Raw genomic sequence first — 144179 nt, 5'->3', positions numbered from 1 at the left:
AGGGAAATCTTCCCTCATCTCTATCCCTCTCAAAACAGGCCACCAATTCCCCTGCAACATCCAAAAGAATTCCTGGGATACATTTACTCACAAGCGAAAGAGAGGCACATTCATATTGTATGCAGTATTCAAAGAAGTCAATTCTCCTTTTATTTTAAGGAACGTTAAAAACTATTTGTTTTAAGCCTGACCTTACCATTAACTGCCATTATCCCAACTCTTAGCCTCTAGGCAATTAAAAAGAAAAAAAAAACATCGTTTGAGTACATCCAGCCAACAATTTTCATGTTAAAAAAAAAGTGTAAGTTGGAGCCATGTGGTCTCAATCAGGCAGTAAAAACCCTCTGTATTTTCTTAAATGCACAACTGCAGTATGCCCATAACCTCTCTTTTAAATCATCTTAACCAGATCTGAATCACTCTTACCACAAATGATTCGGTGGCCCTGGAATGTGCTGGGGTAGACAGAGCTGCTTTGCAATGGACACTGGGACTTTTCCCACTAAGCACTAAGAAACTGGGCTGCAGCAAAGAAAAAAAGTTTTTGAAAGGTTAAAGCCAAGACAAAAAGTGACATCACAGTTGAATCATTTGGGGGGGGGGGGGAGGAGGAGAAAAAAAAATAACTACTGCCTAATAAATCAGTGCTCAGTGCCACAAACCCCAGTGAGCCAAGACAGCCCAAGGCCCGCTTTTCTTCCTGCAGCCAACACAGATACCTCAAGCAGCTGGCGGGCGCGTGTTTAATTGTATTCACAGAGAGCCATTGTAGCCATTAGGCTGGCCAGACTCCGAGCAGTTGAACAATTATAAAAGCAGAATAACCCTAACTTCAGTAACAACCTGAGCTTCCTGCTACATTGCACTACCACTTTTCTTACTACAGGCTACCACAGCCTTTAGTGTAGATAAGCAGGTATATGGSACTGCCTTTGCAGGTTCATGAGTAGATAGTTTAGGGTCAAACACTGTGACATACTTGTACTGTCTTGGGTGAATGTGGCTTCGTTGAGGTCAGCAGAAACTGGAGGCACTCAGCACCTTCCTGACTTTTCCAGCATATCTCAAAAGGAATCCTGAAATACTATTTACTTCTGAGGTTAATAACAGAGGAAGGGGAATGTAATGCACTGGGGGCTCCTAAAAGTCAAGTTTAAGCAGCAAGTGAGCAAGCCACGCTTACCTAGCTAGAAGTTTTTTAAATAGCACTTTCTCTTTAAAAGATTGAAAGATTTCTTTCAGTCTTAATGGAATTACCTCAAAAAACAAGTTAAACATGTGGCCAAAGTGATGTGCATCTTAAAGAGAAATGGGCCAGAGCCAAGACATTTGGATCCTGATATCAGCTTTCTCACAGTTTAAGGATGTTGGAATCCAAGGTTTTTGGTTCAGGCCCATCTCTGGTGTATAAGTGCTGAACGCAACATTCACCGCCAAACCTCACAGTCAGTACAAAATATGCTTTAATATATCAAAGCAGGAAAAACAGTGTCAAGATGTCAGATTTTTCCACCACATCAATGAGAAAAGATGACATTACAGCACCCACGTATGTTGTGAAACTGAAAGCAACTGCTGAGGAAATCTGACATGGTGCCATCACAGCAGAGGGGAGCCCAGCTCTAGAAAACACTATTCCAATTTTAGCTCTGAAAAAGAATCTTTGCTAGTTCTAGCATGCAACTCTATTCCAGGGAATAACTTGCCATAAATAGAGCTAGTAACTGCTAAAGAGAGATGTGCCTTAGTACAACGCAAACAAGATTTGTACTAGGCATCACTACCTCTCTGATATATTGTATGCTATTCTGCTAAGTATTATTTTGCTGTTGTTCCATAGGTATATAACTTGGCAAAGCACTTTAACCAATTACCATACCACAAACGTTTTTTCTTCCAAATGAAGGGTTAAAAATATAATGGGAGATCTTTAGCTGTAAGTTTCCAAATTTAAAGAATAAAGAAAAAGAAAGAATGACAGACCTTAGAACAGTGAGCTGCCTGTGCCTGCTGCTACTCTYTGCACAATCACCCGTCTGCTCATTCAGCAGATTTTTCATGTGACTAGTTTCACCTTTGCAAATCTCTGATAAGCCAGCACTAAATAAGGTGGTAGGGGAGAGGAGCTGCTTGCCTCTTAGTACAAAATGTTGGAATAACTACTGGAAATGGTTAAAGRAGCCAGAATTAAGGGGAGGGAAAGGAGAGCTTTCCTCTTCTTAGTTTTTCTTTTTATTATTAACATTATTATTATTTTTTTTTTTTTTATTTCTCAGAAAGATGTAACAGCACACTGAGAGTGGTGCTTATCAGTGGCTTAAAGACAAATGGGTCCTTATGCTGAATTTCTTTTGACAGCTAGATGGCATTTCTGAAAGCAAGGCAGCTGGATTAAGCTGCTGTTGTGCTGATCACTGCAAAACTTTTCCTAAAGACAAGCCAGGGAGAGGAAAAAAAAAAGTTCTGGTAACAAAGCTGTATGCTCCTTTACGCTAGCAAACTTAGAAGACAGCTGTGCTAATGCTTTTATAGAGTAAGAGCAGCCACACCACTCTTTGGAAGAAACCCAGGTTTCTTTTTGCAGTTCCTGCCCTCTCTGTGATAGTAATTTATCCAAGCATATGCTGTTTTCCACCATACATTAGCTTTCATTTGCAKGTCCCCAACCTGAAGACCTGAAAAGGCTTTTTATTTTTAAAACCAGCTTCAGTTGGCTCGCAGGATAAAGGTGGGCTGGCGAGGGGGTTTGAATCAATTCCAGTTATTTTTAAAGAGAGTCTATTCCTGGTTTCYGTAAGCTACAGTCTTGAGTTATACGTCTCATCCCCCTTTACACTCCCATCCCCACCAAACTTTAGCTCTGTTTGTATCCTCTGCAATCAACAATCTTTACTTGCCTAGTTCAGTTGTTTAGGTAAAACAAATGATTTCCACTGCTAGTAAACTCTATCATACACACGATTCAYGAGGAAGCAGAGCTGCAGAAAGCCCCACAACGAAGCCATTTGGAAAGCCCTCCAGAACTGTACAGCTATTTAGGAATTTGGCTAAAACGCCTACATTCTTGTAGTGCTTTTCAGGAAGGTAGAGCTCAGGAGGATATTTGCGGCAGGCTCTGCTCCGAGCACAGTGCGCGCACAGTTCGATTCCCTCGCGCACTCCCCACCCCAACCCCCACCTGCAGCCGAACGGCCAAGGCACCTTCTTGCTTGGTGCATCTTGACCCACGCTTAATGCTGGCACTTACCGTGGTGGCGCACATGGACCCGCAGCCCCTACAAAGAGGGGGATAACTGATGGCCTTGCGTCCTTAACTGCTCGACTGCTGCAGCTCTCCRCAGGCTTCGCTGCTCTGAGCTGGGCTTAGTTTGCAAGAGCGTGGAGGAAACGGCGAGCCGGCGGAGGCTGGCGAGCGGCGCTGCGTGAACAAAGCCTGCTGGCAAGGAGGAAGCCCAGCGCGCTCCCCTGGCTGCGGGCCAGCGGCTGCTCTCGCTTTGCTGCCGAGGACGTGAGAGTGTTTGCGTGAGCTTGTAATGCATGCAGGAGAAGGGGGCTGGGGGAAAAAGGGGTGTGTGTAAGGGGAGGAATGCTGGTCATATCCAAAAATAACATGAAGGAAGTACCGTGGTGATCCCTCTCCTCTCATTCCGCCCCCCTTATCGCATACACCAAGGGTATCTCGATCCTGAGATCCCCATGGCAGGAACAGGCAGGGAAAAAATTCCAGTGGGACTTGCAGCTCATTTAGTTGTATGACTAAAGTGTAACTGAGGAGCTCTCCATGCACAAAGTCACATCAGAAAAAGCAGGCTTGAGGAGCAATCTACGTGGTAATACTAAGGCAAAAGGCATTTCACACTGTGTGTCTTTGTCTGTTTGCAAACTCCATGAAAATGCAGAAATTGTTCTTAAATTTACCAAAATTAGGAAAAATAGCATTACATYTGCCTTTCAATAAGCTCCTCAATTCCAAACTTTGGTATTTCTACATCCTGCTTAATATTCATTTTTAGAATCACAATTGCTGCTAATTCATTGTCTAATGCAGAAATAGAGATATAAAAATATCTCTATGCAGCTTTACCCCCTTCTTTTTCATAACTAAATTGTTACCAATAATTCCACAATCAGAAGAGTAGTTTGTGTCTTCAAACTAAACCAAACACATGTAACCTCCACACAGACACACATGAAGCTCCCCTTCTCCTTCTCTCTTTCTCCTTCCCCTTAATAAAAATAAAACAATAATAATAAAAAAGGATCTTTTCCCTGAGTGATCCAAGAGCTATAAAGTAATTGTTGTTGTCACCAGTAAAAAGCTTAAGACATTGGCTCCACTAGTAATTCTGGCATTTGAAATCTTAAAACCAACATTAATTATTAACAAATTTAAGGAAGAAGGTTGCAAAAAAACTGGTATTTGGACTTTGATTATAAAATCATAAACCAGGGATAGTCTCAGTGTTTTTTTTATTATGCATGGTTACTTCATTTAATTTGGACTCTGTCAAATAAATCTAACGAGTAGTAAAGCCACATTAGTAAGAATGCTTTTTCCTATATGAGCTCTGTGATTAGTTTTCATTTCGGGAGAATCCTCATTGTAGCCAGCACAGCTCCCATATCAAGCAGGAATCCTTAAAATGAGACATATTGACACAACATATATTCTGCTTTCCCTACATCATTCCTATTCCCACTGAAAAGCATTATTTTCAAAAAGGAGGAATTAAATTGTGGCAGTATAAAGGCAAGTCAAGGCAAATCTGCACTTCGTTTTCATCTCAAGAGTAATTTAGATTTTGATGTGACCGATCTCCTACTGGGTATTTTAGAATAGGAAAACCAGTTCCTTGTAATAATAACTGCATCGGAAAGCATTATTCTCACAACACAAATAAAAGATGGGAGAAAAGAGAAATTAGACTGTAATTTGRCAGTGACAATAACGCTAGGTGTGAAACAGCCCCTTGTTTACACAAGAATTTCTTCCTCAAACAGTATGGTCGGTATGGATCAGACAACAGACACAGTGATTTTCCTATCACAGGTAAATAGTACTTGTCCTTTTTTGCACCTAACTTTTCTCATCTTTTCGTAAGACTGATTGAGTTTAAGATTAGGAGTTTAGATATAACCGAACTCATAAAAGACAGTTCTCTACATTCCCATTACATAAAAGAAACTGCAATGCTTTTTCAAGGCTAGCAGCAAAGAGAATTATTATGATAAATTTCAAAATTACAAATACACTCTGTGTTGAAGGTAAGTCTCAGAAGCCTATAGAAACCATCTGAAATGAAAGAAAGTTATGATGATTTAAATTTGCTTTCCTGCATATTCACTGGAGACTGAATTTCAATWTATTGTAAGGCCATAAAACGTTACAAGTAAATCCAAGGTCTGTATCAGGAAGTTCACGGAGCTCTACTATGATGTACTTTTCTTCTGGTCCTTTGCTCCTTGGTAGCATTAGAAAGTTTGGCTTCCTTTGCTGCTCCAAAGTTTGCCAGCCCAATTTCAACCKGATAAATTTGACATGCAAAGATCAAGAGCAGACAAGACTTCTTCAGGGCTTCCAGCCCACACCTCAGCCCATCTTGAACATCAGCTGCACTGAGTTTGTTGAATGGGCTAACTGTTCCAACTTGAAAAAACACACGTTTTCAGTGGAAAGCAAAAGCCTGTACTTAGTTGTATTTGCAACTGGGTCTCCAGGAGAAAAAGACTGATCCAAAACTAGGTATTAGTCGAGACATTTGAATTTGTTTTTGCTGACTGTTATGGAAAAACATTCACTTGGAGGAATAGTAATTCAGAGAGAGGATAAAAAAGAGAGAGGAGAAGACACACACACACACACACACACAAAATATCACACACACACAAAATACAAACACCCACATAAAATATCAAAGTAGTAATGGAGAGCTGTCAGCTGCTTTTCTCTGTCCCAGTGCTGCTGTCATGCAGACGCAAGCCCATGAAGTAGCTTTCTGCAGATTTTGAAATCAAAGAGAACAAAACCTCACATAAGATGAGATAACATAAGATTGAGTCATTCAGTAGCTGATATTGTATGCAACGCAACCCTAGCAAATTTAAGGAGATATGATAACTTTACATTTGCTAATTTTCAGCTGGTCTAACTCCAGATAATGTCTTACTTTCTACTTAGAAATCTTTCAGCTGCAAGTTTCAAGTTCTAATGGGCATTTATCAGATTTCAGTTTGTTTTCCAACTGTTCTCATTTCCAGTCCAGGAAAGAAGGGAGAAGAAAAGAGGACATATGTTACTTTTTTTTTTCTCTCTCTCTCTCTTTTTTTTTTTTTTTTCCTTCTCTTTTTCTGCAAGTTCATTATCATTACATGCAGAAATGAGACAGGTGGGAGTAACACTTTGAGGGGTAAGATACAGCCATCATAAATTGGTTGCTGCTCAGASCAGATGGCTATAGTAATATCTGAAGGGTTAGATAAATGGATCAGAAATCATAACCAGCAAAAATAATAGAGATTTAATAGATTCCTTAGGGGTGAACAAAGCATTCTGACTAATGTTCGAGTTGGCTACTGGCAGCGGCTTCTGAGCAGCAAGCTTTTCTCCTATTACTACGTGGCAAAACTGATTCATAGGGGCAGTTATGGCAGTTACTTGGAAGGTCTTGCACTATCTGCAGGAAGAAGCCATTAAACTTGTGCTTTCTCCATCATAAGAATAATAATATATGATAATGTCCACATAATAAGCAGGAAAAAAATAAACATTTCTTTCGGTCAGTTAGTAGCCACGAGTTCTGGTAAATTGGTCCATTTAATAACCTCAGTATCTTGTACTTCGTATGCACAAAGATTCTGTACACAACAGAGCATCTGTAAATTAAACATTGAGCAGTAAAAGTCACTGGTTCCAGAATGTAGAGAGGATTTGCAAGACATTTGTAACCCAGTAAAAGAAACAAGATGGACAAATAAAAGTATAAATATAGAAAACTGAAGGCATACAGTTTGAATTAAGAAAATGCAGACATTTTCAGTTTAGAGTATGTTTCTGTAGTGTAGATTTAGAGAGCGCTTTTTCTCTGTGAAGACAGTGTGATGTATTTGCATGGTCTGAGATTATTTATAAGTCAAAATTCAATTTTCAAAAGGACCCAAGAAGCATAGAAATCATTTTGGAACTCTATAAGAAATCTCACTTCCAAAATCCTCTCTTAGAGAAATAGGCTAAGCTAGTGTTTAAGAGAAGCAACTGCTGGAGGGAAATTTATGTATTTGAACAAGCCATTAAGGATACAGGACCTAAAACAGAGGAAATCTATTTTCCCCTTGCATCAAAATTTTCTTAAAAAAAAAGAAAACAGTATATACTAATCTCCTTTGTCTCTCTGATGCTTCTATTTACAAACATTGTTAATTTATTTATGCTTAGCATAAATGTCAGAGCACTATAAAAAAAATCATAAATCTTTGTCAGTACACATCCCCATTTTGTTTACATGTCAATAGCATTTCCCCAAAGATCCAAATGCCCACAAATAGTTTTGAGATCTGTTACTACTGCATCTGATTTCAGTGAAAATGTTTCACTTTTTCAGGACCTACCTAGGCACCCCTGGATATAAGTGACTTTAATGGCTGAAGGACTTGTTCACAAAACTGAACAATCATATACTTGTTTGTTTTTTAAAACCATGATAATCTCACCATAATCAGTCCTAAGAAAGGCACCATTAAAGTAGTTACGCAATTAAGTATCAAAGCCCCTTAAACGGATGCATCAGGAACTAGGAAAAAGGTAAAGGGGAGATGAGGAGAATGGAAGGTTTCTGAAGGGCAGCTCGTCCACATGCTGAATTCACACCTTGTCCTTAGGATTCCTGCGCTGACTCTGGGGATATTCCCCTTGACTCTGTAGCTTGTAGGAACTATTTTAATAGTCAGAGTTTGAGAATCTCATGCCTTCATTGATGCTCATCTTTCTGTACAGCTTTAGTTTACATTCATTCTCATGCTGAGAGAACGCATAAACCTAGTGCAGAAACAGACAATGATTCTTTCCCTCTCTGTCAAAGTACAAACTCAAAGTTATTTTAAGATAGGGCACGTGTTCTTAGTCAGAATGGAAGATSTCTGCAAAGCAATTACACCTTTGAAAACTGTTAAAAAATCATGTTCTATCTTTTCTAAGAATTATAAATGCAAGCCAGTGCTAGAAGCAGATGCCAGTTTTGGTTGTGAAACAGCAGGCCACACCTAAAAAACTGCTGAAACTTTAGTAAAATATTTTTTAGAGCAAGTGCCACCTAGTTCTGCCTTATCTCCCTTTTTCCCTTTTTCTTAATTATATTAGCACTTTATCTTGCTACTATCTACTACAGAAAATCCATGACAAATACTAGCTACAGATGTAGCTCAAATAAAGCACAGAACATCCCCATTAGTCACAAAAGCAACAGGAACTACAGGCATTTAGCAGCCTCTCTTGCCAAGGAAGCAAAGTTAGGAGGACTGACGGACTCCAGGAGGATGCACACAACCTCAGTAATTTGAAAGAAGGGAACATCCACTATGAGTTCTTGAAACAGCTCCCATCACTACCAGCACATCTTTCTCCATCCAACCTGGTGCCCAGGAAGTCCTGGTGCCCAGGAAGGAGACCCTGCTTCAACCTGGCCACCAAATTCATTTCAACTGAGAAACAGGAGAAAGAGCAATGGTAGAAGCAGTCAGGAATTTATTTTCAGTTTAATCTAGAAAAGGTGTTTCCATGAAGTTACAAAGTAATCACCAAGTCCTGTACAGGATACCTATTTTATTTGCAATTCTAAGAACCTACAAAGACTACAATCTATAAAGAGGAAAAACTATTTACATTAGTTTTTAGCTTTGTTTATATATACACACACACACACACACACATATATTTTAATATGAACAATTTCAAGTTTTTTTTGCTATGATCTAATAGCCAACAGGAGTTTAATAACAAATAAGGTTTGTGGGGCTTTTGTCACATCATGGAGGTGTAACACCCACCACAGCTCTCACATGGATTATTTGAATCCCCCCCTCCCCCCCCCTTCTTAAATGTACTATTGGGTTTAAAAGCTATACTCACTGCCTTATAGTTTAGCTTTTAAAGAATAATTTTCTGAGTGAAAGAGTAAGCTTCTGCAGCACATGTTAGTGAAAGGAATGTTAAATGAAGCAATTCAACTATTGCTATACGTTTATATACAATATGTAAAACTTATATTTAAAGTATATTTTATATATATTTAAATATATTTTAATATTGAAAAAATGTATTTGGTAAGTAAATACATAATAAATATATTAAAAACACTGAGCTGTGAAGGAAGGTCTGTCTTTCCTGTTATGTCCCAAACGTTCATTTCTTGAACCCTGACCAACTTCTCAACTGACAGGGAGGCAACTGTCATGCCCTGAAAGCCATGGCACAGTTATTAAAAAATAAGTTGCGTTGTTTACAGCTCAACAGGGCAAACTTCGTCCTCCTCATCATACAATAAAATCTTTTATGCTCATCCTAACAGCAGATTAAAAACAAACCAAAAAAAGCCCAAGACAAAAAGAAACAAAAAAGAAAAAAACCAACAAAAAAAAGGAAGTTTTAAAATGGGAAGAACAACCTCCTTTTAATGAAACACACGATTAGTTTAAGGCAAATGACAAACACTACATTTTCTCAAGACGGGTTTCCTAAGCACTAGAAGCATTCAGCAGAGCTGGTGGCTTGCCAGCATTTATAACTTCTCATAAAGAAAGCAGCTAAACTGAAGAAACAACCCTTTTGCCTTGGGTGTTGAGAGTTTGTTTTTAGTTTTCAAATAAAACTTTGAATCTTTGATTTACTACTAAAAGAACAGGTAAATTGCTGGCACATGTGCTTCAAGGTAGGCAAGGCTAGCATTTATAAAAAACAAAAATTCATGCCCATCTGAGATGGCTTCCTTTCCATCATTATCAAGGTTTTCCACTGTAAATAAGTTACAAAGGTAGCCACATTTTTTCCTCCTCAATCTTGTATAATACTATATTTTGAGAAATAGGAAAGGATTTATTACATCTAAACAGCATGATATTTTTCTAGGAAATTAAAGATTCATTTTATTATCAATTTTGTTTTGTTTCCTAATTGTTCCTTGCTTTTATCCTCTGTATCAAAAGATAACCTCCTTTTTTTTTTTTTTTATATATTTTGATACAGAGGATAAAAGCAAGAAACAACTAGAAAATTATCGCTTYCCATGAAGTATTGAATCAGTAGAAAATAAAAGCTAGAATAAAGCATTCATCTAGCTGGACTATCAAAAGAATATGAYTCTTGAAAATCCTATTCATTTACCTATTCTTTACAAGACTGTTCARCATCTCTAAAATGATTTCCAGAAAAGATATTTTTGGCATAAGCATTGCGGACTAGGTCGGGTCAGGGAAAGCTTCCCAATAGATCACTTAGCAGAGACTGCTGACTGGATCATAAGAAGGTCCCAGTTCATGCTTAGCCTGCATTGGGCCTCCCTTGAGCATCATTCTTTTTTTTATATATATAGAATCAAGTTTGCTTTGGATGTTTGGATAGCTGCAGAGTGAAGGTTGAGTTTTAACAGGCTGCCTGCTTCACCTACTTCTGGGACAAATCTCCTTTCATCATTTGAAAAAATCTTAAAAATGCTATTCAGGCAGATTAACTGTGCAGCAGTAATTCTTCAAAAGTAACTTGAGGTAAACCACATATTTCTGAATATAGGAGAAAATCAGTTCAGGAAATTAGCTCATACATAGATTAAAAAATAAATTAAAAAAGTTTTTCTTCACACAATGTTAGGTCCCTTCCAATAYACTGCTTAAATCTTGAAGAGGAGATGTGGTGTATATACATGCTAATATACACAATCCATACTGTTTGTAGCCAGTAGGAACTGAAGCTGTAGGCAGTATTTTTTCCTCTAATAAGAATTTAAAATTATGTTTTTTCCTAGACCTTCAGATGTTTCATATTACATAGTACATCACTGGTTCTRTTAATCAAAACATTTTTTTAAATCTTTTAGCCATTATAGCAAAACTAAGCTATTTTTAAAGTGACCATCAATTTTTCAGAGACAGTGTACAGCATTTTTGTTTTGCTTTTAATATGTCAATGTATAAGCTATTTATTGTTACCTTACATATATACCTCAATTTTTTCTTCTTCTAAGTACTTGTCCCTGAGCTTTGATAGGGATCCTAACCTGACCATGTGTTCTAAAAGAGTTACATTTGTTGTAGCAGGTCTTTTTCCATTTAGCAGGTATACCGAGATTCCAAGCCAGTAGCTCAAATAACTACTGATTTGCAGAAATATATCTCCAGATTGCCCCTTCTTAATGTGCATACTGCCTTTCCCAAGAAACAACAGCCTGCAGTTAACCAAGATTGTAAACAAGCACATGCTTACAAAGCAGTAACAGCTTACCCCAACCCCCTAAGAAACCCATGGCTGGAATTTCTTTTCTTTTCAACCTTACCACATATGATGCTTCTGTCCCACTCCAAACATACATTAGCAGAAAGTCTGAATGCAGTTTGCCCTCTGACTCACTCAGCCCTCAGGAGCCCAGAGGACTGCTTTAGAAACATTCCCGAAATATTTAGGATTAGCTTGGGCTATTTCAAATGGTGATTTCTTATGTCTGTACTTAAGCTTAATACAACTTCAAAATTTTACATAAAACTGAGGTATTCTGCAGAGCCAATTCCTTATGAACTTGCAGGACCTACATCTTCTGCATCATAATATTTTACACAGCTTTCTGTTTTACTCGGATCACTTCTCCCCTCTTTGCCCTGAAGAAAAGTGTCAGCTCTCAAACCTGTGTCTTGTAGTACCTTTCATGCCCTCTAGCTATCAAGCCATATATACTATCTTGACACCCATCTGTCAGTCTACTCTTCAGTATGTACAAGCTGACTCACGATGTAGCAGGGCAAACAAAATTTTCATTTAATATAATTATTTGCACCAACAAAGAAGTCTTAAGCTCAGCAGGCACGCTTGCTTTGGCTTCTTATTTTCATAGAACTTTTATGCAGTTAACTTAAACCTCTGCCCTAAAATAAATTTTGTTTGAAATCAGCTTGCAATTCAAAAATAGCTATGCTAGCAAGAGGCAGAAATATTCAGCTGAAAGGCAAGCAGGATTGGAGGGAGGCCACACCAGGCACATCGCCTTTAAGTGCAGTGTTTGTGAACAGGCTGGGATAATTTAAGATCAGAGCTTCTCCCTCTGCTGCCTGCATGCTCCCACCACCCCTCCTATGGCAGGCTAGCACATTTGTTTTAAAACAGTCCTTTGAAACTATACAGTGTTTTCGTTCAGGCTGTTGCACTTTAGCTTGCCTTTTTTTTTTTTTTTTTTTTTAAAAAAAAAAAAAAAAAATCAGTGACAGTGCCACACAGCTCATTTCAAAGAGAGAGGCTCTCTGACAAAGATGAATTTGTGAAGTTTTACTGAGAAGAAAGTTTCAGGAGACCTGAAAAGACTAGGTGAGCTTGTAACACTGAGTCAGTACTGCATTCAGAGGTGTTCGTTGAGCTGAACATTTTTGAATAAGGACAGTCCTCTCCAAAGATGGCAAATTCTTGGGTGACATTTTATAGATCCGAGACATAACAAAGGCAAGGCAAGAGGTCACTAGACAGGAGAAGCAGGAATGCTTCCCTCTACTGTGTTCTCAAGTACACACACACTCTTCTCCCCTTCCCATACTCTTAAGAGAAAGCATGGCCCTCTCCAACCAGGGAGCTCAGGGCCGTTTGCCTGCTCACATTTCCTGAGAGCGCTGCCTCCCATGAGGGTATGAGCAGCCCTTGGCACTGCTGCCTGCCCGCGAGCTCACCTTGCTTCATGAAATGAAGCATCCTTGCCAGCTGGGGCACTAAGCCCAAGAACTAAGGAAGAAGAATTTAGGTACCCTCTTCGGGGCTCCAATCTGCTCTTTATATCTCTACATTCTATATACTTCATACTCATTGTGCTTGCTTGCTTTCGGAGGTGAAATGCTGTTAATCTGCTGTGGTTGTTCCGTCTGTTACTTTTTCACAGGGAAGTCACACCTGGCTCAAGTGCAAAACCATCGCGGTCTGTGTGGGCATCAGTAGCTAGGATATGAAAGCAAGAGCACAGAAATTGTGCACATGTTTCAAGGTAGGACTTGATTACATTTCACATCATTCTACAAAGCAAGAGTCAGTTCTGGGCTAACAGCATAGCTCAGGGCTTAGGGTGAAAAATGGATACTCCATGCATACGATACTCTAAACGCCTTAAGCAGATATCCTGCTGTTCTCCAGCACAATGTTTCCTCTGATCTTTGCATGCCTTCAGCTTTATCCTCACAGACTGGAAAGCAAATGGTCCCAGCAGCTCTGGGAGCACATTCTGAAAGCCTCACTCTTGCAGCATGGCCAGCTGCTTTATAACAGTTGATGAACAAATGCAGAAAGCATCCACAAGGCATTCAAGCCCTCCTTGCTCCCGCACTGCTTCCCTGTGTGCAAAAGGGTTAAGCAAGGTTAAGACGACTAATGAGTAATGCAGCTGGCAAAAAGTTCTCTTTTCATCTCCCGCGCTGAGAAGCTTCCTTTTGTTTCTGTATTCAGTGAATGAACTCATGCAGCAATACCTGTGGGCAAATCCAGGCATGTTGCATTGTTGAGGTATAYGTACAATACTGGCAAGTCGCTGTCTTCACAGATCTCCGCTATGTGGGTTCATTAGCCAAGGCCTCCTCGAGCCCACACAGCGCCGGGAGGAACATCCATTGCCACATGCCAGGCAGAGCTTGTGGGACATGGAGTGTTTGGGTTTGCCCGAGTTTGTTCACAGGCTTCTTTCAGAATATAGCTGAAAATGCCAGCTCCTCATTTAAAATACAAGGCATTTTAAATTTGTAGTAAATAATGCAAAATTGATTTTTCCCATCCCCTTCCTCTGACTTCTGCCTATTCTTATAACAGATACGGTTAATGTTGATTTATTGTTGCTTTTTGAAGAGCTCTGTGCACACAGGGGAATATAAAGATTGAACTGTACATTTATTCCTGTTTATTATATATTTATACAATTCCAAACATTGAGGTCTGTGATATGGTGGAAGCCACTGGAGACTGTTAGACTCTATCTTTAAAAAGAAATTGAAGTTGCCACATAATTCACTCTCTATTTTCTGTGGGCAGTTTATCTGCTTGTAAAGGAGTCAGAAATAAAGGCAAAAGCACACACACGAGTTAGATCTCTTTGCTACTTTGGTTCTTCTAACAGCTTCTCAGTTCCAAGAGCAGAGTTTTACAAATATTACCTCTTTGCTTCATGAGCTGCCTGTAATGGGACTCATGTATTAACTGCATTGCAATAGAAGTGTTTGTGGAAGGAAACTGGACCATTTTAAAAGCTGACGTTTGAACGAGGACAGACTGAAGTAAATAGTTCAGACAGTCAAGGTGCAAGAGCTTACCACTCTGCTTGAGAGTTCAGGCAGTTACTTGTAAGTTTACATTGCCCTGCACGACAGACAGACGAGCATTCAAAATCTTTAGCCTGTTTTCTAGCTACCATTAATTTGCAGGAAGGATGAAATACCAAACATCTCATTAGCTTCTTGTTCAGCACGCGCTTCTGAGTGATCAGAATTACAACAAGAACCAACTGCACACGAATACAACCAGCTGTACAGTTTCAATTAAAAATTGAACTTCATTCTGGCAGATCAATGATTTTATATCTAGTTCTGCCAGCACTTTACTGAGTCTAGTGAAGTGTAATTTATAATACCTCAATAAAACACTAAATAGCATAAAAAGTAGACTTTCACATCCTAAGTGGTATTATAAAATGTAGACCTCTTCTAAGCAGCTGATTCTGAATAGCTGCTCCAAGTTCCTGAAAGCTGAAAATACCCAGTTTCAAGTTCCAGTTATTAATGCAAAGTCACTGAAACATCTTTTCAATATACAACAGATCTCAAAGGAGCAAGTATAACATGGAATAATGTATTTTGCTTTGGTATTTGCTATCTTATATCAAAAATAAAGGATCCAAAAGTCAACAGCATTTCTGAAGCATCTTCTATGGAGCAGAAAGGGGGAAATATCCAGACCATACACTAGAGTGCAGTACAGAGGTGTTTGAGCTAGTACCAGTCCTGCTGATGAATGTGTACATCCTGCTGATGAATGTGTACATTACGGAACAGAGGTACAGCACAGCAGGACCTCCAACCTCACCAAATGCTATCAACAAGTCAAGCAAATGCTATCAACAGTTGCTGTTTCTGGCTCCAGAGTGGGGAGTGGTGGATTCTACAGGTGTTTGATAAGCAACCCTTTTTAAATGGTTTATAAACATCAGTATTTCTACAGATACTTATCTATAAAGGCAGAAAAAAATATAACAGATGTAAGCAAAGTATAAAGGGCTGAGGATGTTTCTGCTGAAGAAATTATTCTGTAAGTATTCAAGAGGAAGCTTCTAATACTTGGCCAAAAGGATCACACACTGGACAGTAATAAAGGGAGCTAGTCTGAATTCTTCCTTTATTATTATCTCCCACAAGTTTAGTCATGAAAGGAAGCTAATAGACAGAGGGGAATGGAACGAAAACACTGAACTAACCTCAGCATGTCTGCCTGCAGCTTTCCTTTCTGAGGAGCATCATCTTGCACACACATGGTTTGTAACAGATAGGAGAGGCTGACAGCAACAGCAGTTCTGGAGATTGGACCAGTCATCACCAGCCAGAGGAAACTGGCTGACACCACACCAACAAACTGAAGGATAATCACATGAAATATCACAATACACAATGACTTTTTGTGTAATACACAGTAGTACTGTAACCTCCATATATTAGGCAGTAAAGTCACAGTTCAGTGTAGGTTTCCTTTTAATACGTTGATGAAAACAGTTTCTTTCAGCATCCTTGAAATACAGGCTTCCATGCAAGAAGGAATAGCAATTTTCATGTTAATTACAATCAACCAAACATGTCACTGTTGAGATAGAGCCCACAAATTATCTAGCAGTGAGCCATAATGTTATCACATAAATTATCTGCTGTTCAAACACTGCAAATCCTTAAAGTTGATTTCTCTGTACCAAACTGTCTTCATAAAATAAGTCAGACTAAAATATTATCCTCCAGAACCAAAGGCTAGCTGAAAGGAAAAAAAAAAAAAAAAAAATCTCAACCCTTGGGAAACAAATACAAGATGAAGGACTAACAACACCTTTTCCAGCTGCAAACTATTTCTACAAGAGAAATGGAAATTGCCTGTTCAGGTCTCCCAGCTAGAAGAACCTCTTACGCGGGCTCACATTGGCTGAATGAAGAGGCCTAACAGGTCTAGCTACACAGTAGTAAAAAACGCTTACAAAAGTGTAGAAGTGGCTACCCGGACTGTTAAGCTTGATTCCATCATATACTCATTAAGAAACACCAGTGCCAGGAAAGCAGTTATTACTGCATAATTGAATTGCTGTTCATTTCTGCTGGTGGCACTTTGGATAGAGGTTCTTGCTCATCACAAGAACAACAAAATAAGCTGTGTTAAAAGACAAAAAATACACTACTATTTAACCCTTAAGAGTAAATGTTAAGACATCAAACATGACATTTGACATTAAATGTCAAACATTTTCTTCTGTCAGCAAACTAATTTCAGAGTTTGACACCAACAATTATTCACAAATGTATTTGTTTAATAAGATTTGGCCTGTAAATTATTTCAACATTTCATTGCAAATATTGACAAGCTACACTTTCCTGGCTCACTTACAGAGGAAAGGAAAATGAATCTGCTTCAACTTACAAGACCAAAATGCCATCCTAAGCTATAAAGCTTACATTTTCTTTTTTTTTCCCCTGAGTATTTTATTCTAAAACAAAAATTTTTGAGAGAACAATACCTTCAGCCTCCAAATACTCATGAGGAAAGAAAAGGATCAGAAGAGACAATTAAGGAAGCAGTCAAATAAAATGCCAGCCACTATTTCACATGCATTTTGCATGACTCAAACCTTTCAGCTACATCAATGTAGCTTTTTCTATAGTCTGCCCAATAGACCCTCACTTTACACTCTTTTTGATTACTCCTCATTGGTATCAGTATTTATTGGAGTAAGACATGCTTGTTACCTATTCATTCAACATCAGTCTTTCACTGATGCAATTCATCATATTTCACCTCATCAGATAAATCCCCTTAATGGAACAGCCATTTATGAGACACGGTTATATTGATGTTTTATGATGGCAAGACTTGTTTACCTAACATTTACTGTATTTATTAATGCATTATATTTCACATACTCTGAAACACATCAGTTCTAAGAGCTGAACATTATTTGTCGTCACTAGCTACAGAGATTTAGTTGTACAATATTGAATTGGTGATAATGTGTTTTTTTTCTTTACTCTAAGAGCATGCCTGCAGAAGTATTGCATAAAATGAACTTGTATTTTTCAGCCATCTATTTATTCATAAGATGCAAAATTTTAGAATCCTTCCCCTTCCCTCCCCCTGGGATGTGCATGCTTAAAATTAAATACTCCCTTCTTATTATAGACAGTAGGGTAGGAAATCAGTATTACAAAATGCAGTGCAAAACCTTATGAGGATGAAATCGTACTTACACATAGCATCTACCCACTCAGTTTATTGAGTTTATTAAGTTTATTCTACCCACTCACTGGTCTTACAGGTTACATTTACTCTTGGTTTTACTTCACATACTCACAAGTATCACGATGTGTGTTTGGTGCTAGGACTAACAGAAAACAGAGAAGAGAAACAGCATGTCTACAACCTTGCTCCAGCCCTTCTTTTGTCAGAAGGCAGGGTCTTCCGCTGGCAAAATGCTGAGGTGAAGTACAGGCCTTTGGAGGCTGACAGAAACAGCATGTTATCTAATTTAATCACTGAATCGCAGAATAGTGGGGGTTGGCAGGGACCACTTATCTAACSCCAAACCCCTGCTCAAGCGGGGTCAGCTAGAGCAGCTTGCTCAGGGCTGTTTCCCTAAGGTTTTGAACATTTCCAAGGACGGACTCTAGGCAATCTGTTTCAGGCTTCAATCACCCTCACAATGAMGAAGTTTCTTATTTCAGAATGAATTTTCTGTGTCTCAATTTGTGCCCAGGGCACAAACTAGAAATACTAATTTTCATTATGATTTCATTCAACTCTCATTCTGCTGTTTCTCGTGGTGCTTACACAAACAAACATTCCCATTCATCCCCCATTCCAAGTAATCTCAGTATTCCTGGTATGAGTCTCCACAGTAGCATTCCCATGCTCCCAATTCAGTAGCCAAGAATTTCGCTTCCCATCTCTTCTTGAACTCACCCTGTCAAGTTCTATCCTGCATACACTTTTGTTTGATAGGATTGGTAAAACAAAACAAACCCCAAGTCTGCTTTCAAAATCCTGTCAATATCCTGCAGCCTTGAACCTCTCCAACTAGTGTGTGTGCTGTCCCAAAAACCCTGCCAGTCTACATTACCAGGGCAAGACCCGAAATAAAACAGCCATTCAGATTGACAATTTACTGTACTATACAACTCCTTACCAGGCAAACTACACATATTTCCATTCTAAGAAACATCCAGCTTACTACTGTTATATTGTGCCAAAGTAAATTGCTTCTGACCAATACTTGCTTACCAAGTCAACACTTTCCCCTGTTCCCTATACTCCCACACAACCCGACGTGGACTTTCTCCTTTGTCAGCTCTCTGCAGGCAAACATTCCTTGACTCTGCTACATTCATTAGTCAAGTCTTAGACAGTTCCTTCCAACCACGCAGCTATGGGACTTCCAAACCCCTGCTGAAAAAAAGATGGAGGTACCTGTTAGTCTGAAAAAGTACTAGGAAGTAGATAGTACACACTTAGTAGAAATGTTAGATATTGGTCTAGAGAAATATCAGACATACACAGAAAGTATGATGGGAGAAGCATTCATGGCAAGTTTCTAGTTAAAATAACAATAATCTGAGCAAAGGCTCAGATAGTGCTCAGTATCTGAAAAATAGTGCTTATAAAGGACAAAAAAAAATTGAAGTAAACATGCTCCCTAGCAGGCAAGCACATTAGCCTCTCACTAAGAGTGTGGGCCCTTCTTGGGGCATGGACTCTTCTGCATCAAGTGGACTTAATTCTGATGCTTTGTTGCTTTCCCTTCATCAGCAATCTTATATATACGGGGTTAAAATTACAATTAGGAATAAATTTAAGGCTAAGCAGATTTTAAATCAGTTAATTTTTCAAAAAAATGCAATGTCGCTTCCACACGGTATCTAGTATTGAGCTGGATTTCAACTCATGTTGCAAGTTTACTACTACAGCTCCCCAGAGAAAGGCTCCTGTTTGTTTTTAAATTTGAGATAAGGAACATCTAAATCATAATTTCTGAACACTGGCATTTGGCCTCTTCTGGCCAACCCAAACACAGAAAATGGACTTCAGCCTTCCCTGACAAATGTAGGCCATTTTAGAAATAAGCTCATGACAGCGCACCAGCACCTGTTACTGCAGCTACTAAGAAGGAATACCCAGAAATAACAGCTATCTGCCAATTCTCTTCCAGGCCTAAATACTACTACCCTTATCTTTCCATATATGGCAGAGGGATATATGGTCAAAATACCAAATTTTGGAGCCAAAGGATCCAAAAGACAGGTTTAGTTAAAGCATATAGGATTTATTCATTGCCATTAGTTTGGCTGAATTAGTTTATAAGACTGCAAATATTTAATCTGAGAGGCTACTGCATCTGAGACACACAGTTTTAATTAGAAGAGTAGAAAAGCAACCCTAAAATCATGATATCAAACAACTAACAATGGAATTTTCCTTGTATTCTCTTCAAAGACTTCAGTGGTCAGTAGTGTRTACTATACTTGGGAGAGAGATTAATTTATAAGAGGTCACTACACTTTCATTAGCTGAACCAACTCTAATTTTTAATGACACAGTCCTTCAAGTCATACTTATGCCTCTGGGACTTAATAAAAGCAAATACTAGAAAAGGAAAAAGGCTTTGGTAGAAAAGGCCAGGTGTACAAGGCCATTCTCCTTTTTTTGTACAGAGCTATGGCTAGTTCATAACAAGTCAAAAGTTAAATTTATAGTACATCTAAATAAAATATAATAATAATAAAAATAAAGCTTGTCATTAAGATAATTTAGGAACATTACACGTTCAAATTTCTTTCTTCTTCTGTTACAGCAAGATACAATAAAAACAGAATTCCATCTACCTTTTTAAATCTCATTTTATCACTTTTCTGGTATGCTAATCTGTCAGCAGGATGTGGAAATTAGAGACTACAAATGTTAATTAAAATGACACAATTCAGTTTGGACCCAAAGGAAGCCATAAAGTTCACAGGTTGAATTTCAGTAAGTGTTCTAAAGATAAAGCATGTATAAATGCAATATACAGTGATATCATTCTTGTGTGGCTGTAGTGAAGTGCTGGAAACTTGTGGCTGTAAGAAGATACATTTTGTATGGAARAAAGCGCTTGCCATTTTGCTATTTTATAGACTAAAGTTGCTCTCATTTAATTTGAACTATTTTAAATTTCATCTTATAGAGTCATACTAATGTTCTTTTGGGAGAAAAAATAGCAGCATAAGGGTAGTCCAGGAAAGATAACAAGAGTGCTTGGTAACCAGCATTTTCACTCGACTTTCAAGGAAGCTTAAAATTGACTCATTTTTCATTTTATAGTCTTTTTTCCCCTTTCTCTTATTTCAGTCATTTGTCTCCACTTACCTAAGATCATTATGGGGAAACTTATGGAAGTGAATTAATATACAATGACTGAACTGTTATAAATAGCAAGTATACTTGTTATAATTTAAAAAAAGCCCTAAATTTACACTGCTTATGTTTTTTAAAGGCATCCAAAAATGTCTCAGTCTACATAATTCCTGTAATAATAATGTTGGCAAGTCCTAAAAGAAAGGGAATTTCATAAAGGATAAACAGAAGTTCGCTTTACATTAGGAACAGAACTAACAAAAAAATACACAAAACACTTAAGTGATTTTAATTGAATCTCATCTGAAATGACTGCATGCATTCCCAGGTTTCTAAAATATTTAAGTTCCACATTTAAAAAAAAAAAAAAAAGATCTCTTTAATACTCCTTGTCAGCAGGACAGCATAGGCATTGGAGTTTACACTTTTGGATCTCTTCCAATTTTAAATTTAACTTTGCAGCTCACCTTTAAGGACCATGTGCAGAAACCATTATATCACTGACCTTTCTTCAGATGAAGCTGGCAGACTATTTTAAGTGACCTGTTCATTACGAAACYTGCATAATCAGCAGGAATCAAAGGAAGAACATATTTGTATACATTGCAACAGTTTATGCCATAAGTGCTTTTGTAAATAATTTAGGCTTTCTTACTAGCTTCATTTCRTTTTTAAAACTTTCACAATTAATCAGTATATGATCTTTGTGTTATCTTATTTTTAAAATAAATGTTAAAGCTAGTATTGAACCCCAGCTAACTGAAATAAATACAAACAGTCAATTCTAAAAACAGAGACCAAAGCTCTACAGTGGATACCTAAGCAACTGCTCCTCTTTCTGATTTCAAGATATTAGAGCTGTTTCTTATCCCTAGAGTTGCCAGAAACAAGAAGAGCTAGAGTATTCTTTTAAAATAGCTGCTAATTGGCAACTTTTGAAAAGGGTCTTATTGGTTTTAATCTATATATAAAAGCAGCACCTCTCATTTCATAAATTCACAGTAAAAACAGAAACCAGCAACTCTAAATGCTATATTGGTAATATCTCCTTAAAAACAACAACAGCAATTTCTAGGAACTCTTTAGAATAGTCCTATAGTCCTACTATGTATTTGAGTTTACATACCGGAAGAAACACTGCTATTGGTCATTCAGTATTTTGTACACTCATTACTGTCATTCACACATACTGTCAACTTAGACAACTGTTCTGCACRTGATCTACAAGTCAATGAAATACCATCTTTAACACATACAACGATCACATTTCAAAAACAAGTAAATGGAAAAAATTGGTAGCATTCTGTCTTTCAACCTGAAAGATCTTTCTTATCTCTTAACAGCTAGAGAAGCATTTTCATACACTATGCTCAATTCCTTAATACATATACAAAAAGAGTTAAAGACCATTCTATACTATATTCAACACTGGAATTTACACTAAGATATTTACTCAAAATTAACCATATTTAAACCGAAATGAAAAGAGATCTTCATAGTAGTGTTGCATGTTCATAGGAAATGCCATAATAATAAAAACATGTGTAGAAAGCATGTTTAATGACACAAATACTTATGACTTAGATTTTTGTGGCCCATCCCTTTGGATTCTCCAAGCAAACATTATATTAAGAAAATGTAAAAGGAAAAGCAGGAGAGACAATACTTTATAGTTTCTTCTTCCCAGAGTGAGGTAAAGACACTCTGGCAACGAACTGAAGAATTAAAGGCGGCATTATTGAGTAGCATATTTTAAGAGTATATAAACTAGGGTAAAGAATGTTTTCTTTCTCCTCTCTACAGTCACTGCTTGTTCTGAACAATAAAAACCAGCTGAAATCAGTTCCACAGAGAGGCCCTAATGACAGTGAAGGCTTTAAATAAAAACACTATGTATCACAAACTTCTCTGGCGCACTGCACAACCAAATTCTTGACTGAAATTAAGAATAACTTCATTTAATTGAGAACAGTTTTCTGTAAAAATAAGTTATTAATTATAGAAAATTAAAAATACTCCTTACCTAAATTTTTCATGAAGCAAGTCTCAGCACTTTGTAATACTTTCCTGTCATAAAAGTGCCAAGTATTTACAGTTTGCAGATGAGATCATACTCTGAAAACATTCGCATCCGTGAAATGRGGAGGGGGCTGCCGGGTGGAGAACTTGCAGTGCAGCCCTATTGGCACGAGCAAGGCTGCCCCAGGCTGCCCTGCCTCTGTTGGCCACTCAGGCCCACTGGAACAATATTTGCTGGTTGCTAAGTAGCTCGAYGCCGCTGCCAATTCATCCCATGAACAAGACTGAACCTGGTTCTGGTTGATAAGCATAGTTATTGTTTGAATAAAATGTGCTGATAAAATGCTCCCCACAGGTAAAACTGACTGGTCTTATGTGCTTCAATATTGTTAAAAGACCAAACTTTGCAGCCTTTCCTTAAGAAAGGCTTTTATTTGCATATCATCTTTACCAGCCTTGCTTTTTAGTAGATTTAAAAGAATGAATCCTCATGTATTTCAAAGAGTACAAAGAATTTGTAGAGTATTTTAATAATTTCAACCCACAGGTTAAATAAGCATTCTAAAACAGCTATACAAATTAGGATTTAAAAAAGGAGGCAGGGAGAGCAGCTGTATGCCTGACAAGCTCTTTTTACATATCACATGAATAATAGTTGAAAGTTTGGAGCTTTAGATATTATACTTGGAAAGAAAAGACATTACATATAAGCCCCCTACATTAGACAGCATTGCTGTGAACTTCAGCACTTGGAGGTCAAGCAAATTGGCCAAACAGCCAATACCTAACCTGCAGTAAATTCAGTGAGCACATGACAACATATTGGGGAGAAACCTTAGAAAGGATGAGACCCTTTTCTACTGGGTTTCACTGACATTTGCTGATGTCAYGGGAATGGAAGAGTAAAGCTTTGAGAGTCTGAGAATGAGTTCTTCCATTTGCTCTCAACCTGATATATCCATCCCCATTCATGTTTCCTCTCTTCCATAACCTTGGATCACCAAGGAGCATTCAGACTTCCTTACTACACAATGCCTACCTGACTTTAGTATGTCAAACACACTCATTTCCAATATCTTCATATCATGTTTTCAGCTTTAGCAAATATAAGCTAAGAACGGTATATTTTCTGTGACTGCAGCCCTAACCTCATGAATAAGACGAGACAAGAATCCAAGAGTTGTGCTGGATGCCACGTAATTACATATTCTACTGTACTGTTTAATCACAGCTTTGTTTTCAACATTTGAGTCCTTAATTTTATGACAACAATATTCTTCCTAGTGGAAGTGTTTTTAGGTTTCTTGGAACAAGTTGACAAGATAAGTCCTATTATGCAGCACCACAAAGAAAGCACAGAACAGCATCAGAACATTTAGGTCTACAGCAAGGATAACTCACACTAACTGATCAAGAGAACAGTTGAACATTGTTGTCCTCTAAGCTTGTTTTCAATCCTCCTACTCCTCTCCCTCTTACATCTACAGCTTTTTGTCTAGGCGGCACTAGACAAAGCCCCTTGAGATTTTGAGGCCCTGTCTCAGAGAGGAATATGGCCAGTGCAAACACAGTCTTTGCTTTAGGGCAAAATTCCTCAATCATGGAAGCACATATAAACCTAGAGAGAACTGCAGGTTGCAACTTGGCCAGCTCAGGGTGGATTTTCATAGGTGTGGCAAAAGGCACATCTCTAGCACAAAGGTTGCCCTGTATCAAATTTCAAAATATGCCCTAAAGAATAGGCAGGATAATATATATGTATAGACATATTTATCTGGCATCATTTTATTTGAATAGAGGCAAACCAAACACATAACTTCCTGCCCATCCTCCCCCGCTGCCAAAAAGTAAAAACAACAAAAAAAGCCCACTGTTTTCACTGTCACTAAATCCTYCTCAGAACCTTTTAATAGGGACTTTTGAAGTTAAAGACTAATGTAGCTGTAGTCAGCATGTCTTCAAAGGATAGAAACAATTAAGGGAGGCGTGCATGCCCCCAAAGAAATAATACATATGATATGATGTCACTACAGTATCTGGCATCATGAATTGAAATGTAAGCAATACTAACATGACTTGATGCAATAATATTCACAATATTATTCCTGCATGACATTAGCAGAAGGAGGGGATCCCAAAGGCCACTCAATAATACTTTTTTTTTCTGCCCCAACATCCATCCAACTTCAGTGAGAAAGGAGATCAGCTTGGCTTGATGGCAAAGAATGACTGTGGGCCTGAATCTTTACCCCCTTCAGCCCACCCAAACCTACTTATGCCCTTCTCAAGCTTTGTCAATATTGCCATTGCCGAATTTTTTTTTTATTTCATGCATAAGTCCAAATTGTGACAGCTTCCCCCCAAAAGACAGAATGATATCCAACAATTCAAGTAAGAAAATACATCTCTGTTCAAATTTCAGCAGCATACCTTTTTTTGCAAGATGAGAAAATGGTGCTTTAAAAGCACTATTTCAAACCAAAATCCTTTCAAGTTGTCCATTTACACTCTAGCATTATCATGAGCCAGCCCCTCCTGCTCAGTTAGGTGCTAYATAGACACATATAATGGTCTCTCCATGATGATGATGATAATTAAAAAGCCCTCACTACACTTTGCAGAATACTGCTGACAATGATTGTGCTGAGAATCAGTTCTATTAAAGTGAAATCCTGCAAATGTTATTTCACTGTTAGCCTTTATGATCACTAATTTGTAGCAAGGAGTCAAGAGTATATTCCAGCACAGCCCTGTACATTAGTAATAAATCTCACCCTTCTAAAACAATAGCATTCTGTGGCTTCTGTTCTCTCTTCCCCCCTTTAATTAAAGTATATTTAAAAAAGCATGGAAAGAGGATGCAAAATGCTTTTCAAGCAAGAATTCTGTTCTCTGAGGTGACAATCTAATTCTAGAAAGCAGCATGAAATGAAGCCAATGTCTCTAAAAATAAATTACTTTAAGTTACTTGATACGTTCACTCTCCAAGAGAAAGTTTCCTGCTCTGGCTGATGGCCAGAGAGATTAAATAGTAAGAGGCTGTATTCTTTTGCCTTTCATTATCTAGACTGTATTTCATACTACTACAATGTAATCAAAATACTTCCTTTTTGACAACATTTGCCCTAGAACAGGTTAACATTTTTTCCATTCATATTATTAAGTAACTATTCTGAGAAAAAAGAAAAAAGTTGACTCTCACMGTTTCTTCATTTTTTCCCTTCATGTGATAAAAATCAGAAATATTCTGTCAGATTTATGATAACTATTCTCACAAGTTTCTTGGGCTCTAAGGTTTCATGAAGCATAAGATTAGAAAAGATTCAAATATTAGATGAAGTAATCATTTCATTTTTCTAACCCCTAAACTGACATATCTTAAGGATTATTTACGGAAATGATATAACAACATACAAATAATAAAGCCATTCAGATGTGTTTTAAAATTTCCAACAATTATTTTGCTCTCTGTTTTTCCTCACTTCAATTTTCTCTCCTGATTTTAAGAAGAACTAAGCAAAGCTGCTTTCAAGCCAAGATAAAAGAATCTCTGCTGGACTTGCTGGCTCTACTGATCTACAAGATGAGATGCCTGATAAGTCATTTGCCATCCRGGAAGAAATGTTTCTTTTGATCATCTTGTGGTCATTAAAAGGGTTTGTAACAGTGATACACTGTGTTGACAAATCACAGGATTTTTTTTTTTTCCCATGGTCCATATCTGCACAGAAAAGATCTCAGCAGGCAATCATATTTACTCAAAAAGAGCATGTTGAGTGAGTGYGGACTTCTGGTTTGGGATAGCAGCTCTTGAATGGAACATGATGCTCTGATAACAAACAGTACAACTAAGCAGAGACTTGTCACATCCACTGTAATGGCAGGACATCATGTAGACTTATATTACTGATAAGAGGTGTCTAGAGTTGGAGTGCAGAGCTCAGCACCTCAAAAGCTCAACAAATATCATATTAATTCAACATGATTCCACAAAAAAAATGATTCTGAAAAATTCCACAAGAYTATGTAATACAATATTTAAACCTTGAAGCAAGCACTATCCACACAACTATGCCYTGGATGTTTGCACAGAGATACCCCAAAGTTCAGACAAGGTAAATATCAGCCAGGGATGTACAAGCAGAGTAATTTAGCAGAGTATTTTATGAGTTCCACTCTAGTAAAGATTTTTATAGCTTTGTATCCTGCTTACACATGATAAGAGGCCCAGCTCTTCTCCATTAGCTTTTTCTATAACTAAATATGTGTGATGCCCACTTTCCACTGTGAGGGATTAAAAAAAAAGAATTGCTAGGAGTACATAATCATGTCAGCTTCTTGAAATCAGTCTCCTAGCTCCCTGTTTACTCAGCTTCTCATGATATTTTGAAACAGGAACTAGTTATGCAACATTTGCTGTCTTGAATAAGTACAATTTGTTAGAAAGCTGAGATAAGTCAGTAGTGTTGCTGTTCCCAGACTGCTTTCGTTAACACCCATCTGCTTCAAAACCCATAGATCATGCAACCTCCTTTGCAACCTCCTTTTGCTTCAGCCAAGTAATAGATGACAACTGGAAGACACATGTAAGCAATTTAAAGATACAATGGGGCTATTAGCAGCTGTAAACAACTTGTTTACAAGTGGAGTCCTTTTTCTGCCTATTCTACTTTTATATTTATTCAAGACCTTGAGTTTTAGTGAACTCCTTAGTATAACAGCTTGTATCAGTAGCAGTGCTATAGCACTTTTTTCTGCCCCTCTCCCCTTTGTCCCCCACCCCCGGAAAACTAATAACATGAAGAATAATTTTAACTTTCCAAGAACTAACATGTAAAAAGACTATAGTCAGAAATCAGTCTCCCTACAACTGAAATTGTCAGTTTGAAAGATTTTGGCATTCTTTAGTGAGTTGGGGAAAGGTTTAGTCTTATTCTTACAGGACTCACTGAATGAACTTAACTCAGCAACTGAACTAATTAATCTCATAGCCAAAGCTATCGTGCTTCAGCTTACCCAAGAAAAGTTAATTTTAGAAGAATACCAGGTGCCTGAAAAATATGTTTAGGAGTTAAGATGAAATGTGCCAGTCTGAACATTTGATACTGGGTGTTTAGATGCTTTTCTTCATTTTGACATTTAAAAAAATACAGTAGCTCTTTAAACTACCTCATAGAAGCTCACATGCCTATCAAAGGCAACAGCTTAATTATCAGTTATACGCAAAGTTAGTTTTACAGTGTAGTTCCTCAAATAATATTGGAGATACAATAAGTGCAGTATYAAGTGCAATGCTATTAAGCATATATATTCACTACAGTGAACATGGATAATGACTAATTCAAGAACTTTATTTTGCAAAAACATCTAATCTCACAACTGAGAAAATAGGAACTTTCTCAATAGGAAATTTAGCAGAAATATGCCCAGGTATGGYAAGTACTATCCTTATACTCTAAAGCCAGCCATGTATGTTGTAGTAATCATCACAATAGGAAAGCAGTTTCATTTTAAGAAGGTCTTAGGCTTTATCATCTCTGGAAGTGTGTTTTGTGGGTACTGTTTGTTTATGAGATAAAGGATTATTTCAGGGTAACTGCGATAAAACTCTTAAAACATAAAACAGATAGGAAACCTAAAAAAAAWTTATTATCAGAATGCAAAGCAGGGTCCAGAACACTTAAGTCATCTTCAATTGTATGTTTTACAAGAAAATGATAATCTACTGTGTTTCACTACAGTTCTATAGTGATTTAAAGACTGATCTAAAGACCTATCACCTTTCTGATTTCATGCAATGCATAAATATCTGATGTACAATTTCTGACATAACTATATGGAATTTGGTCATAGTTTGCAAGCAAAAAAAAAAAAACCCCAACAAACAAACAATAAAACACTTTCCCAACTGCCCTTAAATGAGGTAACCTAAAACCAGATGGATATAAAGGAATTCAACACAGCTGATTTTTCTTTTAACATGAAGGCAACACAGTCTTTATGGGGCAATTGTACAGCTACACATCTATGAGGTTGCACAGACCGAATCTAGATGCATTGAAAAAAAGTTTTTAAAAAGGAATAGAGTGCAATGAGAAAAAAAAAAAAAAAAAAAAAAAAAAGGATTTTCTTGGGCTTATGGGCCAAAGGAGTTGCCCTTTGTGAAGAATGTGACATACTCAATATACATTTCAGAAGAAACAAAACTTAAATGCATGGCTTATTCATCATGAGTTTTCACTGTTGGTAGTTTTTTATTGCCAATAGCTTAACTGCAAACACATTTCTTTAAAACTCACTGTGTGACTGTGGATAATTCAATCAAAATGAATGGGTGGAAATTCATCTAATGCATAGCAGGGCACTATGCTCTTTGTTATTAATTCGGGAAGGAAAGCAATGTAAGTGTGAAAGATGATACCATGTAGCTTAGAAAGGCAACACTTTGAAACAGACCTAAGAACAGTTCTTTTGAGTACCATTAGTGAAATCGCCTTACATTGACAGACACGTGTGTTATTCCTGAGAAGATACTAACCCTTCATTCATTGCAAAAGCAAGAAAGAAAACGCACATTTTAAAGAGCCTATCTTCACTCCTATACAAAAGTGTGAATAATCCTTTTTTTTTTTTTTTTTTTCCCCAAAATATCACATCTATGTTAATGGCACAGAAAAGTTTCATTATCTTTGAGTTTTGATTTCAAATCAAAGCAACCAAAGTTTTGATGTCTGCATTCTTAGTTGCCACTTGAATATTTTCATCTTCACTTATATTACATATTCTGTCATGAACATTGTCTTCTTTTGAAGAATTTGCGAGGAGAAAAAGAAAGCCTTTCTGTTCTTGATGTTGATTATATAATCAACAACTCAGATAATCGCAATAACTTGCTAATTTCAACTTTGCAGTAACACAAAATGCCTCAAATACGAAATAACAGCTTTGAAGTTTGTTTTGGCCCTGTTCAAAAAGTATAAATGCAAAAACAAGAGAAGAAATTCAATGTAACCAAGATGGAAAAAATAAAATGGAAAGCAGGAAGTTATTCTCTGAACACTACTCAAGAAAGAACTCAAATACTGAAAATTACTAAAAAAAAAGAAAAAATATTGTAGAGGAACAAAAGAACAACTTGATGAAATACTTAACTGTTAACATATTAAGATCTTTGAGGGTAAACATGCTCTAAGTGCAGAAAGACAACACAATCAGCACCACTTTATGTAAAATAAGAAACGAAAACTAAGTCATCTAGTATGACTCAGCTTGTGCAAAACTCCTCTCTTTTGCTTGCTTCTCCTATATGAATGTAAACAGCTGACCATGGAGCACAGCCTAATGTAACAAGCTCAACAACTAAAGCTGAGGAGACTAAACTAAAGCAAAGCTGAGTTGCATAAGTAACTAAACAAGCTCAGCTGAGGACGCTTTGTGACAAGACTAAAAAACTGCTACTTGTACTTTTGTAGAAGCAGCATACATATCTTGGTGAAATACCTGGAAAAATAGTGAGGAACTTCCTCAGGCTAATTAATATTCCCCCACAAGAGTTCGCACAGCCTGCTTTCTGTAAGGTCTATTTGAAAAACAGATTGAACCTTAAGAAAAAAATTCATTAGATTCTGGAGTTTATTCATAAATGGAATGACAGACCACTGGGTTACACTATGAATGAGGAAATCTTCTGACCTTTGAGAAACACAAAAGATGGGAAAGATGAAGATATCTAGGTAGACAGATGTGACCCATTCTGGAGTCACTTGATTTTCCAGAGAAATAGTTATCTTTCTACGGAAAGAAATCAATATACTTTGAAAGGAAGACAGGCACATGTTGTAGAAAGGTAAATGCTCTTCCCCTAAAAATATATCAGGTGATTTTCAGATGAATTATTGCACTTTGATTTTAAAGTAGAATTCCCTATAAATATTATTTTTAAATAAACATAAAATATTTACAACAACTCTTTTGTTGTACATAACAGTCATATCTAGGGAAGATAGTGTTCTGCCTATTCTTTAAATAGTAGAAATAAGAAACATTTTTACTAGAAGGAAATAAGTAAGCATATGGCTGGCACAAAAAACAGACAGTAATATTGCTTCTAAATCTGTTTGGAAGAAACTCTGCATCTTATTTTAGATCAGGAGATAAATATAAGACTCTGTCTGCAACACTGCGGTCCTTAAAATGACATGAAAAGCAGAGCTGCACTGATTCTGGTTACTATCTTTTGAAGCTTTGAATTGTTCTAGTCTCCAGTCCAATACGGAGAGTGCCTAAGGCCTCTCCAGCATTCCCAGAGCAGTAGTTCATGMTACAAGTCTTTTATTTGACCCATAAATAGTATGTTTGCATGTACTGTAGTGTTCTTGCAGTGACAATTCACAGAATGCCTTAGGCATATATGGGAAAATTCACGCACAGGGTCAGTGGTTCCTCCTCTCTCCCACTGACACTTGCATTCCAAGGAGCTTTACTGGGAGCATCAAAGAGACTCTCTCAAGCATCAGAAGTTGCTTATTTCACCACAGACACTCCTTATCTAATGAAGCTACTGCAGTCTATTTCATAGGAAAACTCAGATAAACTGTCAGGGAACAGCTTCATTGCTCCTGGCTACTAGTAGCCAGGAAAAGGCAACATTTCACTTTTAATTGTGCTARGTTGGAAACAACATTTACATTTAAGTACCTCAGAAATTTCCTGCAGTTAAGGCAATCAGGCTAAGAGTGATTTTTACTATTAGCTTGACTCTGAAAAGCTGTTGCTAGCTTGCTGGTTATTGAGGGTTATTGGCAAAGCTCTGCACCAACCAGCAGCAAGAAGAGATTTGCTAAGCAACATGTTTCAGGTTGAGAACAGATCTCATTGAAGTCTGTTGGGGACTTAATACTATGGACAAGGCTTACCATGAATTACCTTTCTGAAAAATGCAACTGAACTTTGTTTTTACAAAATAWAAACTATTTCCTCTCACTTTTGCAGAACTCTGTATAGGAACAAAATTAGTGTTCTGGATAAAAAGAATGAAATTCCTCCAAGATGTTCAAGATGAGGAAGGGGAAGGAAAAAAAAAGAAATGTTTCTGCAACTATACTTTTTTAGATTATTTTCCACTTTTTAGTGTGCAGCACTTGTGATTTTGCATTTTGCTATTTAAATATGAATCCACTGCTAGACAGTGCTCTCTTCAAAATATAAACAACTTCTAAGAAATAACATCCCAGTTCAATTCACTCTTAATGTGCAGTCTTACTAACTCTCATACCCCTTTTTCCACAAAATGGGTGAGAAATGGATACTCTTCCAAAGAGTACCCGAAATACCAAATTAGGCCTTTGAATTAAGCAAAAGGTAGGGAGGGTGAAAAAGCAAAGGGAAAAAAAAAAATAGCTATAACACACATTAAGTTCTCTTAATCACACATTCATTTAGCAAAGTCAGATAGAGGGCAGAATTTAAATAGCAAAGTCCCAAGCCACTGCAGGACTCTGCTAAAGTCAATTTTTTTAATGGCACCATAAAACCCATAGAATCACCCTAGATTTTGAAGTAAACAAAAACAAAACAAAAAAAAAAAAAACACAAAAATCACAACAATTTTTTTTTGCCTGAGAGATTATTATACTATGCACCAAATTATTTTCCCAAGTGTTTGAAGTTTAATCTTTGATGTAGCACTCTACATCATATAACGCTAGTTACAATGCTCTCACTAGAAGCAGAAAAGTCATGGACAGAGTTGCATAAATTTAATCTCAAGATGCATGCTGAAACAGTAATGTATCTCTTCAAGTCAAAATTTGGCACCTGGTCAGTATTTATAAAATAGCATTCTCACAAGTATTTTCTCTGAAGAAGCAGAGAAAGAAGAATGACAAAAAACAATTGCAGCATGAGTCACCCTTGGGACCTGCACAGCCATAGAGATAAGAAGGCAGAAGGAAGGGTCAGCAGAGCACTAGCACGATGAGCAAGCACTGGATAGGAAGAAATTAAAGACACATTGACCCACTTGTCAGCGGTGCATTAGGCCTAATTTTTACTGCAGTTTCCATATGGTGGTAAGACCATCATGGTCTTTAAATACATAATATCAAGTAAAATACCAAAAGCTAGACAGTGGCTGCATGCTGAGAACAGCCACTTGATACCACACTATACTAAAAATCTTCAAAATAGACTACACAAAGAAAAAAAGAATTCAAATGTGTTTAAAATGCAAAGTGTTGTACTGAAGGCAGATAACACTGGAGTCATCCTTCAAGTAGACAGATGGCAGAGTGAGTTTCCTTAAACCACAATGATACATTAAAAGTGACCTATCCCCAGCCAGTTAACCAGAAAAGTTTTAATATCACATCTTTCTTCTAAACCTAAAGCATTTAAGAGCTTTTTGGCATATCATACACCTAAAGAAGAGTCTTGAGGACAGAAGTTGTGGAGGAACATAATATAGGGGGCCTACTATAGCTATTAAGCTAAGGAAAGGTCTTCATGAATGCCAATTGCTGAATTACTTTACACAAGAATTTGCCAAGAGTTCTAGTCCACTYGTGAGTTCTGCAATGCCATATTAGGAAAATTCACACACTCTCAATTTTAATTTGCTACTTAGATTACAGATGTTTCTTCTATTCTACAAACAATATTAATTTCACTTTGTTTGGGTTTGGGGATTCCTATTCGTTTGAGGAAAGAAAAAAAAAAAGAGGCTTTATTTTAGTTTTAGGTTAATAAAAAAGTTGTCCAGAACCTCTCTCCATTCTCCAGTTGAGACTCTGAATTACCAGGCTCCAACTTGGCTGTCAGCAGCATGTTCTAGAATCGCAAGGTTTGGCGTCCATAATAGTTTCCTAGTTAACTGCAAATCACCTTCCTCACCTACTTCCTTTACAAGTAAAATACTCCAGAATTACCTCTTATAGCAGCTACAGAAGACAGGCTTTTACAGATTCCTTCTGGCTACAGGGCAAGTCTGATGAAGCTTAGATAGAATCAGCTCCCCCTCTGTCCCAACCCTGCCTAATTAAGCTTAAAAGCCAACACCTGCAGCAATCCTGCTTTGGAAAAGGCAAAAAGCACACAGCAACATTTACCTCTAAAAGGCTGCAGGTATTTTCTCTTATTCTTTACTGCACAAAAGACATTGAGTACCAACATCTCAAGCACATGATATATTGAGACTTGTTCAACTCTCTGCCCAGAAGATGATATTGAAGACTTTAGGCCTAGGAAATATTGCTGTTGATAATAAAGACTATAACACACATGTATTCAAGCATTGTTGGGGAAACTATCCAATACAGAGATAAGGAGAATTATTTTCCCATCCATGTTTTTTCTTCCTTTCCATATTTTATTCTCTGATGATCAGGTAAGTATAATTACAGTTTAACACATATAAATCCATATTTAATTAAGAGGGCTGTTAAAGTGCAGAAAGAAATTACGAGAGTCATCTAATAGCCTTTCTTCATTTTTTTTTTTTAAATCAGTTTGGATTAAGATACCAATTTTTAACTATACTATATTATACATAATACTGAAATTACAAGTCTTAGATTAGGGCACAAGCCAGCTCAAAGAATTTGGAGATACAAATCCCATTCACTGATCACCATGGAAATCATGTTCTGAGTATACTCCATAGAGCAATGTTAGTTTGAATTAAAATTTCAGTGGCTTTATTACTCAATTACGGCAAGCCCTGGGGAAGAAAAAGGGGTGAGAAGGGATACTTTCCACACTTTTTAATGACCTCTTTGATTCTGCACAGTAGTTCCCCCACTTTTTCTTTTTTTTTTTTTTCTTCCCTTTAAATAGTGATATATTCCCTATCTTCTGTTTAATCCATTTGAGACACATATCGATCAGTCACTGTAGAGTTTACAGGCAGTGCAAACAAAAACCCTTTTAAACARGCATTTAAAATAAATAAATAGATAGGTCATTTATCTTAATGTGTGTCTTTCCGGTTGAAAAAGAAAATTCCAAGTTAAGGGCTCTACCTAAAACTAACAATGTATTTTGCCTGGAAAGGTATTTAAAGGGAGAAACTGAGGTTAAACATTTACCTAAAGAAAAATTAAAAAGCCATATTTACCTTATATTGAATTTGTTGATTTAATTAACTACGTGGTTTAGAAAATAGCAAAAACAAAATTAAACTGTTAACAAAGTATTTCAACATTATATAGTACATTAGAAGATGAACATGTTTCCAAAAAGAGGTAAGCAACTCAGAAAAAGCTTGATGAGTTTCATATTTTTTTATTAAATGGGATATCAGATACTAGAATAGTTTATAGCCATTACTGTTTTCTTAAACCAGCTTATTTTGACCTACGAGACATTCACTCATACAACTTAAAATTTACAAGAATCAACACATTCAAAACTTGTATACCGCATTAAGCATTTTTCCTAGAACAACACTCAAGTTGGAAACAAGCATGTCAATTTACTTGTCACCTAAATTTCCACTCATTCCCTAGATCATCCCACCATCAGCTATTTATACAAGTTGATATTTGATTTCTGAGCTAATTTCTACCAAAAATGTGTTACTGTGTGCTTAAAAAGCAATATTAGACAAACCTTAGATTAGAAAACCTTAAAACCTTTAAACCTTACTTCTAAAAGTACTTTTAAAAATAAAGATTATCCTTCCGTAATGTTTTAATTATCATTGCCATTATAAGATCCAAGTTTTTACTTGATTTCAGAGCCCTGAGTGTGCTATTACAAAGATGATCTCATGGTAGATTGATCATGGCCTTGCCTGTCCAATATAAGGCATCTAGAATATCTAATTGCAGAAACTAATCATTGAGAACCATTCTGCTTTAAAGAAATAGAAAGAAATAAAATAAATCCACTCTTTTTACTTCTATACATCACATCTAAATAAGCAATTAAACCTTATACACTTTGGGCATATAACTGACTGCTGATGTTACGATATTTTTTTGCAATACACTCGCTAACTTCTGCAGCAATTTAGCAATTGCTCTTTAACTTGACAATCACTAGGAACACATGCTTACATACAAAAGAGTGAATAAGCACTTTTATCAATTTTGCAGGTATCTGAGAGAATACCATTCACTGCATTGTGCCTGTGCTATTGGGAAAGCATAAACCAAGGAGAACAGGTTGTGACAGCTTCTGATGCTACACCTAGCCCCTAATTATCAGCATCTTGTTAGTACAAAGGACAAAGTATGATATCACTGGGAAAAAAGGTAGCACAACAGCAAAATGCAAGGATGCCAAATCTCAGCCAAGCACTAAGCAGTGTTAAAAAGCTCCTTTTCAACTTATGCTTGTTAAGACTAGTTGATAGGAGTAGCAAGCCCTCTGTTCAGTTTTACTTCAGTCACTAAATGTCTAGGCCTTGATGGTGCACATATTTAAGTGGGCCCCCCAAAAGCAATGATTTGGTAATGTATCATTTTCTGTGACATGAGGGGAGGGGAAAAAAAAAATCAAAAAAAACCCAAAAAATAAAGCCCGAAACAAAACCCCGCCTCTCATAAGCTACGTGTACCCGTCAGTTCCACCCTAAACAAGAGAAAGATGGATTGTACTGCTCTAATCCTCTTCACTTGGCCATCTAACAAACACACCCTTATGAAATAAAAGGAGATACTAAGGGGGTTCACATATTCAAGCTGTTTAAAAAGTACTGAAAAACTCAGATGAAAGGCACTGCCTAAGTGGAAAGTATTAATTATTTTTATGACATCAATGTATACATACACTGCAAATATCCATGATTAAATACAACAGAACAATAAAATCACTTTTATTTGAAGCTGCATGTTTGAGTTCGACTAATAGAAACATGACTTCATAATGGATTTGCTGCACAAAGATTTTAGTCTTCTACTTGCTAACTTTCAGTTAGCTGAAAACAAAACTTTTTTTAAAAAATGTTTTTTGAATGAGTGATTCTACCCGTTAATTACCTCCAAGTCATAAGTGCATTGAGATTTTACCCTTTCCCACAGAAAGTATGACCTATTCCCATTGAACCTACTCCTGATTTCGAGTTTTGCACCCATTTGCAGAGTAGTACCGCACTATCACATGTTATTTAATGAAAAAAGGGTTCTTGGTGTCTAGACCAGAGCAAGCAGTATCTCCGATAAGATATTGCTATACATGAACCATTTCTGCAACTTAAAAATATCTTTGTATATATACAATAGCTAGTTGTATTATTCAGCCTGTTTATTTCATTAAAAAAGCATCTGTTCTGCATACAGATTATCTAGGTGTATGTTTAAGAATTCTCCTCATGTCCTGAGTTACAGAAACACGTTATAAGGTTATCTATTCAAGTTTCCATCTCATAAGCAAATTCCCTGCTATTTCAGTTGTTATAAAATTCTTCACTACTCTTACCACTACGTCCTATTTTATGAATTGCCTCAGATACTGACACTTTCCTTATCAGTTTCCACACACAAAATGTTAAAAAGTTTCTATGAAAATGTATTTGCATAAAGCTGTAAGAAAAGTATGGGCTCACACTTCCTTTATCAAATATTTACTTGTACACCCACAATAATCTTTATGAAGATTAAATCCTTGATCATTCCTTTCTTAGACAGATGAATATCCTTGCTCATTCCTTTCTTAGATAGATGCAGAAGACATTTGATTTAGGTGATTGCCTCCTGACCATTTGACCGCTTCATAGTTAAGAAACTATTATGCCAACATACATCAAAAGTAACACCCATTTTGTCTCATGTGAAAAGATTTTCATAGAGTAGTTGTGCAGAAATGAAYGTTTATTGCTGCTTCTCAAGGCTACAAGTCCTGCGATCAATGTACATATGCCATAGGATGTGATTACTGTCTTACGAGAGACAGAAAGGAGGTGTACAAAGGAAATTCTTTTTCTTCTCGACTTTTGTATGGACCTAAAGAGTAAACCTCCATCTTTGTAAACTACCTACATTGAGAAACTATTTTACCAGAGCCCTATCGAACTGCAACACTTTTTAGAAAAATATGCTTTCCACATAGGCTCTAGAACTAGTACAATAAGCACATTTTTCACTGCTATTTAACAATATTTCTTCTGTKTTTGGTCCATTACAAGCCATKTTCTATCCTTTCTGTCCTTCTCTATCTCCCACAAGGTCCTGTCAGTCCTAATTTCTTGAACTGAAGGTTAATATTTTCAGTCATCAACTATTCATGTTTGCAGAAAAAAATCCTGTTTGCTCAGTTTTGTGATCCGGAACTCAGAGGTTACCATTTTAATCATCAAGAATGCATTTACAGAGCACATTTCAGACATGACAGAGTTCTGCATTAAGAAAGAATTTTTAAAGCATCACATTTCAAAGTGATAATTGTATTTACTTCATTTATATTTATAAAGCAACATATTATATCTTATAAAAATATGTGCTGTTTAAATAAGGTTATTAAATTGCTGTAATTACCCTTAAGAAACTTAAACAATCCAAGATGTGGTATTGCCTTTAGTCAAACGAGCAAACATGTCAAAAAATATTAAGTGTAATGATTTAAAGACAGAGGATTTGGAAGAGTATTGCATACCTGTTGAACATTGATAAGTAACAGTGCCAAAAACACTGATTCCAAACCCCTCTCTTTATGAAAAGTTCTCACTACCATACTTCTCTTGCCAATAAAACTGTCCATTTCTAAAGCGCGCGAGTTCATTCCCATCTCTGTTCTAGTCAGCCTCAGAATTTAGTTTTAGTTTTCACATATCAGGACTTTCAATCAGCTAGTGACAACCAGAGTGCTAATATATTTCCTCATTATCAAACTTCTTGGCTGTTGACGTTCTATACAGCGCTGGAGTGGCCCAGAGACGTGTGACATGCGTATAAATAAATGCTGAAACATAAAGTAAAAGCAGCCTTCTGGAATACTGCCTCTGGCCTTATTTCAGGGAAGCTTTTGTTGAAAGTCGCCACTTTAAAAATTACTTCAATTAAGTTTACTTTTTAACTAAAAACATTTAACGTAGGTCAAACTAGCACAGTGAAAGGGCTTTCTGAAGACATGTGGTGCCTTGTTTCAGAGTCCATCCAAGTCCTATTCAACTCCTACGTAAATAAAAGACAAAAGTTCTTGTATATATTTATCATGCAGATAACAGCATTATTTTTCTCATTTTAGAAGAGTAATTTTTGGTAATTTACTTTCAAGCTCTTCATACTTGCCTTTAAGTAGAGTATTAGAACTTCGATAACATTCTCTCCCAAACTTTGATTCTTTTTATAAATAGCAGTTAATATGTTATTTATTTGTGGAGTGCTAGTAAGGAATTTTAGATCTGCATTCCTTTACTGAGAAGCAGACAAAGCAGAACAGGGGGGAAAAAAAGTGAACTGAGATTCCTTTAAAGTTTTAGTAACATGATTAGAAATACACAAAGACATAGACATTGGTATTTGTGAATAGACAGTGAACAATAAACTAACTGAGCTGGAATTTCTTCCTAAATCCAATTTGGGAAAACATTCCTAGCTTCAACAACTGTCCCATTGTTTCTACAATTGGTTCTCACAACATCATACATCTTCATACACCTAACTGGCTATATTCTCCTTATGATATTTCAAGATGGAAAAACAAAAAGAATGTGTGCAATTTTGCAGTCTTTTTTTTTTTTTAAACCATTTAGTGTTCATGAAAGATGAACTGACTGTCTTGAAGAAAAAGAGCTTGTTGATGCACACAGCCTATACTGAGGAAAAAAAAAAAGACAGCATGAAGAATATTCAGACATCATGTAGTCAAAACTAATAGACGCAAGAAATAAGCAAAACATAAGAATAATTGCACTGCCCTGGCCCTATAGCTTCCCTGCTAAGCTTGTAAAATAACTTGTACATTCTTGATTCTACATCTTTGAATATTCACATCACGATGGATTTCTCAGCTTAAATGAGGCTTGAAACAGCAATCTGTTTTCTGTGATATAATTTCCAAAAATTATTGTCTTATCAGCACCCAAATCTTACAAGGATTTTTTTACCTAGGAAAAAGCCTGACTCATCTTCAACACCATATCTTTACCAACCCTGGTTATGTCAGTGGTTTTAGGCAACAACATAAGACTCTCCCCAAAAAGTCAGACCACACAGGATATGTAATTGTCAGTCTCGTCAACAGCCACCTAAATGCTGTACTTAAGTAGAATGATAAATAATCATGATTCCTCTTTCCAACACCTCAATGGTTGGAAGGGGGAAAAAGTACATTACTTATGAATCAAGTAAACAGAGGCACTACTAGCATTTCCCAGATAGTCCTCCACACTTTAAAGTAGACAGGCATGTGATTCTAAAGAAGAAAAACAAAACAAAAGTTATTTGGATGATAGGTTTTAGGTACATAACATCTATAGGTCACAAATTACTACAGGCAGCCCTTGAAACAGCTTAACAATTTGTGCTAGGGAATAATTTGTCACTGCATCAGTGAAATCCATTTGTCCAGAACACAGTTCTACAACAACCACGTGAAAAAAGTTTCAGAATCAGCGAGGTGACTCTCGACATGACATTCCATCTCTGCTTGGGAGTTTGACACGCCAGGGACACCTGGAGAGATGCAGGCCTTATCTCAAACGACAGACAGCAAACAAAATGCAAGGCATAAGAACGAGACAACGAAGTCTAGTAAAACAAAGATTGAAGAAGTGAATATAGGGAAAGGGAAGAAGAAATAAAAGATTGACAAGGTCAAGACTGAAAATGGCTAAATGGTAAAGAAGAGACAAAACTTTTCTATTTCTACTCAGCAGTAGTATCATGTTGTTTACTTTTTCACATCATCTTCTATGCTGCAAATATATTTTTTTTTTTGTATGTCTAGATGTTTTTCTGTATTTCCAACTCAAACATCTCCTGAAATACAATAGCCTTTCTTCTTTCTCCTCACTAAACAACTTCTGCAAGAAAGACAGGAACCTCTTCGTAAGAAGACAGGTTGCCATCCTGGTTTGGAATGTCTGCTAGAAGACTATTATAATTTAGCATATTAAAATATGTTTGCATATTAAAACACACAGAAATTAGTCTGATTATACGGAGAATACAGAAAATAGGGTATACAGTTGCGAGTTTAAACACCTAACTATTATCTCAATAAGATATAAATGCAAAATGTTGTGAAGAGACTTATTTTTATGAAAGCTTGCATAATTAAAAACACTATTTACCAAAGTCATTGATAAACAATTGTAACTCTATAACTATAACAGTTATTCACTAGAAACTAGTTTTATATCCCTTCTTACTACCTAAGACTGCATTTGTCAATACATTAAGTAAAATCACCTCCAAAACATACAATAAACAGAAAATTACGTCTGCTAGTAGAGAAAGCCAAACAAGACATAATTATTAAGTGTTGGTTATATGTATATAGAGTTAAAATGAAAAATGTCACTTCATCCTGAAATTACCAATATCTAACTAAGAGACTTATTAAAATAAGCCTCTGAGGAAGCTTTAAGATTTCTAGGGCTGAAGTGGTTAAAGACGACAAACAAACAACTTTGCAACAATTACACTATTGGTAATAAATTTTGACAGATTTGTTTAAGGAGACATTTATTCTCCTTAGTAACAGTAATTGCAAGAATTTAGAAATAAGCATTTGCACAGTCAGTAATGCCTCAAGAATAAATTTGTATTTCTGTTTTGGCTACTGAATAGTTACCTACTTCTATCCTTTCTCAAAAGGCAGGAAGAGCAGCATTATTTCCTGTGCATGTACACAATTCAAAATTAATTTGTGAGAAATGCATTAAGACTCAGTAAAATATATGATTTTTACAGTGTGAGAAATAATACTTGTGGCTGTTAATGATTTTCCAGTCACAAAAGCCCTACCATACACAGCACGTACTGTCCCCTTTAATATTTTACAAAGAATTTCTGCAATCACTGTAGCTACAATACTTATGTTCAGTCAATTTTGTTGTAAGACGTATTAGAAATCTCATTCCTCTAAGAGTTTTGTTCTTGGACCTTCCAACAATTCAGGGTTAGCAAATAAAGAGAATTAATGAATACTTTAAACAGCTCCCTCATGACAAGGTTTCTCTAAAGTTCCCATCTCAAATAACTTAAGCTTATTTAATTTAACAGATATCTGAAAGTGTTTGAAAAACAGGAACTGGATTAGCTAGATTACATGAAAGAAAAATAGTAATTTTAAAGATGACTACTACACAACAAAGCTTGAAAAATATATGAAAAAAACAGAAAAGAAGCTTTTTGGGACCTAATGGTACCTAGTGTCAAACACATTTTAAGGCTTTACATATATACACAGCTACTAGGGCCTAAAAATAATGTATAAAACCTTCAGAACAAGAAACCTTAACAAAAAAGGCTAAAGATCAACTCTAAACCAGCTTTCTTACCTGAAGTAAAGACTACCAAGAGAAGAACTACCCCCCTCAATCCCCTATATTCCCAAGACTTAAAAACCTACTAACTACTCTCTGCAYAGTTGAGCCACTACTGTCCTGTACTCTTACATTTGCCATTTGCACCCAGCTGTATGGAGTTAGCATTACTTAATTTGAGGTCCAATAGTCTGTGCAGCTGTGCATGGTTAGAGAGTACTGGGTGATGGGGCCCTTTACTATTACAAGGCTGCTGGAGACAGCTGTCGGTGCTTCAGGTTTCAAAACTTCTTAAGGGCTCTAGAAAAGAGGTAGCCTTTGTAAAGGTGTAGGATTTAAGGTTTTATTAGAAACTCCAAATATTGCACTTTGTTTTTTGTATTTTATAATTATAGTTCTTGATTACAGACAAGTAAAGTTTCTAGTCTGGTATTTCAGATAGCTTTTAGAGTAAAACTTGGGTAGAGAGCTCTTGGGAGCAAGTGAGCTCTCTAGAAGAGTTCTTGTTATAGCATGTGCACTATGCCATAATCATAGTCTTTTTGTCATATCCTTTTTGAAAAAAGAAGAGAATATATTTTGCATGAAAAAGCTCCAATAGCTGTGGTGATACAGTGTCTGGGTGGATATCTGGACAGCTTCAATCGTAGCTTTCAGTTCAGAGCAGATCTCAGAAATAATTAAATATTCAAACAGTGAGGGAAATATGGAGGAGTTCCAAGTTAAAAGAACAACATAGGAAACTTATGTTTCAATTTATATTTTTCTAAGCTTTATTTCTATGCTTTATTTCAACTTATACTTTATATGCTTTAGAAATTCAAAAGAAAATTATCCTAGATCTTCTCAGGCTACCCAATAGGCTTAGATGTCTCAGATCTCGGTCCTAGGTCTAGGACCTAGGCATCTAGGTTGCTCAGCAATGATAAAATAATTCTGATCAGTATTTAAATCTTGGTGATTTGATAATTAATTTTCTGCTAGTAAAACTAGTAATTTAAACTTAAAACATTGAGAAAATATAGTGTTTCCTGAAATGTATATATTGTTTGGGGTTATTTTGTTGTATATATTGTACTGGTTGTTTTCCTGTGGTATTCAACTCTAAGAATCTAAGAGTCTAGTTTTTACATCCTACCTGAGTCTTACATTCAAATGAAATTTAAATTGTAACTTCTAAATTTATTTGTTCAACCCCTGTAGAGCACTAATTTGAATCAAGTTTTGCACTCTCATCCCACTGTTTAATGACAACAGACACTTCTTGTTTTCTGTAGACCTATGAACAACCCAGACACCTGCTTAAAAGAAGCAGGTTACGAGAGAATTCTAAGTCAGATCTGAAAGAGGTCAAGGAATTTGCAAAGATCAGTCCACAAAATATGAAAAGGGAAAAAAGTCAGATATAAAGATTAATTGGGTTTAGTATAAACTGTTATATATGGAATAAAGAATGCTAGGTTGGACAACTCCTTAGTAGTAGGAAAGATATCTTAGTGATTTTCTTGACATAATTAAATTGTCACAGTCACTTTTAAATTACCATGTCACTTTAAGAACTACACTTTCTGCTTATTATCTTCCCAGCTGAGAAGCAAAATGAAAATCCTGATTGTTCTCAGTCTTTATCACATTTATTAGAGTGTTTTGAAAATACTCTTTGTAGTAGCTACTGAAAGCTTGTCTCAGAAGAATCAGAACACCTTTCTAACTTATATGATTATGCTAAAAAATTTTTTAAAAAATAAAATATTGCAACTCAGAAATTGAAATACCTGTTTAAGTACCTCATTTCAGAAAAACAAATTCTTTTTTTTCTCCCATAAGTGCAGCCAATGAATAACTAGTCTCACTTTTTTTTTTTTTAAGCTCATATAACCCCCAAATGTACAAAACTGATCCTGACAGGAGCACAAACAGGAATTATGCTTCATACTTTTTGCAGTTCATCAATTTGTCATTTTTTTACCACAGTATATTAGCAGTTTATAGGATGTACCCTAAAACTCTTCTTCAACTCTGGAAAGAAGGGAAGTGACTTATAAATGTAATAATATACAACTGTTTAGATGTTTTTAGTTGATGTAAACACTGCAATATATCTATAGAATTCCCCCCCCTCCCCCCCTTTTTTTTTAAGTAGCTATGAGTATGTGTTCTTTCTGACAAGATTTAGGGATTGGACTTTGGAGTTTGCCACAAACTTGATTCAAATATTTGCCCTGGACTTACACAGTTACACAGTCTCTTGAAGCATGTCTAAGCGTGTGTCTTAGCTTTTGTTCTATGGTTTATACAAAAGCATTCAGTACATAAAGTGCCCTATAGTGTCCCCTCGTGGTGCTCGAGCCTGGAAAAAAATGCAGTCTGTGAGAACTGTGTCCATGTTGTGTATGAGTGACCTCTTGAGCCAAGCGAGTATGATTACAGCAAGGCCACAGGGCAGAATTTTATTCACTTTGAAAATCAGATGAATCAACTACACTTCTCTCTAATGATTGCAGATAGGTTAGCATGACTTGGTCAGGCTAAAGGCGAAAAGATCTTAACATAGTAATTTTCCCCCATCTGTTGCTGCTACCTTATTTTACAACTCAAAAATATCAGTAGTATTGCCTAACTATTACCTATGACATTATCTAACCCAGCCAGCACAAAACAACTGCTGTTAATTGCTTGCGTTGCTCTGAAGAACTTACTAGTTCCACCAATTCTGATAATGTACTGGCAGGCTGGAAAGTCTTGGGGAGGGGAAGGGGAAAAGAGGATCTTGTGGCTTCTGCAATTGTGTGCCTTTTTTTTATGCTACAGTTGCTCTTCTTGTCTGCTTCATGAAGCTCTGAAGTAGAAGAAACGACTGGAAGTCTTTTGCATACAGAACTACATCAGGATGGTAAGAAGAAAATTAAACATGGGTACTGTACACACTTTTTCATTTTTGTTCCTCTTCTTGAAATGGATGTTTCTATTATTTGGAGAACGTTTCCATTTATCAGTTTCCCTTGAGAGCATTCACATTCACTCTTCTTCCTTATAAAATCTCTCATGCCATATTCAGCTAAGTTTTATGATTTTTCATAGATTCTAAAAGATAAGTCTGCAGTAGATTCCTAATGCAATTCACTGTGATCTGTTGCTCCCAAGGCTCAGTAATACTAACTGCCTGATGGCTTAGCTCACTTTCCCCATTCCTTTTCTGTATTTTTGCTATTGTCCTACTTTCCTCAGAGACTGCACATTCTACAGGAATATTTATAGTATAGAAACTGATCTAGTGAAGTGCTTAAGCATGTAAGTAGTGCTTAAGCATGTAAGCAAATATGTGTTTAAGTCAAGAGATCAATGTTTGGCTTTTTAGCATACGCTCAAATGTCAAGTTCTAGATAGACCTTATATAATGGAGACATTTCATTCATGCATGAAAAGCAAAGACCATATATGGAACAAGAAATATCATCTCAACTAACATATGCAAGCATACACTATAGTAATAATTATTTCACTAAATGAAAATGCAATAACACACAAGCTCAAAACACAGCTTTGAAAATATAGTTCAAATAAATTTCAGACTGGCTACTGAAAGACATATAGTATGCAACGGCATAGTAGTTACAATGGAACAAAACCAAATACAATTGGTTTACTTTTTCGGCCAATATTAAAAAATACCAAAACAATGACATGGCTGTCATACTGCTTGAGCAGAGTCACGGTTTTGGTGATTATGCGCCCACCCCCTCTTCGGTTTGTGTGTATGTGTTGGGGGGTGGTAAGCTTCCTGACCTGTTTGCAAAGCTCCTGATGAAATTCCATTGTTTACAGTAATTTAGATGCAGGGCTCGTCTTGGTTTAAGAGCTCAGTTGACCTCAGTGTAGAGGAAATAAAAGCTTGGTGTCAACACTAAGCTGTTGGGATGCAACTTTTTCCACTTTGTAGACAAAACCAACTGAACACATGAGTTTCTATACATCATCTTTTGACCCTCTAAAAAATTCATCTGCTTGATATTTTGCTTGTCTGGGATGTATTTTCATGGCATATTCAGATAAAGATCTAATCTTTTCAAATTCACAGTTCTGTTTATTCTCTGTGTGCTTTTTAAAGGCTGGTCTCAAAGGATGAGTTCAATTACAGTATGTATGAAGACACTGTTTAGTGATGGACATGAATTCTCAGGCTTAAATACCAACAAGACTTGTACAAGGGCCCGTATCAGTAGCAATCATGACAACTTCATACAAACCAGAAATAATTTCAGAATGTTGAAAGATTTTACAGGAGAAGATATGAAGACATTAAAGCAGGACACGCATTATGGGAAAGTAACTGCCACATTCTTATCAGTAAATGTTGAAAATGTTTGAAAAATTACTTAGTCTTTAGACTAAAGAACTTTTTGTAAAAGTTCATAACAGGGAGCTACAGATTCTTTACTGTCCCAATAGCAATTTGTGGAGACAAATTTCTCTCAGGGATATCAAATATTCCCAATTGACTTCAAATAGAAAAAAAGTTGGTGGAATTGCTAAAACTAGAAGTATAATCTACCTCTGTGTATTTTAAGCAATCACACTAGCATTGAGGTTCAGATCTGTAAAGTAGCAAATACTGCCCATGAAATGCAGGTTAACCTTAACTCCTACTTAATTTAAAAGGAAAAGAAGGCAGTGGAAAATAATAGTTATTCAACCCTTGCTGGTACTGCAAATGTTGTTATAACTCTTGTCAACATTYGTTAAGAAAGAACTACAAACAAACAAAAAAAATAAAATTTAACAGTGTTTTCTAATCAAACAGAACCAAATGTACAGAAATTTAACTACAAAATATCAAAAGAAATTCTGAAATGGGAGCCTTTTCATGTCTTCTCAAAATCCCCTACACAAGAGGGCATCTGTGTAATGCAGGGCAGATCTAGACTTAGAAAGTGTTGTTACCTCATAGCATAGACCCCCAAATCCCATTGGTATGTGCTTGGGGAGATATTCTAATTAATTAGCAGCAAAACACAAATACCTTTACACCTGATGCATGCTCTTCAGGGGTAAACCATGAATTCTTTCCCTTAGATTGCTGACCTGCCAGTCACATAGAATACTGTTAGAGCCAGTTCTGTTTCTGCAGTATGGCCCCTAAAACAAGGAGGACATCACCTCCTAAGCAGAAACCAATGGAATGCTGTAGAGAACTGTGCAGGCCAGACCATGTTATCCCATTTGTTTTTTAACCACAGCTTGATCTGCAATTCTTACAAGACCAACTAGCAGACTGCTTCTCTACTGTGCCTCTAATGAGGTCCACTGTGCTATCTTTCCTAAGGTATCTTTGACAACCAAAGATGATGATATCCAGGATCTGTGGTATTTGCTAAAATGAATACACTCACCTGACATAAGGATCTGGGTTGCCAGCAACTCTGCACTCCAACAATACTTTGGATCCTTCGGCAACTTCCTGGCTGCGGAGCTTCTGAGTGAATCGAGGTGCTGAAGACTGGTTCTTGTCTATGTTGATGAAAGGTTGACAGAGGACCATTTCACTTTGCTGAGTGATATTTTTCTTTTCAGAAAAGCATTGCTCTCCATTGAGATGAGCTCCAGGTAATTTTGCCTCAGGTTCAGTCTCCCGAGGGGGCACGTCAAAATCCTGATTCACTAAGGTACTTATCATAGTTGGTTGTTTCTTCTTAGGAGACAGGTATCCGCTGTCAGGAGAAGAGGAGTCTCCATCAGGACTTCGACCTCTTGCCTTTGCTGCTTCTCTAAATATAGATGACAGTTCCTCAATGAATGTGGCAGCTTTGTCACACAGCTTGTGCCTAAAAGGCAGTTCTCCATGGGCTGCTGATTTGGATTTTGGGCTTGTTTTGGGCACRCTTGGACCACATCTCTGTGAATTTTTCAGGCTTCGAATAAAGCTGGGACTGGCAGTTAGCAAAGGTGAGGTGCTTGCTTGCTTCCTGGAGATAGTTACGAAACCAGTTGCTTTCTGAGGTGAGGTGGGCAGCTCCGTCCTATTCTCTGGGAGAATATTAGCTGGAGCAGATGAAGTCAGACTGCTTGTTTGAGGCCTCCGCAAAGCATCTTGCTTCTGCAGTTTGGTCTCCCTGAAAGAAGCATTTTCTGAAGGGCTAGAAAGAGAGGTGTTGAAATAATGAGTGATTTCTGGTGCTGCATTCTGATCTTCCTTCACAGAATTGGCAATGGCTTTCCAGGCTATGTCAAGGCTCTTATATATCTCCTCCTGGGTGAGGAAGGCAGAGAGTTCATTTGAAAATTCCCCATCCTGTATGTCAGATAGGGAATCATGGAAAAAGTCATGTGAGGAAGAAGCTTCTGATATATTTTCAGGATATCCCTCATTGGTGCCTCTCTCTGCACAGTAAGCCTCCTTCAGCACTAAAGAAAGAGGCAATGCCTGTCCACAGCTTCTGTCTTGCATGCTGGAAGACACAAATACAATTCCTTAAACTTGTCAATAAAAAAAAAGGCCTTTTATATCTTGTATCCTATGAACTGGACACAAAACAGGCAGATGAGCAGAGGCCTAGTAGTGTATGGAAAACCTATCATGAACCTTGGTTTCCTTTCATGAACCTTAGAACTGGCCAGAACTGCAAGTTACCTAGACGGAAATGGGGACTTTTTTCATGCATCATGCAGACATATAAAGATACCCTTTCTCTGTACGCAGGTTAGCACAAGCTCAGTTCTGTTTTACTGATCTGAGTAATGTATCACATCACTGCTATTATATCTTGCTTTTTCTGTGTTGTAGGCTTATAATGATTTTGGAAATATATTTACATTTCTCTCTTCATTATTGCTTTCCAGATTGCTGGACACCATAAATTTCAAGAAGAAAACAGTATGCTATTTGACATCATTATGAGAATCAACATATTTATAAGTGCCAAATACGTTCAAATATAAATTCCCAAATTATTCTTCCTGATAACTGTTGGCAACGTAACTCTCAATATTTTACTTTCAGTATTAGTATTGTAAACTTTTTTTTTGCTAGATACGATTTAGTAACATTCCTCCAAACACTGATGAATAGCGTACCAAACTACTATGTGTTGTTCCAAGTGTACAATAACATTAAAGGAATAGCCTTCATGATATATGTATCATTCTGTACCACATGAATGTGCAATGCATGTTTTTTCTCTTAATATTTTCAAGTACTGCTTCAGTGATAGATGGCTTGACACTCACGAGATGTACTCGGATGTATTTTACATGGGTTTGTGCTAGCTCCAATTACCTTGAGTCACTTCACTAGGGCTTCCGCAGCATGTAGCCATTAACTGACTGTTAGATTATTTGAATTCTTGGCCTAGTAGATGCATTTCTTGATATCTTTGCATGCCTTGTCAGCAGATTACAACTCATCACAGAGAAGAGAAAATAAAGTATTAGGAAATGAAAATGCTCTGGGATATCAAATGTTTTCATAGAATACATTGTTAGCTTTAGTCTTTGCTGTGATTATATCTTCCTTTCCTTTTATCAGTGCTGTCAGAGCAACAAATCTAACAACCCTGCCAATCTGTTGTCAACAAAATCCAAAAAAGTATATACAGTAGAACTGATTACCACATAGCAGCCTTAGAAAATGAATCTGAGAAGCCAAGCAAACAGTTGGTCTACAGACTCAGCTGTTAGGGCATAAACTGGATGAACGCCAGGAAATGATGGGTTAAACTTACAGAGTTTCTGTCTCCAAAATGTTAGTTATTTTTCAAAACTCTGTACTTAAATAAACAAAGGTGATAATTTATTATTGAGATAATCCTGTTATAAAAAAGTGCTCCAACTAATCTTTTTATTCAAATCTCATTCATTTAAGTTCCTAGCTTGCTCACATCTCAAAGTGATATATCCCATATTCAGATAAACTTTTGTGATTTCTGCCCTGTGCTGTTCTGTTGTTTCAGTAGGTTGTGGGCTGAAGAAGAAGGTGATGTATTACCATCCATTACAACAAGATGATTAAAATGAATACATTATGAATTAACACTTTCCTAATACTAAGTTTTATGATGTTTTGTTGCTTGATAGAGGAGAAAAAAAAAAAAAAAAGAAAGAAAAAAGGATAACGGCTGTTGTAATCTTTAAGATGTTGTAATCTTAAAAGTCCAGTGTCTTTCTTTAGGCAAACCAATCTATAGCCAAGTACTTAGATAAAGTAAATGAGTTTATATATGCACTGGTTATTGGTCATTTCTAGTGCTGATTAACTCTCTCAGTCTGGTGCCTAAAAGTTGAATGTATGTCCAGATTGAGCTATCTGAACGGAAGATATTTTAGCAGAGAAAAATCACTATTCTGTTAGAGTAACTTGTAATCACAGTGAAGTGGAGGTAAAATATTGCTAACTCTATCAAGCATATAAGAACATAATGAGAAATATCTAATGCTATTTCTGGCTTCTCTGCCTTAGAGTGCAGCATATTTATAACAAGTTTCATCATCATTACTCACTAGGTAATGTGCAAAGCCATATACTATATCATTTAAAGGCACAAACATAAAATACATTACTGCATGCAAATGAGTGCTTAGTTTTACTTCAGTGTTGTTATATATAAATTATTTGTATGGTCCGATTTTTAATATATAAAAAATTAAAAGTAAACATATTAGAATGTATATAAAAATCACAAAATTATATAGGTACTCTAATAATATCATAGCCAATTCAAGATGTACTAGATTATGGTTACAATCAATCAATCTACAGTTACAATCTTAAAAAAACATTTGAATAATTTATCATATTAAAGCACCCAAGAGATAAATCACAGAATACAGGAAAAAAACAGAAAAATCAAGGCATTCATTTCAACAAAGTATAAGCATCCTGAATTAAGGGAAGCTGTGCAAAGAAAAAATATTACCTAAAAAGTAACAACCTAGAACCAACCTGTTCAAAAAAGTAATATAAAGGAAGAAATGTATCTTGTAAGACTTATAAAACACAAAGGTACTCATTTTCCCCTGGATTTTAAAGTCCAACACAATTATTCCCTCAAACACAAACATTAATTTTAGCAGAAAACATAAAACAGACCTTATAACAAACAGGCCAGCATGAAGTATGAAATGGCAGATTAAGCTGCTGCTTTCCTTCTTTGTTTAAGGAAGCTTAAAGCTGTTCCAGCTATTCACTTGGTCCTCAGTAAGCATCGAGAAGACTGTAGCCTGTGAGTTACATCTGTCCTCTGTGACTATGTAATTCTTACCCCACTCATCTATATTTGGTAACTGAACTCATGTTTCAGTCGACGGCTACTATCTGGAATTCCAGGAGAAGCAATGTTAGGCCTGAAAGTGACATGAAGCTCTGTGCACTTGGGACAAAGAAATTCTAAGAACTTAATCATTAAAATGATTCCTTTTTGTTGCATTTAGCACTGTAAATCAAACCATTTAAAAACACTATTCTGGAGTTTTAACATGTGAAAGTTACTAACAAAGTGCTTTTCTCCATAAGGAGAAGATAAGCAACAGAAAATGGTATGACAGTTATGGAAAAGATAGATCCTATCCATGGCATTTTGCTCTAACCTATTTTTTGATAAAATTACTTTTATGTCAATAAATAAGACAATGGGCTTTCTCTATTAAAAGCAGCTTAAAACTAATAGTTTTCACATGTACCTTGACATCTTCTAAGAAAATAAAAGGCTTATTTAGTTATATTAGTGTGATACAATTTTGTACATAATTTAATGAAGTAATTAATGGAGTAATTATATAGCTCTAATCATATTACACTACTTGAATAAATGTAATCATTCATTTTTAACATATTGAATGAGGTACCAAAAGAAAATAAGCCTGCTCAGAAATCACATACACACAAAACCTGAAAAACATGTATGCCTCACAAAGAACCTAGAATGCACTTCTGTTTTTTTTTGGCCCTGTACAATGTAATGAGTAACTGCAGTCAACTTTCCCTGACTCTCCTTGCTAAGGAAGGACATTCACCTCACCAAGGACTTCTGCAAGAGTTTTGCCTCAGGAAAGAGAAATTTTCTGTCAGAAAGCACACCTATGTCTTTTCAAGTATATCATTTCCTTTGATACTCAGTGAAAGGAAGAGTAAACATGAATATCACCGGTTTAATCCACAGACTCTATCATAAAATTTCCAGAAGTACAAGCAATGTGTGGTTAGGATTGTTTCTGCCAGATAGCAGCAGCCTGTTTGCAGAAGTGAAATTCTCTGGAGTAAACAGGGGAAGCTGCGGCTCCAAGGGGATACTACAGATTTCTGTACCTTCTGCTAGTCTATTATGTCTGCTCTGTTATTTAAATTCTTTAAATTCTATTTAAATTCTTTCTACGGGCACTTCTTTCTCACTTCTCAGCTCAAGGAATTCTATATATTGCCCTAAATTTATCATTAAGATTTGTTCTTTGGCAACAACAGAAGTGCCCACCGATGTGATACAGGTGCACCAGTGACTGACCCATGATTCTTTATTGTGCCCAGTCCACCTTCATGACATACTGAGTGTTTTTATCAAACATTTTATTTCTGTGTTTAGTACAGTATCTTTCTTTGCATCTTCATATATGCAATTACTGTTCCCTAATCAGAGTTTCAGCAGATTAACTGATAATATTACTCCATAATGCACACTGACACCAGTCTTATACCTTGGGATTCTTACTTTGTTATTACAAAATTAATAAAAGGGATTTTATTACAAGTCATTTTACAGTAAGTTCAGCATGTCAAATAAGAACAGAATCATCATTTTAACAATTCCAGCTAAGAACTATACAATAAAAGAGTCTGTTATCTACCAGTTAACTACTGTATGTGTAATTTGTAAGCAGTCACCACTCTGAATGATATCCAGACCCTGCGCTGGGCACCCCGCCTCTTCCCTAAATGCATGAGAGCTAAGCACCTTGGAACAAGAGCCAAAAATAGCCTGTGTATAAACAGCAACGAACTGCCTTGGGCTATCTTCAGCATTTTCTACGGGGAGGGGGTGAATGAATTCCTAGTTCTTGGAATGATACGCTTTAAGTGTCATTTCTGGGAAGGAAATATAGTTGCCTGGAGACACTTGGAGATCATTTTTGAAGGATCAGAGCTTTAAAGAATACAACTGCACTGTTGGTTTTGTGTACATTAGGTGCAACTACTAATTTTCGTACAGCATAGTGGCAGAAATGCTTGCACAGAAAGTGGAAGATCTGGTTCATTTTATTCCCAGTTGCTTTAAGTATTACTGAAATACTRGTCATATTTTGCCAACTCTAATCAGGGTAAGGTTTTACACAGTTGCATTAAGCCATTTAGATTTCTATGTCTTTGTACAAAGATTTACAGAATACTTATATTCTTTGATCTATGACAAATCTGCAGCAATTTCATTTTTGATCACGGCTTTTTAGTTTTATTGCAAATGTAATGTGCATGGTCCTTTACTAAAAAGTGGTAGACAGCAGTAAAACACTATCAGCAAATGGCAGGAGAATAGTATTTTGGAACATTGGACATATATAGACATATATATTCCCATATATTGGAAATATATTTGGACACATTTTGAAAGATAAACACGATACAGTAATTTACATTTAAATGTTAAATGCAAAAATGAGCAATACGTAATTCAAATAGAATAAAGGATATTACACACAATAAGCTAGCTCCACTCCTGCTGCAGTACTACGTCAGTTCAGGTGATGAACCGAACTCCAGAACTATACACTTATTACTTTTCAATAAAAATTTGGTGGGGCATAGCTGAAGCTATATTAATAGTTTCTAATATCAGTCAGTGTTAAGTCATTCAAACCCGCATGTCACGAACTATAAAGTTATTCTGGGTGTACAAGCTTTCCTTTCCATCTGATGAAGAGGTTGCTCTATGCAAAAGATTTTCAACGTTAACTGAACTGTAAAGTAAATCCAAGAAGCATARCTCTAAAGTATAATAATTTATGCATTTAATTGAGAGAGAAGGAAAGCTCTATTATGGTCCCAAGATTATTTTGTATCTTACTGTAAACAGTTACAAGATCAGATACAAGTAGATAGGCAATACCCTTCACTGCCCACAAAATTCCTGCAGTGATTTTTGAGCTACACATATTTATTTTTTCCTTATCCTTGTTTTAAATACCCATCTCTGATAATTCTGATAATTCTGATAATTCAAAAAAAAAAAAAAAAATTACCTGTGCTTAAGTGCGATGGGTCATGCCAGTGTAGTGCAATTTCCCTCTGTATTCACAGTAATATAAAAACATGTCCAGTTTTGCCTGTAAGTGTATTTGAAAGGTCATTACATAGCTAGAACTAATCTTTATTTTGCAGAGTTTGTTTAGAAGACGATATTGCAAATACCTACAAAGACACTATTGCATTTATGTGAAGGTGCCAAAAACAGTGAAATGGCCAAATAATGCCCATGGTACCCTCTCTCTCTGGAAACCCTGCCAGAGTTGGAGAAGTGCAACTGGCACGCTCAGCTAGCTGCACTTCAGCTAGCAGTGCTACCGGTAGCTGCAAAAGTTGTTAAAATAACATGAACCACCTCCCCCTTTTGTTTTTAACTAAAAGGGGGGGCTGGACTAGATGTAGATGGACCTCTTGATGTCCCTTCCAACCTTAAGCATTCTATGATTCTATGATTCCATGATTCTTTGAAAAGTAGCAATGATATCTCCCAGGCTTCTTCTGCAACATCTCTTAACAACAAAGTACCCGAGAGTTTGGAGGTGGTAATAATTCAATAGGCTTAAAAGCATCAAAGTATTTCTGAATTAGTAAAGACATTTATTTTTTTCTTTTAAATATGACACTAGACAGTTGAAAAACAAACCAATGGATAAACTGTTACCTCTTGGAGAGCCCTTTCAACATCCTCTAGAAAGTCAAGGGTGCTTTGCACAGCTTAACCTCACGCTTCACATCTGGGGCTGCCGGGCACAGCAACATGGAGCCAAGCTCCCTGCTCCGTGCCACAAACGCGGGCAGCTCCCTGAGCTCAGGAAAGTTGTCTGCGCTCGTTATTTGAGAGCGACGGCCCCTGGGCGGTCCAGACGGCCCCTGCGCCTCCACATTCACGAGCAGCCTCAACGCTAGCAACTTGACTACGAWGAAGGTCGCCCCGACTCTCCCTCTGGCGGTCATAGACTCAAGGACTGATGGAGGGGATCGAGGGACAGCTCTCGGTGAGGAAACACTCCCGACCACGGGGGAGAGGAAGGCAGAAGACAGCCCCACCTGGCTGCGCGGCTAGGAGGGCGTCATGGCGCCGCSAAGCCGCCGCCCAACGGTCTCTCGCAGCCGTTGGGCCACGTGCGCAGCAGCGCCCAACGGCTGCCCCACGCCCGCGCTGCTGGGGCTTTCTCCCTTCCTCTTCTCGAAGCTTCCACGTTTTCGTCCTCCTCCCCCCACACGCAAAATGGCCGAGGAACTTCGAAAACAGTAAGTTAGCAAGGCTGCAAAGTCAGTTTTCAGTAAGTGAAACACGTGTGAGGTAAGAAGTTTGTGTGTCATGGGTTTTTTTTTTGTCTCGATATATCCTGCAGCCTCTCAAAACTTTTCTTCATAATGCTTTGGTACTGCAGTTTTAATTAATTCAGCTTACTTAAAACATTTAATGTAATATTAAATCACTACTGTGCTGCCCTTGCGCTTGTGGTGGGGTATGAGAGGGAGTGTGAGGGGATGCAACTTGATAGAGGGGTACGTTTTACTTACAGTGTTTGCTAGACACGCTATGCGGTAATGGAAATGTGATGCCTAACAAAAGAACTATTTTTAGTGAAGTTACCCTGTTTTCCTAATGGCCAGGATTTTGTCTGTTCCTAGGAATCTAAACTGTTAATCTAAGCCCTTCTCTACACGATCAAACCACTTCTGAGCTGCTTTCATGCTCTGGAGCACAGTATCCCACTTCTTGCCTGGGATCTGGCACCTGTGATGTTTGGGCCTGCAAAATTGGCACATTTCCAATTCATAGTTTTCCTCAGAACTGAGAATTTTCCTAAGAACCAAGAATGTGCAGAGAGAGTCTAGTTTAAGCTACCACTATTTTTGCCATAGAAGTCCTTAAAAATCCATGTAGATTGGGCTCACTTTTGTACAGAGGGCCTAGGGAAGTGCTCCACAATGCTGTTAATTCAATTCAATTATTCAAGGCATATTGTGGAATAATATTAAAGTACAAGAAACAAGGTGCCAACAATTTCTGGAATTCTTTGTAGGTTTGACTGATTTAGTGATCTAAATTATGGCACTCTTCAATGGTTTGTATAGAAAGGCCATTGCATGTTTTAGTGTTGGAAAGCACGTAGAAATAACTGTCCTCTTACTCTGACGTGATTTTTGTTCTTCATTCTGTAAAGCTTGGTTATATCTACTTACTAATTGTAAACTAAGTATGGTTCTCACCTCGTAGCATATCTGAACAGTGTTATAAACCCCTTTTTTCCCCCTGTGTATACTGAAATTTAAGTGTTACCTGTATGCCTTTATGAAAAATATCTTTCAGATAAGTCAGAAATTCTTATAAAAAGTTTTTGCATTTATGCCTGTGCTAAAACTCATAGCAAGGCTGTGAGAAAACCCAGTGGTTTATAATACCACATGGTATCTTTTTCTATGGTATATACCAAGCATTTGTCAATGTAGTTCAGTTAGAGTTTCCATCTGGAAAATGATCTCCATTAGATTAATTTTAGCTGCAAGCCTATAGTGCATATTTTACATGTTTGTATTCGCAGCCTGTCATGTACTCAGATTTCCTTTTAACATGTGAAATGCGTTTGATCTGAGCGGGCACAGGCAGTGCTGAAGTTCAATAGAAGACTAAAGCCTCTGTTTCTACAAAGGGATTAACTTTGAAAAGTAAATGTGCCTTTTTCAACAAACTATTTCAGTAAACTGCTGATCTCTACAAAAACAAGTATTTACTTCTCCTTTTCATTTTATTATAATATTGCTTAATATTATTTTACCTTTTTAACAGGTATTACATGCTGTGTCTTTTGATTATGCCAAATGAATTCCTGTGGTCTATAGGAAGGCTCTGTCAGCCGCCTAAAAACATAACTGATGCAAGATAAGGGTGGACAGCTGTGTATTGATGCCTAAAGACATGGTGCTAAACAAAGACAAATATGCAGGAATGTGACATGCATACATCTGAGGAGAGGAATGAACACTGAAGGAGGAATGTTAAGAGCGGAAGTAATCAGCTGTCCAATGCCAGTACTGTGGGACTAAATTAAAAAAAAAAGTTGAACACAGCTGGCTAGCTAGGACAAACTGCTGAGAGATTTGTCAGTCACTAGCTTCTATTAGGGAGACACTTAGCTCCAGATTATTTTTGGAAAGAGTTTCCATGGAGTTGGAGGGACTTCAGGCCTTTCGCTTTTTCCTGATTGGCCAACAGACAGCTGCTGAAAAAGGTGGTAGCAGAAATATCCCAGACCTGGTGGATATCACATAGACAAGCAATGGCAACTTATTTTTTGTTTTCTGCTAGGCTGTATCTTGTCAAAAATTTCTTGCTGATAAGAAAGGAAAAGGCATTCAAACTAAGCACTAGATGATGTTGGTTGAAAATGCGACAGCTTTTGCTTACAACTTGGGAGTGATGTATTGCCTTGTAGCACTAATTCTGTGGTTTAAAACTAATATGGTATGTTTTTCCTTTCCAGGGTGAACTGCTGTACATCCTTAGGATTTGCAAACACATCAGCTTTATGTTCTGAGTGCCTATTTTGTTTCCTTTAAACAGAAGCTTATTTTTCAATTAAAAAGGAATCAAATCATTTGTTTTTAGACATAAGTCATATAGAAACCTTTATTTTTATCTTTGTAAAATAGGTGTTTTTAGAACCAACATAAAGGAGGCCTCCARAGTGGGGCAAGACATAGCCATTTCAAAGGCAGTGAAGGCTTATGTCTGATGGCATAGTCTGATATGAATGGTTTTAGAGGAAGAATTAGGTATCTATTATACATAACTGGGCAATAATTACATATAGTATGTAATTGGAAGTAATATATGCACATATTACTACAATTGAATTGTGTTAAAAGCTACAAAATTCTAATGTCAAAATAACTATTCACTGCGTAAGACTGTGCTGCACAGTTTTGTAGTTGGTGAATATGCAATTTCTATGTAAACAAGGCAATATAACCCATTCTTATCTCTGTTTTAGCAAGATATTTTTTGGACTTCATCTTTTAAGTAATAAATCAAAAGTAAGTCTCTCTTAGGAATTGAAACTTACAGCTTTCACACCCTGGAGTATTTAGTCACAGGGTCAGCTGCCCCAGAAGCAYGTAACGGTTACCAGCTCTTTCTTGCAGGCATGATTAGATATGTTCCTAGTTAGCCAGGAGCTCTGCTCTTACCTTTCTTATCTTCTTCAAGTTAAAGAGTTGACGCAAAGTATACCGCTGTTGGTGAGAATGATTTTGAAGGATATATCTTCATGATTAGTAGATATTTAAGCCATGATTGTAATTGACAGAAGGAATGGGTTTTTAGAGCTGAGTAACAACTATAGAATTATAAAAATTGAAGGGACTAAGTGAAAAACAGATATTATAGAGACTAAAAGCTTGAAGAATACCATGCAAATCAAAAAGGAGGAAAAGTATTTCCCAAATCAGAATAGCTTTTGAACTTAATTGCAGGAAGAGATCTTTATTGTCTGTTTTAGGAGCAGTGTTTGAGAAGGCTGTGAATTTGAACTTTGCTCTACACTCATGTGGAAGGTTGCACCCACTTACCAACGGTCACTTTCCCCATTGCGTTTGGAGAGCCACATTTGAGTGGATCTTTCAGATGTGTGTGTAGCTGATTGCAAAAGCTGGGTGTTCTATTGACTTGGATCAAATCCTGATGAAGTAAATAACTAAATATTATTTATACAATCTGCAACATCAATGAGCTTTGTCTTTCAGAGTTCCACTAACATTATTTACTCTTATGTGCAACAAAGCTCGTGGCTGACTCTTAACCGGGAGAAATAACTTCTGTTCCTGATTCAGAAGGTTAGAGGGAAGGAGGATGTAATGCTAAGGAATACTGKTTTTTTTTTTTTTTTTTTTTTTTTTTTTTAAATTGGTAGCTTACATCATTTATGTTTATACTTGCAGAATAATGTTACCTTGAAAATAGGAAGAGAAGAGTGTAAGAAGATACTCTTTTCTAATCTTTATTTTCCTTTTTCCAGAATATGTCAAAGTCTTTACTAGCAGGTTTTTTTTTTTCTTTTTAGCATATCATCCATAGACTTTTCCATCACTGATTATCTGAGGTGTTTTTCTCTCAAATGTCTTGTAATTGCTGAAGCATTCATTTATGTCCTGCAGACAACCRAAAACACTCTTTTTTTATTTTTTGAACCATTTCTTATCAAAGAAGCAAGTCTTCACAGTTTTCCTTTTCATAACAAAATATATTATTTCTACGTTTACACTCTTTTGGCCTCAGCATCCTATTYAGGCACAAATATATACCCAGGCATTGTTCCTTGAAGGATTAATGCCTTTTCAAACATGTTATGCCATTCAGCTTTGCCTTGATTAGCTAGCTGTTCTGGTTACTAGTGCCTTTATTTTCGTAAGGTTTTCAGCTGTCCTGTTCAGACCCAAAGTTTTCAGTGTGCATCACTGTGCATCAAAAATGGTAAATAGTAAAGTTTGATTTAAAAAGCAAAAGAGATTAATTGTTCACTGATTAATATTTTCTTCTTTTATTCCTGCATACTTTATTTGAGAACTTTGTGAAGTAAGTTAAAGGTTAATGCTGTATTTCCTGTGGAGGCTTGGAATTCTGCATAATCGGCTAGTCAGTAGGGACTCAATACTGGCATTCCTCAGTAATTACATAGGAGTGCATCTTGTGCAATCAGTATGACTTTTTTGTTCTCAGAAACTTAGTATGATTTTTTTTTATTTTTTTTCTGAATAAAATACATGAAACCTGATTTATGACCTGTCATACTGCAAGCTAACACCCATGTTCTTATGATGCTGTGTATGAATGGAGACATTCTCCTATTAAGTGATTGGACAGCATTTGCATGTAATATTGAGCCATACTATATTTCATTAAAATAAACAAAAGTGGAAGTCAATTGTGAGTTATATATATTAACAGAAATGCAGTTATAACCTCACTTAAGTATTTCATTTTCTAGGGATATCTGGATAAGTCAAGCAACACCGTGAGGCTTTTGACCCATTTTGTATTATTATGAATCTCATGTGTATATATATATTTTTAAGAAGGATCTATTTCCCAAGWTCTGCAAAATAACTCTAAAGGGTAAGTTTGTGTTAATTACCTCTTTCTTTACCAAAGTTACCAAAAACCATTTAGAATTTGGTGTGTGTATATATATATATAAAAATAACAAAAATCATGTTCACTGAAAACATTCATTGGGAGAACAGAGAGGAAGAGAATAAAATGTGGTATAGGAATGGCATCTTAAATGCATTCCACCTCATGCACTATTTCCACCCCGTTAACCAGCATCATCTCATTTTTGTCAGAGTTTTGCTTTAGCCAACTATTACTCTGTTTTAAATAAATATTGAATGTAGTATTCTTAAGGAAAAGGTAAAAATGAGTCTGAATATGTTTTTTGACACGACGTCTGAGGATACAGAGTTGAGTACAAAGGCATGGCAGARCATCAGAAAGAGGAACCGTGAAGCAGATGTACATTTTTTGAGTGCAGAATTGTACCACTCAGAACTGATAGTTTTCCTATGGCTGTCGGAGAAGTCAGAAGTTATCCACCGCATCAAAGGCAACTGTAGAAGAATCAATACGATAATTTTTCCATTTCCAAAAGAAGATTACTGAAGATTACTGATGAATAATAACACGTTCATTTTTGAGGGGAAAAAAAACAGTACCTTAGAAAAACAGAATTGACTTTATAAAATGTTTTTAGCTTTCCTAATGCAACATTCCTTTCTAATTTCCTTTGCATACATATATAAGACTTCAGAGACATTAAGTGGCATGTACATGGATATTGACTTTTTAAAATAAAACATAGTCTTCCCTGATTCCAGTCAATACTTCTAGCTATTTATATGACTATTTTGTTTCTAAACCCAGCTAATTCATTATTGTATGTTATACAAGTTTTGCATTTTGAAGAGAGTCTAAGAATTTTTTTGAAGATGTGCTAGAAATAAGATGCTACTTCTGGCAAATTAGAAGAGCATATATATACCAGGTAGTACTACAAAATATAAGCAGACTTTTTACCAGTCACACATAAATTTTTTTTTTGGTATTCTTTTATGATATCCTTTAACATATTGTTAAAATTTAAAGAAAGGAAATAAATGATAAGTAGGAATCTGGAAAAAAAAGCCTTTATCACTGAGACTCTGAAACAGTATGATAGCAACTATATTCATAAATATGAATTCAAAATATTTTCTCAAATATAAAGGATATAGTTTGATTACCTATGAAGCTAGTTTGAATCCTTTGCAAACATTTGACTTCTCCAAAGCTGCTTGTAGAGCAGCTAAAAACCTTTGCCAAGCTCTTACGAAATGTAGGCCACACTTTACAAATATTACATTTAGTCTCATGGAGTAAATGATTTTGCTTTAAAAAAATTATCAGGAAGAAAACAATTATTTAAATGGAAAGTTTATACTAGGAACATACTCATCTTTCTCCTTTCGTAACTTAAACTTATGTAAAACACATCTAAAAGCTTCCAACAGGTGGTCACCAGTGACAGAGGGACCATAGTTTAAGATTTTCTGTTGTAAAGTGCTTTCATTGAGCATATGAAAATACAAAATGTCAAGTAGAGATGAAAAATCTTTCTTGCGTAATAATAAATGTACAAGAAGATTCATAGAAGATATAGTCACATTTTTTTTCTGAAATATTGTTTGACTGGATTTGCAAGCTTGGAAGATTACTAGTTCACATCTTCAAACACAAGTTACAAAAACATTACAAAAATAAAAGATAAATTGTCTGCAAAATCTTGAAGTTAGTGAGTTCATGACTGCATTTAAACACAAACTCAGAGCTGGCTGCCTRTACCCTGCTTCCCAGTCCACTGTTTCGATTTCCTGGTTAACTGCTGACTGAGCTTAGTATTTTGCCTGATTATTTTTTGTTTTATTACATTTGCCTGATTATTTGGCTGTTGATTGGGCCAGCTGATGTCACTGTCCTGCCCTGCCCTTAGCATGGGGACCTCACCCTGTCATCCAGGGCACTGCCTTACGTGGTCTCGACTTTGACTGCCCTGGGCTCCTGGCCAATTGTTCTAGCTGTACCACGACAAACTTTAATTATGGCATTTAATTCTTATTCATGTTTTCTTCTGGCTTCTCTGGCATAAAACTAAAAAGAAATGTAACATACCTTTTGCTGTAAGTAATTCTTAATGGTCTCTCAGAAGACTGCATTAAATAAATGCGGCACCAAAATACAGAATTTTAGCCYATTTACTTAGATTGCTTCTAAAATGGCTATTGTGAAAGAATACAAATTTCGTTTGGAAATGGATAAGTGGATTTTCTGTTTTTATAAACAAATACCCAACATAGTTTATTTCATTGAATTACCATGTGTTAGATTATTGGTCTCATAACATATGCTTGGCTCCTGAGCCACTTCACTTACTCACTGGCTTGTCCAGGCTGGTAGTCACTAGCAGTAATGCACTGACTTACAAACATCTGTTCATTTAAGAATTTCCTTTATTTTCCCAGTGTTTCTTTAACTGACCTCTTTGAGTATGAAGAGGATTGTGTTATGCAGGTATTTAGCAGTGGTGACAAAATGTCTCAGAAAAGATGTTACAAGTCTAGTGGTAAGTATAAATGTATCCCAAATGATGAACTGCCTCATACTGTAACTATTGTTTCTCATAGCATTTATGTGTATATTTTTAAAGCGTGCAAGAAAATATGTGCTTCTCACAGAAATTTAAGATGGAATAGATATCATAGGGAGTTGTAAAAGATGTCTAAAATTTTTAAGAAATGTAATTTTATTATTTTCAGATGAATTATTTCCCGTGTGAATTGAAGCTAGTGACTTTATAGATTGTGTCACCATTATTTGGCTGATGGCTTTGTTGGCTATGGCAAAATATTTATATTTTGGACAAAAACTAGTAAATCATTTTAAGCATCTAATTAATTTTACCTACTTGAATGTTCAAGGTAATTTGAACGAAGTAATTCAAGCTTAACCTTGTTCATGGGAATGCTTCACATATGAATTAGGATTCTGGTGTTTTTATTTCATTACTAAGTCTGCCTTTACATCAACCCTGCTCCGGTAGGCCAAGAGTAGCGTTATGGCCTAATTTCAAAGTATGAGCAAAGAAACATCTTTTATGAGATTGGCACATGAACATAGATTTTTCCAAGGAAAGACTAGCTGCAACTGCTGGTAAGAGATTAGACAAGTAGAAAGTTCCTTATAGCTGAACATTTATTACTGTGTGAGAAATAATGAAAACATTTCCCAACTTCTTATCACTCCTTTCTGTACTTCATGTTAGTACAATAAAGTTAATGGAATGAAAACATAATTTTTGGATCAAAAATTAATCCCATTCAAACTACCCCATGTACTAGTCTGTCCACCATCTGTACAGAATTTAGGACTATATACCTGAAATAGTTAATGCACAGATTATGAAAACTGGAATTTAAGTAGAAAAGAAGGCTTTAAGCTATAGTCTTGATCAGTTACCGTTTCTTCCTAATGATAAAAGAATTTCATAGASTTTTTTTTTTCTTTCCCTGCAGTGTATCAGCTCCTGTGTGTATTGAAACCTGAGTTCTGGCAGAGACTGTCTGAAGTTCAAAAACTGCCCAGATAAAAGGTTAGCTAACATTACAGTAGTCCAGCTGGACAGAAAAACATGGTTATTCCCTCAAGTTGACCAGAGACTAGTGATGTAAGAAGTTCACCTTTTTCCATGAAAAAGTCTGCTTAGACTTCTGACTCGCACTGGGGGGTTCATTTTAAAGAGTATGTTTAAGAAAAGATATTGAGTGTCTCTGTAAATGCATGCATAAAGATATTTATTTTGAAGGTGAAAGTTTAGCTTAAATACAAGTGGCTACTGACAGCTCCAAGTTAGGTGTCTCAAATTAAAAATWATTTCTGCTGTAGTTTTTTTCTGTGCTAGATGGATACTGCATACTGCTTGATGATTTGAGGCAACTTGAATCATGTTGAAAGAATTGATGTTTCAGCTCCTCATCTCAAGCCTTTTTCTTTCCCTTTCATCATTGTTTTTGTAAGGAGATCTTAAAGGCACATATGGTGGCTGTGACACTGGAGAGGCATGCAGGATTGTTTTGGATTCTGAGGGAAACTGTGTTGCACTGGAGAGATCATCATTTGTAGGATATGAGAATATAAGAAAGCTAAAACTATAGTCAAGATGGAAATATAACAGCTGAAAATATATGTGTATATATGGGAGTTCCTTGTTTAGGTACAAGCACTGCCCTCACCCTTAATGGGCCCACAGTGGTGCTCAGTGGGTAACAAGCTCTGTTACCAGGTTGTTTTGGAGGGAATTACATGGTGGCTGTGGTRGGGTACCTGCCATGTCACTTCCTCTGTGCGTGGGCTTGTGCATCCCAGGCTGCAGGAACACTGCAGYGTGTTGCCTTCGGCCCTGGTGAAACTGGGAGTTGTTAAATCTTGGGGAGCAGCCCAGAGCAAACCCCTCTTGTACAAGATGAACTTTCCAACATTAAATTTCCAMCTTTAAGAAAACAAGCTTGTAAAAATAATAGCTTGGGGTGGTGGTGCTGTAATTAGTGGCACAGTTTTCTGATAGCCTCATCTTGATTCCATGTCTTGAAATTTTCCCTGTTCACTCTTTCTCTAGGTGATGTTTGGGACTTGTCTTTCCCCCCATCACCTGTTTCTGGTAGCTTTTGGAGGCAGTAGGAGCAGCTCTCTGAGTCAGGTCTCCCTGCGGCACCTCTTGGAGTCAGGAAGACTGGGAGTTGCTCTCTCAGAATTGAAAGTGAGCTGGGCAGGGCGTCTGGGGAACAGAAACCGAAAGTGGGCAGGCTGACCTGTCTGCGGTGACAGCGGGAGCATAAAGGAGAGGTGGCCCCAGACCAGGCGGCACAGCGGATACTGGAGGCAGGTAGATCCGGAGGTAGGGTGGGAGTGGGATTGGGGTTAGATTTGGGGGAGTTGTGCGTTTGGGTTTACAGCTGGGGCTTCTGGATAGTAGTGACAGCTAGATTGGGGTTATGGTTGAGTTGGCATTTGGATTGAGGCTGGCCCCTGTCACTCCCGTGGCCCCAGGCATTTGCAGTGTTGAAACATATAGGAAAGCATCACAGCAAAACTTTTATTTTTTTTTTTAAATTTTTGACAGGAAATATAATTGCACACATATGAGCATGTGCAGGTATAGTTCTGTACTCTTAGCTGGCTTTCTGTGTTCAGATATGTAAAGTGAAACTTAGCAGCTTGCTGAAGTATGACAGTTGATGACAGTTTCCTAGGCCAGTGACAATTTTAGCATGCAAATACATGCATTCATCCCAGAAAAGCATCTCAAGCCTTTGATAAAATGTTTTCAATTTAAATCGGACAACAGAAAACAATTTAAAGCTTTTTCATGCCTTGACATGAAATATGCATGCAAAATGCTAAGTAAAGGTGAGCTTTATGTGGATGTATGCATATAAATGGCTTACATTTAATGAAAATAGGCATTAAAGTTCAGCTCTGAAGTTATCTTAAGTACATCAGTGCAATATAGCATTCTGTGTGTACAGTATTTTACAAGTACTTTATAGAAGTATACTATGTTTCCTTTTCTTGCAGCTTAATTACTTACAGGTTTTAGCTAATGCAAGATGAAAATCAAAATGAGAATTTCATCTTAGTTTTGGGGTGAGTCAATGAAATCAAAAATACAGCCTCCATTTTTTAATTCTTTTCTTCTTTCCATAAGAAAATAGATAAGACTAAGACTAAGTTCTAAGGAACTTGAAAAGACATACAAAGACTTCTTTTTTCAGTTTGGAAAGAGTTTTGTATCCGTTGCTATACAGTGTCATCTGCAGATGAAACAGTCCTTTTATGGGCTCAAGAAATGCAAGGATAATAGTATTTAAGGCATATGAATATTGCAGTGGTCAGTATTTCAGTGATAAATCCCGCATGAGTCTATTACTTGAATGGAAGCTGGGGAAAACTGGGCTCAGAGAATAGAAGAATTGAGCTAATGTGACAGGTAAATAGTAGGGTTACAAGCCATCTGTTTTTCTTTTGCTCAAAAGAACCCAAGATCATGACGTGTTAAAGCAGGGAGGTAGCCTAGCCTTTATAGTTGAGTGTTCAGTCAAGATCTGGGAACCCCATCTTTTTTTTTTTTTTTTTTTTTTTTTTNTTTTTTTTTTTTTTTTTTTTTTTAAAAAAAAAGGGTATTTATGGCAAACCATGACCACTCCAAGCCCTGTGTGATAAGGATGTGGCCAGTCTGAGAAATGACTAAAAGGAGCAGCGTTGGTTCAAGTCACTTGGCACAGGAAACAGGAATGCCATGGAGCATGGCCTGTAGATATAGCCAAAATAAGAAGTGATRTCTAACTCGTCTCCCTCCATCTCCYCCACCCCAATAAATGTCCTTTCATTCAAATTACCCAACAAGTTTTTCCTTGGTAAACTTCAACAAAGACAGAAGATGATGTGTTTCATATACTTCATAAAAGTGATCACTAATTTGAAAGTAAAAATATGTCTCAAAAATGTCCATAAAATGTTTGTCATTTTTTCTTCATTTTATTCCAGTGTAGCTATGAAGTAGTTCATCTAATGGCTTAAGTGTAAGAGGATACCATATTTCCCCCCAATTACCTTGTAATTATCTAGATATTTCTCTTTTAGGTTCCAGAAACAAGATCTGTGATGGACTCTGCAGAAGCTGATCGTGGGAAGGTTGTTGATGATGATACCAGCAAGAGTTATAGTGATGATGAAGGCTGTGAATTTATGGACAGTGGGAAAATAGGCTTAATGCAACAGTTTAAAAAGGAAGATGTAGGAAGTGGGAGTGCAAGTGATTATGAGAATGAGACCAGTGATAAGGAAATAGCTGTTATGCAGATACTTAAAGAAATGGAAGATAAAGATGATGAAGACACAACTTACACTAATTTTTGTAGTACCTCAGACAGTGAAGAAGTAACACAGCAGACGTCACAAACTGAATGCAAGGATTTCAGAGTTTTCTGGAATGGTCGTGATTCCCAAAGTTCCGGTGAGGAAATATTGTTAGCTTATGCTCATATCTTTCACTTTTTACAGTATCTGTTATAGTATAGATACTCTTTGACTTTTTCATAATTAACTGATAAGTTATGGTTATATGATTCTATGAAAATAATAAATTTAGAAGTGTTTCTAATCTGATTATTTTAGAAAGAAGAAAACATCTTGGATTTCTGGATAGATTGAACATACATGTTTGGACATCTCTGTCAAAAGCTGAGTAAGTGCACTGGGATTCACAGAAAAAAAATAAAATTTTCTATGAGCTAAGAAGACATTGCAGTGTAGTACCCCTTAGAGAAACTATGTGTTTGTAACCTAGGTTTATTGAAAAGCAGACAACATAGTCATGTGAAGGCAGCCTCTTAATATGATAGAATRTCTACTCCTTATTCTGAAGTATAAGGATTGCAGGTTTTAGGAGCTAATCTGCAATTGTAGCATTTCCTGCTTATTATCTTTTCAGAGTTTCCAGTATGCTTATATGTATATAGCATATTTTTTTTTCCTGTATTAAGGCTGTTACTGTTACAGTGTTCTTTTTTCCACAGTTTTCATTTTCTTATGTACCTGTTATACCTTATGTTTTTTTTTCTACATGATCTTCTGCATCCCCAGCTTCTGCTTCCTTTCCCTGCTTGATATGGAAAAGGATTAAAAATAGCATAGTTCACACTGATGGTGAAGTATCTTCTCTACATTCTGGACAGAGATTAGTACTAATAAATGGAAGATAAATATATGAGAGATATGCATACTTTCAGTTAACAGTCAGGAGTGCTCTCAAAATCTGTTTTATGGTTGTCTCCTGTGGGGTATTGGTTTTATAAACTGGAGAACAGCACATGGATAAGCAGACATGAGCAAGAGACATGAGAAGTTGCAGAAGCCTCAGATGCTACCAAAGTATCCAGAACTGTAGAGAGGACAATAGTAATATATTCAGTAATTGAAAGGATTACAAACTATTCATGACTATCTTTAGATCCAAGAAAGATGGCTTACTATACATTTTACATAGGTATTTGATGTGTAGTTAATTTAATTAAGCAAAACTTTAAAATCCACTAGTAAGAAAATTTCTTCTGTCCTATATCACTAACTTTGGGGGAGCAATGTTATATACGTGATATTTTCCTTCTCTTTCAGTTATGTAAGTCTATTAAAGGACTTCGTTGAGTCTGAGTTTTTTGTGATAGATGGGGATTCCTTACTTCTCATGTGGTTATGCAAGGAAACAGAATATCTAACCTTCTTTTACCGAGTTGAATGCTTTCTGCAGGACTTCACTGAAAAAGGAGCAAAATATGTCATTGTTTTCTTCAAGGTACTGGACAAGTAACGTTTTGCTATTTAAGCTATTACACTTTCTCAAAAAGGGCTTTTAGATTGTAACCTACTTTAGGAAATTGTGTTCACTGTATCCACAAATAAGGAGAGATTTGTGACGTTTGACAGGAATAACATTTCAGGATTTTTTTTCCTACTTACTTGCAAGAGATTTATTTTAAATTCTAAAGTAGATTTTTAAGAAATTCAGTAGATTATTATAATTTGCATTTTTTTTCCCACAACTAACCATTCATATTTAAAGAATACCGGGTCCACATTGTCTTGTATGAGATTTTAACAATGCCTTCATTGAATCATGCATAGTTTGAATTCTATAAACATATTTAAGATTACTTAAAAATGAATAGCTTTGTTAGTCTGCTCATGGAAAAAATATTAAGAAGACTGATAGTTTTATAGAAGCAAAAAAGTAGATTTGAATATAATGTTGGGGGAGAATGCAAATAAGTAGTAATCATACTTCAAAAACTCAATGCAACTTACTGCTGGGAATGGCCTAGTATTACAACTATTCTGCAGTGCTGTTTCTTCTGTATAACAGCTTTTCAGGTGTTTATTTGCTAGTCATTCGTCCCTTTCCTATAACTTAAAGAGGAAATTAAAACAAAAGACACAATGGCCTCTTTTTTTCAGACTAAAGGAGCAGAAGGGTTTTTCCTTGGATCAGTCTATGTCATGATTCAGCTGCAAAGCTCTGGAGCATGTTTAATGCAGTGATTGTCAGGCAGTGTTTGCAGACTTGGGAAGGGTGGCAGAATGGGCACAGAGGGCATGCAGCAGCACATAACTCATGTTATATAACTTTCACAAACTGTGAAAGTGATTATTCCTTTTTGGGCTATTTTCAGACTCATACAATATGAATCAGAACTAGTGCAGTTGATACCATTAAGATCTAATATATCTCTTTGTGTTTTCAAACAGGAAGAAACATCGTCACAAAATGAAAAATACCATAGTAGACATTTACCAAATAGCCTGATTAGATTTTCATAGGAAATGTTGTTCTCTTATTTCTCAACTTTGGAAACCGAATTTTACAACTAGAATTTTTTTGACGTAGTTTCATCTACTAATATATGTACATATATATTTATATTTGTATATAAACATATACACTATGTGAAATAAAACAGCAGTATGACACACAAATTGTAAATAAAATTTGAATATATGCCTTTCACAGTACTTAAACTAGAATGTTGCTGACTGGAATGTAACTGAGTTTTCATGTTTGTATTTTCAACAGGATGCAGAACAGATGTACTTTGCATACCCCCGTTTTCTTTTCCTGCGTACTGCATTAATAGAACACCTGAAGCATAATACGGACATCAGTGTTTATACAGATTTTTCCAATTGTTTATCAGCAAAATGGGAGATTTTCCTGAAGAATAGCTATCCTTATTTCATCATTATATCTGACATAGGACTGACCTCTCTCCAAACAGACTATTTATTCATCTTTATTGCTCATTCCTTGTCGAAGAAGATCAATGTTGTGCTCACTTCAGGACAGGAATATGATATTCTTAGAGTTTATGGATATCATCTTCAGAGTTTGTGGAAACACAGATTATTCTTTGAAAGGGTAAATTAGACAACTTCTTTGTGGGTTTCCAATCAGAGGGTTACATTTATAAAAACCTAWTTGAGAGATCTTAATGTGAATATTAGATTTTACATATTGAAATTCTTAAGCACTGATACATAGCTCAGTTTATGTATCTTTCATCTAATGCTGTTGAAATCTTTAGCAGATGACTGGTATGACTGGTGGTGACAAATTTCTACCTGTACCACTCAGCTGTGTCTGGATCTTGGGGAGAGCTCTCCTGGCAGAGAATGGAAAGTGTTGTGACAGGCCGAGAGCATTGCCAGTCTGCTTAATCCTTAAGTGATCAGGCTGCACTGAGGATTTTAATTATTACGTTCAGTAATGAGTGGTTCAGTCCTCCCTTAATTTTACTGTGTAATACCAGTGTCCAGCTGAAAGCAGTGGAATCACTCTGTTAAGTAACAATAGCAGAATTAAACTGTAGTGTCCTTAAATTTCACATGCTGTTTTAAGGTAGTTAATGTATTTATCTAAGCTTATATTGTAAATTCTTGGTGGGGTCATTGAACTTCCAATGTTTTTTTTTTTTTTTTTTGTGCTTTCCATTAAAAAGACAGCTTTTTATCCCTACTGAAAATTATGTTAAATATGCAATATAAAATCTTGTAATGCTTTGTCTTTTATCTACTGGAACACAAGTTCCTGTGTCTCTCCTGTGTGTCTTCTTTTTTTTTTTTTTTTTAATGTTCCCATTTGACATCCCTGTTCATAATCACTTAAGATGTGTCAAAAAACCTCTAGTCTCAACTACAGCCTTTCCTGTAATTTTAGTAGCCCTCTACTAGTTGACAAGTAGTATACCAGGCAGGACTTGAGTTTATTCCAGGGATGTGATGTTTAATGAAATTTTATTTAGAAGTGCATCTTGTAGGCTGAGGTTTGAAGGAAAAAAAAAAAAAGCAGGGAAAGAAAAGAAAATCACACTTTTTTTTTTTTTGAGTATACACATTTGAGTGTATACTCAAATACATTTTATGTATTTTGTAATAATAGTATACATATATAGTTATATCTCTTTGTATCTTATATTTAAAAATATGTGTATATTCTCCATCTATAGGGCATCTGTGGACTGTATATCCTTGACACATTGAATATATTGAATTATTGAATTCATTGACACATTGAATATATTGATTCATGTAACTTCGTGACTTTTGTACTTAGCATGAAAAAAACCTGCAACTTGCCTGTGAAACTGTGGTCAAGGACACAGCAACATCTCTATGTCTGTATGGACAGCTCAAGATGAGTCTGAAAAGAATAAAAAAAGAGGTATTTCTCCCCCTCCCCTTCCCTCTCCCTCTCCCCCTCCCTCTCCCTCTCTCTCTTTCTCCCCACCCAGGGTGACTCTCTTTCTCTGTTCCTATTCCTGAAATTCAATCCTATTCATAACGGGACTCTTTCCCTTTTCCTAAAGTGGCACCCTGAACAGCACTGTGACTGTTATCTCAGCTTGGCGGCAGCAGCTAGCCCTTTGGTTAGGATGAGGGAGGGTATGTTCAGCAGCTGCAGATGAGAGCCAGTTGCTGCTCTCAGCAGCAACCTAATCTGTAGAGACATCTCAAAGTCTAAATCTAGCTGTTTCAGCTGCCAAGGCTTGCGCACACTGTTAACTAAAGTATTCACAATTGCAGATCTTTTTTGAGGAGTTGATTTTTAGTTGCAAGGCTTTTTTTAATCATTGTTGATTAAAACAATGGATTCRTTAATCTGACTTTACAATATTTTAACTAAAAATAGGATATTTTTATGGTACCATAATAATTGGTAGTGCTTAATATACCCGTTCCATTTTCTTACATATTAAAGTTAAAATCAAATGTTGTGAGTCTACTTCTGCCCCTGTTCAGAACAATAGTGAGATTTCCTTTGAATTTAGTGGGAACGATATTTGTCCAGGAAGCTTAGTCGAGAAACAATTGGTAGAAAAATGGCTGGCCACTGTTGATATTTTATTTTAATAATCTTTCCCAAGGTAAATTAAGTAATTGGGAAATCTTGAACAGAATGATTTGGGGCTCTTGTGTGCGGCAGGGTAGGGYCTCACAGCCTAGGCCCTGCTGCGCGCCATGAGCAAGCAGGGCAGCCTCTGGGGTAAGTGTAAGTGCAAAGCAGCCCTGGGCCTAAGGCAGTGGAGGACAGTCCAAGCCAGCCCAGCTGTCAGCCTGTGGGCCAGGGTCACACACAGCCCCGTGCTGACCAGGCAGGGASATGAAGACAAGGATGGTGTTTTTGCATCTTTTTTTGTTGTTGTTTTTCTCTTGGATTTGATGAGAAAGACTGATGCATATTTTTCCAGTTTTTATTGTAATGATATTTTGTGCTCTTAACTTTTTGAATGCAGGTAGACCAGACTATTCTTCTCTTGAAACAACTATGGCCTGAAGGATCTGACATTAGGCGTGTGGTCTGTGTTCTTGCTTGTGCAGTGTTATTAAAAATGTACAGCAATACGTGTAAAAATGCACATACTTCCATGGGAGCACAGAAGGAGCCATCAGAAACAGTAAGTATTGTTTTTTAAACTACCTTCTCAGTGCAATCAACACAAGTATTTGCTAACAGAAGAGATAGCTGTCTCTGTGGATCCTAAGTTGTAGAGAGGCTCAGCTGCTGCTTTTGTGATTAGTCTCCATAAGTGGTTTGATTTGCAGGATTACTGTAGCTAAAGCTTCTCAAAAAGGAGCATGGCCTGTCTGTGCCTCTTATAGAAGCGACTGTTTCTGGGGAACTGTTTCGTTCTGGGAGAGACTACCTCCATGGAATGTTTTACCTTAGGAGACAGTGGTTCCCCTCCTTTTTCCTTTCCTTGCATAGTAGCTTTTACAGAAGAATATACTTTTCCTCAAGTTAGCAAGACATTTGACGACAAAAAGATTACCAGATTTTCCTCCTAGGTGCACACAGTCATGACATAATTATTGCAACCATTCTATAAGCATTATATTTTCATTAAATTACCATACCTAAGATCCTGTATGAAGAACATATTCAGTGGACCACATAACTGATACTTCTCCAGTGCAACTCACCTCCTTGTGATTAGCACAGCTTGTTTTCTATACAGACTTTTTGTTGTAAAGTTGACAAGAGAGCATAGGTCTATATCTAAATATTAACTGTCTCCCTCCCTCTTAAATTGATATGATTTCTAACCAGACATACTGACAGTTKTTTTTAAATTTGCCATGATTTTAATAGTCTCTTTAAAACGAGATTTTTTTATTTGCATTATCACTGATACTCTGCTGTCAGCACACCAAAAAATGTACAATCCAAACTAGATACCTCCAGAATAAATTATAATGCATAAATCATGTAATGCAGAAATTTTAATGCATAAATCATTTATCTGTGAGTAGGTAAAAGTMATTAATTGCTTTAACAAAGTGAGAATCTCTGAATTAAATGAAATATCTATTTCATATGGGCATATCTATTCTGATGAAGACTGTAATTTTATCTTTTCAATTGTCATCTCTCAACAGGGAGAAAGTAAACCTCTATCTCCAGAGGAAGCAGCTGACCTATGTAGAATGCAGTGTCTCACRGTGGTTTTTCTTATTCATATGCCTCTTTCACAGAGAGCTCAAATTAGGATCATTAAATCATGCTGGACTGAGAGAGTTTTGCCATTAATAAAATTGGTATGTGTAGCACTGTCTTAATGATGCAGTCAGGTGCATTTGTCATTTCACTTTTCCATTATCGTAATATGATGCTTAGTCCTCTGATAGGACCAAAGAAGGTAATATATCTGCTGGAAAGAGTCTCATTCTGGTTCAGGAAACCAGAAATCACTTGGGCTGTGAGAATGTTTTGGAGAATATCCCTGTATATTTGACCTCTTCTTTAGGCATGTACTGTTGGCAAGCCTTAGTGATAGCGTACTGRGCTAGATGGACCTTTTGGTGTCACCCCATACAGAAATGCTGATGGCAGGTCTTCATGTTAAATTTAGTTATTTATCTAGTAAAGGACAGCAATGAAGTTTGTTAGCTAAAATTATGCTATCAAGAGGTCACATARTGGTATGTTGTTTCCCTTGTCTATGAAATTTGGGGTAGTTAACCTTACTTTTCCGGTGCTTTGATCCCTTTATATGAAAAAGTGCTATAAAAGATTTTTTTGTTGTTGTTTTGGTTTAACAGCATGAGTTTTGTGCACATTTTGTTCTGAAATGYTTAAGTGATATGAGGGATTGGAGATTGGATTTAACTTATCTGCCTGACTTAAACGATGACTCGCTACTCAGAAACCTTGCACATTACTATGAGATGGAAGCCTGTGGAGGTATTTGTCGCCATGTATTTCTAACTTCATTAGGATGCAAAATGAAAATAAAAATGTTTATACAAGCATATATTAGCATAATTTCCTGATTACCAGGTATAAAAATGGATCAACTTTATGGAATAATAGGGAAACGTTTTGCTTTGAGGTGAGTGCAGAAAAGTCACTAATTCAAGCATTTTCAGCAGTGTTTATTCAGGATACTTTCCCATGCTGTATTTCCAGTATGTCACTTGTAGTTCTGCAAAGGCAGAGTAATACAGAGCATAAGTAGTCAGAGCTCGATGTCACTGGTACTGGGTAGTCTCARCTTGTTTGTTATTTTTAGCCAGCTTCTTATCCATTTCATTTGGTCTTAGTGGAGCACAGTCAGAATGGGGACTAGAATTTGTCCATAATGTCACTATGACATCAGTTTTTTTTTTTTTTATTTCAAACAAGATTGATTCAAAATCTTTTATTTTCTTGTAAATGCATGAATTGGGGAAACACTACGAGAGCTGGCAGAGCAACAGGATATGAATAAATACTTTTTCAAGGTAATTCTTTTTACCTGCCATCTGTGTATAACTCAGTGAATCAAGTGTGGAGGATTTTTTAAGGGAAGTAGAAATACTGAAAACTGCATAATTGTCAATATGCTTTCKTGGGCTCTGAAAGTAACTTTCTGATTTGCCTTGCAGAAGAGGAACGTGAAGGACATCATTTTTTTCRTGGAGAACTCGTGTGCTTCCATAGACAGGCTAAATATGGTGTTCTTTGCAAATTATGTTTTCTCAGCACACCTGGATGTATATATTGTGGTCTGTTAAAAACTGAATGTGTGACATACTGCTGTAATTGGTTTTAATGTCCAACGACCTTGCAGTAGGTTAGATTGGTGCTGTTTAGCAGAATAGGTAGGTTTTATCTGGGGAAACTTTAATTGTGGAGCTCATAATTTTCTTTTTTTTCACTTCCTCTGTGCAGGATTAAAGTTTCAAAAAGAGCTGGGAAATGAAATRGAGAAAGAATATCATTTTCTATGGGATACCGTAACCAAGTTGGCTATGAAATATGATTTTGGAGGTGCTTTCCCAGTACGAAATACGTCGCAGCTGTTTCTTGAACAGAAACAGCCATTTTTTAGAGGTATTAACAACTCTACAAAATACAGAGTTAGCAGAATTATTTTCTGTATTAYCAGCAAAACTTTGGGAGTAATGATATGATTGATCCTGATTCAAAAATCTAACKTGGGCTTTGTGACTCCTCTCCTGTYTCCTTTGACCTCACTAGMAAATCTGGTCACTGATGCTGAAATAAGTCTGAGCGGRCCTGATGGGAGACATCCAGACTCCACTGWAGAGCCCATGTTGTGGAACTAGTGAACCTCTTTTTATTCTTAGCATACTATACTTCATCAACCATCATTTAAAATTTCACTTGACAGAAATTTCAAAATATGACATGCAGTTTTTTATATATATAAATTTAATTAAGCAAACTTAATGATCTTTTTTTATGGTATAAAGAAGAAAAAATTCCTGACATTGGACTAATACCACTCAAGTGTGATCTTGTTGAAGAGTATGCAGGAGATGTTTTGAAAGATCTGCCTGTTTTGAAAAGGTACATATATAACTTCTCTAATCAAGAAATAAGATTATATTTGGCACARTATACATGGCACAATAAGATTCAACATGTATATGTGCTGATGTTAATATTAACAGAAAGTTCAAAACAAAACTAAGAGTCAGCATATCCATATTTTCTCATGTGGTTGTTTGATTGCATTATAGTCTGTCGGTTCTTATTTTACACACTGGAATTGCTGTTCTTGTGTACAATTTGCATTTGAAAGATCTATTTTAGTACCAGAAGTTGAAACTGATTCTAGTAAAAGAAAAAAAATACTGAATAAAAATWATGACTATTTGCCCAGCCCTGCTACTTGTGGAGGTGGGTTCACTGCTGCACAATGAGTAATTTTGTTAGCCACTGAGTRAAAAGTTGAGCATCTTTTAAAGGACTTTTTGTCATTTATATAAGCTGAATGAAAATTCCTTAAAACGTGAGATTTTACTTTYATTGTTAGTAATTATTTGTGAAAAACTGAAAATATCTCGACATACTGTATTTAGAAAGGAATTAAATCATGTCTTGACTTTTTCCCATAATACCCATTTTCTAAAATGGGTGTTATTAGAGATATCAGAAAACTTTTAGAATTTCCAGTCTGATCAATGTTTGTGTTTTTCAGCAATGATCCTGCAATWACTTCCCTAATAACATACAAAGAATTTGATGAACTTCGGCACTGGCATTCTGGCAAACCTCTGACTGAGGAATATGAGAGARCTCGGTGCAGTGCTGACGGTAAGAACTATCAAAGCACACATACCTATATTGGCGAAAGCAATATTGTCAAGGTAGTCACAGGTTTGGAGAATTACTTGTTGTTTTAGGAAATATTCACATTCACATAAATACTTTCCAAGGTAGAACATTTACAGTGGTTCATTTGCGCTTAAATGGATGAATGTTGTGCAGAAATTGTGTATTATCTTGAATAGCTCTGCCAAGTACGATACAATGAGAACTTCTAGTCAGATATTCATGATTGCTCCCTTGTGCTTGCAAAAAGACTTCACAGTTTTTAATGACCTTTTATGTCATAAGCTGTATGTGCATGTGAAATTTAATAATGACATGTATAGTTTGGATAATTTCTTATTAAACAAATCCATATATATGTGTGTAATCTAGTCAGATGTTTGCCAGTGGACGCATAGCAAATTGATATTTTAAAACAGCATTAAAATGCAGCATAAAAGAAGCAGAAGTTGTTTGTATCATAGTTCTTGATGATCTATATCATAGTTTCCTGAAGTGTTTACCAATCTGAAACACTGAGGAAAACAAACCACAGACTCRGTTTTGAGCTTAGGTTTCATTTCGTATTTCCATGAAATGAAGTGTACAGTTTTGTGCATTCCAGAATGTACAAAAAGTTTTTCTCAAAGATATTACTGTTGTCTATTGCATCATGTAGTCAGTTAAGCTGGGAAGAACCTACCAAGTGAGAGGAAGTTGTTGATTACTTATTGCTGCTTTGGTGCTACTCATGGTTTTCATCCAGTGTCTAGAAATGTTTCCTGAGTAGGCGTTTGTATCATTTGACCTATGAAGCCAGGATTCCTTCTGGTCGTGTTTCTGACTGCAGTTCTTTGCATTTCTCCTTGCACTGTGATTTTCAAAGGCAAATTTACAGGGCAGTCACTGTCAACTTAATCTACAGAGAAGTAGCTAGAGCATTTTTCCATAATGTTAGAGTTGAGGTTTTATACCTGTCCATCTGAAGAAGGCAGCCTGTGTTTGCCACACCTGAGGACTCTGTTGATGTGTACCGTTCCCTCAGTCTTTCCTGTTCAAATCAGGAAGAGTGAGCTCTGAGATGCATATTCACACTGAGGAACTGATGCAGCATTTTGATTTTTGGGGCAGAGAGAAATACCCAGGGTTGTGTACATAAGTATTTGTGTGCTCGGTATCAGCCATTGGCTAGCATTACATGTGTTTTTTTTCAGTAGTAGTATTTTTTATGACAGGCTCTTGTTTTGAGGCAAAGTTTTCTTTTTGATAATCTGAATTGCTTTTTGAGAACAACTGCCTACTTCCATGGGCTATGCAGGAAATCCAGCCATTTTACTCAAATGCTTACAGTTTTTCACTTGTAAAGTTTTGCAGTACTTCTGGTGTGTGCTTAGGGTAATCTGAATTTGAGCCCATATCTTAGATAAACAAGTGTTGARGTTTGGTGAGTATTAGCCAGTCTCTCTAAAAATGTGGATTTTACCTTTTATATTAATGAGAAACTTAAGGGAAACTTAGCCATTACACTGTGGAATTTATCTGTATGTTTTTTTCATCAAACATATTTGTATGCAGCAAAATCCAAAGATCCATGTGAACGAAGACAAATACAAAAGCTACAGACTTTCCATCGTTTTTATGGAAGCACTTTGGAAAACAGGACTTCAAAGACTATTGTGTACCAAGGGGATGTGCCAGCGAATGCTAATGCTGCTGACAAAAAGACAAAAAAGACACATGTGAGTCTATTCAAGTTGCTCGTTTCAAAATTGCTTCCTTGGAAATGTCCATGAAATTTCCATGTCCTCTGAAATTTCCATGAAATRTCATGCTTTTAATGCATTAGGACTTCTCCGCTGAATAAATTAAATTATCTTTATAGTTCAAGTTTAATTGCATAATTTTCAAAAATATTTTTTTATCGCTAGTTGTATTGTTGAGTGATTATATTGTAATAAGCACAAGTTAATTAAAAATGTAATAAATATGAAGCCTATTAAGGCTGATAGGTTTAGGCCAGTGAACAAAAAGTTCCTGAAGTGAATGAGACAGGATTTAAACAATTTTAAACAATTTTATTTGATCTTCACAAACTTCTGGACAATACTTGCAAAGTTCACCATTCATCCATTTATTTCCCTGCATTATTTAGGAAACATCAGATGTGTTTGTGAAGGAAATATCCTTCAAAATATTATAATTAGTTCTTGCTAGAATGCTATGTGAATATTTTGTGTACATTTGTAACAGGCATATTAATTTTACTAATATATTTGTAACAGACATACTAATAAACAATATGAAGCAAAATAATGTGAGTAATATTTCAGAAAGTACAATTTTTATTTTAGTACTGATTGTAGATTACAGCCTCTTTAACCATCAAAAGGCTATTTAGACCAATTTCCTATCCTCAGATTCTTAATTTAAATAATTAAATAAATTAAGTAAATTCTTAATTATTGTTAATTTATTGAGAAAATCCCAATATGCTTAGAATTTCTATTACCTATGGGTAAAATAAAAGCTTCATATTTAACTTCAGACTTGTGCTATTTTATTCTTTCACCTTTGTACACTTTAATGTTATTTGAGAGATGCTTTTTACTGACATTTATAATGAGTTGGATAAGCTTGTTGCACAAAATATAGTGGCATCCAGAAATTATGTATCCCTTAAAATCCCAGAGATACCTTAAACAATTTTCCAAACAACACACAGATGAATTGAAAACTGGAATGTACTTATAGTGATTACTTACAGTGAGAGCTTCTTTTTATATGATACTTGCATGATGCTTGTTATGTCTGAATATTTTAATTTTTTGGATAGAAAAGTAAAGCAGAAATAATTGCAGAAGAGAACAAGAAGCGACTAAAGATTATAAAGGAAAAGAAAGAGCAAGAGCAATGGGARGCCTTGAAAATATCAATTGAGAAGGAAATAAAGCAGAATCCGACTGTTGGAATAGATAAATTAGAGAAGTTTCTCAAGACTCTTCACAGCAAATCTGTGAAGTTGAGAACAGAAATAGCCGGGCTGTCAGCCTGTTCRGAAGCGTGGAAGGAACACTGCAGAAAGCGAGGTATGGTGGCCAAACTCCTGTCAGGATGCACCTTGCCCCCTGATCAGCTTTTCTCTTGGACCAAGAAAGTGACTTCGCAYGTTCTCAGCTAAAGTAAAAACCACCTGCTTGGGGAGTACTAAAGGTGCTTTTAATTGTTAGCAGACTTTGAGCCCCAATTTGCAGTTTCAGGATTCTCTGGTTTGGATATAAACTATCCACTCAGACTAGATTGTAGCTATTTTTGCTGTTTTGTCGTGTCCATCTATTGCATAGGCAAATCATTTATTGTATGTCTTCGATGAAAGTGTATAGTGCATGTTAAAATACATCCATGTCGCAGTGTTTAGTTTGCAGAAGTGGTTAGTCTGAAGAATGATGACTTGCAGAGCAGTCCCTTTAGCTATGGTTAGAGATGTGCAATTCCACTAGAATTAATTTGTTTATTGCTTATCCTAAGTCAGGAACATCAAACTGGAGCTGCATGTAGCCTGCAAGCAGCTGGGACAGGTTTCTCAACAGCCATCAGCTACTTCTGTAGCTTGTCTTGCAAAGACAGAGTATTTGGGTGTTTTGTCTTTACAAGCACTCTTGTATAGGTCACATGAGTCTGAGTAGTCTTTCTCTGGTTGTCTTTAAATAAAATGCTTTTTTAATTTGTCGTATATGTTTTTGGATGGATAAGGTCTCTTTAAAAATAAAACACACGATAAAACATATTCTTCAGTGATGCTGTAAATTCTCTTTTTCTTTTTTTTTTTTTTTAAAAAAGGTAACAATCCTAAAGATTTAAGCATCGCTGTCCAAGTGATGAGGAGAATTCATATCCTCCTTGAAAAATACCAAGATCTCTTGGAGAAATCCCACTTAGAAAAGCTGATCAGATGTCTAAGACGTCTTGGATTTGAGAATTTAGCATGGTCTCTCTCTGGGCAGGTAACTTTATATAGCTATTCTACAGAAATGGCATATCAGCCAAGTTTTATTAGGCATTGATTGATGTGTTTAAGATCTTTACTAAGGGTATTTTATTTTGTATTGTGCCATAAGAGTGCTTTGTGTCCTCAATAAAATATATTACATTTCAGGAAGCAGAGTTGTACGTTCCCCAGATCTCAAATTGTCTGCTGTAGGGAAGGATTGTGGCCATAGAGGGTGGATGTTGGCAAGTTCAAATCGTCTTGCTCAGATGTAGGTCTTCAGACTAGCAGACCTCCATAGGGCTCTGCCAGTCTAAGTTTTTCTGTGATTCTGTGATCTTTTGGTGTAAGTTTTAAGATGTAAAAGCTTTTCTGTAGCTTTCAGGATTGGGTGGTATAACCGGACACGACAGGGAATTTTATTTATGTATTATTTGTATGATATTTGAAAATATCATACTTTACAAAAACTTGGGTCACACTCAGCACTCAGTCTTTTATGTTGTTTCATTCTGCAATGGTGATTCATTGCACAAGACGATGTGCTGTGAATTTCTGGAGGAAATAATCAAAAAATGTATTTTTGTATCTTTCTTAAAGCTCACATGGAGTTCTAAAGAGCAAAGTCTCTGCAATCTTTTTGAGTCTCTTCCTAGTTTTCTAAACATCTTGAATTTAAAATTGACCTTATAGGTCAGAGAAAGTGATGCTAAGCGTGTCAGCATCTATGCTACTGAAGTGGGACCAGCTCGTTTTCAGCTACAATATATGGACTATTACTTGCTCAGAGAAGAGAGAAATGATCCAGATCCCAGAGTTCAGCATTTCATACCAGACACATGGCAGGTGATTAAATAAAAATCATTGGTGTACAACATTATCCGATATGATTTCTGATATTTTTTCCCCACTTAAACATATACATTTTTGCACTTCTTGTGGAAAATACTGGTGTTCTAAGTTCAGCAAATTCAGTAGATTGTTTTAGACTGTATTCCACAATTTTTTTCTAACAGTTTTCCCACTGAGACCTTGGCCATAGGAATTCAACCTCTGAAATGCCAAGTCCATGGCATTTCACTGTTTCACCGTATTTGATGTATTTGATGGTGGATAATCTTTTCTTTTCTTTCTTTCTTTTTTTTTTTTTTCTTTTTTTCATCCTCTGCTTATTTGACTTTAAGGAGTAACTGGTAACATGAGTTGCAAAATGAAATGTTAATACCACAGAATATGTTAGCAATACTTCTCTTTCTTCTTCTGTATCCTTTGCCCTGTCCTTTTACAGATATAAGATGAGACAGCATAGAAGAAGAGAGTAATAGGGAAGAAGACAAAATAACAAAATGTATACTAAGAGCAGAAGAGATGTTTGGGCAGTGTTGAGGTAACTTTTATAATGCAAGAAAAAAACTACATTGTATACAACAGGGTTTTTTTTTGTTGTTTGTTTTCTAATAGACTTCTGAGTTAACTGGTTTTGATTTTTATTTTTAAAATGTCTATTTTGGGAGTTCTGATATCAGTATCTTGGACCAAATCATTGAAATGAGTAATTTATAATTTGCAGTATCATTTTTTTTTACAGCAAGAAAAAAGAATACAGTGATGTATCTACTAAGTTGTTGTGACCATGCCTAGTCTCAATTGCAAAAATAAGAGATGTTTTCGTAGAAAGTGCATGTTTAATCAGTGAGGAATTCTTAACAGGACCCCTTAGGTATAAGTAACTCCTTTTCTCTCTCAGCGAGAACTTCTTGATGCTGTAGATAATAATGAGTCTGCAGTGATTGTTGCTCCCACTTCATCGGGAAAAACATATGCTTCATACTATTGCATGGAAAAAGTCCTGAAGATGAGCAACGACGGAGTGGTTGTGTATGTTGCTCCAACAAAGGTAAGGCTGCATCTTACTGCCTATTCTGTATGTATGTCTTTTGATTTCAAGCCCATGCACTGGTTTTAGTGTGTTAATATCTACGCAGGTATTTTAAGATATGTGAAAAGGTGCAAGCGGTGGCATTTTAGGTAAAATGTAAGAATACCAGAAGCCTAAGAGCGTGGTGAAAGTAATATTAGAACAGAAAAATGACCAAGCAGGGCTAGCTGATTCCAATTGTGCTTACCATTAGATGGTAGAAGAGAAAGCTTAAGAAACTCTAGACAGGTGTGAGACTTTTTTTTTTTAACAATAGATTGTCCTAGTATTTAAAAATTAACTTGAGAGCTAAAGTATGATGTTTTTGTTCCCTCCAAAATTTACTTTAACGTCAGTACAAGCTTTGGCTAACAGTCAAAGACTGAGAATGAATATACAATTACATGTGCTGTTATTCAGTAGTAATCTCTATGGATAGGTTTATATAAATAGAAATTTGTATGGATRTATTCAGATTGGTATCAAATTGGGGTTTTAATTTGAATATCAGAGCCTGGGTTCAGGACTAAGGTATTTACACTTGTAGCCCCAGGACTTGAGGATCATGAAAGTGCTTGTAGATGCAGTAGAATATTACTTGTTTTTCTAAAGCTGTTTTTCTAAAGCTTGTTTTCTAGCTGTTCTAAAAATAATTATAGTACAGAATTAAAACTATATAATCCACCACTTGAAAGCATTTTGAGTATAATTGAAAATCTCAGTAATAATTTGAGTATAGTTTTCAGTGTTGAAATTCTTAACAGACTAGGCTTGTAGATTAATATCAGTTGTAGATTAATATCATTAATATCAGATTAATGATCTATTCTACTTAAGGCTCTTGTAAACCAAGTGGTGGGAATTGTGTATAACCAATTCACCAAGAAACTTCCTGATGGGTTGGTGGTGTGTGGAGTCTTCACTCGGGATTATCGCCATGATATCATGAATTGTCAGGTATATATTTATGGATGTTTTAATATATAATAACAATGCCCTTTAATATATCATATGGCTTCTAAAAATGTTACTCATTCTGGCAATGTTGCACTGATTAGTTGCTCTAGTTTAATTAATTAAAATTCTTTAGGCATCACTGTATATGGCTAATGCAAACCCAGATGAATGGAGGAGATGTTCTTTTCCTTCTCTTACCTTGATTGTGTGACATATAGTCCTTATAGGCCTTACTGACATCAGCCTCTCATTAAATAGCCCTGCGTGATGCATTTTCTATATGATCCCCTCTAGTCTGTTTTCACTAGCTAGTGTGGATGAAAAATAATTATAAAGTCTAGTGAAATGGTAGAGTTCAAACTGTGAAAATCTTGGAAATAAATTAAGTAGATTTGGCTCAGAGCAGGACAAAGATTGAAACATACTGATAATTTGAACTGAAAACCAAGGTAAGGTCTTAGTTTTAACCAATGTGATAATTTACTACTGCTGTTGCTGTGGAAAGCTTAGAGAGACTTAGTTGGCAGCAGTATAAAATGTTGGGATAAAGARGAGTAAACTTAATCTATATAATAGGTACAATGTGATTTTTCTGTGGCCATTAACCTTTAGAAAGCTTGTTAGTGAAAAGTACAATGAAAATGAATATTTGTTACTATCTCAGCACTGAAGTTTGTGGGTTTTTCCATCTTACAAGATGCTTTCTTTCAAGCTAGCATTCTTTTAAATAAAAATATTTAAAAAGAAAATTGATGAAATAAATATAACTTTCTTGCTCATAATAACAGTGCCCTAGACAAAATTCTGCTTCCTCTATTAATGACTAAAGTGAAAAAACATCAACTGTGGGGCTTTGGCTCCTAGCTCTTGCACCTCGTTACAATTATAAACTTGGTTGGAAGGTGATTCTACACAGATTAGTCATTCTTGCTTATCTTGAAATCAAATATATTTTAATAAAAAAAAATGCAATCTTTCTGTGTTGTCAATTTACTTAAAAATAATGTTTACAAATCTTTCTTAGATACTAGTCACTGTGCCTCAGTGTTTAGAAATCTTGATGCTGTCCCCTCGCTGCCAGAATTGGACCAAGCGGATACGATATGTTATATTTGATGAGGTAGGTGGCTTTTGATACTAATCAATTTAACAAATATAAGAAAAATCCTGGGGAAAAATCCCAAGGACTCATTTTTCATTATGTGTATTATTGCTGGTAAAAAAAAAATTCCAGAAATATTATTTCAGATGTCTAGCTTCTTAGACATAAATATGTTTTGCTTGTTCATGGTAGCTATTAGTATTTTCATATTCTAGTAAAGGAATTTGAACTCCGTGTCCTCCTGAGGACTACCAGATTTCTAATCAAAGCCTTATTTCTCTCAGGACAGTCAACTGAAAACTAAAGGTATCCACCATAGTGTCAGTGGTACAAATGGAACATTCCAGACCTAAATCATAAACATTTGACAGGATAAGGTTAGTTTTGCCAGGGTAAAAAGTCAGTGATTAATTCTGCTGTATTTAATATTCAAACTGCAGTCTTAGTTCTTGTGAATTAAATTAATTGCTAATGCTGCCAGTGAGTATCTGGGGTACAAATGACAGATGTATTTTCAAAATTTAGACTAATTTACTGTCTAGTGAAGTCTAGAGAGACGTTTACTGGACACTTGATTTGGATCTTGTTGTTTGCTTGCAATGTAAGAATTACTCAGTAGTGATCTTGCAAAAATGTATTGTATATACACCTGTTATACAGGTGTATTGTATATACACCTGTATTGTATATGCACCTGTTATAGGTGCATTTTGATAAAGAAGACTTCTCCTTTTCACCAATTCTCTTTGTGCAGGTCCATTGCCTTGGTGGTGAAATTGGAGCAGAGGTTTGGGAGCATCTTCTGGTAACAATTCGATGTCCATTTTTGGCACTGTCTGCTACTATCAGTAACCCAGAGCACCTGACTGAGTATGCTTGGAGTTTTCTTGCACAAAAGGGCATATATAAACTGTATATGAACTTTTTTGAACAGAGAAGTCAACTATTATTTGGAGATAAGAGACAGAATTGCATTGCTCTACATTTTAGGCTACCCCTACCTTCCCACTTGACCACAAATAATACTGTAACTTTTATCTTTGTGTAATGAGAGCAGAAAGTTCCTTCTGGGTTTTTAAGTTATTAGGAAGGAAGAACGTAGGAGGCCCGTACTCGAACTGTCAAAGCCTGATAAGTATAATGGCCCATGGCTGATCAAGGAAGACACCTGCACTGTATGTTTGTATGATACAAACATTTTCACACTTAYGCCTTGCAACCTGAGATATGCTGGAAAAAAAATGCACTAAATATGGTAGGCAGACACTGGAGGTAGGAATCAAGCAGATTTCAGTAATAGTCTCTCTACTTTAGTTGTAGCAATTTTGTTAAGATGTTTTCTAAGTGTTAACTTTTTTTTTTTTTAAACATTGTACTATAGGTGGCTACGAACTGTGAAAAGGTATTGGCAGCGTGCTGAGAAAACAATAGAAGAAAGCTCTACAGGCTCTGAAGAGAATTTTGCAAGAAAATGTAAAGTGAAATCGAAAGCACAAGAACAAAAAAAATCGTATCATGTTAGACTAGGTGTGTATCAGGATATTTTTAAACTAAAGACATACTTGATGTGAAAACTTTAAATTCTTTTCTGAAAACTTTAATAACTGCATGAATTTAGGCATATATATAAAGTAAATACAAATCTCTTCAGGATTACATGCTTGTTTTTTTAAAGCAAACGAGTGTATCATGGTGACATTTTTGTCTGTTCACAGTTCTATATGGAGAGAGATACAACGATTTGGAAAAGTATGTGTGTTCTGTAAAGGACACTGACTTTCTTATTGAACATTATCACCCATGTGCTGCATTAACAGTCAATCATGTAAGCATAGTGCTGGTGTMATATGTGTTCATCAGCTGTTGCAGTAAGCAATAAGGTTTCTCTTCAAATGATTATTTTTATTTTGTTTAACCTCCTGGCAGATTGCAAGCTATGGTTTTCCTTCAGACCTTTCGTTGTCGCCACGGGAGAGTGTGCAGCTGTATGACACAATGGCAGAAATCTGGCAGGAGTGGCCAAGGGCACAGGTGTGTATAAGTGGTGGTGTGTGGAATGTATCAACAGAAATAGAAAACAAAGTGTTATGGTTTTTGTTGCTGGTATTTTCAAGGAGCTAGATCCTGAGGAGTTTGTCCTTTTCAAGAATAAAGTGGTAATAAAAAAGATGGCTGTGAGGAAGTATGAACAAGAACTGAAGAAAGAAATAACCGAATGGATTGCAGCTGGCCAACAGCAAAAGGTAATGGCTGTTAYAGGAGAGCTTTCTCAAAGTTTATACATTATTTTAATGTAATTATGCCTATTTGAATCCCTTTCTATAACCATAAGTCATTGTGGTCACTGTGGTCACTTATGTGACCATAAGTCACATACCATATGTATGTCACTGTGTAAATGATAGAAATTAAAACGATGAGCAGAAAATCAAGTCCTTAACTAGAGGTGAACTGTTCATATATAATACAAAGGAATCTGAAGAAGCAGCAGATCAACAAAAAGAAAACAACCATGAAATTCAGGAAATAAACTTATTTTTAGAATGTGATACTTAAATGTAAAACATACTGTAACTTGTGTGTTAGTGATGCTCTATTAACTGTACAGTGGTGACAGCCGAGAACATTACAACAGTTTCTATTTTGAGWTTTTCCTGAACTCAGTTTATGTTTTGCGGACCTTTTAGCCTGTAAACTGTCTGTGGTTATTGCTGTTAGAGGCTGATGCAGAAGACTGAAGAGCTGATCTTCATTAGCCTCCAAGCAGAAGTTTCTGTCACTAACATTTGTTCAATAATAATGCTTTGGTCAGGTTCATAAGCTACTAGAGCGTCTTAAGCCAAGACCCCTGGATTGCTCAAGAGAGAAAAAGTGGGCCAATTTTGCCTGCTTCGTTGACAAGTTACATGAGATGGGTAAATTACCTGCTATATTTTTTATGTAAGTATTATGTTCTGTATATTATATCTGTATTTCCTAGACTCAGAAGTCTCAGAAGTGATACCCAGAGGTGAAMGTTGACATGACTTGACAGCATTTGTATAGTAAATGCTAGCATTGTTTTAAAAACGTATGAAATAGTCTGTGTGCATATTCTCATTGTAATAAGGCGCAGGAATAATCACTTAAAATAGGAGGTTTGCTCATGGTAGTGCCAGGGGGCCTTGCTCTTCCTTATGCTGGTCGCCTGCATAGTAGGGGGAAGCATGTGGCTGCCATTTCAGTTCTCACATGTCTCATGCTGATGAAAAGGAATTTCTAAGATGTCTCTAGGAAGGAAGGAGAAAAAAAGTGAGTATACATGTAAATGACACATCTCAAAGGACTGTAGTTGCCAGTAAATTGCATCTTTTTTCTACCTTTGGATGACAGTCCAACTGTAATTACTCCTATGGCTGATTTTAGGCTGCATCCAATAATTTCCCAAACCACATTTTAATTTATGTCCTTCACGTAGGAGGACTACTCTGTGAAGAGCAACATCATTTGTGGGCAATTATGGGAMGTTCCAAGCTGCTGCTCCTTTAGAAAGCTGAAATGCTTTCCCCTCACCGACCCTGGAATTGTAGGTCCTCAGAAATTCCTGGTGGCTGACGGCTCTTAGGATTGTGTGTAGAGTGTGATTCTTCCCTAGTAGACACAACTGATAAATCAATCATGATGGGACATGTGCTGGGCCAGTGAAGGTGGAGGTACTACCACCTAGGGGTACTAGCTACGGAGGTGGGGTGCAGGAATCCATTATCTCAAGTTCTTTTAAGGTGCACATTCACTGTAACAGCTTTGGTAGACCTTCAGGTCAGAGAAAGGGGCAAGAGTCAGAACTTTTAAGCCCTTTTCTAGCTGAATGTCCAAATGCTGAGATATTCTGATAAAAATGAAGGGGTTGTGTAAACATCAAAAGTAGGAACCAGCTTGGAGTAGGAGGTTGGTATTTGCACTTTTTTTCCTTAAGCTGTTACTGAGAAATAAGGTTGCAAAGCAGTCTAATCTCTAGTATTACATTGCTCAGAGTTTCAAAGTGATAGAAAAGTAAATAGAAATGATTGTTTTGAACTCTTTCATCCATAACAGCTTAATTTAAGGAGAAATTGAGAAATTATCCCCTATTATTAGTATCTGTATTTGATATTTCTGAGGATCAAGAAATAAAGATCACCACACTCCCGGTGACTGCTGCAACAGGAATAATAACAAAAAAAAAAAGTGTTATCTGAGAGTGAAGATGGAGTTAACTGTAACTYGTCACAGTTAACTCCAAGCAGTCAAGTACATTCAACCCCAAGCAGTCCAGTATTGAAAGAAAGAAATAAAATAAAAATATATATATATAAATGAGGAAGGATAGCTGTGTTCAAGAAAGCAAGGATTGGTTGTTAACTGGCCAGCTGAGAAGAATTAAAATGGCCTAAGATGTGTAGTCTGATTTGTACATCCGAGTGTTTAGCTTAGGGGAGGGTAGAACCGAGTGTGCTTTTTGTGTATAATTCTCTGTCAGAACCACTTCACATTTTACTACGTTGTTTTGGAATAACTGCAGTATGAAGGTGAATGTGGGTTGTGATTTGGAGACAGAATAGGGGATGTGCCATAATCTTAGGTGTAAGTTCTGATTGATTATTATCRTAACAGCATGCTTATAAATAAAAGTTCTGTTCGAATTCACTTTACTAATGTATATTATGTATTATTTATCTTAAGTTTTAGCCTAAAGTCAGTGGAAGGGGCAGCCTGGAGTATATATTCCAATTTAAAGGAAAAACAAAAGAATGAACAAGACCCTAATATTGAGAGAGAAAAAGAAAATGTAAAAAACAAACTAAGAAAAGTAAATAAGGAGCTAAGAAAATACCACATTTCGTAAGTACTACAACGATACGCTATTAAAAACTTGCCTGTTGTCACGTGGCACAAGTTGGTGCCAAGCTGATCAGGCAGGTGCCCCAGCGTGCAGGTGCAGCGCAGTGCTGCATGTCCCCCGCGTGCCGGGGCACCCCGCAYGCAGCAGTGGCTCTGGGACAGGTGCCACCACGCAGGCTCACGCACACAGCCCAGTCGCACAGAGACCCCGGTGTCCCTGACTGCTTRGAAGATGCTCACACTGAAGCATGAGTGTCCAAGACAAAGGAGTGTGAGAGAGAGCCAGTCGGGAGTAGCCTGGAATTGAGATATGTTTCATTATACCAGAACCTCTCTTTCTTCAGACTTTTTTTCATGCAGTGAYTTTAAACCGATACAGGGTCTGAGCCTGTCCCGAGGCAGCCACTGTGGGGGAGCGTTTCCTTAGCTTGGCGTCTCCACAGCTGCTTACAGCAGCAGAACTCTGAGGAGTGAGTTCCCTTGTGCCTGATGAGATGCCCTTTGGAAATGTCAGCTGTTTGCCTTGCTCTGTACCGTTTGCTTCATTTGTTTCCCCTCTAACCTTGAATGTTCTTGGGTATGTGATTATTGAGCTAGACTGGCATTTGCCAATTTGTATGCAGTTACAGGGATTGTCAGGAGCACTAATCATCACCTATTGCACTGGTAATATTGACAGAATTTCATTCTTTGGTTATAATATCACAAAAGAATGAACTTTGCTCACTTMGATAATGCTACTTACAACTTTGGAAAATCTAGTCTCAAATTAGACACATATTTAGACACTGAAGTATCATCTTGAATCTGACTCTTCAGAGTTTTCCCTCTCCTCTCTTCTTCAAATGCTTCTAGTCTATGTTAATGTTATCATTGGCAGTAAATCTTATTTCTATTTCMTGTTGAGTTCTTCCACTATAGAATTATGTTTACCTTATTAATTTGCAAAATTTAAGGTACTTTTATTATGATACACAAAAATGATGGAAGATAAAGACAGCTTGTGAATCTTCTCTATTTCAACTGGAGTTATTTGCTGGAAGTGGAAGTAGAATTATAAACAAATTTTCATTAACATACCTGCTTTTATGTTTGAATCTGGAGTTTAAAAAGGAATGAATTGCAGCKTTTAGAATCAAAATTGTGTATTAAAGTTGAGAAATATATGTTAAAATATGTCCATAGCAAAATAATCATTTTATATTTTTACAGTGATATCAGAAAAAAGATTTCCAATAAGGTAGAAGGTGTAATGCTTGCTCTGGCAGAAAAAGAACGTTTGCAGGAAAGGCTTAGAAAGCTTCATAGGATCCCTTCTGCATATACTTATGCCAATTCTAAGGCTGTGGATGAAGAGGTAATTCATTCACTGATATTTTTAACAAGTGTTTGGTTTTGTATGTCTAAAATACATAAGTTCGTGCATAAATATATAAAACGTGATTCAGCGGTACTTCCTAACAGTAAGCACTGTGCTCATGAAACTTTCTCTGAATATTTCTATCTAAATTTTGCTCCAGGTATCAATCTTAGGGGACTTTATTTTTAGGATGTACCCAGAACTTTTTWTTCTGCCCACAAAAAGTTATTGACTTGCCCCTCTAGCAGGGGTCACAGGATACAAAAAGTAATGACTTTGATTCCTGAGCTGTCAGTAGTGCGGTTCTGTCCACTGTTAATTTGGCTGTCAGCCTGATGTTTTTCTGAGTGAGTCCTTAGATTTGGCTACATGGCATCTTTGTGTACTCATCTAAAACGTTTCAAGCCCTTACTGTCTTGAAAAATAAAGAGTAAGCTACTTTACATAGGAAAAAGTCCTAGTCATCACAGAGAAATAATTTTCTTTGCTTTTCTATATGCTTATGCCCTGCTGAGAAAGANCCAGAAAATACCTAGACTGAAACTTTTCACTAACCTGAAAGGTTAGTGTCCATCCATCAGTGAGGGCAAAGTATTTGTATATCAGTTCTTAAGAAATATTTTGGATATGATACGGTTGCCAGCAATAGTGGATGACTGGGCCTTGATCCAGGAGGTCTCCTCTATTACCAGAGTTCCTGAGAAATGACTGTGGTTTGTATGGCTATCTCTTTTGTTGTATACCTAACTCTTTTATTATTATTGAAAGATAATTATGATGTATACCACTTAATTCAGAGAAAATATTCATCAAAAATTTGATTAAGTGCCTTGGTAATGCTTTCTCATTGTGGTTCGTCTTCTGCAAGGCAGAAATATTCTGTGTATTGGGTCCAGGACTGAAAATGCTCATGATTCCCATTCTGGCAACTTGGGATCCCAGTGGCACTTTTGAACTACTGTCAGTTAGCTTCAAAGAAACCCAACTTTCCACAGCTGTGAGAAGATAGAGACARTGAGCAAGTCTGTTGGATCTGGGAGAGGATGTGCCTCAGTGCCGGGCTTGACCATCAGCGCTCCCCTCCTGGTGTGTGTGAGGTAGTAAAGGAAGTGGAGGCCGAAGCCTGGGGCTTGTGCTCGTGCTGAAGCACGTGCTCAAGCCACCCAGTTACTTACTTTGTGCTTCAAGTTTACCAAAACTGATGAGCAGCTGCATTTCTCTGTCGTATTTGGAACTTGGTCAGATAAAGTTTTTATTCATGCAGATACCACTGCATGGTTTTACCCACTGGCAAAACTTGCTTGTAATTAATACTTAACATTTGTGTTTGCTTGTAGACTTTGAACAAGATCTTGGATCGAGTTAGACTTCAGAAGAAAGGTTATGAGCAGACAATGCTGGCTCTGAGGGGCATTGGGTATCATCATGGCTCTATGTTCGCCAAGGAAAGACAAGTAGTGGAGATGCTCTTTAGACTGGGTTATATTAAGGTTGGTGAATGAGAATCAGTTTATGGACAAGTTTTGTTTGTTTTGAAAACACTTGATTTTTCCATACACCCTATAATTTTGAATTACATTATCTTTCACCAATGATAAAATATATCACATTTGGATTTGTCATGCTCACTTTTTAAATGTTGATGTGAAGTTTTTCAAATTAATGAAATCAAGTAAATGACCTGTCAAGCTTAACTTCTGCGTAGAAATTGCCATCCTTCAGGCTAGCATGTCACAGGTAAATGTGTTCTAGCGAAATGAGCTCTACAGGATTAAGATMCGTCATTTTGTCTCAATATTATTTCCAGTTGTGTTTCATAAAAGGTATGATATAAACCTTCAAAATATGCAAGCAGATTGTAGAGAAAAATAATAGTAAAATTCCTGTTGATCTGAGTGGGATGTTGGATTGTTTTTGATCAGATAATGTCATATCTAATAGATGTACTAATATTTGATACTTTTGTAGGTAGTAACAGCTACTGGATCACTCGCTTTAGGGATCAACATGCCCTGTAAATCTGTCGTCTTTGCTGAAGATTCTGTCTTTTTAGATGCCCTAAATTACAGACAGGTAATCCTGTTTGCATTACAAGTACAGTACATACATCCCTGTCATCATGCATAAATTCAGGCAGTGTGTTTCCTTTTACATATACTTCTGTGTATATGCTGAGTTTTAGTCATTTGCTTCAGTGATGAAAACAATTCTAGTTAAGATGTTTTTACTAATGTTTCAAAAGTGGCAGCCCCCAAAGAATGGGCAGACCTCTTTCAGCACTGAAAATACTGCAGTTGAGTTAAAGACATAGATTCAGCTTTCAGTTAGACAGGTCAGTAGAAAAGAAAATTCTTTTGCTTAAGCCAGGTTGTTGTAAAACATGTATGAAAAACATGCTCTAAGAACATAGAGGGGTATGTGATGAGGGAAAGACCACTGACTGGATGAAGAGSGGTGCTGGAGCGAGCTCCCTTGGGGAAGCACTGCAAGCATAGCCAGAGGGGCTGAGGGATTGAGCCCCTTGATTAGTCCCTGCTTTCCTGCTCCTCTGTGTTCAGACAACCTGGGTTTGCCCSAGATCCTGCCACTTGGCCTCTGGTCCCAGGCTGCAGCTGATGCCTGGTAGCGCTGGGGGGAAAAGCGTCCGTGGCTGGAGCAGCAGCCTGCCGAGCCTGGGGATTTCTGGCCTTTATTGAGGCTGCATAGACGGTAGCCCTGTGTACAGTTTAGATAGATTCCATGTGAAAAATCACTAATTTAAACATTATTGTTACAACTATCCTCCTCTTAGATGTCAGGACGTGCCGGAAGACGTGGACAAGATATGATTGGAAATGTGTTCTTCTATGATATCCCACTGCCCAAGGTTGAAAGACTTATCAAATCCAATGTCCCTCAACTGAAAGGCCAGTTTCCTCTGACTATTTGCTTAATACTGCGACTCATGCTGTTGGCTGCAAAGGCTGATGACAAAACTGATGCCAGAGCAAAGGTATAGGAATTTTTTTTCCATAGGAATTTAATTAAATTATGATGTCTGATTAACTCAAGGAAGAAGCTACATGTATCTAAAGTGAACAGTCATTCTACAGGTAAAATTGCATATCCTATTTATTCCTCCTTAAATGCAGTGTGCTGTGAATTTTCATGCACCTACTATTTTGGCAATAAGTATTATTTTAGAAAGGAAGACATTTTTACTTTAACTCTTGTAAATAATATTTGCATTAAATACACTTGCATAATCAGAAAATCTTGAAGATCAAGAGATTATTATTGTTGTTGTCTTGGAATGCAGTAATTTAAATAAATTGGCCATGATGGCAAATTGTTCAAGAAGCTCCTTCTGTAATCTGTCAGATACATATGGATATATATTTTCAAGAATGTAAAAGATAAGCAAAAAMTGCATTTGATGAATTCAAACATAACTGACATCAGCTGTTTTGAGTTGAAGTAAATTGGTAAACTTCATATAATTTTTAATATTTTAATAGAGCCTRCAGAATAATGTTCAAGTTCTTGGTTTTAGTTTAAAGATACAAATATAAGGTCCTGATCTTATAAATTAGTAAATGAGTACATGAACTTCATGTAACTAACTCCATACAGCTCAGCATAAACTAAAAACATGCAGATATCTGGCACATGCCAGACAAAGAATGGTTTTTTCACAAGGATTTGTGAAAATCAGTTGGGTGCAAAAACCAAACCAAACCAAAAAAACCCAGACAAACAAAAAAAAAMCCCAATCCCACTCAGCATTTCTAWCCTGAAAAATGACTGATGAAGCAAACATCAAAACTGGATCCGCAGTTTCTTTGTTTGTTACAATACAGACTTCCTCCGAGGTTCCTAATTTCTTGGGTTTTATTCTTTGTTTGGCCAGGTGTTGTCAATCTTGAAGCACTCACTGATGTCCTTCAAGCAAGAAAGACACACTGAACTCCTAAAAATCTATTTTATCTTTTCCTTGCAGTTTCTTATCAAAGAGGTAAGTGATAATTCGTTCTAGATAGCAGCAGTCTGTAAATGCAGGGATTTTTTTCTTAAACCTACCAGCTCTCCAAGTTAAGAACTTCTGTGTGTGCTTAGCACTCTTTGACTTAGCACTGTTTATATTCCACAGCAACATGCAAGCTTCTGTAGGAATTTAAGGAAAYAGATAAAATGAGTGGACTTTAAGCCTAAGGTATTTATTTTGTAGAATAAATTTAATGAGGAAGGCTTCATGATACATGATCACATATTGATTTGGAAAGTACGAGTTGTACTGTGTGGTGCCTGCAGGGGTAACAGCCTCTGCTCACCTGGGACGGGCTTTCCTGATCCTGTTCCCACCGGAGCCCTGTTTGGGGCTGCCTGCTGGTGGGTGTCCCTGGTGCAGGAGAGCAGGAGTCTGATAGCCCCACTGACGAGAAAAATCTTCAGTGAGCGTGTCAGAGAGCTGTAGTGTATTTTGAAAGTAACAGCCTGAAAACGGGCCAAACCCAGCCCATGTACTTGCCTCTAGTGTTCTTTCAAGAGGAGTATTTAAAAAAAAGGGGCACTGATATAGTCATGGTTCTCTAGTTAGTCCCTGCTTCCTCAGTTGTACACAGGGGGAAGAGATAAAGATCACCATGAAAATACTTGGATAGTTGGTGACTACTTCTTCAGTAGGGATACACTTTTGCCTTTCAGTGCAAGCTGAAGATCTCCATCCAGAGGTACCTATGTAGTAGCTTGAAAGACTGTTCTGAATGCTGCTGTTTTATGTTCTTATCAAATACAGGCTTATAAAAGAATTTTTTGGATCTTTCTCAGCTAAGCTGTTTTTGTTTGATTGGTTTTGAATAACATAGGGCTACTTGGATCAGGAAGGAAACCCTCGAGGCTTTGCTGGACTTGTAACACACTTGTACTATTATGAGCCTTCAAATTTTGTCCTGGTCAGCTTTCTCGTGAAGGGCCTGTTCCACAAGTTGTGCCGGCCCATTAAAGAAGGTAAAGTAACATGCCGTGCACTGACTGCCTGGAAGCATTCAGAAACTTCTGGATGCTTCATTCTTCCTGGGGTCTTGCCCAGTATTCATCGCTCTATCCTTGGCCTCTGCTTCTCCCCACTCTGTATATGCTTATACAGATGTATATGCTTATACAGATATGCTTATACTTCTGTTGGAAGAAGCCAATGTACATGTATAACAATGCTAATGTCACAAGCCTACATCTGTGAAATATTTTGATGAGGTAAAAATGAATGCCATAAAAAAAAAATCCATTTGCTCTGAGAAAAATTAATCATTCTGACTCCAGAGCAACATTTGAATAGCATGTATTAAATAACATGGACCAGCACTCTCTGACTATCAGAAAAGTCAACAAAATAAGTACTGGATGTTTAATACAGCACCAGAGTCCGTTCTGTGAGCTGAAAGGCGAGGAGTTATGGCATCATGTAATAAAACAGCATCARTTTGTAAGGAGTTAGTTGTACGGGGTGCACTAGCACTCCCTGAGTGCTTTGCTTAGCTGCCTAACTGCTTGCTTATCTACCTGGAGGATKTTTGTGTGTAATGGTCTAGATCCAGCACTATTTTGCATCACCTTTCTTGTGACAGTGGCAGGAAGACTCCTGCATGGGATTCGCTTTAAGCTAAGAGAATTATATTTAAAAGGTTTCTTACTTAATCTCCATTCCTTCTRCATTCTTTGGATACAGGTTCAGCTGATTTTTCAGAAGATGTCATGGAAAAGCTGGTGCTCGTTCTAGCAAACCTGTTTGGGAGAAAGTATCTTCCAGCGGGCACCATGAAACTCAGGAAATTTTACCAGTCCAAGGTAGGGAAGGCAGCTGCTCTTCCCTGTAGCTCACGTTGTCCCCCTCCAAGTCAGTCTGGGCTTTCATGTTCTCAGTGKGGATGATGTTAAGATGGAGGTACAGCAGGTAGAATAACAAAGAAGGTGCCTACTGGATTTAGATAAAGTGGCTGATATTTCACTACAGAATCAGCTGAGTCTGAGGTTGAAAGAAAAGTGTCAGATTATTCAAATGTATTTTAGAGATGAATTGTCATGATACTAACTAAATAATCATTTGTCAAAATTTCCAGGTATGAACTACAGGTTTCTTTATGCAATACAACTTAACTATCTCTTCCCAAATAGAAACTTTTTTTCTTCACTCCACTGGGATTTTGTGTCAAGCTAAAGAACTGTAGCATTTTGTTCCACAACGACTTCATAAGGACTTGAACATTGCAGTCTGTGGACTTAGGGCTAACCCCCTTAAAAAACAGGCACTGCGACTAGGATGAGCATTGACACCAGTTAACGTCATGTCCAAGGKAGGACTGGCACTCTTGGAGAAATGTCACCTAAGTTAGGTAACAAACTGTTCTTCATTGCATTTCAGGTCTTTCTAGAAGATCTACCACAAGACTTTGCAGATGCTGTCCAGGAGTACAACAGCAAAGTAGAGAAAAACTTTGCTCATTTTCTCCTAACAGCTGCCAAGCTGGCCAATATGGAACACGAATACAGACTTCCACTGTCCAAGACAGGTAGGCAGCGAAAAGTTCATGCTGTTCATCATCTCTGAACTTGGTTACGTGGAGAAGGTTTGATTAATCACTGTTTTGTAAGGAAAAATGGTGAATACAGACATGCTATTGYGATACAATTTCTAGTTCCCTTTTAYTTTACAGTAAGCATGATAAATTATATTGTATATGATAAGAGTGCTGAGGAAAAGGATCGATTTAATTGTTCTTCTTTTATCATTTTTTGAGAAAAAAAAATGTTTCTTTTTAAATGGAAAATAACTAAATATAGTAAGTTTAATAACGTTACCCTCCATCAAATTTCATATTGTTCTAGGTGAGACTAACCTGCCTTTGGGGTGTAGCTTGCATATTCTAAGGCCCTCATTTTCCAAGCTGCTGCTTTGACATGAACTTCTSTTGTTACTTAGCTTTACCATTTCTTACTTTTATAGTTTCAGCTGAGTGTGAAATTGTGATTATTTGTAAGTGATGACTGAATCGACAACCGCTAATGTGAAAAAAACCATTAAAGCTGAAGCGGGGAAAGGCTGCCTCAGGCCCATAGAGCTGGTCCGTGCTAGGATTACATGGCTTTGCTGACGTGATTGGGGAATCAGCTCAGTGAAGAACAGAAASATCCTTGTTAGAAGAGAAACACAGAAAAGTTTCTGCAAACTGCTCTTTCCTCTTACCAAATACAAGCATAGAGCACTGGAAAGCACTGCATAGCTGTAGTCTTTGCAATTCTGTAGCAAAATTCAGCCTTTTCTATTCTTCTTAAGATTTCATATTTTAATAATGGTGAGCACCCATACCTTGGTACATTTAAGTGGAAAGCCCAGGGCACGTAGGGAAAAGGGCTGGATGTGCCAGGAGGGTTACACTGGAGACAGGRGAGCAAAGCAGAGGCTGCCAAGTGCCAAAGTGGGGCGTTCAGCGTGCGCAGAGCTAACGCGAGCTCCCACGGCCGCGCTGCTTGCGCTCCGTGCAGTGAGCGCTGCGGGCACGGGGTGCCCACGCTGCCATGGCAGTGCTGCTGCTATTACTCTCAGACAGGATCTGAGCCATGGAAAATGCATTTCCTCCTCTGCCTGTTAAATAAATGGTGCCAGAGACAGGCTTGGGGATAGTGTCCCCATTTTGCTGAAGCTGTTTCACTTTGCAAGTAGTAAATACATTCCATTAGAATCAAAGCAAACATAAAGCATGATCAGCCAGCCTGTAGTTCAAGAGCCAGAAGACAATTTTTTTTACTTGATACAACTTTGGAGCGAGTCTGGGAAAAAAAGTGTCAGCCTCTGAGCTGTAATTACCAGTGGGTAAAGGATGCACCTGCAGCAAGCTTACCGTAACACAAAGCAGAAGAGGCTTCYGCATAAGGATTAAAAGCATCACCAACAGTTTAGAAAAAAAAACTAGCTTAGTGAAGACAAGTCCAAGTCCTGAGGAATTTGTGGCAGTAAGTAATTTGTGGCTCTTCCATCTGAAGGAGAAGCACGTGGGAGGCTGGTGCGGGGTGCAGGCTGTGTCACGCGGCTGCTTGGCCGGCGCAGCTGCGACCGAGACGCACCAGGGAGAACAAAGCAGAAACAGTTAGGTGATATAGCCCGTGACTACAGATTGAACCACTTCCTTGAGCCTAGGACAGAATAGAAGATGGGGGRAAAAAAAGGTGAAAGGAAAAAGAAGGAAAAAGAAGTCTTCAGACAGAAAAATGCACTTTTTTGGAGTAACTCTGGACAGGGATGAGGCAAGAAAAGAGAGGTTTAAATTACAGGGGAAGAGCTTTAGCCATAATTGTTTTCACTCTTAGAAAGTTCTTACATACTGGAATCAATTTCTTAGAGATTCCTAAGACCAAGCCGAGCAGGAATGATTTAAGTTCGAATGAATGATTCTGCTTTCTATCATTAGCTAAGCAAGCTGCAGTTTGCTTACTTGTAAGAGCCTTTGGTGAAGGGGTGCAGGGGGGTGCATTGCTTACCCTGTCCTTCCAAATTCTCCTCTAGATTTTACGAGTAGAGACTGGCCTGGCTCTGAGCTAGCATCTCACCTGATGGACAGCGCCAAAAGCGTAGCCGCCGTCTCCCCCTTTGCATGTTTGTCTGGCATGAGTGATGGTGACTTGCTGCAAGCAGCCAACGTTAATCAAGTAAGTTAAGGGGAAGGGGGAGAGGGGTGAATTGTCCTGCCTTTTAATAGAAACAGTGTCTGTTGCAGCCGTCTTGCCTCTGGCTGACGTGAAGGCAGTTGACGTGATGGTCAGTCTGTATGAGAAACAAGTACACCTGAAAAATCTAAAAATAAGAAAAACAGCACTGAGTAGCACTAGATTATCACCATGAAAGGAGCACGGAATACATGGATATAGGAAAGAACAGGCTGTAAAYAATGAAAGAGTTTTCTTTATATAAAAATTAAAGGCACCTCTCTTCCTGGCTTCTGAGTCCTGTTTACTGTGAGGGAAGTAAATGAGTTAGGGAGTACTATAAAATGTCAGCTTCAAACCATAGTCCTAGCTTGTTTTTCTCCACTTCAGGAACTTGTTTTCATACATCAGGCAGTAAACCCAAGTTGTCTAGAGAAGTGAGCCTTCAGTGCCATTATTACATTGATAAATTTCTTACCCTACAAGGACTTAATAGTGATATATTGTATTATGTAACTTTTTTTTAATATATATATATGTATAAAATTTATATATATATATTTATATATATTACATATATATATATATGTAATATGTATGTGTAATATATATATGTAATATATATGTAATAACCACCAGTATGCATCCCTGTGATCGTCTGCCTGAGCTTTGTACCAGCAGGGAATTATCACAAGCCCCCATTCTCTAATAGGAAAGTGAAATTCCCGAAACCAGAAATGGGAAGCCCTCCTTCATCCTGACATTGATCCCTGCTTGTGGCCAATACTTATATTTAACCTATTCAAGAACAGGTGATTCTGTGAAGAAAAGCTTCAGCCCAAGAAACCTAGTGGCCTCATTAGCCGTTAYGTTATTCTGGAAGACTGCACAGAAATCAGTTTGCTGGTGAACATGCCTTCTGTGTCSGGGATCCTACCAGGGCTTTGGTCAAAGTTTTGGAGAGGCTCAGGATTAGAGATGTGGAACTTCTCGGCCCATGGTCTGTAGTTGTAGGTTTGCCACAACAGAGGCTGCAGCAAAACATAGTAGGTGTTTTTTTTTTTTTTTTTCCTTCCCCCCCAGGCTATCCTACGTTCTCTTAGGATTAACGTGAGCAACTGCCCCCTGCTTTACCTGGAGAAGCGCGACGAGCAGGGCAGGCGGCAGCCGCTCAACGCCTACGCGCTCGACTTCTACAAGCACGGCTCCCTGGCAGCGCTGCACACGGACAACTGGTGCGTGTGGCCCCTCCTGCCCCACACGCGCCGCTGCAGCCCCACGGCCCAGGGCGGAGCCATTCAGTACCCGCAGACTAGCTGCACATTTTAACGAAACCAAGAGGCTACATGAAGCCCAGTGATTATAGCCAAAAAGTGTTAGCTGCATCCTGAAACAGTGCTGTAAATGTGAAATCTTGAATTGGATCATAGGAGAGTTATTTTGACTAACTTGTGGCATGATACTTGTTTACTCTATAAAAAAGCACAAAGTCTTTTAAAATGTCTTCCTGTGCAGCAAAGAGAAACTCACCTTGATTCTTTATTTTAATCGGTATTTCATGTGTATTTTCACTTCCCTCTTTTTTTTTTCACTTGCATGGAGCAGCTTGTTTTCATAACACACTCATATTGTTCTCCCTTTAAAGAGGGAGAAAAAGGTTTTTWAAAAAAATAACCCAAACCAGAAACTGTGAGTGCCATAAGCTGGTCAAGGATGGTCTCATCTCATCTTTAATCATTAGGCTTCTGGCACAGGCACAGTTTTCCCTCCTGTTTCCTCCTGGCTCACTTATACTCTTGACTTTTCCAAGCTTGGAGTTTTCAGACTTTTTTTACTCTCTCCTGCCTCTTGCTTTTCACATTACTTCCTTCACACATTCCCGTTATCTTTATTATTTTACCAAGCTTCCAACATTTCTGTTATGTTACAGTCTTCCCTATTATTACTTGGAGTTTTCTCATTTCAGGGACCCTTCTGTCTTTTTAATTGTGATAAACCTCAATCAAGTAACAGAAAAAAAGTCAAAGAACCTGCCAAACTCCTGCACTTGATATAGCTTCAAAAAATTCTTTTTTTAAAATACTCTTACCTTTGTTATCGKGCCACTTCTCTTTTTCTTCTCAAGGAGGATTTGAGGTTCTCTTTTGCTTGTACCATTTACAAGAGTATCATCCTTTTTGGTCTTTTAAAGAGAACCCCTAGAACACATGTCAGGGTAACACTGTTTGGCATTAGTGCCCTGTTATCAAGGCACAGAGGGTAGTTATTTACAGTACAATCTTGATTGCAAACTTAGTTATTTTTTAATACTCTTTATGACTAGAAACTGAAATTTATGCAGTTTTATTCCAGTGAGGAGGCAGTACCTCTCTGCAGACCATAGGCCCTTAGTCATCTCTAGGTCACCAACATAGCTGATGAAGAGCTTACACTACTTCCTACTGCACTGAGCCAGCAGACTAACCTTCAGTGAAGTCTTGGGGCTTAGAGGGAGATGCTCGCGTTGTTCAAGCCCTTGCAACTGCGCTTCCACACTACTGTTACAATAAATATCCTCGAGTCTTTTGGTAGGCTTAGTATAATTACAGAAACATTAATCTCTGGCACATTATTAATTAGACTTGAAGCTCAGGTTTCTCCAGTAAACCTACTGGAGCAGTATAAAAAGGTTTGCGGGCCCTATATACGCGCTGTATATGCACCTAGGTGACAGGAGTTACTCMAGGTGAAACAGCATGGTGTAAACACACAGTCATTTGGATTTTTTTTTTCCAAGGTTAAACAAAGGAGATGCCTACTGCCACCTCAAGGATTTTCTACTCCTCATTAAGAGCATAGCGTAAGAAAAATTTGCATTTCTTAATATCCAACGTATATTATATTTTTAAAACCATTTAAAATGACCCCTACCTTTTTTTTTTCCTTTTTTTTTTTTTTTAATAAACAGAACTTCCCTGAGTGAACTGTGCGACAACCCCAATGATCATGTTCTGCTGGCCTTCCAAAAACTGGCTGACAACTATGAAAAGAAGCTGGCTGCTGTGTGAGCCTGAGCGCGGAGCTGCAGCAGGAGGAGAGCTGTGACTGCAGAGAGCTGCTCCCTAATCATCCTTCCCTCCAGAGCAGCTGTCTTTGGAGACTTGGCCACTTGAGCATGTTTTAGGTACAAATCATTGTTTTTAATGTATTGTAGAACCAGGTAATTGCAGTTATTTTTCAAATTTAAGGGTGTTTTTTTTGAGCAGGAATACACCATGCATTGTCATTAGCAGGGCATTGAAACCTTTCAGCCAATTAGTTTTCAGTAGGCAATTTGCCAATTTTTATCGAATTATTTGTTTTAATTCTTCTCTAGGGTTTGTATTGTGTTACAGAGCAGACTTTGTACCATCATGATCATTTATGAAAGCTCTTAAATGGCTCCACAATTTTAACCTACAAAGATTAAGTATATAAATAAAGGTTTTTATCAGAATAAAGTTTGGTGACAGTTTCAAGACGTGTTCAGTTGCCTTTTTACATATTCTACTGTTAAGAGTTCAAAAGATAAGCATGGGGGGGCTCCTGCAGTACATGTCAAAAGGTTCCTTATAAAAGAAAAATTTAGTAACGTCCACTTCTTATTTCCTTTACTGAACAGAACACAAAAAAGTTTCTGCCACTGTTTTCATATATTCATGAGAAGTCTTTGGTTTAACGGTACATTTTAGTCCACCTGCAGCCTAACATCCATACACACCTAGAGATGTGTGTGAGCTGCATCCACACAGATAAAAAACTTGGGAGAAGGAGGCTTTGACAGCAGCTGTTCGTGCAACACACAATTTGATGATGATAACCAAGAAAGYGATGGGGACCATTCCTAGGACCAGGGAGTTTCTCCCCACCCGCTCACGTGCGCCCTGAGCTGCGAGGGGAAGGCGCTGGCGGCGGCTCCATGCCCAAGTGCATGGAAGCACCCTCGCCAGGCACGTAGGTTGCTCAGCTACCATTAATAGACTCACTTCTCTCTCTTCCACCGTTTTGCAAGAGGTATGAAACAAAATCRCAACAAAAATAGAGCATAATAGCAAAAGCATGGTGCTTTAACGTGGTTTGGAACATAAAATTTACTAMGGTTATTTTTAACAGTGGCAATCATGGCACACATAGGCAAATCTTATGCATACATTCCCTACCKGAAGCTGAAGTAGCCTAATTTAGGCCCTTCCCGATACAAATGGAATAATATTTTTGGCTAACATCACACACACAGATCATTGCTACAGGACTAAAGGAAGACATTGAATGCTTATTTCAGCAGCTAATTAGAGTATTTTCTGAGTTTTCAAACTATAAACATCTGTTTGAACGTACAGATCTGCTTTTCTCCAAAATGAAAATATACCAAAATTGAAAAAAAAGTACTTTTAGATTAYTTTTTCCTTGTTTTGTTTATCAGTGCCAGATCATTCTCACAATTGCGCTGATCCATCATGGCATTATTTAAAATACTTGTTCCATGCTTCACAATTAGCCTCTTAACCTCAGACTTCTGTATCTCCCCCAAAGCAAAAGTGCCTCTATGTTCAGAACACAAGAGGGGCTTCAAGTTTTGTTACTAATTCTTTTCCATAGGAAAACATCTTGYGTGAAAAACAAACTAGTTTGGGGTATCATAACAGTGATTTACATGCTGAAGAATGGAATATTTCTTTTATATATATATATATGTAAGAATATTTCACTTTTAGTAACATATATATGAACTACTTCATCACCTCCACTGAGAAGTGAATAGTTTGATGAGTGAAATATCAAGAAATTAAAAGTTGTATTGCTCTCTCAGCCATCTGTAGTTTTACTATAATATATTGTAAGTTAAGTGCCTTGCTTATTATTTTTCTTTCTCCTGTAAAGCCTTCACCCCGAGCTACGATCTCGGTCACCAAGGCACGTACAGATGACAGCTTGCCACGCTTGAAACGCAGGACGCAGTCAATGCTGATACAAACAGTTCCTGCTGTAAAAAACAGAAACAAAAAAAAACTACCATATACTGTTCTAGTTGCCTCGCCATTTAATGACAGCATCTTTTCACTACCCAGCAAWATATCTAAAGTTTATCAAAGTCTCAGAAAAGTCTGTAAATGGATCCAGTGACATGAAAGGTAAGTAATTCTGAGAAACTCATGAGAGCGTTCAAACCACTCCACGCCAGCGTTTTGTTTCTTGCTCTGGAGGCAAATGACACACAATTTTCTGAACTGTTTGTCACTGTAGCAGAAAAGGCTTTTTGACCTACACTGTTTTTGCAGTAGTTTTTTACAGGGGCCTCCTGTGTCTTGATCTCTGTTCTGGGATCAACCTCCTCTTGCGATGGCCTCTGCCTTTAGCATCTCGCTCAACCTCCAGGCAGTTCAGCTTAGTGCCTTTTAAAGACTCACCTCCTACTTAGGCTGAGAAACCTGTTATGAATATCTAGAGGTACAAACAATTCTTATCGCAAGACTGAACTGCAGTAAAGCTCTATAAAACTAGCAATAATAAACAGAATTTTTGCTACCTTCCTTACTGTAACAGAAGACACCAAGGCAAGTTTAGTGAGTTTAATAAACTCCAGAAATTTTTTTCCTGCACATTTAATAATGAAATGCACTGCTATAGAGAAACTGAGGGCAAGAATTTAACACAAGCCAGATAAAACTTAGATGAGTATTTCCCAAAATAAGAGTACTATTTCTAAAGTATTCCATTATAATAAATATGACCGCAAGCCTTGCAGATATTGAAGTGATTTCTCAAACTGAGTTCAATATTAATTTTTTTTTTTTTTTTTTTAAAATAAATGAAGAATATCTAGTTACCAGTGAAAGACTCTGAATGGGTGCTAGATACTGTGCTTCAGCATTTAGGGTGTAATACGAGGCTGACATATCTGCCTAATATAGGACTTGTTTACTTATTAAAAACCCAACACTATGTCWTACTAGAGCCCCGAGTGCTAATTAAGGCAGAACTTTGGTCTGAAATAGTACTATCATTCACATGCTTAATAGCTAAAGAAGTACCTTCTGGATGCAGTTAAATAGTTTAGAAAAAAATCAGGAAGAATGGTGTTTTCATTCTCACGCGTTCTACAAACAAACAAAAAGGCTTTTCTTTCCCTATCATAAAACTAACTTGATAGAGATTCTGTTAACGCCTATATTCTCCTAATGCAAGTGTCTGTTCCCTGTTTACACAATTACTGCCAAAAAGGACACTCAAAATTCCCTGTTTGACAATTACTTTCAGTAGCAGGTAGCATTTTGCAAGCGTAACCAACAGCCATCCCTCATATATAACAAGAACATTTATATAGTGCCTCAATTTCGAATGTATACAATTTAAGTACCAGCGGTCCGCACCACGCAGAGCACAGAGCCGGAGCAAAGGCGAGGCGGGATGCAGCCAAGCAGCTCTCCAGCAGTGCAGGCCCTCCGTGCCCGTCGCTGGGCTACGCTGCCGTGCGGCTCCCCTAGCCTGCTCCCCAGGCAGGCGGCCGCCGTGCCCATGCCCGGCCCCTTCCGTGCGGTGGTGGCGTGGGGCTGGCCTGCTGCACCGTGTGGGACAGAGCCTGTTGAGCCTGCCCGGGGGCTGCCTCCGCCCCACGGCCCCGGGATGCCTCCCAGTCAGCCAGGACCCACCACTGAACTCCGTCCTTAGAAGCATGGGGCAGTTGTGGTCGTTTCCTCCATTGARGTTTGTACCATTAAAAATACTTTACTGAAGGGTCATAGCAGTTGTTTCTAGCACAAATATACCTCAACTGGCAAGAATTATGGAAAGCAAGAGCTGTAAAACCACAGGCTATCCCCACTTTACGTTATGTAGCGTTTATTTAATTCATGCTCATTTAAGCATAGTTATCTTCCATTCCACTCAGTTCACGTCTCTGGTTTCCCTCGAGCAGATATTTTGTCTTCCGCCACAGAGAAGTACTCCGAGGCACTGCTGTTACCGCTCGAGGTGGATGCCTGGCTCAGCTCCTCGGTGTCCGAGTCGGTCTCGCTTGCTGTCCCTCTCTCCTCAGGCACGGGAAGCGCAGCGCCTCCCGCCAACGCCCTGCCGCGCGGCACAGGAACAGGGCAAGCCTCCTTGGGAAGCGCCGCGGCCTCACCTTCCTCCTTGCTGGCACAGCAGCAGGAGCTTGCAGCAGCGACTCTGTCCTCTTCACCTTTTATTTCTTGTTTTGGCGGTGTAGTAAGCTGCATGAAGGAGGCAGTCTCTTCTTTAACAGGAACAGCAGTGGAACACAAAGGCAGACTAGAAGAATTACTGTCAGCATTTGCCTTTTCATTTTCAACCTTCCTAGGTGAGGTGGTGGGAAAAAAAAAATCTGCACATTTGGGGTGACTCTGTTTAGAAGCAGGCTCTGTACGCTCTGCAGGCACTGACTTTCCTACATTTGAGAGCGTTTTGTCAGGAGATTCAGTTTTCTTTTTTTCATTTTTTTTAGTGCCACTTCTAGAGAAAAGCACCGAGGAGGAAGTCCCTGAATCAGGGGTATTCTTAACAACACTTCCAAAGGAAAACACTGGCGAGGGCAGCTGCAGGCAGTTTTTTGCAAAGGAGAACACGTAACTGCCGTGATGAAGGGGGGTCTCAGGAGCACTGGTCTCCCTGGCTCCAGCACCGGCTTCCGCAGTACTAGAAGCTACAGCAGCGTCAGACTCCGAGGTGTTAGCAGCTTGCTCCTGGGAGGCAGCTGGATTTGGCATAGACTTTTCCACAGCTTGGTTTGGAGAAACAGTGTTTTCTCCCAGGTAAGATGTTGCCTTGTGGTCACACGGCTTCTCCGCTTGGTTAAGAAAAGAGGGTAGTGGTAAAACCTTAAAGGAATTGCTGGCTCCAGGTACTGTGAAACCATCTCTTCCTGCACTGCCAAAGGCAAATGAAAAAAAAGGTTTCTCACTTTCTGAGGATCCTAAGTTAGAACTGATTGAAGCATCAGAAACAGTAGTTCTCATTACCCAACTAAGTTTTGAAAATCTGGCTTCATCCTGGTCATCTATTTTATCCTCAGGATCACATTTTCCTAGGTAAAATGTAGGAAAAATAGGTTTATTGTCTTTCTTTGTAAAGGAAACTGTAGCTGTGTCTTTAATATCTCTTGGTAAGGAGTTGTTACATGCACCAAAAGCAAAAGGTGAGACAGGAACTCTCTCTGCAGCAGTATCTAAATTAAACGCTGAACCTGGAACAGCAGCAGGTACCGATGCAGGTTGTTTTAAAGCAGACGAAGTGCTGGAATTTGCATCCACTCCATGGGAAACCGTAACTGCCGACTGCATTGGCGTTTTTTCCTTCATTTCTAAGCCCTTAGAGCTCTCTGATAAGGCCTGTGTGCTGATTTCCTGGGACCTTTTTTCACGAAAACCTTTGAAGTCACTATGCGTTTCGGAGGAATTCAAGTCCGTGGATGGAATGCTGTGACTGCCAGGACTGGCAAAGCTCATCTCATCAAGCCCATCTGTTCTTTGCAAGCTTCCCATTTTTATTCTCTCTGGATTATTTGCCTTAGAAGGCAAAGATACAAGAGGAACTCCTGAGGACTTATTTTTCAAAGCCTCAGTGGTTCCACATTTATACATTTTATTTGCAGCAAGAGTCTGTGTCTTGAGCTCATGAGGTACCTTCTGATGTTCCATGTAGTATTTGTAACGTAGCTCCTAGAAATACAAAGATGATTCCCATTAAATGGAGCATTTACGGACTCAGAAATTGTAAAAGAGTTATGAACAATACTAAGATAAAAAGGCAGTTTGCAAGCTTAGTACCATTTATGCTTTTTTCTCTATTGCTACTAGAAGTCAATAGAAATCAAAGAAAAAGAATCTTAAAAAAATCAAAACCAACAGTACTCACACAATCCTAATGACAAAACTGAAATAGTAAACTAGAGAGTAAAGTTCAGATGATGACTATCAAAGCCAAAAAAGTTTAAAAACACTAGTTTAGAGTTACATTAAATGACAAATTCTCAAGCTCTGTCAGGAATAATACCCATCTGAAAACAATGCAGTATTTGATTAAACAAATTTTAGTGGGATTAAGATTCATCCCTGCACAAACATACTGAACCACCCACATGGGACTGAAATACATGTGTGACTACATCACAGGAAGTGCAACTGAAGAGACTGGTTCCACCTTCAGGTTGAAATTTCAGGAATTTAGGTAGAAGAGCAAATTCTCTTATCTCAAAAAGAATTATTTACTTACTGCTCAAATRAACAACAGAGAATCATATCTGGATTAGAAAGCTACAGATGCATCTGGGCAAGTGACATTGAAATATATGCATTTTAAGTCACAAGGTATCAAATTCTAGTATTCTGGAAGGGAAAAAAAAAACCTGGAAGCCTAAGTAACTTTATCAGATTTACATTCTAGAATTGGAAGGGCACCTGTCTCCAAATAAAAGTGGGAGAAAAAGTGTGTTTAAAAAAAAAAAARAAAAAAGAAAAAAGCATATTTAGGAAGTTTCATTTTAACAATTAATAACTTGGTCATACTTAAAAAAGATAGTGAGTCCTACCTCATGGCTCATATTTTGAAATGCTGACATTTCTGATATTGACATTAGACGAGTACAGATCCGACCACCATCTGCGAGCGCTTCCTCCTGTCCTGCTACTGGCTGAAAGATGTTTTGCATCAGACACTATAGACCATTTTGATATAAAACACAAAACAAGATAGTACACAGCACTGTAACCTCACAGAGAGGGACTTACACGAAAGGTGCTGGGGGTGCTTTTCTGGTCTTTCCATTGCTTGATGTTACTTTTAAATACAGTATTGCTGGCTGAATTCTCATTTCCTGCAGAAAGTAGATCTATTAGAAGGGAAAAATAAAGACGGGAGAGCATCCAAATATGAAAAGATAAAAGCAATTATTTTTCTAGACACAAAACTGTGACTAAAACACAGTTTTTATAAATCAATGTGCTACTAATTTAATAGGAGGCTTACATTGATACAAAGCTCAGCAGATATTTTCAAAATATGTAAGATATCAGGCAATAAGATATAAACCGCAGATAGGATATAAAATGGAACAAGAGGCATTGAGTATTATATAATTAATACTGTACTTACATTATAAAAAGACTAACCCTGCTCTCTCATCCCACAAAAGACAAAAAGCTCTTGCTGCACTGTTCAAAGTCCTATGCGTGACTGAAATAATTTTATTCCTGTATTTGCATTCTGAAATGTTCTTGTGCAACTAAATATACATTCCAATTAAGAACAAAATTTGAATACCCTAAGCAACAAAGACTCTAGCACTTAACACTTGTGAGGCAAAACAAGATGCCCGCTTAAGAGATCTATCTCTCTTAAGAGGCCTGTCATAATGTGGCACCCATTCTTTTACCCTACAGGCAAAATGAAATTTAATTACAGGGTAGACAACTGTGGTATTACGCTACAAGAATTCACCTAGTTCAATATTGTGTTTCTAACAACAGTCATAGAGGCTGGCTTTTTTTTTTTTTTTTTTTTTTTTTTTTTTTTTTTTTTTTAAAAGAAGTTAAAGTGAAACTTCTGCCACCAAAAAAAAAAAAAAAAAAAAAAAGCACTTTCTACACAGAACACATCCAGACAATTTGTTTAGAAGCCTTGATGGGCTTGTCTTCTATTGATTTGTTCAGATGCTTTTTGAACTCAGGCATACTTTTGCCATCTATAGCATTTATTAGCAGGGAATTCCACAAACTGAGTTCCTAACGTGCCTTCCTGCATCTCTCCTATATTTAATCCTCCTTACCTACCTTTAACTGCACCTACATTAACTGGTATTAACTTCAAGGCCAAGATTTCATTGACCACAGGCTGGATATCCATTTTCTTTTGGACATACTGTGGTGGTTTCTCATAGCTGGATGCTATATTCATCAGGTCAAGCTGAGTTTTCATTCTGGAAAAGGAAAATAAACAAACAAAAGAAAAACAAACCAAAAACATCCCAACTTAAAAGAAAATAATCAGAATTAGGTTTCATGGAAAATGAAAGTTGCAGAAAAAGTCATCCAAACTACTAACGCACACCCTTAACATAAATGGGCTGTATGTGAATCAAAATCGTACTCTTTCAGAGAAAATTGCTGCTGTTAGCTTGAACCACAAAATATTTTAAGGAATTCCATTTCAGTACTCCTCTCAAAAGAAGTCATGTGAATCATAATAAGTTTAATTACTATCTTTAGAAGGAAAGATATGKCATTCAGGGTAAGTACCCTGCAATCACTCTTAGTCTACTGCTAACTTCAATATTTTATAACTGAACAAGAAGTATACACTCTGGCAGACCTGATTCTAGGTCAAATATAGTATCTAAGCACAGCACACAATAATCCTGTATTTATGAATTCCTGCACTACAGTTTTTGCCAGTAAGTTGATTCAAGAATTGATATTCAATAGGCTGGTTATCCCAGATAACAGATCACAAATCATAGACACACATTGCTTAAAGTTCGCTGCATGAGCATCCAAAGATCTACAAGCATTAAATTTGACATGATTTTTTTTGCAATAAGTTACAAAATATTATATTTAAGTGGATAATTATAGCCATATTTGAAATAACTGTTCTTCTAATCTTAAAAAAATTACAAGAAAATTAACAAAGTTAAAAACAAAGACATATATACCTTGTATTCAAGCCACAGGCCACCTATAAACAAAACAAGAATTTAAGAGATAAGTTTGGTCACTGAGTTTACAAAAGCAGAKTCCTGCTTTATTAAAATACTTAAGTTAAATTACCTGCCTTGATTTCACAGAACTACAGGAGATATAAACATATACATACACACGTGTGCATATATATTAACATACACAAACTCTTAAAATTAAAGCAATAAAACCAGTCACATAAAAGATAGTTATTTTCAGGGGAGAATCACCTACTCTGTTTTGTGTTGAGGAATAAAGATTTCTTGGGAGCCAATGAAAAGTCCTCCATGCATAAGCCATAAACTAAATGGTCACCTTATGCATTTTAGAGGGTCAAATATTTCTAAGTATTCAAATGAAGAACTACTTAGCATTTCTTATTGAGGGAAGTATGCTAACTGTCTCAGGGTACTATTATTCTGAGATTTAAAAGAAAAGCCATCTTTTAGTTTTAGATCAGTCAAATCACAGAAGTACAAAATGTACTTTACAGTTCCTCAACTGACAACCTCATAAAGAACAGGTAATACCCCTAAATTACAGACTACGTCCTTCCCTGTCAGACTCCCCTGACCTCACTACAATGAATCCTAATGAAGACACCCCATCAAAATCAGTTGCGTACTGATATGGTGGAAAAAGTTGTTATGCCTGAGGTGTTCCTATCTCTGTATTGAGGGCACTTCTTCTATAGATGGGGGTCACTTCCACCCGAAACTGAAATTTGCCCTCTCCAACAAATTTGAGTTACTTAGTCAAGTTCTAAGTACTTCTCATTTATTTGAGGAGTCTAAAAACCATTTGCAGGAAGTAGCGATGCACTGCAGTCTCTTGGCAGAGAACACAAAAAAGGAGCACAGAATTCAGGTGTTTCTTAGACCCATATCTGAAAGCAGCACTAAGACCCAAACAACAGCAGCTACACTGCTAGACATAACAATGTAGCTGTTTTAGAGTCATATCAAAAGTCTATCCTAGCTGCAGTAACCACAATGACTGAGCCTGTCTTTCATTCCTTTAGCACTTCTCAAAACTCATTAAACAACATTTGTCTTTCCGGTCCCTTTTGATACAATGAGTAAGGCTTCCAGGGGATTATACAGGAGCACGTAAGATATCTGATTTAGTACTTAAAACTGGCTTTGAAGAAGCTAGTATTTCTGCACTGCACACCTCAAGGCAAAAATTACAGTAGTTTTTTTTTGAATCGGTAAAACTCAACCCTTGGGTTGCATTAAATCAGATACTTAATATGGTATTCCACTATGCAGTGCAGAAAATTATCAATCCTAGCTCCAGTAATCCCCCTGAAAAGTTTTAGCATCTCACAAATTTAAGGAGACGAAAGTGCTCAAAGTACAGATTATTTGAAAATAAACATCATCAAGAACATAAATGTAAGACAACATCAACAGCAGTACTAAGAAATAACTCCCTCCCATCAAGCCAGCTTACTTTCAGAGTTGGCAGCATAATATAGCAAGCATTACAGCCACAGCTATAMAGTCAAATTCATCATTTTTAATGTAAAGAATGCAGAAAGCACAASTAAATCCCATTATCACCCATTAATTACAAGGAATAGCTTTAAAACTTGGTCAAAATTAAAAAAAAAAAAGCATGTTATGAAAAAGTATAAAATGTCAAATTATTTTAGTTCAAATTAAACACCAAAGACTAGCTTTCTCTGATCTACTCATTACAATAATCATCTATAAGGCATCAGGCTCTACATGACATTTTGAGGATTACAGAAATKATGTCTAGTAGCAATAGAAAGGCTATTACCTCCAGGAAACACTGAGGGTCACATTCATGAACAAGCTTCTCACAATCCTTMAAAAAATTCTCAATGGTTTTCTTGTGAGTCTCCTTCATTTTCTTCCAAATCTGAAATTCTTTCTCTTTTTTACTTCTTTGGCTTTCAACATCTTCCAGTAATTGCTTTTTCTTTGTTTCCAGAGTCTTGAAAATCTCTCCAAATTCCAGTGCAATTACCTCTGCTTCATTGGTTAGCATTACCTAGAAGCAAGAGGATGAAAATGCTCATGAATTTGCAGCAGCAAAGCCTACATTAGAGACGTGTCCCTAGCTAAGCTCAGAATGTGTCTAAACCACAGGAGAGAACCCAGCCTACACATCATGTTGAGGTTAATCTACATGATTAAAGAACCTCATTGTTGTTATCCAACTGTATTAGAAAATAAACAAACAAGCAAACAAAACAGGCACACACACATTATCTGTAACTCACATCTGTGTCATTTGGATGACTTGAAATTTCATTTGTCAGCTTCTCATTGATTATTCTCAGTTTTTTCAGGCTACTGAAGAAGGTCAACTGTAAAGACAGCGATTGAAATGATTGTTACAGCTTTATCCAGCCCATAAAATTAATATATTTCTCTGGCTATCTTGACATTATCTTGGGATATTTTGCATATCATATAAACAAAGGCAGTGACACAAATCACCACTTTATAATATTTCAGGTTTTCTTGTGACAACAAATAAGCTTCCATTTGCTATTTTACCAATTAACGCTTTCACACTCACCTACAATACAATATTTTGCCACAATTACTGTCTAACTGCAACAAAAGTCTGTTTCCCCTCCATCTTCTTTTTAATTCCTTTATCACGGAGGCATCTATAACACTTAAATCATTCCACTTTGACAAGCAAACCTGAGCTAGTCTCTTCTTTCAAAGCAGAGAAAGATTTTGCTGCCTTACAGTGGGAAAATGGAAAGCTTTCTACTACTGAGCTATTCTGTTTTTAAATGCAGTCTATTACATAAGCTATTATTTCCTGGTTCCTCCAGGGACAGAATGAGGGAGGAGAGGGGACATAGCGAAACCAGTTCAAGAGTAACTTCCGTCTTTAAAAACGGCCGATGCTGTACTTCAACTTTTAATGACCAAACTGCCCATTGCAAAAGTGGAGGACTCCATGAAAACATCTATGGTATATAAAACTGTTACAAATGTAACTATATGTGAGGTGTCACAAACAGTTAATAGAAAATCTACCCCACTACCACTCTGAGGCCTCTAGTTACCATATGATAAACCTTATGTTGCCCTCAAATGTGTGTTCTCTAATTAGTACCCTATTTATGTATGAAACAAAGTCTGGAAAACAAACAACCTCACCTTTATGCTTTACTAAGGACATAAACTACATTCTCCAATTCCGGCCCTGGTCAGTAAAGAATTACATCAAGGGTAAATGTAATTTAATAAGCCTTTTAAAATAGGGCTGATTACTTTTTATCATCACTGGCTTGTTTTCCTAGCTACAATAGCCACTAGACCTATCCTCTTTAGCACTGTTTTGTTACTGGGCATCAGAACTGCTTTCTGACATGCTACCCAGCACTCAGTCTAAGCAGGGTGCAAACAGGTCACTTGAACAGAACACTAGCTATGTGGATAAAAATCTCTTCTCCTACTATAAATATACCTCAACCCCAAAATTCTAGTAGGCCTGCCAATTGCTGGGAAGTATATGTTACACGCTTATTAAGTTGTTATTTACTTATGTTTAGTTAGGCGATTATCTCTCATCCCAATTACCTAGAGAGGAAGTCAAAGAATCTGTAACAAAGTAGCCCCTCGTTGCCTCCCACCGCGTCTCCCAACAACAGGTCGGGGCCGGTGGGGGGGCTGCTCCCGGAGCAGGAGCCGGGGCCGAGTCCCGCGAGCGGCGCGCTTACCTTCTCCTCCTGGTACACCGTGTCGATGAGGTTGACGGAGTGGAAGATGCCCTGGTGCTCCTCGGACACGCACTGCCCGCAGCCCGCCTGGCGGCACATGCGGCAGTAGAGCTGCACCAGGCGGCTCGGGTGCTTCTGGCACGTTCCCCCGAGCGGCAGCGGCGAGAGGAGGCCGGCGGCCGAGCCCTGCTCCGCCTCGGCCGCCCTGGCGGCGCCCGCCGTGCCGGAGCGGTAGAGCTTCACCACCTCGGCCAAGGTGGTGTTGACGGGCAGCGCGGCGGCACCGCCGCGGGGCAGCGGGCAGAGCTTCCTGCAGAGCGGGCACGACACGCGACTACCGGCCGCAGCGCCGCCGCCCTGGCCCGGGCCTCCCCGCGCGAGGCGGGCCTGGCTCTGGCCGCGCTGCTGCTGCAGCCGGGCGGCCTCGGCCGAGGCGAGGCACTCCAGCACGCAGTCCCGGCAGAAGTTGTGCGAGCAGAGCGGCAGCGTGACGGGCTCCTCGAAGAGCGACAGGCACACGGCGCACGTCAGGCTCGCCTCCATCTGCGGCAGGCAGCTGGGCGGCCGCGCCCGCGCCGCCTCCCCGCAGCCCGCCTCGCAAGCGCCGCGGCTGGGCTCGCCGCGCGGCCCCGCTGCCTCCAGCTCGGAGGGGGGCGGCGGCGGGCCCCGCCGCGGAACGGCCAGCCCAGCCGTTAGCGGGTAGCGCGAACCCGCAGCGCCGCCGCCTCCGAACTTCAACCGCCACCGCCGAACTTGGCAGGAAGGGGAAGCCGGCAGCAGGAGGGCGGGGCGAAAGGCCGCCTTCGCCGCTGCCATTTGGGGAGCGCATCAAACTGACACTGGTGCCTGCCAATCAGGACACGGGGAGCGCGCGCGGCGTCACAGGCGGGGCAGGGGCGGGGCCCCGGTGCTTCCGGAGGGGCGACGGTTGCGGCCGTTASAGCCGCGGCCGCAAGGAGGGGCGGGGGTTGCGCCCCGGGAGGCTCCGYGCCCGCGCCGCGGCGTCACCTCCCGTTTCGGCCGTTCTGAATTCCCGCGTGCAAAGGCGCAGCGCTAAGAAGAAGTGGCTCCGCAGCGGTGCGACACGGCTCGCAACTGCGGGGCAAAGGGCCCCTAAAGCTGAGCTAAGGGTAACACACCTGGGCAGCACTTGTCCCACCGTACCCCAGCTCTGCCTTTCTCCTTAGCCCAACTCCCTTCCTTCCAAAGCCCTGCCTTAGGCTAAGCTCACAGGAGTGGTTTTTGTCAACTTTATCACATTCAACAGGGACTCTCAATCAGTTTACTGTAAACAACTACTTGGTGTTTGTAAAAAAGAAAAAAAAAAACCAGTAGATGGAAAAGAGGTAACTCTCCCAAGCCCCAGGAAAAGATGGATGCAAAGAGCATGACAGGCAGCATGTTATTTGCCGGTTCTGTAGGAGCACTGCCTTCAATCACACTGAGCTATAGTTACCTGTAAAACAAGCAGTGTGACTTCAAAGTCAAACGTCTGTTAATTKGGAGTCAGTGTGGCTATTGGAAAAAAGGGTAGCTGTCTTAACATAAAATTAAATTCATAAAGAAAAATGTAGTAATCACACAAGAGACTGAGAGGAGGTGCAAACAGGCTGTGTGCACAGGCTGAGCTTCCTCTTAACATAGTTATAGGGCAATGCTTTCTTTTGGGAGGAGGCCCTATCAGGTTCTGCCACCTTTACTCAAGCTGATTAGCAGGAAGCTACACTTAAATCAAGTAGAGGTTGTTTGCTAGTATTCTGCCAAGCATGTTTTGAAACTTTATTTGGGGGCAAAGTTACCAATAGTTAGATATTAACTCAGCAATTATATTAAGAGCATCCTAAAGATACACCTGGGCATTCTCCATGTTTCTATTGAATTAAAGCTTCACATTTATATGCAAATAGTATTTTATGGTTTAACCTTTCAGAATGCTGAATTAACTTCTCAAAGCCACATGCTATTTTATCTTCTAGTAATTTTCAGTGCATGACACTAAATCAAGAATGATTTGTGGTACATGGTTCTATTTTTAACTTCAAATTAAAAACAAAGATGAAAGCRATAAATACATTAGATATACATGTTAAATGGAAGAGAAGATAAAATCACCCTTAGGTGAGTGACTTAATAGACAGGGCAGTCTAAACTAAAGTTTAGTAATGGAAATAATATCATTCAAGAGCATAAAAGATGAAGTTTGAGAAGTGTGGGGGAAAAAAGTTTTCTCTCTGATGGAGAAGTTCAAGAGGCTCTCTTTACTATCTTATGTATGGGATGTTAGAAGTCAGAATAAACATACAAACATATATTTGGATTAAGTTACTTTACTAATTGTTTTACTAATTTATTTTAATCATAGAAACAGACATGATTTAATCAGAAAATAGGGATAAAAATGTTCCTGACAGGATCTTTTTTTATACATTGTTTTCCTGCTTCAAGAAAGATTTAAAATTAGAAAAATACATACGACTTTTTTTCTTGTAGTATAGGGAGAGCTTACAGTTACAGACCATCTATAGTTTCAATTTCACCTTAAAATGGATTTGTACAGACTTCAAAATTCACTGTTGTCTTGCTTAATATTCTTCAGCATCACCAGCACAGATGGCAAGTAGAGCACTCTCATAATGGCCGGAAGCAAAATGCTGCAAGAAAAAGTACTTTTGAGATTGTATGTTTTTCCTGATTTTGCCCTGTTGGTGTATGACAAGCATTAGAATACCGTGGTAAGGTTATATAAAATATCTACACTATTCTCACATGGATTTTAGGCCATGACTATTTAATTTCATGTACCACAGTTACTGGTTGCTCAAGCACCTAAAAATAATTTAGCTTTCAAAGGTTAGATCATACCTATTTAAGGTTTCTCAAGTTCAAACACCCCAAAATAATTAGTTCTTTCTGGAAGTTAGAATATAGCAACACAAAAAAAATTGCAGAGTGTTTTGTCAGGGACTGTTGTTATACAATTAAAAGTGCAAGGGTTTTGACTGAAAATGCAGAAGAAATATAAGAGGAAAAAGTTCTCCTGAAGGCTGACTAGATTTTGATCTCAGTTTCACACTAAATGATACCTTGCAAGCTTGTATAGAAGATCATGGTATCAATTAGTGTAGAAACTTCTCATACAAAATATTCTCCAGCATACACGAACCTGCTGTTTATTTTCTCCTCATCCCACTGAGGGGGGAGACAAATCACAGAGAATGTSATTTTGAGAATTCACAGTGACTTGAGAATTCACAGTGAACTCAGCCCAATGCACTGACTGGGATACAAGTTTCAGACTGTATACAGTATTACTTTTCCTACCAAGTGAGATAAGTTACGGACTCTATACATTATTGTTTTTCCTTTTCCAACCAAGTGATTGGATATTAACCTTCAATTTTTTTGATAGTGATTTATATACTCTATATGAAACCTATGCTGAATGCAAATGCAACTGTGTGAAAAAACTTACTTTAATATCATGAAAAAGTGATTTCCCATATCTCTCCTTGTATCGTTGTCTTATGGTCATGAGGTCAATTTCACTCCTAGCGATGAGAATCCTTATAACTGTTTTATTATGAAATCCAAAATCCTAAAAAGAAGAAAAGATGTGAAGAAACTTGGCAGCTTGCTGTTTATGCTTATACTAATTTAACTGAACAAAAATTAAGGTCACCTACAAAGATAATCTACATCTCTAAAGAATCTAAGAATTCCCAGCTATCATTCTACAGATTTTTGGACAATAGATTTCAAACTACTGAGCAACAAAAATGCACCATTTATCAGTGAATCCATGCTTTGAAAATTCAGAAAGGAAAAGAGCATGTTCTCTTGTCAATAGTTGCAGGTATTCGTTTTTCTATTTAGCTGTTGAGGATTTCTCGTAAGGAATGTGTCCACTCCAGCTGTTCTGAAGGCAAAAATTTCTTTCACAGCAGCTGTTACCCAGCTTGGATTCAGAGACATTTTTAACCATTGTCTTTGAGCCTACATAGCTTGTGTTCAACTATTACTTAAAGTTTCTAAATGAATTCATTTTCATATAATTATTGTATGGAAATGGTGACATCTAGTGGGCAATAACATTGATCAAAATAGATCTTGGGGAGGGACTGGTTACAAATTCAGACYATTTAAAGCCAAATGCATGATTTTATCAACTACCTGTTTGTATGGCAATGCAGTCCTTGGAAAGGCAAGTAGTAAGAGATGTTCAATACATGCACACAGATAAGTAAATTAAAATTTCTTACAAACCATTATAGACTCTAATAAGCCACATGGACTATGATTTCAAGCATTAGAATCCTGTATGGACTTTATTATATTGTATATGGAAGAATTAAAAATCATACTGGTATAATCTGTCAATCTGTTTATAACGTTAACATTAGCAGTTACACATCAAGATGTGAGACTGGCTATACGCATTAAGCTCCCAGGAAAATCTGACCATTTGTTTTCACATAACACAAGCTTATTTATTTTATCAATATTAACTAAATGATATTTATTACAGTTAATTTATTAGTAATAAATGGTAACTACATCTCTACCAACAAAGCTGCATCATAGTAACAGACTGTTGCAAAGTGCATACTCAATTCTGCACAGCAGGGGGAGATATAATCCATAGAAAATAAAGGTATTAATTTTAGGAAAAAAAGATAAAGTCGCCAGACAGATATTTTTCAAGAAGTTTAAAGATTTAAACTTGTTAGTTTTACACAATTCCAGCTGTTGCAAAGAAACCACTACTTCTAAAATGATTTAGATACCAAAAGCATTAAAATAAACATCAATACCCTAAAAATAAATAGACTGATTTACATGCATTTGTTCAAAAACAAACAAAACCATAAAAGCTACTTTTTATGATATGTGAAGTACTTACATGGATTGCATTATAAAGCCTGTAAGCAAAATACGAAGGCTTGTCCTGAACACAGAGAACTAGGAGAAAGAAGTTACAAGAGGAAMTCATAAGATTGTTAAAAACACTTCTATTGGCTTTGGGCTCTTTGGAATACAAAGCCAGGTGGCACTTCCTGTGATTCAGCTTAAAGTTTCTACTTCTTTTCACAAATATGACCATAATTGTCAGGTACAAAGAGGGTGACTACAAACATGACTCTATTTGTCAGCTACTTTTTTTGGGTACTCCTAGCTGTTACATAGAAGGACTTAACATTTGTTAATGAATATGCTCATGGGATATYTTTGAAGAAATACTATTATCATTTTTAAATAAATGGAAAATTAAGGCACATAAGTTTTTATATAACACTCATGTCCTGAAAATTTTGCCAATGATTTAAATGTACGTGGGATCAGTTACTAATGCACTTACCATTGATCACACAGGAAGGTCATTATCAAATAATCAATACTAGCCCTTTCCACTCAAAATTTAATGCTGCATATATACATTTTAGATTTGCACAAACATGGAACAGTATTTCTATAAAAATATCCTTTTCTACATAAATTATCCCCTAAATTTGTAATCACCTAATAAATGGAGAAAAAAATCTCAAAAAAGAAATGCATGAGCTTTACTATAAGAGATTACTGCTAGTATAAAATAATATTTTATGTTACCTATTGCAACCAGTAGTTCTTGAAAGTATCCATCATAACATTCATTTATAGCATCTACTATGTCTTGCCCAGAGATATTTTGGAACTCCTGGAAAACTGGAAAGAAAAAACAAACAAACAAAAGAAACAAAAACCAAAGCTTTCTTCCTTCTTGCTCAGTGACAGTGATAAGCTTTTCTGGGTCCCCATTTCCTCCATCATTTTAACTTTTTTTCCTCTCTTTCTCTTGTTTGTGTCTGTATGTGTTTCATCACTGTCCCCCAGGTAAGGTAATCTAAAGGAGTACCTTAAAACCCAACTTCTAGGAGCTTTCTCCTCTGTAGTCTCTCTGATATACAACAATCTAGTAACTTATATCAAAGTGTTTCACAGACAGCTCCACTATTCTTTATTTAACTATYTCTGTTTATAGAGCTTTTAAGAACTTCCTATCTCAAAGACATCTTCCACGCTCCCTCTTAGGTATAATAGGCCAAAGGTTCACAAGTTATGAGTAGCCATATTGACATCGCCCCCCAATAAAGTTTTGGAGGATCACATGTTACAGACACAAGCATCACATCTCTTCTACAAAGAGACCAAATCTTGGCTATAAGGTCTGTCTCTGAGATTCTGTCTCTCTCAACAAAGTCAGTCACGCCACATCAATCCCACCACTACTAACCTCACAGAAGTCACAATAATTCTTGTGTTCTTGTGACTGTAGTTCTGAAGTACTATACATGAGCATAAAAAATTCAGTTGGCTGCAAAATTTTGAAGTTATCACCAGACGGACTTTGTTCTTACTTCAGAACGAAAGCCACTTCTAACTCACCAAACAGTTTCTGCAGTGGAAGGCAAGTCATGGATATGTCATTATGTTTGACTACCTAGCTTGAAATCAGAACAATCCAGTTACTCTTCTGTGTTTGTGAATGTTAATTATAACAGAGCAGATGTGGACCTCAGAAAACTTCCAATAGTTTTCACTCATAGTAAAAAGTAATTTAGAAGTGGAAAAATAGTTTAGAAATATCTGCCTCACGTGGTTGCCTGCACTGTGTGCAGTCTCAGTACAGCCAGAGCCCACATGCAAGGTCTTGCCTCTTTCATTAGGCACTGTCAAGTTGATGGGCTCTACCTACAGCTTCCTGCAGAAATCAGGTGGGGGTTGATTTCGCATTACTTCCRAACTCCCCCTAACATCAGTGAGAGTTGAGAACTCAAAGAATTCACACTTAGATTCCTACTGCATGTTTGAACAGCTCAATTGTTGGATTACCCATCCACAACTGCTGGTAACTCCTGTTGCAAAGAATCATTTGGAGCATGTTTTTGTGCTCCCCTGTTTTCTGCTGACATGCTTCCCACAGGATCTAAAACACCAGAGAAAGAGAAAAAAGATAAGTCTGAAATCTCTTTTCAACATTTGTATTTGTTCTTTTAACATTTTAGAAACTGATATATAGTAACATTTACCATTGCATCCTGAGCAGCTGCAGAAGGATCTGCAAATCCTTCCATTCTTGTTCCCTGGAAGAAAAAGAAAAAAAATAGCAAATAATATACACACATGTGTGTGTGTATATATATATATACACACACCCACCTACACACGTACCCACACACCCACGTACATACACATCTAACATTGCCACATTATGCCTTCATTTCCTCTAAACAAATGGGCCCTGTAATGACAAGGGGTCTAAAGAACATCTGCCATTCACTGCTCTTCTTTCATCAAGACACTACCTATCAAAAGAATCTTTTCTCATTTTTTTCCCCCCTCCCTGCCAAATTCGTAAGAGCAAACACATCAAATAAGCGGCCATTCTGCTTGCATATAATAATCATCTAAAATTAATCTTAAAGACTGAGAAATATTTATCAAGTTCAATACACATAYTACAGAAGAATAATACCAGTTTTGCCATATATTTAATAGCTTTTTAGTTACACAAATCAAGCTAATATGGTTTAGTAAACATATTAAGATCCAAATTATACATTTTTAGAAAACAAAACAAGAACACTTCTACCATTGCTTTTTAACCATAATTGTCTTGTAAGGACACAAAACAACCTGGGGTGCAGAGCTCTTATCATTCCCAAGCAGCATGAGATGACAGGTGTCTGAAGCATTCTGCTTTACTTTAGAATTTACAATCATTTTACCACAACAGTGAAAGGGAGGATAAAACCTGTGTATTGTCTATCAACTCTTGGAATGATGATTGATTTCTAGCTCCTTCTTGGTAAATATGCTTATTTGCATTTTAATTAAATTGAAAGAATTTCACACACACAAAAACAACCAATCATAATTAACAAGATGAATTTACTTCAAGAAAATTTTGCTGGAATGCCTGCATAAAGTTACATACCTAAGACAAAAAGATAGACAAATGAACAATAAACAGTACTTTACATGAGTTAAATGCCCGTACCCCTCAGTAGTATTTAACAGCAAGTACTCTTGGTAGAGTTTCAATGGAGAATCCCACAAGAAGTAGGCTTACTTTTTAAATTTCAGAGAATGATCATATTTTAGTTAATAGCCTTATAAAGAATGAGAATAAAAATAATCTGTGTGGGGCTAAATGGTAGCTAAATTAAAATTCTGTTACTTTAATTAGGAAGTATTACCTCTTCTAGAACCCTTCTATTACAGGGGATTTTCTATAACATATTGATGAGCAATTTTTATAAGTTCTTATTTACCTTACACAAAATCATAATYATTACATTAGAGTAACTGAATGGAACATAAACTTTTTTTTGCAGCAGTTATATCTGTGCTGTCAGTTTTAAGACTTAAACCAAAGCAATCTGTACAAAGCACTGAAGTCTAAACTGAATTATRAATTATGTATTTTTATGGTAGATAAAACAGCTTTAGAACTGAACATTACATTTGTACATGAAAAAAAATGAAAGCCTTCTCTTTTGAAAAGACACAGATTGAGGGTCAGTGGTTTAATATGCAGAGACTTATTCAGTCAAACAGTCAGTTGGACCTTCAAAGAGAAGCAAAGCTAAGTCAAGCAAGAACAGGTGAAAGAATTCAAATTCTTGTCCTCCTCTGCTCCTTCCCCCCACCTTCTCATCCAAAAGTGCAACCTTACAGAACTACCTTGAGTCAGTCACCTCTAAAATTTAAGACTACTTGAAAAAAAAAGAACAGCTTTTACATTGTTCAAGAAATGTAGGTTACACTATTTTACAGTACCTGAGCAAGGTTCATAAGTGTATCTCTGAAGTGACCTGAAGTCTCAGAATCAATGTCTTGTTGAAGATCATTATTATACTCTAGGTTAAACAAAAAACATATCATGTAAAACACAAATGTTTTCAATGAAGATTAACAAACAAGAGAATAAACGGGATGCAAATACTTGCACACAATGTTGACATCTACCCATTTTTAATGTCATTATTCTGCAGTAACCTATGTAGGTTTTGCATGGGCCTAATTATGTTGAYATTAGAGTTCTGAGTCTTCATTTGCAGTCCCCTCTTTTCATTCATGCTAACACAACTACAGCACAAGTAACCTAAGAGCAACTGCACACATGTAAAAATAAATAAATTACGCATTAAGTAGGCTTCTTTAATCTGGTAGATCTCCATATTTGACCTCGAGGCCAATATATCAATTAGACATTTTTCTTCCGTGTCTACTCCCTGCATAAAAAAGCAAGCAAAGATGTTATTGGTAGAAATTATGACATATTATTCATATGTTTATGAGAGGACATGTTATTCTAAACAAGTATTAGCATCCTCAGAAGTGAAGTCATGTGTGAAAGAAACACAGGTTACTGCTTTCTAATTACCCCCAAACCACCCACCCACCTGGACAAAAGATGGGAACCTTCAGGCAGAACACCGAACAATTAATTGTGTGGATGGAAGTTACAGTCTCCAAAATCAAGTCAGAGTTTTGCAACTCCTGGAGAGAAGGCAGAAGCAGTGTACGGAATCACTGCTCTGTTGCTTCTTTCTAACAGTGATCTCACTGAAGAGAATGGTAACACAAYACTGTTAATGCTCACCTGTGAGCATTCCTCATCAGGATTTAACACAGCTGCTCAAGCRAACTTTGTTAATAATGACATAAAGCCTTGCAGAATGAGCACCCTGCACTTCCTTGTATTAATGTTTCTTTAGCTACCAAGTTTACCACAGGTGCTAAGTCACCTGTATTTTATCCACAACAGACATCTTGTCTATACTGTTTTACATACCAATGAATATGCTCCATATAGCTCTGTATTTGCCATATCCTGGTAGATACCCTTACACCAGCATTATCAACCATTTCAATGTCAAATAAATCAGATTAACATATGTTAAGTAAAACAGTCAGTGACTGTGACCAAGTAATTCGGAATTAGACAGTTACCTTCAAGGCATGCCAGAGCTCATGAGCGTCATAGGACGCAGGTGGATACATCAGGCCAACCATGACTTCTTTGAAGTGATGAGAAAGATTCTCTTTTAGGTCTGCTATTAAATCCTTAGAAAAGCAAGATGGGGAGGGGGAAGATGGCAGGAAAAGCATAGTCAGGATTATTTCAACAGGCACACTTCTACCAAAATAAGCAACAATAATCTCTTCTTTAAGCAGTGCCTATCCCTTCTAATAATGCAGGTGAGATGATGACACACAAGTATGCACTGTAGGCTTGCTGGGTTTTACTATCTACCAGTCATCTAATTCAGACTTTGAAATACTATCTACTACTATCTAATTAAGACTTTGAAACCTGAGGACCAGGGTAGGGTATCTATAACTTCCACCAACATATTCCCTAGGTAAATGTGGGAACTAAGTATATTTGGAAATTAAATTGTATAAAGTACAGATGACTTATTGTGCTTTTCCTCACTGTTATTTTTTTTTTTTTTTTAAAGTCATCCATACTGCTCCTAATACATAAAAATATCTGCTTTGAATCACTGGAAGGTTAAATGCTTCAATTTATGTATTCATTAAATGGAATTTGCTATTTTTGACAGATCCATGATTAATAAAGCATCTTCCCTCTCTCATGCATGCGCTTCAGTGATCACTTGGCCAACAGCTGTATGAGCAAGAGATCACCTAGTAAAGAATGAGAGTTTCCTTGCCTACTCGCACCTATTAGAATCCTTCAAAACATAAGGAACATCAAAAGCTTCTTCATTAAACTATCATTTTACAACTTGTATTTCTGTCTGTCTTGAGCAGTTGTCAGATAGGTTATGACTAAAGTCTGACTTCAAAGGAATCTCAGAAACAGTTCAATTTAACTCTAAGTTGCATCTTTACAGGCTTAGGCTTTGGATATATATAATTAAATTAGTAGCTGGAGCAGCAAGGAAGGAAGAAACCTCCAGATTAAAAAGTTAAATTTATGACAAAACAATATGCAGTTTTTACTGAATGCACGTTAGATGCATCTGACATGGAATATAAATTAATTCATTATGGCTTTTCACTTCTGACAAGATGCCTGTGGGGAAATAGGTACATAATATAAATGGATACTAATTAAAAATTACCCTGCAATCAGAACTAGGAAAACTATTGAGGAAAAAAGTCAATTCTAAGTTGTCTTTATTAACATTTCTTGGCCATCTCTGCTATGAGATATCCTCGACGGCTAATTGCTAGAAGGAATCTTAAAGCTTTTATATATGTCTGAATAATAATTGGTAGAAGGAATCTTAAAGCTTGCATACATGTCTGAATCACCCAGGCAATTAACGGTCTTTTAAATCTGTTTGATTAAAAAGATTTGACTGTTCCACTTCACACTTGACAAAAGGAACAAGCTCGGTGGCTGCTATATGGAACACACCAAATTGAAATTATGAAGGTGGAGTACAGGACTGATGGGATTACTAGAAATTAAAGTGGAAAGGCTAAAATAATGTTAAAAAAGATATGGATAACATACATTTGGGAAAAAAATGAAGGAAGCTTATACATTTTTAAATATCTTCCAAAGAATCATAAATTAAAGTAGCTCAGACGAGTATTACGCTTGATGTATGGACAGGATTATATTCTTTGAGATCTGAAAAAGTCAGTGTTTGAGATGAGAACATAAATCAGTGAGGGAATAAAATTACAACTATACAGCAAAATTACTATACTTGCTAGGATGGTGTTTTTCTTTGGTGTTTTAACTARTATGAAATACTCTTTTATGACATATTCCAAAGCCTTAAAGAAGGTAACACAGAGCAGCCAAAAAACACACGTGTGTCTTTCTGAAGAGTCTTGCTAGGTCAACAGAAAACCAGAGTGAACACCACAGATTTTTTTTTCCATGTAACTTCCTTTTTCTGATCGTGTAGCAGATGAATTAAAATTCTACTGCTATATAAACGACGATTTGAAACTTTTAGAGGTAGTGATAGTTTTATCAGTAACACTGGGTCCTAATCTGCTAGTTGACAAGCAGCTGCCATCCAGCCTCTTGCTTTCACTGACTGACCTGAGCAAAATATCCAAGCATAAAGAGGACAGGGGAGACAGAAATAAGGAAAACACAAAGCAGCCCCTTCATACCCTGCCATACATGTCTCTGTAAGCCTCTGCAATCATAAGACGTTGTGAATTGCAGCGCTGTGTTAGGATATCAATCAATACATCTTTTTCACAACCTGGAAAGGAAATATGACACTAAATCAATAAATCATTGTTGTTTATATTTGTGGTTGTTCATATTTTGTTCAAGAACATTAACTACATTTCTTGCAAACAACAACAACAAAAATGAACAGATTAATATCCCACTGGTGTTTACCAACATCAATTTGATTTACCATGCTAATGTATCTTTCAGCTGCTAGTATAGTACCAGCAAATAGACGAGAAATGTGTATTATTACTACTTACCTCTGAAAGAAAAAATGAAAGTATCAATAAATCAAACAGTGCATCAAGATTTCTTCTATTTTTTGGAAAATAATTATTGCTAGGAACCTGTAGATCTTATATAGTCCATATAGTAAAAAGTAAAAAAGATTCAGGAAATTATTTTAACACCTAAATAACTTCTTTCATTTCTGTAATATCACTGGAAGCAGTGGGTTAACTTATGTGACTGAACCTCAAAACAAGGGTGTTATGTGTAAGATTTGGGGGAGAAGGCATGTCAGTGTTTGTACATGCTGTGGAGACCTGCATCCCTCTGAAGCAGAATTTGGCATTTTGCAAATTGTTTTGAAATTAAAATTTTGTTCAATATACTTTTATGGGTAATCAAAAGTAAGGTTAATGCACCTTATAGTATTAAATGAAGAGAATCATCTCTACTGAAATCTTAGTAGCACCATATTAGAAGCACTGTTTTAAGTAGATTTCTAGCCATCAATCAAAAAAGGTATTTTACATTGTTCTTGATCAATAACCACCCTTCATGGTGTTTAATTTGACATTAAGTGTGAATCCTCACATGATTCCATTAAAGAAAGTGAATGAAGAGAAGACATGATTTGGTGCTGCAAGTTCCTGAAGCCCAAAAGGTATAAAAATTCCAGTACACACAACAATCCTAATATGATGAAAATGTTTCAGACAATCATAAATAACCAATATTCTGGCCCTTAGCAATATCAAAAATGTTCACCAGGAAAATACAAAAGTCTGAAAACAGAAAAATGCTTTGGTGAACCAGAATGCTCCTCCAGTCTATGGGCTGAAAGCCAGAGTTGACCCTGAGGGAAAGTYAATAAATGCTTTAAAATTTCTATTCCATTTATTTCTATTTCTTGGTGACTGATTTTTAAAAGCCATATTAGTCTCTAGTAATAGCTACCTATTGAAGTCACAGTTTAAAACTTTTCCTTTCTTGGTCTTCACAGCAGTGACACAACAAAATTTTAACTGCTTCTAATTTTTGAAATGAAAAGACTCATTGCTATAAGCATTAGCATAAGCTCTAATCAATCCTCCCTCAATTCCTGTAAATACAATGCATCATTTATTTGGAATCATTAGTGAGTCTTTTTGTGATATCTTGAAGAATCAGTAGACATGTAGTGATATTTTTAATATTAGGAGCTCTTACTTTGCTTAATGCTTGCTATTGCAGAGAAAAAAATCTAATAAAAATATCAGTCAAGATACTCACTAATCCCTTGKAGGGCTCCTCCTAGCAACTGGGCATCCATAATAGGATTAAAATTTGGAGCAGGAAAAATTGTTCCCTGTATCTGCTAAAGGAAAAAGAAGCCTTTAATTAAGGTGCTTTATATTGTTAATGTTGCATATATACCCACTTAAAATCAACAATTATAAGAGTAAGCAATCTTCACTAAAGAGAGAAAACAACGCAAAGTTTTCTATTTAAGAAACAGAAATCAATCTTAGTAAATCCTAGGAAGACAGAGCATGTTTGCAGAAATTGCCTCTCATGAGTTGGACCTGGAAAAAAACTGAAATGTTAATACTGATTAATATACTTTTCTGCCTCAAGATCCTGGTATGCAAAATCATATTTCCCCCCCAAAAATTTGCTACCTGGTGCTTGCTCATTCACATGTGCCTAGGAGATGCAAAGCCAGCAACAGTGTCTATGTACTCAGAGGGACCAGAACAGCAGTTTAGTTTCATATATACTGTTATTTCATTGCATTCATTTGCAATGAAGACAGCACAGTTAATTTTGAATCTATGATCAGTTCCATTTTGTTTGTGCATATTTTTTCTCCAAACTCTGACAAGCAGAGAGAGATTAATAACATGATCTCATGACTTCTATATACTCTAAGATGGTCACTATACAGACACATTAAGTCATTTGTCCATTAAAATTTTCTTCCTGATAGTTTATTTTTAAAAATGCATTTTCTCCAAACATCCAACAGAGGGTTCATGATCATGAAGACTCATGTGAAATTTATCTGAAAGGAAAAAAATCACTTTACATAGAGAGAGATAAACCTTTAACATCCTCCAGCGGACAAAATATTCAACAGGGCTCTGAATAATTCAAGTAACAACTCCCCATCAATCACAATGAATTATTAGGAAAGGCATAACACTGGTATCATCACCAAATGCCAACTGCTTTAAGACAGAAATCACATTACAATAACTCCTGAAGATTAGTCTAAAATATTTTTCAGGACTAGAGAGCACATCGTAAATCACAATGAATAAAAACCTGCAGAATCACTACAGCTTCCTTTTCAGGAGAGAAAACCCTAAAGGGATAACTGCTGAGAGAGAAAAGTCTTGTGGATCATCAGCACAATGGAAAGAAAAATCTATCCTTTCATTAGATGCCATGCTAGGTAGGAACAAGGTAAGGAACTACTYATGTGTCCAGCCAAGGTGGCCACAAACCTCAACAAAAATCAACATGCTGCAAGTTACTAGCCTGCTATGGAGTAAAGAAAAAAAAAAAAGGAGGGGGCCAGCTAGGATTGAACTGATYATCTTTCCCTTTCTAAAAGATTAAATATTTGACATTTGAAATTGTTACTACTTAAATACATTTCAGCACTTGTAGGCTATAATTTATAGTACTAAAAATTAAATTCCAGCCTTTAATCTGTAGACTGAATGAGTTTCTTTGATCTGTAAAGAAAAGACTCTTTCAAGTAAAACTTTTCTGGTAATTACTCTAACATGAATTTAGCTTTAATCTTCTAAAATTGCCTTATGAGTAAAATTTTACAGAAGGAAAAACTACTACAATACCCAAATAATCTTGTACATCCTTAGTGCATTAAGCTATTTTTAGGCCCCCCACTAGGTTATGTTAAAGAATGAAAGAGTGTTTTCCTTCCTCTCAAAGGACAGTAGTCTTGGCCCATAGTGTTTCCTCCTACCCTCATTTTAACATATATGAATATTTTTCTCCGTAAGAAAGTTCCATTCTAAGTTTTTACTTATCAGGTACTGTATGCTTTTTTCTATAGTTGGAGGTAGTAGCATCACTCCAAACTAAAACTGAGTTCATTGGAGTACAAAGTAACTGACAGAGGTACTGAAATGTCAGACTGTTAAAAATCTCTAAGATGGCTAAACAGGGGATATAAGATTTAAGACTCATGCCCATAGAAATATTATGTTGCCTTTGTCCCGTGCAACAGTTGCATTTCATGATAAAGCTAAGACTGCAACAGTGAAAGTGGTGCTGTCACTACCTTGGCAGTGACAATTGCCCTTGGGCAATCACCCTGTCCAAGGGAAATTCAGGGTACTTGCACTAAACCTGACCTCACTAAACAAAAAGCTCAGACTCTGCCCTCCCCAGAAGAAAAGCAAAATCATAATTCTGAAACAGAAATACTTTTGAAAGTTAAGAGAACAAATGTTTTTATTCATTATCTTTAGTACTAAAACTTCACCCAAATATCACAGCTGTTACTAGTAGAGCTCTTTTTGCTGACTTCAGGGAACTCCGAGTCCTCTCCTTAAGGGGCAAAAGCACCAGGGATTGCCACCAGAACTGACCATTTTGCACAATAACTCACCTAGGAAAGCCAGACTGCTTATTGATAAAGTGAAGGGAGCTCAGAGGAGAGTCACCAAGATGTTCCAGGCACAGATGTTCCCTGTGAGATGAGGCTGAAGGACTCAACCCAGAKAAGAGACAGCTTCAGGCTAGGGACCCAAAAGCAGCCCTGCTAGTACATACAGGGAATACATACACTGAGAACATGGATGAAGGCTCTCCACCAAGGTGTACAGCWGAGAGAAGTCACAATCATAAACCACAACAGGGCAGACTAATGGTATTAAGTTTATTTTATAACTGTGAGGATAACCGAGTGGAATTAGTCACTTAAAGACACACAGAATCTCCATTAGTTTAAGACTGGACTGAATTCAGCACTGACCTTATAAGCAGAAGGCTGGTCTAGGCAACTCCCCACTACCCCTTCCCATCTGACAGACTACATAGCAAACACTGTCCAAAGCCAAAAATTTAACAGAAATTAGTCCCCTGGCATTTTAAATATAAGTAAGCAAACCAAGTATCCATTGACTCAGTGACATGGGACAGGGTAATAAAGAAGCTTGTATTATACCCTTTGGGGTCAACCCTGTGACGTGCACACCACTTCCAATTACTTGCTTTGGTAAGTGTTACACCTTTTGTGTAAGGCACAGACCTCACAATAATATCACAGATCTGGGTTATATTGTACCTATTTTGATCATCTGAATTGCTACGCTGGTAAGAAGTGTGTGCATTATCTCAATACAACTGTGAATTTCAGGAATCATTCATTTATATATTTTAACTTTCTGAAAGGCAGATTAACAAAGGAATAAAAAGCACAGTGACCAAAAGATTACACTACTAGTGGCTGTAGACTTTGGAACTTGTACAGAAGAGGAAATCACTGCTTATGGACATTAARTGGGACTAATTATAATTTATGGGTGAGAAGCACAGTTTATTTTCACCAATCAAACTGTAAAAATATCCCCCCCTTAAATAGTTCCTATTTATAATAATTTAAGGACCATCTCATGTTTACTATTTCACCATTATCCAAGTGCAATTTATACCTTCCCAAAGGAAGGTTAATGGATACTGAAATTGAGTGTAGGGCTGAACCTGCAAGCACCTAGAAGCTGATCAACATCACTGTAGACAGCTCACTATTAGGCTGATAGTCATTCTTAAAACAAACAAACAAAAATCTCCTGTCTTGCTCTACTTGCTCTAAGGAAATAGTGATCTAGCATATAGAAATTGCTATAACAGTGCAACTCTGTCAAAATGGATAGAACTTTGCTTTACACAAGCTGATATAACTTTAATCAGCTCTCAGCTCCTTTCATGCAGATATGCAGGTGGCCTCATCCCTAAGGCACTATACACATTCCCATTATTTTCATAATGGAACATGAGAAAAATCACTTTCCCTGTGGATATTCTGTATGTTTTCCTGTGCATCTATTCAGACACAATTGTTACAGCACAAAATACAAAACAGTTTAATATACAGAGCTTCAAGCTGTCTATATAGTCATCATCAGAGGCCCCCCAYACACAGGCCTCATTTATTGGTTTAGTCTGAACAAAATCATGTTTGGTTATTCAGTCCGGACACAAGAACCGATTTTGTGGATATTTGTTTGGTATTAGTTTGCAATGCTTCGTAGGTTTAACAAGTTGTTCTATGAACACTGAAACTAGTAGCAACCATTTTGTTAAATATTCTTTTTGACTCTGTATTCCTACTTAATTCCTCCTGCCAGAATATCAGCTGATCAACTAAGGTTTTCTCTCCTTGAGCCTCCACTTACATTCCAATCCATCAGATCCTTACTTGGACTACTGCTGGCAAAGCACATACTATGTGTGTACCGCTTGGCTAAAGCTATGCCCAAAAAGTTAACGGGTTTACTTCTAAGTTAACCTCAGTAGAAGTTAGAGACAGATGGGCAAATACAAAGAAATAAAGCCCTGTTTTCTGAATAAACCAGAGAAAAAATACCTGGCACGGTCCACTGAAAGAAAACAGTGAGCACTGTAGTGTAAAATGCTGGTTTAATTTTGATATTTGGGTTCTAACATGGCATTCACACATACCATCTTCACAGGGCACTCTTTGGAAAGACAGCATTTAGTGTGGCATGGCAAATGAGCAAAGTTGTTATTTCTGAAAGCAATCTGGTCATTTTACGACATTAGACCAGATGCTATATAAGAATACAGAGAAGTGTTTATACCATCTTTCTTTCCTAGAATTTTAAAGAAAAGCATGTGTTATCTAGAAAAAAAATCAGTGTATTATCACATACAGTCCCTAAGTCCCCAAAWCAAACATGTCCCCAGAAGAGATTCCATGATACTGTCATTAGAAGATTAATGAGTGTTAAGATATTCTCTTATACAAAAGAAAAGACAAAATCCAGACCTATTTCCACATTGTCCAGCTAGGTACTTATATGCAACTGTTAGCCTATACAGTACGTACTTAACACTTAAGAGACTAGTTCCAAAGCAGATGTGAAAACTGAACATGTTTGTATGGTGTTGGCTGAACAAAAGAAATTGGAAAGGAACTGTAAAATTTGTACTAAGTCTGAAAACTTGCACTGTATTTTCCACAGAAGTTAGTTTTTCYTGCCCCTGACCAAGGCTGCAAACAATTCAATAAAAGTATCAGTAAAAGCTAAGGGTACTTTTATCAAATTATGTTGTGTAAAGTTTGGATGATTCATTCTTATGATGGAAAAAAGCAATCTAAAGTGTGAACAACCTTCTAATAATATTTGTTCAATAAGTCATTCTGCTGATAACAAACAATCAAAGTCAGATTACCCAGTTTGAATGCTAATATACTGTGATTTCTTGAAAATGTGTGCRATTAATACAGTATGCCTTTAAGGTTAGTTCTCAAGCTAAGGTTGCATTTAATTAGGGAGAGTAGACGTGAGTCAGTGTGACTCAGTGTCACCCTTCTGCCTGTATAACCCCTACTTTCCTTTGCTCACACTTTCCATATCTCTGGAGAAATGATTTCCAATTGTTTTGTTACAGAGTCTGAGAAAATATCCCTTGCTCCGTGACCCATTTAATCTTGAGGAACCTGCAGACATCTGAGGGTGTATGTCTCCCAATTCAGTGTCTTCAGGCCAGTCTACTTCACTGGTTACAAACTGCTGAGATATTTCCGAGTTTTCCCTTTAATTCCTCTTCCCTTCACATCCTACAAATCATTAAAAATGGAAATAAAATCCAACAGTTRACCCAACCTGAGAATCCTGCCACACTTTTTCAGCTAAAGCCCGCAGTCGAATTTTGAGGTCTTYGAGATTGAGCTGCACCCTGTTTTCTACACTTGTCTGTCTACTCTTTTCCTTATATGAAAGATAATTAAGGGCTGTCAGGTCCTTATATATTTAGAAATACAAGGAAAGCACAGACACACCATTTACTTTGGCACAGCTCAGAAGACCAAAATTCAGAACTTCAGTTCCTTCTGTRGTAAAGATTCCCTTGAAGCTAATACAGATAGTTATATTCAAATAAGTCTGAAATACTAATGTAAATATCTTGGTTAAGAATTATCATGTAGTCTATTAGATTATTTTCATGATACATACCTACCAGTTTTAATGACATAAAAATAGGAAAGTTACCTCCAACAGCTAMATTATAATGCACTGCAGGCAATATATCACATACTGATGAAGTATCAATTATTTAAGACTGGTCTTAATAAACCCAGCAAACAAAGAAACTAAAGTTCTTGATGGGACTTCCTACTCYGATTTAGTAACTAAATTGCTTTAATACATTAATAGCATCTAATAGTAATTAAAAACGTACTAAATGAAATAACCAATATGAAAGRAAAAATCACTAATAACCATAGTAATTAAATTCTATTAATTTTATCAGACTAATTCTTCTTATCTTGCTTTAGTTATCAGGAATAATATTCAGTTATACATCAGTAAAATAATAATTAAATGATAAAGGTAAAAATCCATTTTCAGTTCTTAGCTAGAACCACATCTAGTAATGAAAGATCAAATCTTGCTTCAGAAAAACAGCACCTAATTGAAACTCATTCAATACCTATTTCACTGGAAAAATATACACAATATAGTTTTCTAAAAACAAACACTGTACTGGGAGGCTGCAGCAATTAGTGCAATTATATCTTCAAATAAAGTAAACAAAAATGCTCCTCCCCTCCCCTAGAAAATTCTGCATTGATCTATAAGTTAGCTGTGCAAAAAAGCTGTGAGGAGAAGAATAAACCATTGCTCCTACTAACATTAATTAAAAGCAAGTGTGTTAACTCAAGAACAGAAATGAATTTTTCAAGCTTTCATAGACTAGATTATGGTACTTACGTAGTTTCCACAATACATTTTGATGCAAATCTCCAAGTTCTGTTGAGATCAAAATGAAAGCTCTTCTGGATGAGGCCAGCAATTCAACAAGTTAAAGTCTTTTGCTCTGTTTTCAAGGCTGGAGAAAAAACATCCAATCAAGCTGATACCAGGTAGGTTAGACTCCAAGGTAACAATGAAGCAGGAATGGTGCCTGGTACTGTATGTCCCCAGGTTTTATAGATACGCTGTATATTTAGTCATTAATCATATGTGAATAAGAATGATTATCATGTAAGTAAACAGTCACTAGCACAACACCCTCAGTTCTACTGTGTTGATTTTAAGAATCAGAATTCAGCCTGTCAGAGAACAGAAGGTTAACATTCAGAAACTACCTGTTAATCATTTACTTTCAGCATTAGATCTGGCCCAGTTCTTTTTCCTTCTCACTCAGGTCATCACCTGCACTATAAAGTATTTCCACCTGGCATGTRGAGAAACAAGCTCTATAGGCCTGATGTGTTACCTGGAGCAACCATGACAGATTCTTGCAGCCTCAGTGGAACTGTGTGGATGAGGCTCTCCCTTGATGTTTTCTCACAAGTTACAGTTACAAAATACCACAAAGCAATGAGCAAAAAATGTAACATTGTTATGTTAAAACTACGCAGAATCTGAAGTGTTCTATAGATTGACAGCAAAAAAAAAAAACATTTTTATAGCTGCCGCCATTTTAAAAAAATTGTTGTATAAAAGAACTGAAAAAGTTCCCTCCCCACCAAAAAAAAAAAAAATTACTTTTAACTTCTCTAAAACAGATAAATTGAAAYATCCTGCATATTCTCTAATAAAAAACTTAATGGAAAGCAGGGGCTACTGTTCTAAGAGCATAAAGAGTTTATTTTATTTAATTAGTTAGATGGCAGTTTTAGACTTTTAGTTTTCTTGCTTTTCTTACTGTATCAGTTATATGCTTTGCAGCACTTCCTGAAGTTGGAGGTTTCCTATAACAATCCAGAAAGACTTTGGAAACAAGAAAAATAATTTATTTCATACTCAATATCTTAGCAACTCTAACCATTATACTTGTGAAATATGAAAGTTTTGATGGACTTCATGCTGCCATATCCTTGTTTTACCCTTAGAGCAACAGTAAAACTTCTCCTGCAGCATTGTACAAACTACTTCAGATCTCAAATGCTCTATGAGGATAGCTGGTAAACAGCCCATTTTACAGCTAAGCTAAAGAATCCATAAATAATCTAACCTGGCCAGCTGAAATATTACACAGTTAAGGGTCTGAAAGTGGTAACAGAACCTAGAGCAGGGACTAATCTCCTGATGATGAATGATTTCTAGTTAGAGATCCATCTACTACAAAAAGAATGATTTCAAATTAACCTACTCATGTTCTTGATAGCAAGGATCTAACATATTAGTTAAAACCAAAATTTACATTATTAGTATAATAAGCTTCACATATTGATCCAAAGCCTCTTCGAAGAACTGAAATTGAGAAGCTGGACAAAACACATCCATGGTGTTTTAGACAGGCAGACTTTTTACTGTTTTTCAGCAGGCAGTTTATATGGTGGAAACAGAATGGAAATATAACCYGGGCAGCAGAATTACTTGTCTATTATCAGCACACAGAATGTGTACAAGACGCAAGTAAAGAAAAAAAATGTTGGGAAGAGATAAGTATGGAATAAGAGCRCCCTTTGGTGCTTTAAAAACGGGATGATGAATACATTAGGACTTGTACTCTCTTGTACTGCCTTATAAGGCACTTACAAACATGAGTAAAAACTTTATCACAATAAGTGGATGGATATAATAGTATCTTAGCAAAATGAGTCACTGGAGGCTATATGAGTCAAGCTTAAGTTTCACAACTCTCAAGTCTCTGTTTATAGTACAAAAGAAGCGTAAGGAACTTACCTGCCTATGATTTACTCTTTGGGTTGTTAAGGCCAGGTYCTGCCCTAACCTGGTACACTGTAGACGTGCACAGGAGGCAACAGCAAGCACAGATATTCTCCTTTCTGGGTGAGCATACACATCTTACAGCCATACAAAATTCCTCTCTGAAAATGTAAATACCTTTTTTTTAAACAGTAACCATTGTTTTGATTTCAAATTTCAAGCTTTGGAACGTAAAGAAAAAGAGATTGTTAGACTAAAAAAGGTAAGATTATACTGCAAGATAATACAGCCTAATCTAGCTGTGTACACTTACTATTTAGCACTACTTATTGCTTTAACTTATACTAAGTATACAACTAGATAGCTAAAAAGGATGCTCTTAAGTGGTGGAATACAGCTAGTGACAGAACACTAACAAAATAGAGCAATGTTTAAAAAAGACATTTAAAGAGATCATTTATCAAAATCTCTCATTTATGGAGAAAAGTGACTGAAAACATGCTAGCTTTGGCAAGGCTCTGTACACTGAAGCACTATCAAGCAATGTGCGATCCTACACAATCCCATAACTTGGGAGCACCTTGAAGTCTACCATGAAAAAGCATGCTAAAAACCTAACTTAGAAGAGCTATACACTCAAAACATAAGAAAAATAYAAGAAAAACCCCTCCAGGTGTCAGAACCACCATCACTGCCCGCACCCACCTCCTTCAGCAGCGACACTCAAGGGCAAGAACAAGCCCCTCTCTCTCGAGCACCCCCGAGCACCGACTCCCTCTTCCCTCCTGCCCAGCCGCGCAGCCCCACACCCGACCCACAGACCGGAGCGCAGGCCCCCTGCGGCGTATTTCACGTCACGCCACGTTACGTCACGCCACGTTACGTCACGTCACGCCACGCGACGTCACGCCTCGCGGCGCCCATTTCTGCTCGCGTCGCGCCATGCCGCGTTCCTTCGCTGTGAGGGCGGGCTCCTGCTCTCGCGAGACGGGGCCGAGGCCACGTGGTGCGTTGGGCGCCTGCGCGCTGCTGCCCTGGCGGCGCCTCGCGGCTCGGCGAGGAGGGAGCGACGCGGCGCCATGGCGGCGCTGCGGCGGCGGCGGCCGCTCCCGTTCGGCACCAGCGGCCTGGTGCGTGCGGGGCCCGGCGTGCAGCGCGTGTGAGTTGCTCTCCTTTTTTTTTTTAATACACTTTCCAAAAAGAAAACCGAAGTTCTCTTTTTACTGAGGCATCTTTAAGGAGTCTGCGGAAGGGAACTTTCGGCGCGCCTGTGTTGCATCCGTTCGTCTTCCTCAATGGCTGAGGAGACAGCCAAGCACCGTTGTAGAAAGGTGCGCCTCATCTGTAAGCTGAGCTACGGAGAGCTTTRCAACCCTTAATTAGGTATTTTTGTCAGCAGCATCTCTCAAAGACACCTGTGGGTTAAAAGGGAATCTGTGTAAAGCTGAGGGCAGTCCAAGGAGCTGAAAACAGGCTTTAATTTCTGGAGGTATTTAATTTTTTAACTTTAGATCAATTTTCTTGCTATAAAAATAGTTTGTTTTTAAGAACAGCATCAATTTTTAAGCTTTTCAAAAGCTCGCATTTGTGATATTGGGGAAGATGTTAAAATTACTAGAAAAGAGTATTTTGAGAAACTTTGTCCACCTCAGAAGTGTTTTGTGTATCTGCTAGGCCAATTCAGAGCTTTCAGAGGTAGTGTTGAGTATAGCTTAAGGTCACTAAGCTCACCCTAACTTATGTTTGTAGCTGTGGTAAGAAATTCTGTGGATAACCAAYGGCTCTTACGTTTTGAGGAAAAAATCTTCAAATATGATGAAGGAAAATGYTATTGGCTTCTGGCAGCCTGTGTTAATTGGCTTGTAATTCTGTGGGGAATGTGAGATTTCCCACCAGGTCTAAACCTCCCCAGAAGAAGCAATTACTCCTTCAAATTTATATTTTTTCAGTGTTCTTTCTGTGCTGAAATCTGCAAACCTCAATGAGTCTACTGAAAAGGGAGTGAGCATGGATGTATGTGTGCACACACACACACAGACATACATTTGTGTGCACACATTTATAAAGAATTTGCTATTGCATTTATGATTTTTTTGAGTAATGATTTTTAATTGGATAAATAYGGGAATTCCTTTTTTTATCTTAGTTATTTTTTTTTGCTGCTGCGAATGCGTGAATTTACTTTTTTTAAAATAACTCTTCAATTTTTAACCTGTTTAGATTTTGGCTAAATGTTGTGGCAGAGATGTGTGAGATGTGTGTCTTTAGACTTTCCGAGGTCTTGATTGCTTGATTCGGGGGGCAGGTGCTTCTTAATGCTTCACACCTTAAATATAAATTTGGGATGAATGCAATAAAATTTTTTTTGACAGTGTCTGTGGCTAGACTAATACCCCAAGGAAAATTTATCACTTCAAGAAAATGCCCATTTGACCAACATGGATTTTTTTTGTTAATTACAATATGTTTTTTGATTATTCCCTTTAAGGGAAGGAAAATGAGGCAATAAGTCATAATTAAATGATAAAATGCAACTTGAATGGCARTTTGGGAATGCTGATGGTGTTAATATCTGATGTTAGGATTGTCTTCATACAGACAATTGATAAACTTTTTTATTCTTGTTCGCAGAAGATTTTATTGGTAGAAGCTAATATACTTAATCAAGGATAGCACCAGTCAGTGGTAGTACTGATAGAGGAAAATGTTCTTGTAATTGTTTTCATGACTTTAAATACAATACTCATTTGTCAAATGAATAGCACTTAGATCCCTTAAAGAGTTGAATATATGATAAAGCTGTTTTTTTGTCTGGTTTATTCTTCTTTTATGTTGTTGATTTTTGTTTAAATATGTTTCCCTTGTTTATCTTCAAATTATTTTATTTTCCAAGRTTATACTGAAAGTGAACACATGATCAAGGCATGGAATGAATTGACATTCAAATAGAAATTAAAGATGAAGTCATTTCACAGCTGTAGTTGTTTACAGATTATCTCTTATGCTGAACTRTACTGTATATTTTACTACTGCTTAGTTAGGCTGATGTTGCCTCAATTTGGGGAAAGTTAATTCAACTTGAGACTCTGACTGTTAAGCCTAAAGGACTTCAAGAGGAAGAAAAAAAAAAGAGGAAGAAAAAAAAAGTGTAACCAACTCCCTAGTTTCCCTTTCTGGTCTATATCAGGGATATAATATCTACTAATAGTTCACATCTGTGGCAACTTGCAGTTGGTGATTAAGTAATGTGAGTTAGTGTGTGTTGTCTTCCCACTCAGTGCTATTTTGTGTATTTTCCAAGGGAAGGGAGGTCCCTTGGAGATTGTACCAAGTCACCCAAGAAGCCTATAGCAGAGCTGGTGGTGGTTTTTGAGCTTTTGAGCCTTCTTTTGGTAAGAAAGCTCTCCTATTTTTAGCACAAACTGCTTTTTACGATAAGACTCTCAAAAGATGTTTAAGTGGTCCTTAAGTGGTGTGTAAAGCTTCCCTTTTCCTTTCTTGCTAGATATATCTTTTAAAGTGAACTGTAATATGGATTTTTTTCTCCTTTAGCAGAAAGTGGATTGTTCTAGATCACCTAAACCATTTAAACCCAATGTAGAGTTTTCAGCATAGCAACTTGCCTGTTCTTAGTAGTGAGAAAAAGAATGTGATTATTTACTTCTATTATTTACCAGATAAGAGGATGCCATAAACTACATAATTATACTCTCATCAAGTTTCTTGCCACTGTTGTCTGAAATGTTATTTCAAATTGAATTAAAAGAAAAGTTACTAAATGTCTTCTCTTTGTCTAAATGACAGCTGTGTTTTATAGTGTTTTTTTAACTCAGTGTTTCAATTAAAAAAGGTCATTGATGGTTCTCTGGAAATGAAATGTGCTCATGTAAGGAGGACTTAGATCTGATTAATCCCTAATTTTGTTATTGTTTCAATGTTATAGTAAACAAATTATACTGTGTTCAAGTTATGTGGTAATGGCTTCAAAAAGTGGATACTTATTCATGGAATTTACTGCAAACACTTAGAAGACCACTTAATATAATTCTGRTATTTATATCATCTTATGTCTTTATGGTCCTATAGACAGCATTGAGGTTTTTCTGTGGAATGAATTGCGAAAAATGAAAAATATGAAATATGGTGAATAGAAGCAAAGTAGAATATATGAAACCCAATTTTGTTGAGAAGACATAAATGTAAGTTTGCACATTGCCTGGTTTAAATATCATAAAKTTTGTTAGGTGGTATAAATTGGACTCACACAAGAATGTACCACAAATTGATGGTGATAAACCAGTGATTTATGTGCATATCTGTAGAAAAATGTAATAGCTATGTGATTTCATGTAATGCTACACTGTCAATGTACAACGTCATTTTTATCTTGTGGTGGCTTGATCTTGGGGAGGATGGGACATGTGCTCTCAGGGGAGACTGTTCACCTCTACCGTGGCCTCTCAAAGAAACAGAGAGGCTGCCAGTGTGCGTGTGTGTGAGGCAGCCACAACTTATCTGGAAAGTGGAGCTTGTTTGTGAACTTTGAGCAGTTGTTTCTCAAAACAATTGAAGAAGTTTGGTGGTGGTGATTGTAGCTGGACTTGCTTAAACCCGTTGGCATGTCTCTGTTTCTTACAGTAAAGATAATACAATTAGCAAGTTGTTTACAGCAGAGAAGTAACTGTTGTGACTAAAATGTCACTGAGTGAATCGACTTCTGTAAAAATTGTTTGCCAAAGATGAGTTTCATGGAGGTTTGAGATTATGCTGTAAATTAGGACTGATTAGGTACAATGTAAGGCTCAATATTATTCTTTTACTGTCAAATATTGCTCATATAACAGGCACTGCATTTGTCCTACATAATCCATTTGTCCTAAATAATTTAGGTCTCCTCTGCAACTTTTAATATTTTGCAGTTCTGCTGGCCTTAGAGCTTAGCAGCTATTTAATGCTAAGCACAATGGAAATTGCATTTATTTGGATTCCTGAATCTCAAGAGAATGATAATGTCCACATTTCGGTTAGAACAGTTTTATGGATAGGAGCCATAGCAAAATGGTGCAAGTGAAATGTGATGAAAAAATGGTAGGTGCAGCAGAAAGAAAGGTAAAAGTATTGTTGCCTTTCTCAAAAAATAGAGCAGGCTGTTGAAATCTTTGATAGTAACAACTTAAGCACAAGCTGGAGTTGTGTTTTACCTGGTTTGTTTGATATGTGTGAGTTCATGTCATTGTTGCCCAAGTAACTGGATTCAAGCTAGTGCTAATATGTGCACTTTGAAAAAAAGAATTGTTTACATCTACTAGGTTTAAGAAAAGCTTATAACTCTAACCAGTGATGCAAGTATAACTTTTAAAGTTAGGGAAAGTATAAGTAGTAAAATGAGTATCTTAAAATCTCCCAGTACTGCCAATGTAGTTCTGAGGTTTGTTTTTTTTTGTTTTGGCCATAGTTTTCACAGTTGGGAGAAAGTGACCAAAATGTTGAATTGGGATTCTGCAGAACGCTCTATTGGGATTTTGTTGCGGTTTGAAAGGAGACTTTGTGCTAATTTGGTAAGAGATGAATCTCCTTGTGTTCCAGCTGATCCTCAGAGGTTAGAGGGACTGGGCACAGCTGGACTCCTCTCTTAATAGGGATACCAAATACTGTGGTGGCTATAGGCCTCACTGGCAGTACGGGATTCACAGTCTATGGACTGTAGGCCCGACTTGCTTCAAAGCAAGYAGTCAAGTTGACAAATAGCGTGATTTATTCAAATGCAACATTTACAAAGCAGGTTTCAGGTGTTAGTACAGAAAACTCTCTACTACAAGGAGAGGTTTTTAGCGACCTCTGATGCACAAATGCACAATCATCCACCAYCCCAAAAGATGGGAGAGGGCTCTTGGTCTCCAGGAGTCTCCTCAGGCAGTGTCCTGACCTGAGTGGAGGAAAGGGGTTCAGCCCGTTGACCAATCTCAGAAGTTATGGTGGAGTCTTACCTCCAAATTTTTTCCTCCTTAGTTCATCTTTTATATTTCTTTATGTTTAGGTGGAGCTTTAGTGACTGTAGTCATACTCATTTTTATTACTGATTGATGAAAAAGTCTCTTGCTTTCATTTTTAAAGGTAGAGTCRATGGAAAATCTGGAGAGYGTGCTCAGTGAGGGRTGGTTGTACCTTGGAGGCAGCAAAGACTACACTAGACTGAGTAGTATGAGTGCTATTTCCAGTATCATCATGGCAAAGAAAAGCATTTAATTTATGTTACTGTTAAAAGGCAAACAAAAACTCCATTAATGAAAGATGCSTTCTCCATA

The 144179-nt window shown here is 37.2% G+C and overlaps 3 protein-coding genes and 1 long non-coding RNA gene across 6 annotated transcripts; 2 read left to right on the top strand and 2 right to left on the bottom strand.

Moving 5' to 3' along the window:
• Window positions 1–42573: 42573 nt before the first annotated feature.
• Window positions 42574–49650, top strand: LOC112955356. Its single transcript, XR_003250867.1, has 6 exons — window positions 42574–42598; window positions 45099–45180; window positions 47611–47774; window positions 47859–47891; window positions 47982–48230; window positions 49125–49650. It is a non-coding gene; the product is annotated as an uncharacterized LOC112955356 (long non-coding RNA).
• A 16591-nt stretch (window positions 49651–66241) lies between these two features.
• On the top strand, window positions 66242–103250 carry LOC112955361 (probable ATP-dependent RNA helicase DDX60). Its single transcript, XM_026048641.1, has 38 exons — window positions 66242–66250; window positions 67247–67619; window positions 67781–67850; window positions 68780–68957; window positions 70233–70574; window positions 71769–71876; window positions 72949–73110; window positions 74093–74251; window positions 74756–74897; window positions 75867–76028; window positions 76412–76508; window positions 77143–77258; window positions 78831–78994; window positions 80089–80341; window positions 81093–81256; window positions 81934–82086; window positions 82988–83137; window positions 83996–84115; window positions 85140–85235; window positions 85972–86087; window positions 86599–86744; window positions 86933–87042; window positions 87144–87248; window positions 87332–87460; window positions 88030–88157; window positions 89919–90077; window positions 91290–91434; window positions 92775–92927; window positions 93406–93510; window positions 94229–94429; window positions 95327–95431; window positions 96282–96423; window positions 97142–97260; window positions 97835–97982; window positions 99974–100116; window positions 101197–101348; window positions 102890–102952; window positions 103061–103250. The coding sequence occupies exons 2-38, from the start codon at window positions 67268–67270 to the stop codon at window positions 103158–103160; spliced, it is 5457 nt and encodes a 1818-aa protein (XP_025904426.1). The 5' UTR covers window positions 66242–66250; window positions 67247–67267; the 3' UTR covers window positions 103161–103250.
• A 970-nt stretch (window positions 103251–104220) lies between these two features.
• LOC112955388 lies at window positions 104221–115638 on the bottom strand. 2 transcript variants are annotated; one of them, XM_026048682.1, is made up of 9 exons: window positions 115540–115638; window positions 114076–114162; window positions 113610–113843; window positions 111797–111819; window positions 110916–111061; window positions 109875–109960; window positions 109676–109777; window positions 107005–108806; window positions 104221–105115 (listed from the first exon to the last, which is right to left on the bottom strand). In XM_026048682.1, the coding sequence occupies exons 1-8, from the start codon at window positions 115636–115638 to the stop codon at window positions 107022–107024; spliced, it is 2562 nt and encodes an 853-aa protein (XP_025904467.1). In that variant the 3' UTR covers window positions 104221–105115; window positions 107005–107021. The 2 variants fall into 2 exon arrangements, with proteins under 2 accessions (XP_025904467.1, XP_025904466.1); XM_026048681.1 differs by lacking the exon at window positions 104221–105115 and having other exon boundaries at window positions 106783–108806.
• A 2293-nt stretch (window positions 115639–117931) lies between these two features.
• On the bottom strand, window positions 117932–138647 carry ANXA10 (annexin A10). 2 transcript variants are annotated; one of them, XM_026048642.1, is made up of 14 exons: window positions 138580–138647; window positions 137890–138035; window positions 135967–136084; window positions 129260–129344; window positions 127693–127787; window positions 125536–125649; window positions 124724–124814; window positions 124360–124439; window positions 122607–122660; window positions 122410–122503; window positions 121147–121242; window positions 120440–120498; window positions 119012–119134; window positions 117932–118190 (listed from the first exon to the last, which is right to left on the bottom strand). In XM_026048642.1, the coding sequence occupies exons 3-14, from the start codon at window positions 135982–135984 to the stop codon at window positions 118122–118124; spliced, it is 978 nt and encodes a 325-aa protein (XP_025904427.1). In that variant the 5' UTR covers window positions 135985–136084; window positions 137890–138035; window positions 138580–138647; the 3' UTR covers window positions 117932–118121. The 2 variants fall into 2 exon arrangements, with proteins under 2 accessions (XP_025904427.1, XP_025904428.1); XM_026048643.1 differs by having other exon boundaries at window positions 129260–129341.
• Window positions 138648–144179: the final 5532 nt, after the last annotated feature.

This window comes from Nothoprocta perdicaria, unplaced genomic scaffold, assembly GCF_003342845.1.
Source record: "Nothoprocta perdicaria isolate Ctin4 unplaced genomic scaffold, notPer1 scaffold_56, whole genome shotgun sequence".
Classification (NCBI taxonomy): Eukaryota; Metazoa; Chordata; class Aves; order Tinamiformes; family Tinamidae; genus Nothoprocta; species Nothoprocta perdicaria.
The sequence above is the reverse complement of the archived record's forward strand: the minus strand, read 5'-3'. Positions and strand labels throughout refer to the sequence as shown.